Source organism: Molothrus aeneus, chromosome 4, assembly GCF_037042795.1.
Source record: "Molothrus aeneus isolate 106 chromosome 4, BPBGC_Maene_1.0, whole genome shotgun sequence".
Classification (NCBI taxonomy): Eukaryota; Metazoa; Chordata; class Aves; order Passeriformes; family Icteridae; genus Molothrus; species Molothrus aeneus.
Genome location: NC_089649.1, coordinates 25,716,977 through 25,841,534, shown reverse-complemented (window position 1 = coordinate 25,841,534; position 124,558 = coordinate 25,716,977). Strand labels below are relative to the sequence as shown.

At 39.6% G+C, this 124,558-nt stretch overlaps 3 protein-coding genes across 5 annotated transcripts; all 3 read left to right on the top strand.

Moving 5' to 3' along the window:
- Nucleotides 1-5,088: 5,088 nt before the first annotated feature.
- On the top strand, nucleotides 5,089-14,986 carry RRH (retinal pigment epithelium-derived rhodopsin homolog). The gene is made up of 7 exons (XM_066548997.1): nucleotides 5,089-5,194; nucleotides 8,569-8,759; nucleotides 10,345-10,444; nucleotides 11,109-11,262; nucleotides 11,619-11,787; nucleotides 13,784-13,962; nucleotides 14,857-14,986. The coding sequence occupies exons 1-7, from the start codon at nucleotides 5,089-5,091 to the stop codon at nucleotides 14,984-14,986; spliced, it is 1,029 nt and encodes a 342-aa protein (XP_066405094.1).
- A 2,510-nt stretch (nucleotides 14,987-17,496) lies between these two features.
- LRIT3 (leucine rich repeat, Ig-like and transmembrane domains 3) lies at nucleotides 17,497-28,412 on the top strand. Its single transcript, XM_066548996.1, has 3 exons — nucleotides 17,497-18,251; nucleotides 25,739-26,044; nucleotides 27,051-28,412. The coding sequence occupies exons 1-3, from the start codon at nucleotides 17,723-17,725 to the stop codon at nucleotides 28,112-28,114; spliced, it is 1,899 nt and encodes a 632-aa protein (XP_066405093.1). The 5' UTR covers nucleotides 17,497-17,722; the 3' UTR covers nucleotides 28,115-28,412.
- Nucleotides 28,413-45,662: 17,250 nt separating this feature from the next.
- Nucleotides 45,663-102,907, top strand: EGF (epidermal growth factor). Of its 3 annotated transcripts, XM_066548119.1 has the most exons (25): nucleotides 45,663-46,263; nucleotides 55,275-55,406; nucleotides 58,854-59,053; nucleotides 59,989-60,170; nucleotides 61,157-61,387; nucleotides 62,950-63,152; nucleotides 66,591-66,716; nucleotides 67,725-67,847; nucleotides 70,067-70,189; nucleotides 71,331-71,456; nucleotides 72,408-72,544; nucleotides 74,427-74,575; nucleotides 76,186-76,290; nucleotides 78,002-78,225; nucleotides 81,949-82,116; nucleotides 82,835-82,984; nucleotides 83,441-83,587; nucleotides 84,221-84,337; nucleotides 85,351-85,476; nucleotides 87,620-87,739; nucleotides 89,874-90,024; nucleotides 92,636-92,812; nucleotides 95,599-95,701; nucleotides 98,616-98,718; nucleotides 100,163-102,907. In XM_066548119.1, exons 1-25 carry the CDS (start codon nucleotides 46,137-46,139, stop codon nucleotides 100,384-100,386), a joined length of 3,774 nt encoding a protein of 1,257 aa, XP_066404216.1. In that variant the 5' UTR covers nucleotides 45,663-46,136; the 3' UTR covers nucleotides 100,387-102,907. The 3 variants fall into 3 exon arrangements, with proteins under 3 accessions (XP_066404216.1, XP_066404217.1, XP_066404218.1); XM_066548120.1 differs by lacking the exon at nucleotides 55,275-55,406; XM_066548121.1 differs by lacking the exon at nucleotides 98,616-98,718 and having other exon boundaries at nucleotides 100,163-100,286.
- Nucleotides 102,908-124,558: the final 21,651 nt, after the last annotated feature.

Below are 124,558 nucleotides of genomic sequence, written 5' to 3'. Positions count from 1 at the left end.
AAAGAGGTCTGTAGAATAATGTATGTGCAAGTATTTTGAACATCTTGTTCAGCGTGAAAAAAGTTCCTTTCAGAGTTGATTGCACTCTTATGCTTTTTAGTTGATGAATGCAGTAACAGGCAGTTTAGTTAGCTTCCTGCTTAACAAAGGCAGCAGGTAATTTTTCAGTACCAGGATTGGACAGTTGCTGCATGTTTTAACAAATGTGACCATTGCTTCTAAAAATGTCAAACAAAACTTGAAAGAGTGGAAAAACAGATAGTAAAGAATTCATTTAAATGTGAATAGATGCTGCAAAGGATAATAGATAAAAATGTTTTTCAGCTTAAAAAAACAAAACACAGAACATTTTATTTCTGCTAGGTCTGCTTTTGTGAGAAGAACCTGACTCTACTTTTAACCCCAGGAAATGAGGGATTCCATGTTTTTTTTTCCCCTGGTATTGCTACAAGCCTGGCTTTAGCCAGGTCAGTTAAATCCAGAACTGAGAATCATTAGGCTTCTGTTGCTGTGCAGTGCTAGGCCTAAGTGCCTCAGGGCTTTGATTTGAGGCTTTGTAAAATTGCCTTTTATCTAAATTCTTTGCAAGTAATTGCATTTTGGGCATTCCACATTGCAGCTGAACGACACAAACCAAGTGCACCTGCAGTGTCAGTACTTCTGTCATGTTTGTAGCTGGGTCCTCTGCTGTGCTGGGTTTCCTCACTGATGCTTCAATAGTGGCAGCTGGCTCAGATACTCTTTCCTTACTGTTCTGACTTTGAAAGACTAAGATAACACAGTCCTCACTGTTACACCCAAATCAGTGCTGCTCTTTGCTATTCTTTAGGGACATGCTTTTTGCCAGGGTGTCAGAAGGCTCCTGCCATGGCCTGTGGAGTGCAGGGTGTGACAGGCAGTGTTTGGCTGCAGCAGTGTGGCCCGGCAGCCCGGGAGCAGGGGAGTGTGCCGAGTCTCTCAGCAGATGGAGCAGTGAGTCAGCCTCAGGCGCTGCAAGGGCAAAGCAAAGGCTCTGACCTCTGTGTGCAGAGGGGCTAAGCAGCAATATCCATTGCAGCTCTGGAGGAAAGATTGCCCTTTTGGATATAGGGAAGGGAGCATTATGGCATGGCCTATGCATACAAACAATGCTGTTTGGATTTTATGCAAATCTCCAGAGAAATCTTAGATCTCCACGGAGGTTGTAGGATGTTCTTAGGATGGAAGAACATAACATACGAAGAATCTGTCTGGATGTGTTTGCCATATGATGACGCCTTTTTTTCATTCTCCATTCTGGGGAAAGGGGGATTTGCAAGGCACATTAAGTCCCTGTTCTGTGTTGTCTTCTCTGTGCCATGGTGTGACCCTGCCCTCCTAATACAAGTAAGGTGTTAACAGTAACAGATTAAAATTCAGTATCAAAAAAATGAAGATGTCTTGTCTGCAGTGTAACGATGTAATGAACTAAGAAGTTCTCTAATTTAATGACACCTTTCTCTCAGTCTTGAACTTCTAATTCAGATTCTATCTGTGAGTCTGTCACAGTGCTCCTGATCTTAGTAAGTGAAATGTTCTGGATTTATTTATGTGCATAATTACAGATACTCTGCTGCTGCAGAGAATAGGAGAGGGGCTCACAGGTACTGTGACAAAAATAGGTGTGTTGGCAGAAATGGCAAATTTCAAGTAGTTGCAGTGTCTGGGGAAGAAAAGTCAGAGTGCAATCTGAAGTGAGGGGAGTGGGGGTAAGGTGTTACTGTAGGCTCTGGATGACAGTTTGTTGTTCCCTGTACTTATATTCCCCTTTCTGGTAGCCCTTGAAGCACATAGCTGAACCGTGTAAATAGCTTCTCATCTGCCACCTGCTCCAGCAGCACAAGACAGGTTGCTGTCCTGGAAATTCCTTTGAAGCTCAGGTGGGCTTCAGAGCAGCTCAGTACACAGCAGTAGTGGTGTCACCTACCTGTGTCCTCCTCCACTCCCATGGCAGTGTTTGACCCAGGTGTAGGCTCTGACTTTGAGCTGATTTTGAAACTGACACCAGGTGCATCACCAGGATCAGATTGACTGTAAGTATTTAGAAGACCTGGAGCCTTTTGTCCATGCCACAGCAAAATTTTGGAGTCTTTTTTTTTTTTCTTTTTGGGATCCAAATCCTCCTTAAACAGAGGGTAATACATGGTGGTGTAATATAAGGCTTAAATTGTTACCTAATGAGAATGGCTTTAGTGGCCCTTCATTCCTTGTGGAGTTGTTTATTTTCCTTGTGTTTTCTGCAGATGCTGGTATAGGATGGCTCAATGTAGTTCAGAGATTTGCTATATTATTTACAGAAATTTGATGAAGTGCAGAAAATAATTGGGATATTTTCATGTAAGTCTGCACCACTGGCAGTTGTAGAACGGGAAGGATTTTCTCTGGCACTGACTTGTACACGTGGATGTTTGCCTGAAGAAATGCTGGACTGTTGCACATAGACTGGTGCAAAGTAATTTGCAGTTGTGTAAAGCATTGTCTTGGCAAGGAAGAGCATTGTTTTAAAAAAAAGAATAGCTATTGTGTGATGTATGGCAAGTAAAAATCTTAGTGGGGTCATGCATCTTTCAGGGCTGTCAGCTGAAAATCTCTATGGAGCAAAAATTTTCTAACCAACAGTTTAAGTCTAGTAAAAGTCTTTGAGAATGAGAAGAAAGAAGTATTCATTTGTTTTCCTTGGGGTTTGAACAATTTGCATCAGTTTTGGAAAAGGTTAAAGGGACGTTTTGCCTTAGAGGGCCCTCCAATAGTGGAGGGCATAGTGAACATGGGAGGGTTTGGGATGGATTTATAGCAGGGTTACTGGAAACAGGAAGAGGTTTGGGGTTGGTTTTCGTTTCCAATTTATTTATTTTTAATGCAAAAGGTACGTTTCTCTACTCACATCGTTCATGCATTGATACATATTTTACACATAACTGAAAGCAGCTTGCTAAACCTCTCATTGCATTGCCCCACATATATATAGAGAGACCTGCAAATTGAAGAATGGATTTTAATAGAAGTTAAATTTTGCTACTGATATGGGACTGGTAGGAAGGAAAAGCATCACTTTATAAGGTGCCCCTCTGACACCTGTAATGCTGTGTTATTGAAAGATAAAAACATCCTGAGGTTTTGGATTTTGTCTTCTTATACTAGAAGTAATAAGCAATGTGACAAGACATATTTTATCTGGCTTAGAAGCTGTAAATTATTTTTCTACTTCAATATTTAATTTCCTGTTTTATCTTTTTGGCTTTATTTTATGAACTACAGTGTTGCAGAAAAAGAATACTTTTGATGATGTCTGCCCTTAGTTTTGACTTTTCTCTGTCAATTCTAGTTGCTGTAAAATTAGTCAAATTTGAGAAGAGACAGAAACAATTGGTACATAGGAGAGACTGCATGTATTAGAAAGTTGTATTTAAATCAACAAATATAAAATTTCTTTTTTTAATTGCTACTGTACATCTGGAATCCTATCTGAGTAAAAATAGTAATGGTTTGCTTTTTTGAGACATTCAACATTGCAAGCTCTGACTTCTGTGGAAGCTCCAAGTTCTGAGGTGCTTTTGAAAATCTTGCCAAAGTGTCAGAGGAGGAAAGCGAAGATATCAAATTACTGCCCTGCCAAATCTTTCAGGGCACAACAGTGTTGCACGAGGAAAGTGGCTTCATTGCCAAACAGATCATCTTTCCTTTCAGAGCCCTCCCACCCTGTTCCTGCCTAATCCTCTTCTGACAGGAAAAATACTGTAATAAGACAAACACCCTGAGAGCTGTGAGTGTAGATGTGGGGCATTAAAGGAAATATGTGCTCTCAGGATTGTGACGTGAGATTGTGTGTGGTAATGATGACTAAATGCTGTGACTGCACAAGTTTATGTAAAAATTTTCTTACCTTTATATTCAAAAGAAAGATGCAGGATGTTTGTTTTGGAGAACTGAGGAGTGGGAGGGAATGCTCTGTGAGTATTTCACAGGTTAAAGAAGAGAGAGCTCTTCAGGTATACTTTCCATGGCATGACTGTATTCCTGTGTCACTGCACCCTTATTGCTGCTCAGAAGGCACAGCCCTAGCCTGGGACCTGCTTCACCTATCACATACAACTGAAGAACCACTGGTGCTCATCTTTGTCACTTTGACACCCAGTATGAATACTGACTGAAGGCAAACACTGTATGACTGAGGGGGAACAGTTGCTTTCTGATGCTCTGTGTGAGTCCTTTGGGCAAGGACTTATGGTGGCTATTATTTATGCAGGGTTTTCAAAAGAGTCTTTGCTTTGGTGTGCTGGTACCTTATCATTGGAGGGAAGAAAACAGAGCTTTTGCTGCTCAGATCTTTGAAGAATGTCCAGTTAGATGCTTTGAAAAATTTGTCCAAAGTAAGCTCACATGTATTGTGTTTAGGAGAGGGAGGCATATTCAACAACTGTTTTCTATAGACCAGGCTATATTAGAGATGTAGCAGCTGAGTTTTTTGGGAGTCATGCTTCACTTAGGAAAATACTGGAATGTATTTTTCTTGTGTCTTTGTCAGAGTTTAAATCAAAAAACCTTGAAGAAGTAAGTCTTTAAAGATTTGAAGGGATGGGCTTTAGAGTAAATGTATTCTGTTTTTAAGGAAACTGACATTTGTCTCTTCATGCTGTACTGCAGGTTTTTGTGCTTTGCGTGATGATGGGAATTAGTTCCAACCAGGCTGATGGTTGATTGAACTGAGTCAACTTTTGTTGAGGTTTCCAAAGCATTGCACAAGAGGTTTGAGGGGAAAAAGTTTGGGGGCATGTGACAGTTAATCTCATTAGCAGCAAGAATGACGTTTAAGCACACTGTTCAAAATTTACTCAGTTCTGTGCTGCTCTTTGTTTTAATTAACAATCTCTTGCATAGATTGGGAGCATAAACTTCTTTCCACTTTAGTCCAATTAAATCATGCTTGGAAGCTGTCAGTGGTGGGGGGAACTCCTCCCTACCCCCCTTCTTTTAATTGTTCAGTGAGTCTGTTGAATAATGGAAGAAGTTGCCTGACAGGTTTTGTAGTGGTTCGTCTTCTTGATGAATTATTTCAGAGGATAGGCGACAATGCATTGGAATGACTCATCCAATTCCTCAGAAAGTGACAATGAAGCTCATTCAGCCTTCACACAGACTGAGCACAACATAGTTGCAGCTTACTTAATAACAGCAGGTATGGGCATTGGCAAATTGTTGCATAAGTTTTTAAAATAGAACTTGTAGATCTGAATGCTCATTTTGTACAGTAATAGTGATGGTATTTCTTTTTGTGTTAGACAGCTGTCTGATGGCTTTTCTTCATATTTACTGACAAGTTAGCAATCAGCTGCCTGACTGAAATGTGCAGAAACATTTGAAGTGTGCAGAATCTAAGTTTTCTGCTCTATATTTGAAGGCAGCATTGTGTCTCAAAAAATACATTTTGTTGATATGTAATTATAGAAGAGAGTGAGAATTAGTTTCTGCCAGCTTGCAAAATAGATAAAAATAGGGCATAGCTGTCACATCTTGCATTTTTCTGTGATGTGCTCGAAGCTATCTTGAGATTTCTCCTGGGCCACATGTTTGTAGTAATATATGTGTAGTCTGAGCATGTGAGCGGGTGTCTGTTAGGGGGATGTAAGGGGAAGGGTTGGAATGTGACTTAGAGGGAGGGAGCTGGTCATTAATCAGAGAAGAGCAGATTCCAGTTGCAGCTGTATTTTTCACCAATGACACGTGTTAGAAAAGCACGCTGTGAAGCTTTACATCGTGTTTTATCCCTGTGACTGCAGTGGTCTTTGGCTAAACTTGAATGATTATAAAATTATTCTTATTCTCCCCTTAAAAACTTATTCATTATATAACCACAGCTTCTTCAGTAGTGCTTTTCTGAAGCAGTGACTGCCATAGTAATGAAATATCCAGCTAACCAAAACCGAAACCTACTGTGTTTAAAAACAGGCCTTCTATACCTTTATTATTGAAAATCAAAACAGTTTAGTCTTTATTAATTGACTACCACAAATTTTTCCAAGTTGTAGTTAGATTTTAAAATACTGTAAAATATTAATGTATTTCACATTTATATGAAATAGTATTGCTGATGGTTGCAGTTTATTTAGCATATATGTCTGAAGTGGTGAGTATCAAATTGCTGTGCTGGAAAAGTGGGTATTTTTGGATGCAAAGACAATAATTTATTTAAGGTCTTTGGAGAAATTAATAGAACAGCTACACAGAGCAGTAGGTTTCTTAAGAAGCTGTAGAGATAAATAATTGCCAAGTATTGGAAGCCTAGATATACCTCTTATATTTTTATTAAAATTGATTATGTAGTATGTAACAAGATGATATGTTCAGATAGTTTTGGCCAGCTGGTCAAACGGTTTGGAATCAAAGCTATCATTGGTGATCACAGGGTATCAATGGAATTAGCCAGAATCAAGCCAGCTCTTCTTTCTTAATCTTGCATGGAAATTAAATGTCATGGGAAAAAAAAGTTGGATTACTTTGCAGTTTTAGGTTTTTTCCAATTTTTTATTTTTAATTATAGTTGGGGAGTCTGATAAATCTTTACTTTCTTAATGAGAAATTAAATCTTTAATTTCTTAATGAGAAATGTTTTTGTCAATGAAGTCCATAAACTTTTTGAAAGTATGATTGATTGCTTTGCACCAGCCTTACCACAGCAAATTTCACATCTGGAAGATTTAAGCCTTGTTAATAAGCAGAAATGTAAAAATTAGAATGAAGTCTGGGTGCAGTGTTCATCATTATGCTGCTTTTTAAAAGATTTAAGTGTTTCTCTCTTGTTTTCTGGGAAGGAATTAATTGTTAACCATTACACTGGTCAGTGTATTCATTTTTGTAATGACAGCAGGGATAGTCAGGCTGCAGCAAGCTCTGCTGCCTCATGGATGTCTCTCTGCTTGTAGTGGTGAATGCTCTGGTATAATTTTAAAATGCTAGCTGGACAGGTAAATTCCATGTTATAGATGTACCTGGTTTTTTTTACTTTGATGCTAGTACCCAACATTGACATGTCCCACCCTAAACTGTCCCTAAGCACCATATCTACACATTCCAAGGGATGGCAACTCAACCACTTTCATGGGTACCTGTTCCAGTACTTGATAATCCTTTCAGTGAAGAAATTTTTCCTAATATCCAAAAGTACTCTTCCCTGGTGCAACTTAAGGCCATTTCTTCTCATCCTGTCACTTGTTTCCTGGGAGAAGAGACTGACCACCACCTGGCTTCACTTCCTTTCAGGTGGTTGTAGAGAACAATAAGGTTGCCTTGACCCTCCTTTTCTCCAGGCTGAACAACCCCAGCTCCCTCAGCTGCTCCTCACAAGATTTGTACTTCAGCGCTTTGACCAGCTTCAATGCTCTTTTAATGGGCACTGCTTAACTGCTGCCTGGAGAAACTTCATTCATTTGCTTGACCTGTTCCTCAGAAACAGAGATAATTTCTTGTATCTACATGTTTTTTCTCACTTTGTTCAAGATGGAATCCGTCTTTTGTCTTATATTTTGTTCTTCAAAACAAAATTCTTTTTTTGCTCTATTATTATTTTACTTTAGTGATAATAACATTTTTAATTAATACAGGTTCCACTTTTTCTTCCCTGTTTTCACTGCCTCCCCTCTCTCCCCCTTCCTTTTAAGGCTGGACTCTGAATTATTAAATTTAAGTGTGTCTAGAAGGATCTTTTCTTCACCGTGAGGATACGAGTTTACAGTCCTGTTGTATGTCTGATTTCATTATTGGTAGCTGTAATATCTGTTAAAACTTGCCTCATAAGAAGTCTGCATTATTAAACTTGTAATTCTCCTTTGCTTTCTCCCAAGAGATGAAATGCTATCTGTTAACAGGAGAGCTGACAGAACTAGCACTGCATGTGGTTTTTTTACTGTAGTGTTCATTTCAGATCAGATCTCAGCTCCTCGTTTATTTAAATTTTTGGAGCACATAGGATCAGTGTCATTCCTGAAATGTGTGAGTATATGAATATGATAGATGATGGCATCTGTGGGGCCAAAAGATGTTGGACCTCCAACAGCAGACCTGCACCTGAGAACAAACATCCTTGGTGGTGTTAAAAGAGAGATAGCTGAGGGGTAATTATGATTTTGCCTCATTTGATTTTAAAATTACTGAATCTCAGGGGTTGGCAGGGGCCTTCTTCTAGATCAGGTGCATAAATTTTTTTTAAAACTCTTTTATTTACCAGTCACCAACCTGGATTCTTCTTTACCATGGAGGTCAGCACTGTACTTGGTGGCCAGAGTGTTTGAAGTGTAATCCTAGATGCATTTGAATTTCTGCTCTGCTTGTTGTCATTGCATCAAAGGTCTCATTGGCTGAATCCATGTGAAGGTTGCCTAACTGGAAAAGATTTTTTCTCTTTTTCAGGTGTCTGTCCTCTTTGCAAACTTGTACTTGACTAAAAATAAATCTCTTTTGGGACTTACATATTACAATAGGCTGCATTTTCTTCTGCACGTGTATTGCTGGCTGGTGTGTACCTTTTGTAAAGTTTTCCTTTTTCTGTTTTTACAGGAGTGATAAGCATTTTCAGTAACATTGTTGTGTTAGGCATCTTTGTTAAGTACAAAGAGCTTCGGACAGCAACCAACGCAATTATTATCAACTTGGCTTTTACTGATATTGGTGTTAGTGGCATTGGTTATCCCATGTCTGCAGCCTCAGACCTGCATGGAAGCTGGAAATTTGGATATACTGGATGCCAGGTATTGCAATTCAGTTAGAGAGAAAGTTTCAGCACTTAAAAGCAAACTGAGAAATAAGTAATGGCTCTGCCTCGTGTTATTTTAAGAGATAAGGCAGAGATGCAGAATGTGACTCTGGACCTGAAGCTGATGTTCTGTGATGTCAGCAATTTCTGGAGATGGTATTTTGTGTGAATTTCACTTTAAGCTTATATTTACAATCTGAAACATTTAAGTGTAACCTTATGTCTACCGACTAGGCATTTTAAAATAGCTTTAAGAAGGGTTACAAAATCAAGTCCTGAAATGAAGATGGTTGTAGTAACACAGGCATGTTTGATGATTTTGCTGAGAGCTAAAAAACTTTGATAGTGACTTCTGTTTTGATGGTGAGCTTGACAGATCTTGGTGAGTTCTGCTTGGCAAATTCATGTCCTTTTTTGGATGGGACTAATAGGATATCCAAAGTGAAGGCCTCTAAGGTTTTTGGTCTCCATTAAAGATTTAGCCTACTTCTAAGAGCTGCCTATTTTTAAGAGTAGACTGACTGAAAAACATATACTTCCATAGCAGAGAGATGGTGGCCTTTGCTCACTGTGTATTGTGATTTTAATTTACATAATTGATAGACTGTTGGTCTTAATTGCCCATGAATATGAGTAGTAATGTGAAGGCATATACTGAAAATGTGTCATAAGGCAAATATTTTGGACATTTATCTAACAGATGCTCATCACAATCTGACATCACTTGCCTCAGTAGACACTACCTTCACAGTCAAAATTCAGTCATTGTTTGGCAGGAAGCCTCACTTTTAACATCTTTGGATCTGGATTGGCTTGTGGTGTGTTCAGGTTGATGAGATCTCACTGATTTGAGAGTTAAGACCACTTGAAGCACAGCTCATGTCTACCTAAACCTAAACCAAATGATTCCTGTGATCTGAGATGGCTGAATGCCATCTGTTATAACTGCTGGTGCCATGTGCTCTGGCTCAGGGCTCTGTATTACTGGAGTGCCAGTGGTAACACAGCCCTCCCAGTCATCCTTCCTGGTCAGGCTTCCTATGGGATGACCAGGCAGATGCATTTGGAGCATGCTGGGGTTGCAGCATGTGTTGTTCTGTGCAAAAGATCTGACACACTTAAAAATGGAGCCTGAGGGGGTAAATCAGTGGGCCACATCTGTGAAATCATCACAACAGGTGAAAGAGTGATAAATCAGAACCTCATGTTTGCTAAAGCTGTAACTCTTTCTGATGGACCAAATGTTCCTCAGGTTTCCTTAACATAAATTGATAACATGAAATAAATCCCTCCAAATTTTGAATCTCAAAATTTACTTATTGAAGGACAGTGTTTCTTTGATTTTGAGACTGCTGTCTTTAGGATTTCTAATGTGCACACAAGCAGGTGCTTTTGAAATGTTTACTTTCTAATGAGCCACCTTCAAATTTCAAATGTTCTGCATTGAAATAAGACCTTTAAGACCTTGCTTACAGAAGAGAACTGTGGCTGAATTGTGTTGATTCAGTACACGGCTTTGTGCTTGCATCTTTGAAAGATTTCTCAGAAATTGTTTTCTTGCTTGTTTGTTTTAATTTCAGATCTATGCTGCCTTAAATATCTTTTTTGGGATGGCGAGTATTGGTTTGCTGACTGTTGTTGCTGTTGATCGTTACCTGACCATTTGCAGGCCTGATATAGGTACTGATTTAGGGTCAAAACTCAGTCACTGTTGGGAGGAATAAAATTCTGATTTGATTGTATTGTTTTCTCATTAATGACTCCATAGTTACAGCGCTGGGCAGAACTTGAACCTACAGTACCTGGTTAAGTAAGTTATCTAGTTGGCATACTGCTCATTAAAGTAAAAAATTAATCATTAGGCTGTTACTCTCTTTATAAATTGTGTTTTTATGGCCATATTCGGTCTTTAGAGGGCCACATCCATACAGTGAAGCACACAAAAAGCCTCTGGCTGTGTGAGGTTTTGACCTCTGTCAAGCAGGTGTGTCCCTCTATTAACATCCCCTGGGTGTTTTTCTCTCCTCTGTTGCAGCTGTGTTGTAACAGTTAATTCCTCCCCTGCAATCTTCCAAGGATGTACTTGAATGCAGTGTTGCATAATAAGCTTTTGGCGTGGGGTTGGGATCAGGTATTGCCTGTATGCTGAGTTGGAATGGGTGATGGTGTTCAAGTGGCTTTAAAGGCTGAAAGGACTGAAATGTCAGGCAGCAGAATGAAACAGTGTTTGGGACTGGAAAGGGTCTATATAAACTCTTTATGTGCTTGTTGGAAGCCACCTGTTACTCTAGTTTGACACTGGAAAGAAGCAGCAGATGAGAATTGTGTCTGTGCTTGGCTGCAGGAAGAAGAATGACCACCCGTAGCTATGCCACTCTCATCCTTGCTGCTTGGATAAATGCAGTCTTCTGGTCTTCCATGCCTACTGCAGGCTGGGCCAGCTACGCTCCCGATCCCACCGGAGCAACGTGCACAGTAAATTGGAGGAAAAATGATGCGTAAGATTCCCCCTCACGCTTTCTTTTAACTTTGCTGGCTCACTGGAGTCTAAAATTGTTTAATTCATTGCTGTAGGAGCATAACTTCTTTCTGAAGTATGAAGTAAAATTTTTAACAAAAATTTAAAGCAATAAAAATAACATAGTGCAAGTCTAGCAAAACACCCCGTAGGAGTTATGCTTCAAAACTTCAATACTTGTACTTTCTAATTAAAAAAAATAGCTAAAGAGCGTTTTCCTTTTTATTTAGAGCTTGTTACAAAATGTCAAAATCAAATCAAAATACCAAATTCTTTGGTAACTTTTCCTGGATGGCTATTTGTAAGTTACTCTGTTTTGTTTTTCTGTCTTATCAGGTCCTTTATTTCCTACACAATGAGTGTAATTGCTGTTAATTTTGTTGTGCCCTTAACAGTCATGTTTTACTGTTATTACAATGTTTCCCGGACAATGAAACAATATGCCAGCAGTAACTGCCTGGAGAGCATTAACATAGATTGGTCTGACCAAGTAGATGTGACAAAGGTAAATGAGTGCATGTTTTGTTTAAGCATGTTCTTTGTGTTAAAGTCCTAGTTGCAAAGGGATGATGCAGTCTTTTAAGTATTTCAGTTTCCTACATTCCCCCTTTTCTTTTATACTAAATATTAGCTGATACTAAGCCTTGGTGAAAACTCTTAGTTTGACTTACCACACTAAATTCTTTATTTTTGGTCTAATACCCTCTCCAGATGAATAGCTGCTTTGAAGGCTGGGAACACTGAATTTTCCTTGCCACTCTCCTCTGTCATTACCTAGAAATGTACCTCCAAGGTGCCTTAGGAGAACTTTTACTCTGTGTCTGCAGAGTCCTTAGGCTTCCTGCTTGGTTCACAGATGTGTCTGGTCTGAAATGGATTGGTCAACTCTCACTTGAACTCGTGGCCTAGGAATGAGAGTGCATTTCCAGCTCCCAAGCTGTGTAATTCCAGTCCCTTGTTCTTTTCAGTCTGTTGAGCTTATCTCTTATGTAAGCAGTAGCAAATGTGAGTTATGGCATGAAATGATATATCCTGCCTTGAAGGTTGACATTCTTTTAATGTATAAAAGTCCTTGAGAAATCTTGAAGTTCACCAGCTCCTTTGATTTTGTGTAAAGATGTGATTTATGGTTGGGCATGATGAAAAAGTGAGAGAGGATTGGACAGAAGAGTATGTACCTATGTTTTTGAATTACTTATCAGTGCAAACAGCATTCCTTGGAAAACTTTCTCATTGCTACGTTCTGAGGAATAGTATTTTTACCTAAAAGGAGTAATTTGTGTTTTACTTTTGTGAAGAACTTTCAGAATAATTGAAACTGAGGATTCAGTTAAAAATTTAGACTCATGTTTGTGAAGAAAATGCATTTTTCCTATTTTGCAGTTGAAGACACTAAGTTATAATAAAAAAGAGAAAAAAATACTTTGGAGTTAAGCAATATCCTTGTCTAGAACTGGACTAGTATGTGCTTTTTGAAAATTAGCCTCCTCTAAGTTTTGTATGCACCAAACTTTTAAATGAAAGGGTTCTTTCTTACATATTGGTATTGTGTTTACATTTAAATAGGGATCTTCTGTGAGAGTCACTGCTTGTGTATTGATTGTCCTCTAGAGCAGCTCATACAAAGTAGCTGTTTATTTCTTGTTTCTCATTTTGGTCATCTCTGAAAGATTAAATAGTGATGTAGGTGAGCAGCACTAGGGAATCCATTGTGTATGCAGCCCTGCAGATTTGGTTGGTTTTCTAGTGGTTTGTTTTGTCCTCTTGATTCATTTGAGATTTCCATTCCAGTTTCCACTGCTGATTCATGTCCCTGACAAAATCCAGAAAAGTCTGTCTCAGCTGATTACCTCTCCTACCCTCTACTACCCCAAGTTTGTCACTGTCCAGGTGTCCTGGGCCGTGGGCCCCAAGCTGCCCAGGTTGTTCTTTCTGCAGGCAGAGAAGACACGACAGCTCAGATACCTCCTGTGTATTATTCTTGAACATGTCTATAATGCTTCATTAAACCAAGCAGAGACTTCTGGGTTCCTCAACTATATGTCCTAGAACATTTGCTTTCTTTTATTTAATTAAGCCTTATGAAACATTTTCATTAACAGCTGAATTAAATATTTGGCTTAAATTTTTATCTCTGCTCATATTTATTGTTTGTAATAGCATCCCAGAGTGACTTGTTATGGAGGTTGTAATTCATGTGTGAAGTCCTCTCTGGTAATTTAAACTCCTGATGGTCAGATTTAACATAATGAGTAGTGCTGATTTTGAAGGAATATTGTATGTAATGAAGTGACACCATGCAGTGAGGTGTGCTATTAAATCCCCAAAGTCAGATTTCACCGTTAACTGTCAGAATGTGTCAGGTGTGCTTGTTTATATATTATTTAATTCAGGATATCTCTGTTTTCACCTAGGTGTATGTGCTTTTGTTATGAGGTTTTGCTGTGTGCTCTTCATCTTGAGATAATATTGGTTATGTATCTGTTCCTCTTGTTTTACAGATGTCTGTTGTGATGATTATAATGTTCTTGGTGGCATGGTCTCCATATTCTATTGTGTGTTTGTGGTCTTCCTTTGGAGACCCAAAGAAAATTTCTCCTGCAATGGCCATCATAGCTCCTCTCTTTGCAAAATCTTCCACATTCTATAATCCCTGCATTTATGTCATTGCAAACAAAAAGTAAGTCTTCTGAAATTTGTCTATTTCATGATTTTAGCCTATCATCTGAGTGTAGAAGGATCACCTGTAAAACATGGCAAACTGATTAGTGAAGAGGAAATGGTACGGCGCTGTTAATTTTCTGAAGATGACCTTTTGGACAGGAAAGCCTAAAGTAAATTGTTATCATCATCATCATCACAACATCCTGAATTGATACATATTTTTGAGAGCGCACTAACATAGCTTTTGAAAATCCCATTTGTGTTTTCTCAAGGGGATTCAGTACAGAATTTAGGTTGCATCAGTAGTAAACTGGTTTTATTGACTGTGGCCAAAGTGTATGGTCTTAGTGACATGTAACTGGTGTAGATTTTTGTGTTTGATTTGGGATGTATCATATTCCAATGGATTAGGATGGATTGACCTTTTTCATTAAAGTAAATAGGTTAAGCCTATTCTGATCTGAGCAAGCATAACAAATGCTCTAATCAAGCCAGTGCCTCTGACTGAGGCCTGTGTTTTGCAGAGAGGCATTCTTCCCATCTCTGCTACCAACCTTCAAGCAGAGCCTGTGATCTCTGCCTAGGTGAACATACCTGCTGAGTCAATGGAAAAACATCTGTGTTTTTTTCCCATTCTGTGAGTTCATCTTTGTTATGGCTGTACACTCTCCTGGGATAAACAAAAGCTGCTGTGATCCCTATTTAAGAAATGAAATTAGCTTTACACTCCTGTACCTGGAAGTGTAAAAGACCCAGGTCCTTTTGAATTTCAAATACATGTTTTTTATTAAGTCCATTCTACTAAAATTGAGAACTATTGTAATAGTTGAGACTATCTTACCCAATTTTTCCCTTCTCTTTGGTTCTCCAGCTAATGATCTTTCTGTTTCCCCTTTTTTGCCCTTGGCAGGTTTCGGAGGGCGATCCTGGCAATGGTGCGATGTCAGACAAGGCAAGAGATAACCATAAACAATGCTTTGCCCATGAGTGTGTCTCAAAGTGCACTGACATCGCAGAACTCCAGTCATTTGCCTGCATAAGTTGCATGGAAAGAAGTGAAATCTGGGTTCAAGTTAATTCATCTTTTGGACAATTTCTTTTTGAATAATAATCTTTCCCTGCTAGCTGGTTTGTGTTAGTCACAGTAATCTTTTTAGAGAAGATAAGGAGACAAAACCTGCCAAGACTTTAGTTTTTGAGGGTGAGATTTATTGGTCCAGTATGTCTGTCCCAAAAAAAAAGGGTAGCAAAGTGGCCACTGTGACTTTTACAGAGCTAGACAAGGTGACAGAGGGGCCAGGAAAGATGGAACTGCAAAGTTCTTAGGTTCAATAACCCCAAATTTTTCTTATGTATTAATTCCTTTCATGAGGTACTTTCTGCCAGGTTCCCTTGAAAGTTTTTCAGATTTCAAATATTCTGAATTCTCCCTATGGTTATATGACTTGGTATATGTCCATACCAAGTGTCCATGTTGATATGCTTTGCAAAGTTCTGTTTCTGTGAATATGTTGTCAAAATATCTACACTGACCCCATAGAATAATTTATTAGGTTTTAGGGTTTTGAAGGAATTTCAGCATATTTAAAATATTTTAAAAAATTTGACTGGTAGAACCAAATTAAATTTGGTTTAATTAAATTAATTTGTAGTAAAAACAGCTTTTGTTTTGTGAGTAGCGTGTTTCTAGTGCTTTTGACTGCACAGCAAATCCTGAAAGTATGACAAAATGTACCCTAGAACTTCTCACTTGGGTGGTGCATAAAACTGAGTAAATATTTATGGTAATTTCTCATGACTTTTAAGTCAGTCTTATGTTTATGTAGGTCTGATGTTTGATTTTCAAGAAATACCTTTGTCAGTATGAGTAATGGATTTGTTCAGGATGAAAAAGATGACTGTATAGGTTGAGCTTCAACTATTACGTGTGTGTGCACATGCAGTTTGGCTTTGCAGTGGAAAGCTTAAACCATATATGTATTTTTGGCAAAACCCTGTTTTTACGGGATTTTTTAAAAGCTCTGGAATCTAGGCTTCCTATTAATTTACCATTTTCAGTATTAAAGAAAATGCCCTGCAATATCCTCATGGTGTACTAGATTTCCTTCAGGAACCTTGGAACACTTCATAGACAGTATAATATATGCACTGCCTCTTAGGAGAGGAAAAGAGATATTTTATTACACACTAACTTTACAATCTACACATTAAAACAACCTTGGAACATGTGATTTGAAGCAGTGTGTTCTGACAGAGTAAAGAGTGAGCTGGTTTAACTGATGGCATTCAGGATACATTTGAAGGTTAAGCAACCACAGATCTGGGCTAATCTGTTGTAATCTGCTGTTACTAAATGGATGGCTGCATTCACATTTGTAGCACACTGCACATGAATGCCTAGGAGTAAAGCCTTCACATTTCTTCATGTCAGTTCTTCTGGGAGGAAGCCATGTATCTGTTTATTTGCTTCTACCTCCTAATGAGTTTTTTTGAAGAAGTTCATGGCTTTTGCCCTTCACAATGCACTTGTGTTTACCATGGCAGAAGTGATGGCACTGGAACAAGGTATATATTTTATTATTTGTTATATAGGGCCATTTATAAGGAAAAGGGTTGAAGAAATTGGAGATAACATTCTCAGACATTGGAAATTATTTCTAGCATAGTTGCAATGAAGCATATTTTACATTAGCACTCAATGGCTAACAGCATTCCTGAACAGGAGCAGATGGTGATTATGGCTTTGTACTTAGCAAACAGCTACTCTAAATCTTCATTTTCTGCAGGAGGCAATTTCTTTCTGCTCCATGACATTCCTACTATTCCAATGTCCTTTCTATTTCTACAAACTAGTTAACTAGTGTAAGAGGATTCTGGTTAAATAAATACAGTAGTTTCTTATTTTTTTTAAATCTGCAGTAAATTATGTAATTTTTGATAGTAAGGAGGTTAATTTGAAATGTGGTGACCTGGTATTGTCGTGTCAATTTTAGGAGATGCTCTTTGTCATTGCTCTTTATTGTCACCGGCTATCTGGAATAAAGCTGCATGAGGAAAAAGTAAAATAGAGGAATAATCTAGAGAAAAGAGGGAGAAAATTAAGGATAGACTTATTGAAGGCAAGGGATCCTTCAAGCTAGTATGTGCAAACAATATACCCCAAAGAAATTGTTTCCTGAAATCAAATAACTGAAAATGCTGAGAAATCCCATTTCACTGAAATCATTGTGAGCAGAAAGTTGTTTTCATCTCTATAAAGCAAGTAATTTGTACACAGACATCAACAAGAGGGCCAGAAAGCTCTTCTTTACTGAATTTTCTTTGGTATATTTTAAATTTTCAGTTTATTCCAAAAGGTAAGTATGGAAAATGCTTTGCCTCCTCATCATACAGAAAAATTAGGGATTAGTAATCTTAATTTTGAATTTTAGTATTTTTAATTAGGGACATGCATTTCCCACTTGAGACGCACGCATGTATTATTCCTTGTACAATGGCTTTTGTCTTTCAGTTGTCAGTAGAGTGAGGGGTGGATAGAGGGTGGTGCTTATCTACTTTAGAATAAAGCAAATCTAGGTTTTATGTGAAAGGATCAGTTCTGGTTTGTATTCTTTTGGTCTTTAGAGACTCCATGTTTGTGGAGTTTGTTCAGCTTTTAAATGCAGAGGACTGTTCTTGATTTCTGTGTTCTTTGTTCTGGTAGTAGTGTTGCAGAAAGCTACAGCTTTCTGTATCTTTGAATCTGAAATTCAAATTTCTGCTAAATTAATGCAAATATGTCTCTCCCCCTCCTTTTTTTTCTTTATTTTTCCTTCCCTGTTGCTAGGTCTGTGCTCTGTAATGACCCTGACATGTATGAGATCCCTGTGAATGTTCCTGTGGATACTGTAAAGCTTCGTATAGAGAAAACTGTCATACGAAGGATTCCGACTGAAGCCTTTTACTACCTGGTAGATCTCAAGTACCTGTGGGTCACTTACAACTGTGTAGCCAACATTGATATCAGCAGCTTCTATAACTTGAAACAGCTGCATGAGCTGAGGCTGGATGGTAATCTGCTCTCAACTTTCCCTTGGGAATCCCTGGCCGAGATGCCCAATTTACGGACTCTTGATCTCCACAACAACAAGCTGACCAGCATTCCCGCTGATGCTGGCCGCTTCCTGAGAAACCTCACCTACCTGGACCTATCCAGCAACAAGCTGACCACCTTGCCATCAGACCTCATGGACATTTGGCCCCCCTTCTCAGGAGCTATCGTGTCCAAGAACACAGACATTCTGGTGACACAGAGAGTAATCTTGGGTATGTTGAGCAGCCCATCTCATTCCCTACCAAAATATACCTGAACGTTAACTTCCAAGTGAGAACAGTTGGGGGATCAGCCTAGGATTCGGGAAAGGGGGTTTTACCCAGGTTGCTCTTGTGGTTTGCTCTGTGGTAATTTATTTATTTTCTACTGGTAACAAAAAAACATAAAATGAAGATGGTGACCTCCATGTGTGTTGTTACTTCAAAGCTATAAAACTGAAGTAAAAGCTATGAGAATGCAGATTGCAGGAATACAGGCCATTCAGTAGGTATATAAATAGAGGACTTATATTGTGTTTCTGATGACACTTCCCTCATCTTTCTTTGTGTTTGCAACTGTAAGCCTGTCCATTTGCAACTGCTTTTTTCCAGAGGCTCCCAAGCCAAGCATGCAGCTAGAGCTGATGCTCTTATAAAGCCTGTCCTGTGACACAATGCTGCAGATAGTGTTGGTGGCTTAGAAGAGAGCAGCTCTGGTCTCCCTGGGACCTCTGCTGACCTTGCATTACTCTAAAGCTGACTGATTATCCTCAAGTTTTTGCAATTTACATATTGAATATGAGAGAAAATAGGAGTATGATCCCTATTTGTTCATGGTACTTTATTTTTTAGTATCTAAGGTAAGTATTTAAGAATAATTTGGTCAGAATGTTTTTTTTCATAATTTGATCCCCTTCTCTGGCATGCAGTTGCATCAGTTCTGTTTGTGGCATTGTGCTTTATCTGACACTTCATCTCCAATTCCAGGTCTTGCCAGGGTAACCCCTTTCTCTTCTTCAGTCTCAAGCTGGAACAATTCTATCAATACTGTTCTTCTCTATCACTGTTTACATAGAAGTACATATTTGATGTGTTTGTAGTGCAGCAGGTGGAAGGGAGGAAAACCAGCTGGCTGTATCTACTGCAGTAATTCTATAAGCACTGGTAAAGATCTGATCTGCATTGTACTGCCCAATATTTCCAATTTCTTGATCTAAATCTCCCAGTATTCAGTGTCCATTTGTTTAGCTGCTTTGTTTCACAGCAGAAGCTGCAGCTTGAAACTCTCATTCAGATCATATTTTATATAAGTAATTTAATAGATGCAAGTAGGATGCATGGCTTCATAAATATGGTAACTGTAGGCTTGCATGATAAAGGGTTTTGGTTTATTCAGGCTTTAAAAAATAAAATACTAAAAGCTGTAAAAGTAAGTCCATCTCAGTACTCCTTTCCATGTCCCCACAATGAAGACAACAGGAGGCTGTAAAGTGGGAGCTGATTGTGATAGATCTAATCTTCATGATCTCATGTGGGAGTCCCAGAGATTAATTGGTTTCCTTATCTTACACAGCCCTCACCACTTCAGGCAAAACTAAAGGAACTGAGAAAATAAAATAACCCCCAATACAAAACCACCAAAAAAATCTTAAACCATCACACACACTCTTCTCTCCCATTAACTCTGGGAATCATCTGCAGGCTTCCTTGGTGCAGGCACTTTTCCAGCCTCCTGTAGTCCTGGCAAACCCTCTGGTGCCAGCATTGAGTTCTTTGAAGGCTTTGGATGTGACCTTTGGACCATTTTCATTATGAACTACAGCTGGGTTTTAACACAGGCCTCCAGAGAGTTACACACACTGGGTTTAGACAGAACCTTGCTTCTCCTTTTTTTTTTTTTTTTCCTGTTAGGTGCTAAGGGAGGCTCTTTGCAGCCATTATCAATTTGCACCTGAGAATACAAAATGCCAGGCAGTACTTTCCTTGTGTTATATTGAGTAAATTTACCTTGGGTAAGCTGTGAATCAATTAGCTGAATTCTTTTTTTTTTCATGGACATAATAGTTTTCCTATGAGTTTATCCCAGTGCAGACAGACAGTGCTTGCTACATAAGAAACTTTATAGTGAATAAGAAAACATCCCCTTTCTCTGGAGCTTAGAAAGTGCAGTGCTCTTTATGTCATGGGTTATTCTGACAAATTTATTTAGACTCCATTTGGTATTAGTGCATCCTTTCTGATGGCCGTCCTTTCTCCACTGGGCTTGCTGGAGCCTGAGAAAGAAGTGCATCCCACAGATATCCTCCTCCTCCTCTGAGCTACAGATAGGGATCACAGAGATATATGGTCAGGAAGGACCAAGCCTACAGGAATACAGGTCCAGAGGAACTGAGCCATTCTGGTAAAGTCAGTGCTGTTTTTAAAGCTGTGGCCAGACCACCCCAGAGCCTTCCATGGGCACCTCCTCCAGTGCTTATCTGTCTGTCAGGGTAGTGAGAAAGTTTCTCCTAATATCTAACCTCAATCTCCCTTACTGCAAACTAAGCTGATTACCTCTTGTCCCTACAGGGCATGGGCATACAGAAAAATCTAATCACCATCTCTTATAGCAAGCTTTCATAGGTTTTCCTTCCCTGTTTGCCATGCTAACAAACCACACAATTTCTTTCACCAGCTTCTAATATAATGTGGAAGTCTTTGTGGGGTTTTTTTGGTTGGTTGGTTGGTTGGTTTTTGTTGTTTTTGTTTGAGTTGGGGTTTTTTAATTTGGTTTGGTTTTGTTGGGGTTTTTAATTTGTTTGATTTGGCTTTTTTTTTTTTTTTTTTTTTGCTGTATGTGGTGTTTTAATTTTCCTTTCATTTTCTACCATAGTTACTGGTTCATTTTGGACACCTTTATGTTTAAAAAATATTTCTCTTAAAATGAGATGCCCGCAATTGCATACTTTGATGCTCAAGAGTGTCCTATGCACTCCAGCCACTCTCTGGGGGAGCATTCAGCCTGACCTGTGTACCTACATGGAATGATCACTGCAGCCAGAACTCTGCTGGAAGCTGAATCCCATTTACCAGAGTAAATAAATGCTGTTTTTGTCTAGTCAGGAACACAGCAGTTGGATTCTAATTAGTATAATCAATTCTGACTTGAGCTGTCTTCTCTCCTGGTTCTGGTAAAACAAGATTGTCATGTGCATGTAATTAACAAGATCAAAACCAGCAAGGCCCTAAACTCATATGTTTGTGCAAATGTATTTTTTAATACCGGGAGGCAATTTTATCTTCAATGTCTTGACTGAGCATCAAGACAGTTGCTTGTATGAGAAAGTTCAGGTTCCCCATGTTTACTTCAAGGACTCTTGGAGCAGCCAAAGGCTGCTTTTGACAGAGGACTGGCATGTTAACATCTCTTTATTCCAGTTCATCATCTCTGTACTGAGAGGTTTGGGTTTTTTAACTGCTTCCCACTGTATGATGTTCCTCTGTGTGTGCCCTATGCTAAATGAAAGAGGCTTGGGAATGATTCTTGGCCCTTTGGCCAAGTGGCTCCCTCTGGCTCTTACCCACACAGTTTAGGGGCAGCTCTCTTTAAAGCTGGCTGTCTGTCCCACATTTTGTAAGACTTAGCCCTTGGTTTTCTGTGGGCTCTGCAGTGACTCTCAAATGTGATTCTGGGAATGGGGTTTTTTTTTCTTCAGTCTAACCTGCCTGAAGTTATGTGAGAATTGCATTGGAAATCATTCATCTATGCTTTTGGAATATGAAATAGCAGGGGTATGTTGTATGCCTGAAGGGCTGACAGACATGCAGAATAGTTTGGAGGTGCAAAACCCACTGCACTTGCTTTGGGAGGAGCAACAGGATAGAGAGAGCCATCCTTGCTGTGGTCTCATCCACAAGCCTGTCAGTGAGCAACCCCTGGAGTGCCAACTGTCCCTGGACCCATGTCTGGCTTTGTCTTGGAAAGTGCCCTTTGGAACAGCTCAGAACAGAGCTGTGGAGTGAGCTGAAAATTAAACAGTGCAAATGACTGGAGGACCAGTGTGTGAATTCCTCTGGCCCTCTTGGTTACCTCTGGAGCCCCATAGCCTGATACTTTGATCCAAATCACAACTAAATTTCAGCACTGGCTGCTGTACAGAGATTTACATTTCTGGCAGGAATGATGGCAGTAGCTTTTTCCGTATGGTGGACTCTAGTGAGTCATTGAGAGGAACAGAATAGTCCAGTATTTGACAGAGTGGCAGTTGTGTGAGATCTTGCCTCTGTTGCATGCAGAAGTGCCAAAAATTTGGAATACTGCAGGTCCATCAGGCTCCCACCTGTTAAGCTGAGCCACTGGGTAGATACTGCTTTTCCTGAAACTACTCCCTTAGCAATTTCCATGTGGGGAAAATGCTGTGACAGTGTTGGATATGGAATTCACTGTTTCGAACCATGGGTCAAAATGTGTAGGTTCAGTTGGAAAGAGCCTGGGGTAGGCTGGCCCAAGCTGTGGTGAGTATTTCTGTCAGTCCAAAACTTGAATAGTTTACATCTTGCTATTTTGCAGCAACTAAAAATCAGTGTGTTACACAAGTATTGGTCCGCGTCTGGTTACTGATTAACAAAGGAAATTTTGCTCATAGCTAAAGTCCATATTGACACAGCCCAGAGAAACCCTGCTTACTGAGGAGACTACAAAAATGTGCATGCATAGACACGCATATACATAAGTTTGCCATTGTACGTGCAAGCATACATATGAATGTGTGAGAGTAAATATAAAATATACTAAATCTAGAGTAAAGGGTTTTAGAGCAATTTATAATTAATAATTAATATTAAAATAGTACTGCATTGGTATATCACGGTGCATAAATATTTATCAATGTTTGTTTTACCTTGGCTAGTATTTCTTTCTCAGATCAACAAGCTGCCTTGATATTTCTACAAAAGAATCCAGGGTTTAAAAAGATACTCTCTTTCCTCAGATACATGTACCATCAGAGATTTATCATTATTTTAATTTTTGCTTCTTAAGAAATTATTTCTTTTATTAAAGCTCCCTAATATTTTCAATTTTCCAATTCTGCCCCCCTTTTTAACCTTTTCTTTATTATTTCACGTGTTTGCTTTCACTTCTAACATCTTGTCAGCACAAACTGTTGAATGAAGTTCAAAATGCCCCTTGTAGCTTGGAAACTAGGTTTACATTCATATTTCTGTTCTCTTCAACACTAACTGAAGTATAATGAAGTTCAGTGTTTTATCTTGCTTCCAACTCAATAGTTCTTTCATCTTTTCATTTTGAGAATTCACATAACTTGATGATTTACAATAGCTAGAAATAATGTGAATACTGTCAGATATTGGCAAGACAAACTGAGGGGCTGTGCTGTGGGGGCAAGGAAGGAACTAATATATCTGTATCTATTATATATATTTGTGTAAATCCTGCTTCTTTAGGCAGTTTCATCGGGAAGCATGATGGATGGGGAAGATGAAGTGGCTGACTGACATTACTCTTCTTCTGCCCTACAATCAGATGGTCAAACCTGTGTCCAGGCTGGACTTAACAGCCATCCAATCTAAGGACTGTTCATTGTTTCTTCATCATTCCTTTCATTTTGTCAGTTTCTGATACCTATCATAATGACTTGGGCTTTTCTTCAGGACACTGGGAGACTATGAAAGCTGTGTAGAGGTATATATATTAGGAAAAGTTCCTCCACTGAAAGGGAGCTCAGGGAACTGGTGGAGTCACCATTCCTGGAGGTACTTAAAAGACATGTAAATGTGGCCCTCAGGGTCATGGCTTAGTACTGGACTTGGCAGTGCTGGGTTAGCAGTTGGACTTAATGGTCTTAAAGGTCTTTTCTAATGTAACCATTCTTTGGTTCTATTTCAAAGGCTTTGAGTGCTTCAAGTAGGTTAAAAAAAGGAATAAACCCCTTCCTTTCCTGCAGTAAATTTCTTAACATAGTGAGGAAAATTGCAAGAAAGTGAGAAGAAAAAGAAAATTACCGGAGTATTGTCTCTGACTACAGAGCTTCCCTAATTGAAAAGATGAGCACAAATAGTTACATACATGTGCCTGATTGAGCAGAATTTCTATGAGCACAAGCAGTTGATGTACCTAGATATAGAAAACACTTGGATAGTATCTTTTCTCCTTATGAATATGTGTGTGAAGTTCACAGGCAAAATTTTTATGTTTTGGAGATCTTTTGAGGAAAAGCGGTTGCTGCTTTCCTCACTTTCCTTTGACTTCTCCTTCTCTGCTCACCACAAAAAATAAGTAGTGAATAGATGTAAAATCTCTTCTGTCTGGAAGGGGTGAAATTGGATTGTGATGTCAAAGTCATGGAATCTCTTCAGGTCAAGTGTTGTTTTAAAGAGCAGGGATTAATTGGGGTTTACCATAGTTTTAACCAATCACTACCATTGTGCTTAAAATAACCTAATCTTGGTCTGGTCATAAAAGGAAGAAGTAGTTAAATATTCATGTATTCTTTCATCTGCAGGTTTTTCGAGAACAACCCATCATTTTTCCAAGAGCTGTTTTGATGATTCTTAAAATTGCACTCTGAAAAATATTTGCAGGTGTTCAGGGCTCTTTTTTCTTTTAACACTGGTTTGACTTATATGACTTGTTTATTGTACTGATCAGTAAACTCAGTAGTGAGGAGTCCTTGCATCCCTTATTTCAGACCATAGGATTTGTTTATTAGTAGTACTTGGAGAAAATGAGAAAGGCATATTCAAAAGTATGAGTCCAACAGGAAAATACTTGAACTCCTTAGTGATATGCTGTGTCGTATTTTACCTGGTGAAGTCACTGTTACTCTATGAAAGTCAACATAGTGGGGCAATCAATACCAGCTGAGGATTTAGACTGACATTCCTCAGAAATGGTTATTCTCTTCCAACGTCATAAATTCACAAAGAGGGAAAAGCTTCTAATTAATATACTGGAAGCAAGAAACAAATGTTATTGGCTCTGACAGAAGAGAGAGGGTTTTTGTGTGCCATCACAAAAATATTGTAGTCATTATGGTGTTTTGTGGTCCTTCCTATTTTCTACTCTTCTGTTATTCTTCTTGAATATATTTCAGAGGCTGTAGTGAAGCCAACTTCTAACAATAATGGTGTGGTTCAGAGCCAGATAAAAATTTTGTTGGCCTAAAACTTTTTCTCCTTAGCCTTTATCCCTTTTTCTCAAGGGGCAGAGATGTTGGTGTAAGCTCTAAACCCTTAAATCATTGTATTCTCCTCAAGCATTGAAAAAAGAGTCAGGGAAGGTCAAGCTGCAAGAGCCTAAAGAAGGACTAAGAGGAGAGGAGAGTGACACGAAGCAAAGAGAAGCTGTCTTTCCAGGAGGCACAGGCAGGTGAAAATGTATCATCAGTCTTAAGACATCTTTTCAAAGTGGTCTTAAATGTAGTAGATAAATAGCAAAGTTAAGCACAGGTAATGCCAGCACATCACTAAGCTCCCGTAGACTTCTGTGAAGTTTTTTAGCTTAACAAAAACACTCATACTGTTCTCCCTAACCTCTGAGAATATTCTCCCACCAATCAGCTGAACAAAAAACAAGTTGAAAGAGAAAAGATTAGCTCATAATAGTTCCAGGGTTGTTCTTGATTGTATTTGGTGATAGTCATGTGTCATACTGTAGTCACAATATCCATATATTGACTGACAACTTTTTTTTTCTTTCCCCACTCCCCTTCTTGCCTCAGGTTTTCAGGACAATCCATGGTTCTGTGACTGTCGCATTTCAAAGCTAATTGAATTTTCCAAAATTGTGGACACCTCCATTGTACTTCTTGATCCATTGGTTTCATGTAGTGGACCTGAGAGCCTGGCGGGAATCTTGTTCCAGAGAGCTGAGTTAGAGCAGTGTCTTAAACCATCGGTGATGACCTCAGCAACAAAAATCACCTCCCCACTGGGCAGCAACGTCCTGCTACGCTGTGACGCCACGGGGTACCCAACACCACAGCTCACTTGGAATAGGTCAGACAATATTCCAGTCAACTACACAGGTATAACTGCTCTTTTATAGGAAATGGGAGAACCAAAAATTGTTGGGTTGCTTGTGCTTTGAGATCATTGTAATGAGTAACAACAGACCATGTGTTGTGTCAAACTGGCAATCGTATCTGTGCAACAGCTGTTGCGAAATTCTCTGTCTAGTTCTGCGTCTTACCATGTCCAGCAGACTGTTTTGGTTGTGGATCTGGTCTGTTACAAGAGCAATGTGTGTGGAAGGGAGAAATGGATGAAGTGGGGGAAGGATAAAGGGGAATGGAGTTTGGGTTAGTTGGACCCTAACTCAGAAGCTAGAAAGGAGAATTTTTTGCTGGAACTTCTGTTTGAAAATGTTCATGTTAAAAAAGCCAGTGAGGTCATAACTGAGCAACTTAAAACTCAGCATTATAAACATAAAATTTTCCAAATTCATGTTTTCTGTGTGCAAATGATGCAAGGCATCATTGTCTGACATTCTAGCTGCTATGACAGATACTTATGCAGTAACTTAAATGTAAAAAATGCTACTTGCTAATGCCAAGTTGTCAGCAGTTATCATAGGTCTGATGAAGGTAAGGGAACTGAAATATCTTAGGACAAAGGAAATTTCCAACAGAATTTTAAATGGGTCGCATGATAAGTGTCACAAGAAGTCAGTGGGTCTTGTATTTAAGAGTCAATAGCAGCCTTAAGACATTTGATTTCACTTTATGTGGTTTTGTTTTTCTTAGTGAAATTGCAAACTGTATTCTAATTACTCTAGACATTTATTTCCATTTTGACCCAAGCTGAGCACTTTTATTTAATAATAGAGTATGGCTGGGAATTCCATAGTTTATTTTGGAAATTTGGTTTGGTTTTGGTTTTGTTGTTGTTGTGTTTTTTTGACTGCTTGTGTTTAATTTTTAAAATTTTCATACATGTAATTCCTTCTGGCAGAAAGGTAAGAAGTATTCTAACAATGTTTACTTCCTCTTTACTTCCAATTCATTATGTTTTACTCTTTGCATTTTCCCATAGTAATTCAAGAAACTCCTGGAGAGGGTGTCAGGTGGTCCATAATGAGCTTGACAGGAATTTCATACAAGGACGCAGGAGAATACAGATGTAAAGCCAAGAACTTGGCAGGAATGTCAGAAGCTGCTGTGACTGTCACAGTGGTTGGTGTAGTTACTACAACTGTGTCACCACAGAAGTTTGGGAGGAAGCCAGAGGCTGAGAGGCAGAATACAACTCAGGAGGAATCCAAGCAGGAACCCGAGAGGACAACCAGACCTTTTCCCATCACATCGACCACCACAGCTCTGGTGAGCACTGAAAGATCAACCAGCATGACATTTACTGAAAGAAAGCAATCCAGGCTCATGCTAGATGGAAAGAAAGTTTCAAAGGCAGTGACAAATGGAAACAGAAAGCAGATTGGAGAGTTAAGCAAGAAAGGTGAGGATACTTCATTGAGCACAGCAGGTATGGCTGAGCAAAATGTTACTGTGAAGAACCTAAGAGTGATCAGTGAATCTGATGAAAGAGTGACCTTAACTTGGAAAACTGTCAATGCCACAGGCAATTCTGCTGTGACTGTGTTATACTCCAAGTATGGTGAGAAAGATATGTTGCCTCTCAGCACAGATTCTAACAAAAACAAAGTCACAATCGATGGTTTGCAACCTAGTACTCAATATATGGCATGTGTCTCACCCAAAGGCGTGCCACCTACAAAAGAGCAGTGTGTTGTTTTCTCCACTGATGGGTTAAATGATGAAAGCAGCTCTGAGTTTTCCATTCTGATAGTGGCTAGCAGTGCAGCATGTGTGGTTGTTTTACCTTTGATATTTTTCTTACTCTACAAAGTTTTAAAACTTCATTTGAAACCAAAATCTGCAAAGGAAGCTGAACTTGCAAAAGAGACTTATGTGCAATTTGAGACATTGTCGCTGAAGCCTCGAACACTGGGTGCAGGAGACCAGCTCTGGGCACGAAGGTACACGGATGAGTCAGAAAGACTTCTCCTTTGCTCTAGGTCAAGCATGGATTCTCAAATGACCTTCAAAAGTGAGGGCTCCAGGTCTGAGTATCTGTGCTGAACATGGGTGAGGGTGGAGATGAAATAAATAATAGGTAAAATTAATTCAAACTGGTGATGCTGTGTCGGGAAGCAAGTTGATGCTAGATGGTGGTCAGAATATGTTATCTGGTATAATAGAGTCTTACTGGGTGGTGGTGGGTAGGAGGGGGAATAGAAGAAAAATGTTGCCTGTATATTTTCTTATTTTTTATGTTTGTGATTTTGGATGTGAAGGAGTGATGTTCTTCCAAAGAAAAATACAGCATGAAGTGGCTCTATGGTTAAAGATATTTTTTGGTTTATTAAAACATTCTGTTTTCTCTTCTCTCATTTTACCACATGATGTGCTATGTATCAAACATGAATCACAATCTTCTTGGAAGTGATGTCCTTCAACATAATAGGAAAACAGTTTTAACTACTTTTATTGTGATCAAAACTTTATTTGAATATAAAAGTTTTCTTGTATCATGGGTTGAAGAATTCTCAGTCCAGTCAAGACAGAAGTCACAGTTTATGGGCTCTTGAGAGGTACAATGCACATCTTATTGTCATTTTGCAGATGTTATTGCAAAGGGCAAAGAAGCTTCTTTAGTGTCCTGAAGTAACTGAGAGACACTAGATAATTATGTTAACTTACATCAGGTGATCTTATTGCAAAATCTCAGCCTTAGAATTTACTTGGATATGTCTGTCTATATACCTCAATTTCAGAAACCTCTGTACAGAAAATTCTGTGTTACTGTGTAATACAACACACACTCTTAGATGTAAATATATTACACAGATATTGCACAGTATTGTGTACTACACTGCAGTAATATAATACCTTTTGAAATACAGTAAGAGGAGTTTTTGTCCTTGGGACATGTTGGATGTGAAGTTTAATGAGCATAGTGAAAGTTAATTGTGAATGTGCTTCCCCGTGTTTAAAAATCAGAAATTAATAGTAACAGTGAATTGAGAATTGCCTGTTAATGATAATAATTAATAGTCTATTCTGAGGCTGCTTTTTTTTAATGCCTAAAATAAAGAGAACTTTTGTTGTTCTAGGTTCAGATATTATATTTAGAAGTATGTATGAATTGTGAGCCACAGTTTTTCCTGAAAATTACAGCTGTGTTGTTTTCTTGGACCATTCTATGCCTAGAGGAACTGTTTGTTTTGTTAGGAAACTGGGAATTGACATTTTCCAGAGGGAGAAATATTACTCTAAGCTACAAACCAAAGCTATGTTTGTCAGCTTCAAAACAGTAGCATTTCTCATTGTCACTAATGTAGGATGAAGTTTTGCCTGCTGGAATGCTGATGAGCTTGTCTTGTAAGGCATAGCTTGGTGAGAGGTGTCAAAAAGCCTCTGACACAAAATCATGGCAGGAAATGAACACACTGAAAAAATCTCTATAGCACCTACACCATGGTGCCCAGTGACCAGGATTAGTAGAATGAGTATTTGAGACTATGGGATCTCTAATAAAGCAGCAGGTGGGATGTTCAAAGTGCAAAATTAGCTTGCCTGCTCAGAATTATCCTAGGTGTTCCTTTCTGTGTTACAGGTATGTGTGGTTAAAAATCAGTCTTTTTTCTTTTTCCATGAATAATTTTGATTGCAATGAAAATGGTTTTATCTTTCTAAGCTATTTTACTTTGGCAGTTTTTTTTTTTTTAATTTAGGGTTTTTTTTGGGAAAAGAGATTCTGTGTGTGTCAAAACCAAGGTTCATCTGACATGTTAATGACAAAGCAGGTTTGTGCGGGACCTGAAGTGTTCCAATATTTGCCTTCTATTTTCCTGATAGACAGTATAGTTGGTAGTTGTTGAAGGGGTTTCCAATTAAAAATACCATGTTTTTTTGTTAATGAGAACAATTGTTTTAACTTTCCTTTTTTTCCTGGAGATCATTTGATTCCAGGTTTCAAAGCTCTAAATCTAATTCTGGAGTTCAAAAGTGATATCACCTGACTTGCAGGTGATACATCAATATATCAAACTGAGGTGGTGCACAGTTCATTGGAGAGAGATCACTTGTGAATGTTAAACCTTTGGGTTTGACTAATCCTTGTGGAATTAGCATGCCATAAAGTTAGAAATTAATCTCTGGCCACATGGGCTATCAAAGATGAAATTTACTATCAAGAGCATGTTCTTTCAAGAAAACATGTTATACCTTATTTTTTCCATGGTTTTTGTGACAAAAGAGTTGCATAATCCAAACATGCTTCTGTAACCCATGTCAAAACACCAAATGTGCTGGGGAATTTTGGCAGGAATTTGACACAAAGGGCAAATCACACAATAAAGACATTTGCACTATATCACCCAGAACAGGTTTGATTAAAATGATGAAGAAATACTTTGCTAGCAGATGTAATTTTTTATATTGTCAGCTGTTAATGATGGAACCATTGTGAGATAGATTTTGTCACCCATGATCATTTGTATAATGTCTTCTGAAATGCAGCACTGGATCAAGCATTGGTATGAACAGTGAGGAATATAATCTGTGTAGGAAAATGCAGAGAGATTTTAGCCTGTGTTTATGTGTCGCCTTTCATATATTTTGCACTTGTTTTCTGAGTTCATCCTGCTTTTCCCAAAAAGGTTGGACATCTTTTTATACATTACCCACAACGGATGTGTCAAAACTGGATGACTAATGAAATAACTGAGTAATGTGAGCTGAATTCTAAGTAAACCTCATTTTTACTTAGTGTTTTAGTGAGCATAGTACTTATCATAATACTTTTTAGTACTTTATCATATTAAACCATAATCTTGGCTTCAATGTGCACTTACTAAGCCAAACTTAAGGTGTCTGTGCATCTATTTTAGTCCTTGCCATTGCTCACAGTAGGCTTTATATTCCTTGCACCATCATCAGAGTCTCATACTTTTCTCAGGGAGGCAATTAAGAGAGAAAACGCTTTAATGTGTAACATGAGAATGTCTGTAATAGCAAAAGCATTCACACTTGGACTATGTCTAGGGGGCTAAACAAAGGACATTTCAAACTCAATACCTTTTCAAAGAAGTAAGTAAACCAGAAGTTGTTTTCATGTGAAAATAAAAAATTGTTTTTGTACAAGGCAGTGTGTATGCCTGACCCTTTCATCTTTGTTTATAGCTTTAGACAACATGTGATGAGTGTAACTGTATGGACAAAAGGAAGTCTGAAAAGAAATGAATTTTCAGAGAAAGTACAGAAAGGCTGAGAAACCACGGAATGGTGGTGTCCTAGAGAATTCTGTGACTGTGTGCCACAATGTCCTTTACTTGCAATTCTGCATTTGAGTGGCAGGGGTGCTGGGGCATCTGCAGACAGGTAGCTATAAAATGATGCCTGAAGATACTGCTGGATTATTGCAATGATTGGAGCTCTACACATGCCCAATCGTGACAAGGTGGGGGCAGCTATAAAATTGCAGTGTGGGACAATGGCACTGGGGGAATTTGAAGAATGCACTTGAAGCTGGTCTTGGAGTCTGCCTGTGCCCCAGTGAAAGTTGTGAGAAGTTTTTGGAGAGCACTGCTTTTAAACTGAAAAGGGATGAGCAGGCAGCTTATGAGTCTATTGCAAAAAAGATGGGCATGCATCAGCAGCAGTTCTGGAGAGACTCAGAAACCAAGATATAATATACTACAATCATCCATCTTCATCTATGACTTTGTTTTAAAAACAACCAGTTTGTTAGATTTGTGGCTGGGAGGTAAACACAAACTTGAATCTTCTTCATGACAACAGATGAAATTTCAAAATGAACTTTAAAAAAAAAAATCTAACTGTGTGCAGATTGGAAGCCTGCTGACCTGGATGCCTTCTCTCACAGAATTCATTGCATTGTTCTAGGTGTTATAGGAAGCCACAAAAGCTCCAGGTCAGCATTGTCACATTCCTTGTTGAAAATGAGAAGTTCTCCATAGAACAGATGCTTTCTTTTTTATTTACAAATAACTGAATTTTTTTATTCTGAATTTCAAGAGGTCAGAGTTCTCTTCAGAATGGAGGCACAAATAATGTGTCATTTTTATATATCTGAAAGACTCCCTTGCTAAACAGAGGAAAATCAAGCTGAAATATCAGTCTGAAACAGCCTGTATGAAGACTTTTTTATTTTAACAAAGCTGTATTTTTCATAGGTGTTCAAGATGGGAATAATTTCAATCAAAAAGGCAGAAAGCAGCTATGAACAGAAGGATATAATATTTTCCAATATAGAAGTAACTGCACTTTTCTCCATTTTCTATTTTTATGAAATAACATCCTAACCTAGTGTTTTAAAAAAGAATGTAAAATTGCTGCAGCAAGATCAATAGCACCTGCCAGGTATATATTTTAAGTATATTTGTTCTAACTTCATGTCTGGTATTTCTGAAAGACCCTTGATTGGCTTAAGAGTACTATGAAAGGACCTGACTGTGCAAACAACTACAACTAACCTCTCATAATAATGGAATACCAGTTTACTGACAGTGTATGAATGTTTACATTTTGCAGAAGAGGCTCTGACAAGAAAATACTTTATTCTAAAGCGTGATGAGCTATCAAATATTTTACTGAAATATCTTCTTTTTTAAGGAGGAGGCAAAGGAGGCAAAGGAATTTGTAGTTTCTTGGGTTTTGGTTTTTTTTGTTTTGTTTTGTTTTGTTTTTTGTTTGTTTTTTTTTGGGGGGGGTTTGTTTTGTTTTTTGTTATGATCTTTGAAAAGTTCAAGCAGTTTCTTCTAAGGCCTCTGGTATGGGCTGCTGGTACTTGAGAATGCTACTGGACTAGATGGAAAGTAAGAACAATCCAAAATGACAATTACTAGTATATTTGGTGCAACTCTAGTTTAAATTCAGTACGTTACTTGTTTGGTCAAGTAAATGAATACTTTGTTGTTTTTATCTTTTTTTTAGTATTTTTCTTCCTTTAGACATACAATTGAAGAAAACCTCTAGCATCCTCAAAAAAGTAAATTCATTAACAAATCTCTAGATCAGGTTCTTGCTTGACTCTCATTTATTCTTTCTAGTTTAGTATTGTTTTGGAAAAGAGGAACAAAACACTATGTATAGTCTACTTTGTAGTATTTTCCAGTCTCTAAAACAGTCACACCTTTGTTGAAGAAAAAGGAAAATAAATCCAATACTCATAAGTACTGGTTTTTGTAAGAACCTGATTTAATTAATGATGATGAAATCTAGTGCCATGGACTGATTGGATGGACTACTGAGTCTTGTGTCTTGAATTTTTTCCTGCTAATATTTGGCCAATTGCTTGAGACTCCAAAAATAACTTGGATCAATTATATTTTTTTGTTTTATAGCCCAGTCCCTTGTGTTTAAGATCATGTGGAAGTTAAATGACAGAGAGAGAAAGAAGGCAATATAAGCATACAGTAAACAGGCAGCTAAATGGCATGGCAAACTAAAGTCAGAATAACGTTACTATCTTTTAATGTTATTTTTCTCTTTGCATAGAAGCCTCTTCAATGTTAAGCTAATCCTGCAGTGCATTGCTTGTTTCAGATTGCACAGGAATGACATTATCTGTGGGTGTTTTTCCAGAGCATGCTCTCAGGTCTTGAGTGACCTGTTCTGGTTTCTCACTGATTCTCCAAAAAAGAATATGCTTGGTGTTTCTTGTTCTCTGGCACAGAAGTGACATGGTGGAGGGATTTCCTCCTGCTGAAGCATGAACGTGAAAACAGGAATCGTGACACTCCTGTTTGTTCTGAGCATCATGCTTCATAGCTGAGGATTAGAGAATGTAATACTATCCTAAATTTAATTTGCCATTCTCTGTAGCTGGCTGCTTACTGTACTCTTATCTTGTCCCCTTTCTTCCTCTGTGATTTAACTTCCACATGAACTTAGGCACAGCACCTTGCAATTGTACTGTTTGCTGTTGTGTCTGGATCAATATCTCCAAAGCACTCAGTTCCTAGAGTTCTGTGTCAATCATTCTGGCTTCAGCCTAAAATCTGAGCATAGCATTTTTCAGTAGAAGATTGTGCTAAATTACTCCTCAACATGAGGAAAGGAACTCTCTAGAATGGTGGAGGCATATTTTCATACACAAAAGTGCTGTTTATTTGTTCCTTGCTTGAGCATTCTTTACTCTTTGACAGAGGAGCAGACATTCCCTTTGGATAGAGTAATCAGCAGCAAAAACAAGGAAAGAAGCATTTTTCACAAGGCAGAAAAAGAATGGTCTTTGTTCTGATCAGGAAAAATGATTGAATAGACATTGTATCCAGTAGCTATATGAAATATTTCTTTCAAACTGTAACAGGAGTTCATGAGGAGAGGTAAGTAATAAAGTCCCTTGTTCATTGATGTAAAGTGACATTTTCTTGTGTCGTTGATAATAATTTAACACTAGAGAATGCTTGAATGTGGGCTGGCAGAGACAAGAGTTTGGCTGGTCACAAGGTGATTAAGTTTTTGGTTTCTCACTAATGAAGATTCAGAGATTTAGAAATGAAATCTGAATCAAATGATGTGAGAGAAAAAAGGGTAATTCTTAAAGCTCATTGACCTGTATAAAGAAACTAGAAGAATGATCCTGAAAATTCTTTTAAGGGGTGATCAGCCAGAAGTTGTACCAAAAAAAGGAATAATATTAAACAATTGCTCTTTTTGAAATAAGATCCTGGAAAAGCCCAGAATTGGTGGATTAACATTTAGAAAGGTGCTCAGTATAAGCAGAACACATAAATGATAGTTTTGTGGCTGGAATAGGAAACAAGAATTTTTATTGTAACTATCTATGTGCAAGTCTGCCTTGAAGTTGAGTACTAAATTGGCACCTGATCAAACACAGATTCTAAACTAACAAAAAGGCTGTGGTGGAGGGGAATGCATGAGAAGCAAGGGAGATTCCTACAGAAAACACACAAGTAAGATTAAGTAAAGAATAAAAACATTCTGCTGAACAGTATGCAGTTCCCTGAGTGGAAGGATCTCATCCTTCAATTGTTTGACTTATGGGCAAGAACTGAGAGGAGAAAGAATAGTAACAATTCACCAGTTCCAGTAATGGATAAAGGAAAGATCTTCAGTAGAATTTAGAGAAATCTGACCTGGGGGATAAAAGACTCTATTGTTGTATGTGATTTTTTCCACTATATTTGATATCAATTCAGAAGCTGAGGTAGCTGCTTTGCAACAAGACCTGTGGATAGGGAAAACACCTTTGTCATCAATGGAATCTAAATGAACTGTAAAAATTTGATGGGCCACATGTTGAGTGGGAAAAGCTAGACCAGTGTTTGATAACAGCTGGCAGCTAGAAAGGTAGTTGGAATGAACTTGGATAGTGCTGCCTGAATGATTGTCAGTCTCACTGTGTAGAATACTGAAACTGAAGAGAGAAATAAGCTATGTAAGTGATGTATTTTTATTAGATATGTTACATTCAAAACACACCTTGCATGTCTTTCTGATCCTTTCCAGTTATATTTCTGGGCAGAATGAATTAACAAAACTTTTTAACAATAGGAAGCCCATTACAGTACAAATAGCTTGTGATTCATCAAAAGGGCAGGGGGACAGGCCTGGAGGAAGTTGAAATCAAATGTCACCACCTAAAAATATAGCTGAAATTATGAGATTTCTTCCTCTGATGAATGCTTGGAGTAAAAAGGCCATGTTCTTTGTGAACTGTATGATGCCAGCCTTGTGTGGGCTGGGGAGAAAACATAGGAATAGGTTCTGAAAAGATGCTCTAAATGATTTATTGACAACATCCTGGGAACTGACATTTGACAATGTTTCTGAGCCCACAGCCATTTCAGCAAATGCCAGTGGTGCAAGATTTAGGGGGGCGGTGCTCCAGTTACAGTGAGATGAATACTGTCCCACGTTGTTTCTGGCAGTGCTCAGACACCAAGAATAAGCAGGCATAAATAGCAGAAGTGTCTGGTGAGAGCTTGGGATGTGTGAGAGGTTCAGAATATGCTTCCACATCTTGGTCACTTCAGCAATGTGTCAGGTAGAGGGAAAGCCTCTTGCAGTATTGATAAAAAAGTAATAGATAAAATGTCCCTTATTAATGTATTTTAAACCTATCCCAAAAAATGCTGTACCAAAAAAGCCTCTGAGGCTGACTAATTGTTTATTAAGGAGACTACAGATGACTGAGATTTTGAGCAGGGTAATGGGCTCATGGAGGTGCAACTGAATGGTCACTGTATGAACCTGGTGTGGATAAATCACTGCTGACTGCAAACAAATGAAAATTCTCCATGATTTTTTGAATTGGCCTTACTAGCCATCAGCAACCTCTGCTCTGCCCAGCACATTTCTGCAAGAGTGCTTTTTTTGTTTATGTGGAGGTGTTTCATAGCAGTTCCACCATCCTGAAAGTTCAGCAGTTTATGAGAAACAGGGCTTCCAGCTGCCATTAAGTTGCTACTCACAGAATTTAGCACGTCCACTGTGTAAGAAATGATGCTGCAGAAAGGAAAAGTGACTGTCAGTCACAATTTAGCACACCAAGTCCTTCTTTAGTGTAGGCTGAATTCTAGTTGTGGAAATGCTGCTTCTCAGTAAGTCTGCAATCCAGCACAGCAAACTGCTTTGAGCCCAGCACTCCAATCTCCAGAGCATTATTTCAAGCCCTAACAACATTGCCCGAGCACTGACTGCCAAGAACTTTGCTGCATCAAAAAGACTTTACTTATTCAGATACTGAATAGGCACTACGTTACTTCTATGAAAAGTTCAGTTGGTTAGTGAGGAGAAATCCTGGCAATTTCAGAGGTAAGTTTGCATGGTAAATCTGTCTATGTTAAACACATGAAGCTAAGATATGGCAGTATTTTCCTCTTTGTACATTAATCTCCACAATATGTTTAGTCTGATGAGTCCTGGTAAAACCAGAGGGATGTGAAAGATAGATGTTGTCATTTATTCATTTGGGTGCAGCAGTAGCAAGAGTTCTCAATAGCCAAATATCAGTACAGGCAAACCACTGAGCATTAACTGCTTATAGGACTTCCCTCTCTTGAAGGCTTGTGCACTTAATAGATTGTTCTTCATCTTATTATAAAAGCATTAGTAGTAGCTGCATGCTTGATCCACAGAACACCATACCTTGAATAATCTTTATTAACTGATAATTTTTGAAGGTGTTATTTCTTTGTTGATATAAGTGAAGAGGTGCCTGCTTTAGGCAGTAGAGGAAAAGGAATACTGATGCCAATTGCTAGTGAGTGTTTGCTGGTGGAACCTCCTGTAGACTTAGGATTGGGAAAAGAAATGGCCATATCCTATTCTCCTGCAGTAGCACCTGGTTGTTTGGGACAGGTGTAAAAGGGCATGACATGAAAACCATATCCCAAGGCCTTAATCTGACTGTCCTCTTTTTTTTACTGCTATGCTTACTACTATTTTCTAATATATTAGAAATATTTTCCAATTTTTTTTTCTTATTTCTTAATGTCAGGTCTGATTTAAACCATACCTGTTTTAAAAAAAATAATACTTAGGTGGGCCTTGGAGAGCATATGATAGTGATATTCTCTTACTAAAGGACTTAAACACTTTTGATTTCTGAGGGATAAAATAGAAATGTAGTTCTTTAAGCTGTGTCAAGACAAGAACCTGTCATTTCCATAAGGTAGGTCTGGTCCAGTGTTTTTTATGTAATCAGTGGGAATTCGGTATCAGTGAGCTCAGGATCAGTTTCTCCTTCATGTCTGAAAGTGAAGAGCTGTCACTCTGGGTATTTCATCCTGGAATGTGAAGGTAAGCTTGTGATCCAGCAACACTGGAGGAGAGCCCCTGCCCTTAGTCAGTACCTTTTGCAGCTGTGAGTGGCTGTGAGCATTGGGAATGTAAGCAGGGATGAGTGTCTTTGGCTTCTGTGCCAGCACACATAAGGTAGGCATTTCCATAAGTCTCCCTCTCAATACATAGATTGCAACAGAATTTTGGTGTTTGACCCAGATATTTTGGTGTGGTGGGGTTTCTTCTGACACGTTCTGCCTTGCCTGCCAGCCCAGCTCTAAATAAGGCAGCCAAATGCAAATGCACAAATGGAGAAGCCTCTTCACCATTGAGAGCGCAGGCTCCCAGAATAGATTTCCTGTGCCCCTCTCCCCTTACTGGAGTCTTATTTCATTTTGGAAAACTGGGCACCTATGGCTAAATTGCAAAGCACTGCCCAAGAGGTACAGGAACCTTCTCCATGCACTTTGCTGAGGAGAATTTGCATGGGGCTCCTTTTTAGAGTATTTTCCTAATGCCCACTTGTAATATTATACAGAATGGCCTTGAAATACTCTATTATTTGATAAAGATGCTGTAATAGGTTGGGTTGCATCTTATAGATGGTGATCATGGGTTAGATACTGTGTTCATTATTATAGTAATTTCAGTTTGGTAGTTTGTGAAGTGACTTGAGAGTGTGGAGCATTTGTTTTATATAGTGTGTGGGGCAATGGCCCTCAAAAATGCTCTCATAGCACTAATAGGAATTTTATTATAATAAATCTAGCTTGCACTTTGAAAAAGATAAGTTTCTATTATACACTGCAATGATTTTTGGTACAAGAGCACTACAAACATTAATATACCTCCTTTGAAGGAAATGTATTTTACTGTGCTTTTCCATATAGAAATAAACATATATTGCATTCTGAGAATAGCAAGTGATATTCAGAAGTTTTCAGTGCTTTCCAACACCACTGTATTTCTGATACAACTCATATACAAATCCACATTAATTTTCTCCTTTACCTTGTATTTTATGGCCTAGTTTGTTCTCTCTATGTGATCTTAGCAGGAATAAATGAACAACTACTTTGCAATTTTGAGTACTACCTTACAGGCAAGAGTCTCAGTGTACTTTATAACAGCTATTAAATAAATAATTATTTAATTATTAAATATTATTAAATATGTTAAATAAAATTTCTTCATGTAAAAGGAAGTATTGGACCATTTGCACAGTATGCCAGGATCACTCAGTACTACCTGACCCATTCAAGCCTGTGGCAGGGATGTAGGTGAAATGAAGGAACCTTTTAATATGCTCTGCATATGGTTACAGCACATATCCACATCTCCATGCATCCATAGACATTTATTTTGCAAAGCCTAACTGTGATTGATTTCACTGCTGCTTTTCCTAGCCTGGTGTAAGGTAAAGGCTATGCCAGCCAGCACACACTGGCAATTGTAAAGGAGGCAGCTGTAGCTTCCAGGAATCTGTTCATTCGCCCTTCAGTTGGACAGACATTGCTTGTTGTGTGCAGCTAAGCAGACATTCTGTGAGAATGTGTGTGAATGTTAGTGAGCACTTTGCTTGCTGTTTGTTTGTTCCTTACACAATTATTTTATGCTGCTCTGTTGCAAAGTGATTTTCTCCCATCCCTAATGCTTAGCACAGTTCTTAGTATTTGCCTGGTCACTCCCTGAGACCAAGCCTTTGTTAGGTCATTTCAATTTCTTCAACACTACTGTAGAAATAATACAATTCCTAACTCCTGCAGGCAGTCTCAGGAGATTCCTGTAGTGCAGTAGTGTTTTACAGGACTCCAGAGGGAAAATGACAACTGCAAGGAATGGTTTCTCCCTTTCTAAAATCACCACTCTCAGTGGAGTCTGACCTGGAGCTTCCATATTCACACTCCAACCAGCGACATGGAATCTGTTCAAAGCTTTGAAGTACAGAACCATTATCTAAAAGCTAAATATAATGTGGGTTATTGCTTGTGCTTAATGCCCCAGCCTTTTTCCCCATTGCTCTTCTCTCCTTGTCCCTGTTTAGATGGAGAGCTGGCAGCTGTGGCCTCGAGCAGGGTGTGTTTGGTAGCTGCAGGATTTGGATGCCAAGTCCTGGGATATCACGCTCACAGAGGCATTTGGGTCTGTGAGAGGCTCTGGCACTGCCCTGCCTGCAGCTCCCTGAGGTGCTGTCAGGTCACGCTGCCTCCTGCATGGCAGAGCCCTTGCTGATCACTCTGTGCCAACTGCTTCCCAATTTGGTATAAGAAATCCATTCTGGCCCCTCTGGGTAGGGTCTGACCCTCTTTATTATTTTGCTTTTCTTCTATATTGAACCCATAAAGTCGTCTCACACAATAAATGCCATTACATCAAAAACTTGTACGTCCAAGTGCAAGTTTACTTTCAGCAGGCTCTGAGCAAATATTTCAGGAAATGCTCAATGCTCAAAGATCTACTAATCAGGAAAAAGTTGCTTCCAGAGAGCTCTTGAACCTGTTCTGTGAATTGTAGGAAAACTGAACATTCCCAGCAGCCAGAAGTGTGTTTTACTATACCTGCTCTTGGTTGCCCACCAATTCACCAGAGAATCCTTCTGACACCAGCAGCATGGGCATTTGTAGGAAAATAATGACCTTCCACAAAGAGGATGTGGCTTGCAACATGCTCAGGATGTCATTGCTTCCTGCAGAGTGTTTGAGTGTGACAGCACGTGGGAGTATCCTGAAACCTGCTTGCAGGAGCTCAGTACTGGGCCCTGGCAAGGTCTCAATTCTCTCTTGAATTCCAATTCAAGACTGGAATTGTCTTGAATCCAAGACAATTTCATTTTGCTGTGGAAAGCTGACTATAACAATGCCTGTTTATGCTTCTACTCCTATTTATTGTCCATCCTGTTTGGTTCTGTCTTTGAGGCGTGCTAGACAGATGTAAGTTTATGCAGATGTGGGTTTGTGTAGATGTGCCAAACTGGTGCTACAGATGCACCAGGTAAAATGGAGTTAATTGGACAAAGTGAACTGGATTGGTAAGTGCAGTGATTCTGTTCCACATAGCCAGCAAGGCAACTATGAAACAAAACTACAAAATGTTCCTTGCTCTTTATTCTCTATGGTCATAAGAAGAATAAACCATCTGAAAATGTCTGTAATGAGGTAGAAAAAGTTGATAAAAAACTAAATTTAATTGTTCACCTCCCCAGGCCAGAACTTACAGGATAAAAAAAGTAAAAGTAACAGTATCTGTGATAGATGGACTTGAAATAAGAGCATATGGACTGACAGATAAATTCCTAATCTCTTACTGGTATTAGTGTAAATGGTGAGTGCTCAGGAACTCTAAAAATCAGTGAAATTAGATTTCAGCCAGTGCCTTTGGTCTGAGAGATCTGTTAGAGCAGCTCTTCTAGTATGTGTACTGGAAATCATTTTGCTGTGATGGAAACAGAGCTATCCTTGGGAGGGAAACAGCAAAACACACAGAGAGGATACATTTTTTAACTCTGATAGTGAACTTATGCCATACCTGTTACTAACAGCCTTTGTTAAATGTTCTCACATAGCAAGCTGCAAAGATGTTATTCATGGTAAAAAATGACTTGCTTTATCTTCAGCTTTGTTTCCACCTCAGAGAGCCAACTGACTGTTTCAACATGCTATTTTAACTACTCCTTCATGTCTGTTAACATGGAGGCCTGAAGTAGTCATCTAACATTGATAAATGTCATAAGTCAGTAATGTGCTATGTGGCTTCCCCAGAATGTTTCACTCTTGTTCTGGCTGTCAGGATAGGAGAGAAAGTATATTTAACTTTCTTTCTGGATCCTTCAGTGGATTCCAGTGTGGTCTAGCTGATGAAATAAGAATTTACTGTATAGCAGCTGGGGAAATGTGCCTGTTAAAATGTTAAATGTAAAAATGCTTTAAAAAAGATAATATTGGCTATAGTTAACAGAATGTTTTAAACACAGATTATTTAAACTTTTTCTTTTGCTTAGAATCAGTTTCTAGTAGGAAAAAAATGTAATCACAGCAGAAAAATTATGGTACTCAAACTCCCAAAAAAATCCAGTAGATGTTTGTCATAATTGCTGCTGTGCAACAGACAACTGGAAAGAGATTACTTACAATAACACTTGGTTTTCAAAAAACTTTCATGATTTAAAGCCCCACTATTTAATTAATTTTATTAGTAAATTAAATTAAAACATCCTGCCAGCCAAATATAATCTCCAAACTGTTGAAGTGATGAGTGACATGCTTGAGGACAAAGCCAGAATGGCCATCATACCTCAGGAGGAGATTTCAGGCATTCTTGCTTTTAGAGAGCACTGCAATATGCCAGTCTCTCATGCTGGGCCTCTCTCTGCTCTGACAGGCATAATAAGGGACATTGCATAATGTCCCTTTTGTCAGAATTATAGATGATGCAGGCTGAACCTGCTGAAATGGCACGAACAGTACTGAATCAAGCACTGTCATGTCAGAGGAAATACAGAGATCAGTCAGCCAGCCCCAGCCTGACCCTGAGGTCAGGCTGCAGCAAGGAGGTGTAAGGCAGGCTTAGGCAATTGTTGGGTGGTTTTTTCTGAGGACTATGAGAAATCCCCGGTAGCATCACAAAAGTTGCTTGTGTCAATCAGCTGATTCTCTGGTGGCAATACCTTTTGTGACAGAATGACACATACATGAGCATCTTGTCCCAGGGGCTGGCATATTTTCTGGGGCTGTTGGAGAGGTTCTGGAATCTGTTTTGTGGGATCTGAATGTTCCTCACTGCTCTGTGCTATTTGTTCTGGAGATAGCTGCAACACATTACCTATGCTACATCACTGAATTCACATTTAATAATTTACCTGTGTTGGTGGTAATTTGGGTTATGTTGACTAAAAAATATAACTTTAACCACATTAGAATATGCCTAAGGCCAGAATTAGCCTTTCAGAGGCTAACAGAAAAAGAAGTCCAATTGCTGACAAGCTAGTGCAATGTGTAGTGAGCAAGAATAAGAGCCAATATATGACTTAAACAATGTGTTTATTAATACAATGTAGATAATGGGAAGCTGAGGGAGGGCTGTTTCCTCAGCAGTTTAGAAACAGTCAGAATATACTGTCCTTGAACTACAGCAGCTCTTTGCCAAGAAGCCCCCCAGTACTTGAATTGCTAGATGATCTTTCCCAACTTTGGTAAAAAAAGCCTTCCAAAGCCAACAAAGGTAGTGAGAACTCCAAGAGAAAGGGATAAAATTTTTATTTGCTGTTAGTTCATAAATGTTTTGAGTCAGCAGGTCAAATTCAACTAAATTCTTCACATTTGATGAACTGGGATGATTTTAAGATCATTGGGACTGATTCTGCAGTGGCCCCTGCAAATTAGACTGTAGAGCTAATTTGGTCTAATTTATCATATGAGTGCCAGACTAAAGTATATTGCTGTACTTAATGCCTGAAGGTGAGCACAATTGTTTGTTTTTTAGAAACTTATTTGAACAACCTCTGAAATGCTTAATGACTTCAGGTGTGAAGGAATTATTGTGAGCAGTATGCTGAACCACTTGGTGAAAAACCATATGTTTTAAAAGCATGGGTGTGGCACAGCCTGATGAATTTAATACTTTATTGAGCACCTTCTGGTTCGTTGTAGGGGGAGGTGGTTGATTCTATCCACTTCCAAATGGGTAGTTACCTTCTTTGGCCTAGATCACATCATATCATACTGTGGGTTTGGTAGCTAGCTCTGGTCCAAGTTAAATTTGGGGTTTAAGAGTAAAAAAATAAAAACAATTAAAAAAATCCAATATTAAAGAGTTTTTCTTCCTGTTTTTAAGCCATTCCTGTACTTCTAGGATGGTAAAATTAACAAATTTATTAACTGGTCTCTACTTGGCTAAAGTGAATTGTTCCTTCAGAAAAGGTTGTTGGGGTATTGGCATGTCAGAAAGTTCTATACTTATATTTAATTTAGAGGGAAAAAAAAGAAATTCTGGGATGTACCTTTGACTGTGTTTTGTGTAAAGGCAAATATGGAAATGGAGCAGTGGGGGAAGATTGAGGGAGGTGTTCAGAAAATACAATGTGTGTAAATGAGAGATGAAAAGAAAGTGAGACAGAAATTGTTTCTGGGTTTTAAAAGGAAAGGGAGAGCTTATTCACTCTGTCTCCTTCAATAAGTTTGTCTGAGTCTGCCCTGGAAGAGGTCAGGGATGTGCTGGGATGGCCACCCTCATGGTCTGGCAAACATTCTGCTGGTGGCTGCTCACAAAGAAGTGACACATTCCTTTTAAACTGTCAGGGTTGCTTGCTCACAGCTTGAACAGCGAAGAAAATTGTGTGAGGAGGAACTGATGAATGCAGAATTAGTAAAAGAGGTTCATGTGGAACATACCACAGTTCCTGAGCAGGATCCTGTAATCCTAGATGGGATGGCTTTATACTGTGGTTTCACATTGTTTGCCCTTTTGTATTCCAAGGGACTATTTGGAGAAGCAAATGCTCTTTGGCATGAGTCTGGCCCTGCATAATTTACATTACTGTTATTGTATTTTATAGCATAGCATGTGGGATAAAGACTGGGTTCTGAACAGAGTATATGGAAATGCGGCTCCATTTGTCAGTCTGGATTTAATTGCCGTGGCTGTAGCAGTGAAGATTGAGAGACCAGAATGTGCCTTCACACAGACAGAAACACCAAGAAACATTACTTTTAATGGAGAGTGGCTCAATTCATAATAAGGTTTTAGTCCTGTTTTCTGACAGTACAAGTCTGGACTCTTAGTGATTCAGAGAAATTTGAGGAGAGGAGAGGAGCGAAGAGGAGAGGAGAGGCAGAACTCATGCAGTTGTAGGTACCTTCTGATGCTGCTGCTGTATCCAGCTGTTGTGTTAGTATTCATTCCAGCACAGCACTCCAGAAATAAAATTTTATAAAATCAAAGGAAAAAAAAAAGTGACAGAACCAGATTGCCTCACAGTAGTTAGCTCAACAAAGCCTGGCACAGTCAACCATTTAAACACATGCTTAAATCTCAGCACTTTTGTTGAAAGTAAATCTTAGAAGCACAAACTTATGCTTGTGTTTTAGAGCTTTGCTGGTCTAGGCTGATGGACTGGGAAAAAGGAGATTTTTTTTCAATACTGAAGAATTACGAGCATCTGGAATTTGTCTAATTTTTATACCTCAGTGGAACAGGTGTAAAAGAGCATTGCGCCCTGACAGCAGCCTTGTGCAGCATCAGGGTACATATAAATGTCTGCAACCTCTGTGGGTGATACAGGCTCAGAACACATTACCCCAGTCTCTGACAAACAGGTATTCTTCTGGAAATGCATAAGGGCCAAATTCAGACCTGATAGAGAGAGTTTCAGTCCAAACTAACAAACACATACCCTGGATCTTGACCTTAAGCTGATTTGGATTTCCAGTAAAAATATATCAGAGAAACCAGAGGGATTTTTTTCCCCCTGATTTTTGCATTAAATGTTCTGATGACAAAATTTGTTTCTGGTGGTAAAACACAGGATGATATTAAGAGGAATGCAACTAATTGAGAATGAACAGGAATTGAATAAATTTGCCTACAACCTCTGTGGAAAAAACTTAGCTGGCAAGCTGCAGGTACTTCTCAAGCAGGAGGCGTTGCTTTTCTAAAGAGACTGTATTTATTATGGGTGGCTGGATATCTGCATGCTGGCTCAGTTCCCTGTAGTAAGGAACTGACCACATTACTATGTGCAAACACAGGGTTCACTCAAGTGGTACTAAAAAGAGAAGAGGTGGGGCAAGCAGCGCTTTAAAAAGAAAAGAGGAGTCCATCCAAGTCTGGATGTAAAAAACAACTGCGTGTCGGAGAAGGACGGTACCTGGAGATTTCGCTCCCTGCACTCCACTGAGACCTGTGCTGAAGAGCTTTCTGAATTCTCTGCTTTAAAGATTTAAACAGCAGCCTTGTTGCAAGGAAATTTGAAGTGATCCTTGCGAGCATGGCTTTTGAGCTGTGTTAAATTTGTGGCAAGAGTGTCAGGCATTTCATACTTGGCTTCCAAAAGAGAAAAAAAAAGAAACGAAAGAGCGAGAGAAAAAAGCCCTGATGTGTGTGGGGAAGAAATCTCCCAGGAATTTCTTCAAGGTTGTAGTCAGACACAGTAAGGTCTAAAGTGACAAGAAAAGCAAGGCAAAGATAAAACTTGAAATTGTGATAAGATGTCTGAGTCTAAAGTGACAGATTGCAGAAAACTTTTGGAATTACACATGCTCATCTTGTCCTGGATATGACTGAATACAAGCTAGTTTTTCTCTAGTGACAGCTCAAAAAACCCCTCAAGATTATGTTTCTCTTCCTTGTTGCTTTTTTGCCAGTGGTTTTTAAAATTGGTTTTGTCAGCCTCTCAGCTCTGCAGCACTGGAACTGTCCTAATGGATACAGATTAAAGCCTGAAAACTCTGCTTGTGTAGGTAAGTTGCTGAACATTCCCAGATGAAGAAAACTGCATTTATATTCTCTTAATTTTGCTTTATAATTTTTGAAAAGTTTTTTTACAGATTGCTTGTGAATTGTACTGGCAGAACTGAAAAATCAGTTTCTCAATATCTGTTGCATTTCAAAATGAATAGAACTCTTTTTTTTTTTCTTTCAGAAATCAGCACTTGTCTGTTGGTTTAACTATCAGAAAGCAGAATAGGTTTTCATATGATCATTAAGAGATATGAACTGTTCTCTACCATAGCTTTAGTGTCTCCATAGTTTCAGTACATGAGCATGCATGTATTCATGCTTCAATATATGAAAAGTTTGGGTATAGGTGTATTTTTTATTTCTGTATACATATATGAAGAGTGTTTTAATGATTATGTATTAGTATGCATTTAGATGTGGGCTAGATAACTTAAAAAGCTATTTTTTCTATGCTTATTATTACATATAGGTCTGTATGCTCATGCTAATAATGCATCTCATACAATACATGAATAGCAGGTTGCTTAATACTGTGGTAGAGAGCTCTGGGAGAAATGTGCAACTCCAACATTCCTGTAATCATCTCCAGTGATTTGGAGCATGTAAAATGCAGGTTTCAATTCTTTACAAAGTGTAAGACAAAGGATGACAGAACCCTTCTCCCTCCCCTGCTACCCTGAGGTCCAATTTTTTCAAGAAATCCAGAACCAATGAAGTTGTGAGCTTTGCAGTTAGGAGATGAGGAAATGCTCTGAAAGGATTCAAGCAGCTCCTGATACTTGGAGTTAATGCTTTTGCCTTAGATTCCTTGGGCTTCAGGGGCTCTGACTCAGTTCTTGTCATGATTCTAATGATCCAGTAACAGGTGCTTCCTCTGTGCTTTCTGCCAAGAAATATCATCTCGTAAGCACAAAATAGAAGCCTGCATGTTAAATGCTGTCAAATTGAGGGGGGGGAGCTGGACATTTTTTGTGTACAAATTGTAAACCTGACTGAAGGTTTATCTAAGAGCCAAACACACCTAGAGTGCTCCTACCCTGATGCTTCAGTTCAAAGGAAAAGTACGCTTCTGAAATTAAGCTCCATATTGCCACCTCTTACTACATTTGCTTCATGTTGAAAAGCACTCTCAAAGTGCACAGACTGGACTCCCTTTAGGCAAACTTGAACCAGAGGGTGTCCCTGTAGGGATCATTTTCCCTCTTTTTGCTATTAGTGGCCATTTGGTCCATGGGACCAGCCTCGGCCTGGGTCTCTGTAAGTTCAGGCTGAGATACATGCAGTGGGTGTGCCATATCCTTAGCAGCTGTTGCTGTTTACACAGCCTTTCCTATAGATCCATACCATTTGCTAGCATGTACTTAGCTTCCAAGAGCCCTTTAGGATGTCCATTAGCTATGGCTTCTGCATTACCAGGTTTCCCAGTTAAGAGCTTGTGTATAATGGAAGAATCCTACTGAGATGAAGGGAATTGCTTGGCTACTGTTCAATGAGTTAAAAACACGACTCTAAATATTAATATGCAAAAGGCTGCAAAGGCTTTTTTTTTTCCCAGTGGACATATTTTGCACATCGATGCATAATGCTCTTCCATTAATGAAGACATAACCAGCTCTGCATAAAGTCTCTTCTGTTGAAAATTAGTTGCTGTATGAATGAAGAACTCTAGATAAAGCACTGAAACAGATTGGCTGGTAGCTCAGCAAATTCTTCAAGAAATATCAGCAGAAGAAATCTCCTGCATAAGAGTTGGTGTTACTGTGACATACTCTGAGCAGTTCCATGTGACACAGAGTAAGTGAAAAATGAGAAGCATTATGGTAATTTTTCACTTACAGGCCACTGGATTACAGGGGATTAAGCAAAGGTGAAATTTTGACATGAAATGTAAGACTGCAGGATGCTTTGGTGTAAGGGATTTCCCTTTCTCTTTCCTCTGTGTCCTGGACAACTGGTGCTCTGGGCAGAAGACCGGACGCGTGATGTTCTAGTTCAGTAATGATGTGAGACAGAGGGTGCAGTGGAAGCAAGTGGCAGGAAGCTGGAGGCAGGCTTTGAAGGTAATACTGGGGATAAAAATGGTGAGTGGGAGATGTGACCATACCACTGCACTGTGAACAATGACAGCAAGCTGAATCGTGGCTTGGCCACCATTCTTGGCGAGCTGTAATAGATACACCGACTGCAAAATGTTCTTCATCATCTGAGGCTGTGGTGGCAACCTGCCAGCCATAAGGATTCCCCTGAATTGAGAAGGTGTCTGCTCTTTGTTAGTGAGCTGCTACAAGTGATACATGCCGGAATGTGTGTAGGCTTTTCTAGATCTGGTTTCCACACTGCAGCTTAAGACGAAGGCCCAGGTCATCTTCTTACATTGCTAAATAGCTCACTCCTTAATTAGTTCCTTTAATTTCTATAGATATTCAAAGATCAAAGACCTCCTCATCCTGTGGAAGTATAATGAAATCTAACGCCAAATGTCTCACATAATTTTGGAGTTATTTTAAGAGAGATTATTTGAATCCTGACTTGTAATGACAAGAGAGAAGGGACCTTTCTGAGGCACTGTTAGTCCCAAAACAGCAAGGCTTATAGGAAAAAAGGTATGGGAGAAGAGATCACAAGGTCAGAGCTAAACTAGTCTGATGAATGAATGCATCAATATATTGACAAGTTATGGTAGAATTGGAAGCACTTCTGCAATTTTTGACATGCCATCTTGAATTAATAGCTTATTTTAACATGCTATGAGGATCAGTCGCCTTCAATAACTCCTGTTTTGTAGACCCCAGTGGAAACATAGAACCTTCTACCTCTGAAAAAAAATAGTCTGGCCTACAGAGGAGTTATTATTGCTACAAAGAAAAAACCACATGCATAATTGGTCCCAGGAGGGCTTTGATTTGTAACATATTTGACAATGTAAGGTTAACACCGTGTACCAGAGGATGGGCCTACACCTGCTGGAATCAGTTGCCTTGTGCCCTCCTGAAACACCACATTAACAACAGTATTTTTTATTCTCTCATGGTGCATAGATGCTTTCCCTACTCAAGACTGAAAAAGTTTTCCATGTTTGTCTGAAGAAGTGCCTAGAGCAGCCTCTTGAATTATCAATTCTAGAGTAGATATTAATGTCTGTTAGTCTTGGGCTACCCTAGGTAAATATATTATCTTCTGGATACTGCAAGACTGGAAGTGTACTTTGGTTTCAGGGCTGACTTTAAATACTATGTAAGTTTGAAAAATGAAGAAAGATAATAATTTTTAAGATACCAAACAGTATTGTAAAAAAGTCTTGGAAGAAGGCAAAACAAGACCCATATTATTGAAGTTTTGACTGATCATAGGTTCTTAAACTCAGCACATCTGAGTTTAAGACATTTCTGACATTAACTGCTGAGCCCTTGTCACTTCTACGGGGCTAACATGCTGCTCATCCCTACAGAGCTACAGCCTGCAATTAGAAGGTGACAACTGCAGCTATGTAGGTCAGCTCTTTTGGTCACATGCTTCCTTCTGTGTGTCAAGCTTTACTCTTTTCTTTCTTCCTGTTCACCTCTCTCCTACCACTGAGATGAGGAACATAAAGTTATTAGTCTTTGATTTACATCTTTAAATTCCCCTTAATTATCTAAATCCTGTCTTCGCTTTACTCCATATTTCTAAAGACATACTGTTAAAACTTCTTGTGTATATTCTGAGAAATATGAAATGCCAAAACCTTTTAAACTCTCCTTTCTTTCTTTGCAAGCATCTCATAAGGAGCAGTAAGAGCCAATGAAGTGGGCAACCACTCCCTACCCCTGTCATGACAGGAATAAACCTAATAAGATGCCTGTACTTTCCTCTGTATTTCAGAAGAGCTGCAGTGGATTTGTGTTTTTTTCCTTGTTTTCAGTAGCTGTTTTCCAGCTAGCTTACTTCTTATTATACTGGTGTGGAAAAAGGAGCTTGTAAATATTTTTACCAAATAGTAGTCAGGAATTCTTGAACATGGGTCTGAACCACAGACCAATTCATGAGAAGATTCACATTCAGCTGGATGCAGCTGAATGTGGAGAAATACTATCCTCAGCTATGAAAACTTGGATCAAAATAGGAAGGAGACAAATATGTTACAAGAAAAGACAGAAATGGCATCACCCCTCACATGATGCCCAATACTAAAGAGGGCTAAGGGGCAGACTCCTGAGCCAGTAAATAATATTAAAAAACTCATTGTAAAATAGCAGTTACTAATTTTGTATTCTGTTCTAAAAAAATCCCTAACTACTTTTTAGTACCTAATCTGAAATCTGATTGTAAAGGGAGCTGGAGGACAGTATTTGATGATGCCTCATGGCCTCCAACTTTGAAAGGCAAGCCAGCAATAATATGTTGGAAGTTGCATGATCCTGGAAGTAGAGGTCTGTTTTGTAGCTACTAATTTACACATAGACTTTATTTCACATAAAATTGATTTCAAGGGTAGAATTTTTTTTCCATTCTAGTGAGCAAACACTTGAGATTGGAGTACAGAAAGGGGAAAAAAAGAGTTGCTGTTGTTCCTGGGGATCTTTTTGTCCTTTCTCTACAAGATGTCTGCAACTCTTTTCTAAATTGTATTTAAATTCTAAATTTGATTTGATTTTATACTTGATAAATCATATGTTCTCACTTGGTGTCATATCTATGACATGATCATCTCTGGCCTGGAAGACACCAGGAGTTGTAATGCCCTCAATGTGTTCATGTTGTATTTCTAACCACGGTACATGAGCATTTCACAACCTCTACCCTCTCAAAATTTGTGAGTGATCAGGTTGTATTTTAGGCCTCATTTAAAATTGGAGATAAAATATACTGAACTGTGCATCGTCTGTTTCATTTTGAGCTGCTGATAGCTGGAGTGTCTTCTTCCATTTCTAGCTGTTTTCTGTTCTTTGAGCTGGATGCTTTAAACACAATAGATAAAAATGATGGGTTCCTTTCTTTGTCACCCAGATGAAATTTCATGTTAAGCCTTGTTGAAAAGATTATGGTGGTGGTTGGACCCAGCTGATTGAATTAATCACGAGTCCAACTCACCAGGAACTAGATTTGCATGAGGTTATTTGAGTGTATGCATCTGCACGTATACTTTATGTATATAATGTATGAATTTGGGGCCATAATCAAATACAAGTTCTGGCTCACTGTGGTTTCTCTGTGTCCTTGCCAGGCATACTAATGCTTCAACCTTCTGCAAGCAGAGCCTTTCTCAGGACTCTCAATAAAGTAGTATATTTGTATGCAAAGTCTTTGAGAGCTGCCAACATCGTGATGACATGATTCATCGTTTTTGCTGATTCTTAAGGCATTTTTTGCATAAAGAAGTCTTTGAGAACTAAGCAGAACCTCATTCTTCCTTTCAGGGCTGGCTGTCAGGGCACTGCAGACAGCTTTTGTGTTCACTAAGCCGATTTCTTTCACAGGGTAAAGTTCCCACTGGGGGATGTGGTTGCCAGGACACGTAAAACAGCTTCAACAGGATGCAAATCCATGCTTTCCTTTGGCACTAAGAGTGCAGATGAAGGCCCTGCTAGTTACACCTGATGGATGGTTTTCTGACTGAGTTTTCCTAAACCTTAAAAACCAGCCTTTTTTGGTTTATTTTACTTTGGGCTTGGTGGTTTGATTGCTTGATTGGTTGGTTCGATTTGGGTTTTATGCCTGGATTTTTTTTTTTGTACTTTAAACGATGAAAAGAGGATGATAAGCATAGGTTCCTCTTCCATTGTTAAAGCCATAAAAGCCAGACATTCACAGTGTTGTGGCCTGTTTCACAATAACACTGTGTCTCTTGGCTCTTCCTGCTCACCACTGGAAGGCCACTGTCCAGTGGATGAGCTGCCCCTGCCCCTGGGCCCCTGCTCTGTTATTGGGCAGTTCTCCTTCCTTGAGAGCCAGTCTGCAGCTGGAGCCATGGCTTGCTTTTCAGTATTCAGTATGTATGGGATTTGCTTTTACTGCGTGAATTTTGGTGGTGGTGAAAATGGACAGGCTGATAACCCTGAAATCTTCTCTTAAAGTACTTTTACTGAGAAAAGAATGTAAATTCCTGCAGCCTGACCAACCAGTGTTCTCATTCTTGGACAGTCAGTTTTGTATACTCATATAAACCTGGAGAATCCCCCCTGGAAATAAAGGGTCATTGTCCTTTAACCTTCGTCTGTTGCTCAGTAACCTGTATTTGGAAAAGCATGTCTTCCCAGTCTGACCTTGACTTTTGAATATTCACTGCCTTCAGGGTTTTCCCTGGTAACTAGTTCCCTTAGTGATTCACCCTTCCTGTTAAAATGTGAATTTAATATCTGAATTTGAATTCCCTGGCTTTAGTTCTCAGCTATTACTGCTTGTTAAATTGTTCCTGAAAAAGATTATAGTGTCTTTTAGAAAATCTACTACATTTTCTTTGTGAAGGTATTAATTTGTGGTGCTTAATCCTTCTTCCAAGCTTCTTTCTGATAATTTAAGCATTCTGAGCTCTTGAATTTCTCATAGAAAGGCACTTTTCTTTACCTTCAAATCAGGCTTTCTATCCTTGTTGTATACACTTTCTAATTTTTCATGATCCTTTAACAACCTTTATCTGAGAAATACAAACAGCATGCCAATATAGTCTGACCACTGCCATATAGAAAAGCATTTGTTGTGCTCATAGTCATTAATTTCTCCCGTGTTTATTTGTGTTGTGATTTGAATTTTCTTGCCCAGTAACATGCTAAGAAGTCAGCTTTGTGTCCAGTATGAACACAAATCCTTCTCAGAGAAAGCAGTCTTTCAGATGCAATCTATAGGCCAGGCCTAATTTTTTTACTCTTAGTTAATGTGCTCTTTATTGTGATTGTATAATAGCTCATCAGTGCTTTGCATTGCTTGGTCAAAAAACCTCTCTCTTTAGTAATCCTGTATCTACACATTTGTGTTTTTCACCCATACTTGTGATTTCCACAGAGAAATAACTTCAGGCTCATTTAGCAAGCTATTACTGTCATAAAAGTATATTGACAGACTTAAACTACATTATCAACACATTCTCACACCTGCTGTGGTGCTGGTGGCTGGATCAGGTCAAGTGTCCAGCTTAGTCAGCCAATTACTTGATTTAATAACCAGTGCATCAGGGAGGGAGTGGCAAACAGTGTTTATGTCTAACTCTGACAGCAGCTGGACAAGGAGCTGAGGTCATCACAGCCCTTCCCCTTGGGCCATCAAAGAGCCCTTTAGTGTCAGTGGCATCCAGGCAGTGTTTGCCAGGAGTATCTTGTTTTAGAGGTGACCTGGAGCCCATGGTGTCTGTAGCACATTAACACACTTCTAAGCCCATCAAACCTTCCTAGAGGGGATTTGGAAGAGTTTCTCTTTTAATGCTGTGGAGAATGGAATGTACAATCCTAGTACTTGTGGGAAAATATGCTCCTGAAAGCTGATTGTTTGGAGAAAATTGTGGGGTGGAATTAGAGTACTTTATGGAATTACATTGCTGAAAATGCTTCTGCTTTATCTTTCTAATCAAACAAGAATCAATTGCATGTGCTCTGATTACATTTCATACATTGTCAAGTTACTTCAGCTACTATTTGGAGCATGAACTTGTGGGAAAACTCTGTAAACAATATGGAAGCCTTCCCTATTTGGTACAGACACATTAGGTGCTGAAAAGCATTGACATTCTTTCTGAACATCTTTGGTACTTTGAAACCCCTTGGAACTCTTCTTTCTAAGCATAGTTTCTTAAAGCAGTGAAGGAGACTGGTTTGCAGAACCACATGCTTGCTTAGGTCTCCCTGAGTTGCTGAGAAAGTTTCTTTCAAAGTCTTTAGTGAGTTGGTTAAATTGCTGTCCCTTGTAGTCAAGGTGTTGTTCTTTAAACTAAGGGAATTCTCACATAACACACACACAGACCTAGTTTGTTGTGAATCCACATCCCTTAGTGACTTATTCAAATGTATCTCTTTAAAACAAAATGTGTTGATTCCTTCATTCCTGCATGTGCTGAGTCTCATGGGCAAGAAAAAAGCTACTCCTTAGAGCAACCATCACACAGTAGTTGAAGAAGGAAAATATACAAGAAATATACCAGCATACGGTACTGTGTGATGTCAAGTACCTTGGGAAGTTAATATCAGATGTTTTTGTATTCAGCAGGAACTAAAATTTATCTCAATTTTGTGGGACAATTATCCATGGTACTGCAAATTTCTTTCCCCCTTAGTATAAACTACAGTCCTCAGTGGTAGACTTATTTTTTTAAGCAGATTCCTTTGTTTGGGACTTAATTAATAGTCACTTCCTCAAGCCCTGACAAAACACCATAAATACTTCAAATGTCTTTCAATTCCTAAACCTTCTAGCCTAACTTACCAGTTAAAAGCCTAGTTTCTAATTAATTTGCTCAGTGCCTTGGTTTGGGCTTGTTTCTGTCAGAATACAGTGGGAATTTTAGTGCTTTGTGTGTCTGTTTGAGATTTGACTCAAACAAAAATGAGCTCAGTGTTGACCTCGGTGCTGTGACAATCTGTTTTCTGCTTTGCTGTTTTGCAAAATCTGTTAATTTGTTGGCAAAATTTTTACTGTTGGAAAAGGGATAAAGACAGAAGCAAGCAGCTGCAAGCTGCATTTGCATAGCAAATAATAACACAAATCAAGACAAGTCTGTTCCCTGTGTTTGAGCAATTAGAGACCAGTGCCCAGACATGAGGGAAAGGGGTAATTTCCCTTGGCAATCAAAAAACCCAAACTAAAAACCCAACACCCTGCAAAATCACTGTTAATGTGACAATGACAAATTATCCCCACCCCCCATAACTCTGAAACCAATGCATGAAGGAATACATAGCCATCCTCATTTAATTTTTTAATGATGAGATATTAAATTTTGTGACAATATATTATTAGATAAGTTTGTCAAAGGTATTCATTCTCCTTGTTATTTGCTGCTATTGCTAGCTGAATTTTCCTGATCTTTTTCAAATACCTATTTCAGATATTGATGAGTGCCTTGAAGGTGGTTTGGGAACCTGTGGCCAAACCTGTATCAATATTCCAGGGTCGTACATCTGCTCCTGTTTGCCTGGCTACTCCTTGGATATTGACAAGCAGTCTTGCTATGTGAATGGTAAGGACATTTCTGATGACTGAAAAAGGGCTTTAGAGATTCAGTTAGCATTCCTTTTCAAAGTGAACCAGGCCTGCTGGTCCCCACTGGTCAGTGACTGGGGTTCTCTGGTTTGCTGACAAAAAATCTGCTACTATGTGGGTAAGAGGCAAGGCCAAAAATGGGTGCCACAGGAGAATGATGGTGAAGAATGTAAACTATGGTGGTAGAAAGATGAATGAACATATGAAAAAAACCCAGTAAACTTAAAAATTACTTCCTATTTGCCCTCTCTGCCAGTTTAAAATTGTAAACTCTCTTATCCCATCCTTACTTCCAAGAAGACATGGCAGTGCACAAGATTCTGCTACCTTGGCTGCTTTCAGTCTGCTGGCCTTGGTTTGTTCCCAGTATGTTTAGGTTCTAGGGACAGTGCTGTAAGATCAGAAGCAGGATGCCCTTATTTTTGCTTTCATCCATTGGTTTTCATCCATTAAAACACAAGTGCCACTGTGAGTTATTTCTCTCCTTTCCTCTGACATGAGTGTATAAATTGATTTTTAAATGCGGGAGACGCATTTAAATTTAGAAGTTTTTAGCTCTTCTAAGAGTAAAATATTCGCAGTTACAGCCTTTGATTAAACCTCATTTTGTCCTCAACTGATGCTACCCAGGGAAAAAATAAAAGAGTTGGATTTTATTGATTAGCTTAATCCTATATTGCATCTAGAGGTTGAGGTGGGAGTGTTCTGAAGTTCATCTCTAACCTCTCCACTTTGACTTCCTGAATGCTTGGCTTTGGTTCCTGCCTGGGATACACCATATCTCCCTTCTGATCCAGGACCTCAAGTTTTCTATTTTTTGGCTAGGATTTTTTGGCTAGTATTTATCTTGCTAATGCAGAGATGGGATGTGACAAGGCACGTTTCTGACCTAAGAAGTGGGAGCTGTACTTGAGTCCCTATGTGTGTAGATTTTGGGACCATGAACATAACCAAAATTATTCTGTAGATCTCCCAAACTGTCATTAACACAATTATTTTAGAATAGAGGCCCTAGAATCATCAGAGTTATCGGCAACATGTAACTCACAAAGACCCAAACTGGATTTTTTGTGGTCCTGCCTAGACATCCATAGTTCCTCTATACAAACTCTCCACTCCTGAACTGAAGTAAAAACCAACGTGTTGTTTCCCAGTGATATTTGTGCACAGGTATCCTTCAAAGAACAATCTTTCCTTCATATTGGAATACTTAAACTTTTTAACATTTTATTACTAACATTTATAGTAACTGCAGAAAGTGACAGATAGAGCTCCTGTGATGGATAAGGAACCCTTAAGTCAGGTATAAACCCTTCTGTGGGGGATACAGGAGGTGAAATACCCTCATGTTATAAAGGCAGGAAGATCTTTGGTGCAGATATGGTTTACCTGGTAATTAAACCTCTGATAAAATTGAGTTATAAATCTGACTGGTGCCTCTGTAGCAAAAGATGGCTTTGTTCAGTTCTTGTTCCATTTAGAGCCCTCATTCACAGGAACCTGGTAGGGAATTCAGAGAGTGGAAAGGAGAAAACCAAAGTTTTCTTGGTCAACTAATTGGCAAGACTGAAGGCAGTAGCTGTCAAATCCCTTAGATAAATCAGCCTGGCCACTCTTCAATGTTCATTTAGCCCTCACATGAAGCAAGTTCATTGTTGTATGGGGTTGCGCAGTTCAAGTAGCAGCAGGAAAAGGGAGTAATTAAAATCCTGTAAGCAGCTGTTATAATTAGGTGATAGCTTTAAAATTTGAGATACAAAATATTCTACTAACATAGAAAGAGTGTACTGACCATCTTCCATGTGAACAAGACAAAATTACATCTTGGGTGCTCATCAGAACTTTCTTCACTTGGAGAAATCAAAATTTGACTCATTCCTCTGCTTTGAAAGGAGAATTAAACAACCTTGCAACTATGAAGGTGAAGCATCTGTCTCAATTTTGTAGAAGAGCTTTTTGTTGAGATTAAAGTCTCGGTTTTCATTCTAATAGTAAAGATATTTAGTTAAAAAAAGAAGTGAACCTTGTCAATAAAACCAGTTTAATTTTCAAAGGTATATGTGTAAGAAAACTGGTGGTAGTGCATCTTTGATGGCATCTATTCCCAATGAATGGAAAGTTGCTTCTTCATTGTAGAATAATTCAGCAGTTGATTACACAGGCTTGAAAGCTGTCATCCTGTTGGATCTATATAAAAAATTACATTTCAAAGTCAGTTGGTTTGAGGATCACTTGTATGACAGGATCTGTTGTTTCAGGCAACCATGTTCTAAAATTCCAACCTTACTAACACAGTGGAATTTATGTTCTGTACGGTTTTTTTAGTTTAAAATTAAATTAAAGAATAGACTCGATGCCCACAAATAAGTTATTATATATAAACAAACCAAAAAGCAAACAACATAGCCATGTTTATTTTCAAAATGAAACTTAAATTATGTTGGTTACAGAAGAACTGCTTTCCTATATGCACTTGACAGACAGCCTAAATGAAAACCCTTGTGGTTTGGAAAGGTAGTTAGGATTCCTTGAACAATAGAGTTCCTAATTGTAGTCAAGGTTCCTTGTACAATCTTAATTGTACTCTACAGTGACACACTAAAAATAACAAAGAGGACTTAATAAAACTGGATCAACCCAAATTATTTTGCCATACTAGTTGTACTTCCATACCTTGTTTTAAGGTTGCATCAAGGCAACCTTAAACTGGGATCATCCTAGCTGCTCATCACTTTCAGCCTTAATTAGTTTTCTGGAGTATGGGGCACAATAGGAGCACCTTTCATTTTAACATATTTTATGTAAAGTTACTGTTATATTCTTACCCTTTGCCCGTTACAAATAGAGATTTTGTCTGGAAGAAGTTGTTGCTTTTGAGCTGTCAAAGTTTTAAGTACAGGTCTTTTGTTTTCCTTCAGCCTTCTACAGCACAAGAAACCTCCTCAGTCTCCAGTATCTTCATTTTTCCTGTCTTGGGATCTTCAATTTCCCTTTTTTGATAGTTAAAGGAAGGTTCCAGGCTACCTTTCTGTGATAAATTCTTGCTATAGCACAATAATTTGAAGTCATCTTCAGCTTGGAGACACATCCATGGCAAACTTCTTTCAACCTCAGTTGGCAAGCATGCAGCAGTTGTTCTGACCTCTGACTGGGCTGTAGTGGTTTGGGATATGTGGTAACAACCACTCTCATTTCAGTTTCCTAACTCAGATTTTTGCCATAATTTTCAGCATCAAATGTGAAAGGACCATTCCATTTATATATAACTGGTTTTCTGTGATACACCTAGAAAGTTGCTATTAAGAAATGAGACTTCTAAATCTTGAACTTTCTCTTTGACTAGTATGCAACTGATGAGAATTTAATGCAGCAAAATTACAATGATTATCAATTAATTGGTCTCATTTTGTTTTCTCCACACCAGATCCAGCACCATTCCTGCTTTTTAGCCATGGAAATGCCATCTTTAGAATTGACACTGAAGGGACAAATCATGAAAGATTGGTTTCTGATACTGGTCCATCAACACTTATGGATTTTCATTATATAGAAGAGAAAGTGTATTGGGTAGACTCTGAAAGGCGACTACTTCAAAGAATTAATCTAAATGGTACAAAACGAGAGGTAAAGTAATCAGTTCTTTGGAATTCTCACAGTTAATGTGTAAACCCCTCTGTGGAAACCCCCTGCTCCTTGGGTACAGTTCTGCCTTTACTGTTCATCACTTAGCACTTTGCTTTTGTTCATGTAATGGTTCTGACCCTGAGCCCAGGCTGTTTTACTGGCATTCACATTCAGTACATACAGGATCAGGTGAATGCAGGAGAGGGAATTCAAACAAATTAAGGCTTTGTAGACTTTAATGCTTCTATCAGTTATAGATTATTCTCTGGCATTACAACGTTGTCTTCAAGATTATTGTAACACAAGCTGACACAAATGCTATGAGAAGAATGTGCTTGAATTCCTACTCATTTTTTCTCAAACCTTTTATTGGTTTCTATGGTTGCATAAATGCTGTTAGCACTTTATTCTTCGTTCAGAAAAAAACAGTGTAGTTCATTGCGTCTGGCTGATTAGGAAGGGCAGACAGGCTGAACTTCATTACTGTGAGAGTTTTCTTTTGTTTGAGAGAGATTGCCAGTATCATTTACCTCTGTGGAGTTTTCACTCATACATTTTCACTGATTTTAAGGCATCTAGGTCCAGCAGCACTGTGTTAGGAAACTTCCATCTGTAACAGTACAGGCCTGGATGTTTCATAGTGTGCCAAATCGAAAAGTTGTAGCTAAATATTAATCCAGATAATTTCCTGTGCAGAACAGTTTCTCCTTTTGCAGGGAGCCACTCAGTTCAGAGGGGGTACGTGTAAGTACAAAGATTAAATGAAAGTCATGAAAGAAAAAGAAAGAGAAATAGCTACAGGTCTGAAAGAAAATGAAGCAGGCAAAGGAATGAACGGGAAAGTTTCAGCTGGGTCTTCTATTCCCTGTAACAAAAGCCAAGTTTAGAGTAGTCATTAGGATTCCTCTTGTCAACTCATTTTTTCTTGTTTACAGAGACTGTGTTACATAGACAAAGGCATTTCAGGATTTGCTATTGACTGGATAAATCAAGACATTCTCTGGGCCAACAGACAAAAAGGAACCATAGAAGCAACCGACATGAATGGGAAGAAACGCCGAGTTCTTCTGAGAGCTGTTGGTCGTCCCACAAGGATTACCATTGATGCTGAGCAAAGGTAATTTTAAAGGCGTCAGTAATTTCATTGAAATGGACTCCAAATATGCAAAGTACTACAATTGTGGTTTCATGGAATCATAGAAATGGGTTAGAAGAGGCATTAAAGGTCATCTAGTTCCAACCCAATCAGCAGGGACAGGGACACCTTCTACTAGACCAGGTCGCACAAAGTCCCATCTGACCTGCCTTGAACAGATCCAGGGGTGGGGGGCATCTACAACTTCTCTGGGCAACCTATTCCTGTGCCTCACCACCCTCACAGTAAAGAATTTCTTCCTAATATCCAATCTCAATCTACCCTCTTTCAGCAAAGTTTCTGGGTAGGAAAGCAGTATTGGAGAAGCAAAGGGAATGATGCCTGCAAATGCTGAGAGTCACTTGTGCTCCAGACCCAGCACACTTAGAACAAAAATTGATACATTTTCTGAAAAAAAAAAAAAAGTCAAAACTGACAGTATGCTGCTGTTTCCCTTTTTTATTAGCATCTCCAAATATTGGTTCTGAGTCCACTGCTGCTGCTTGTACATAAACCAATTTTCTGATGATAGTAGCATTGCTAATACTCTTTGGAATCTTGCCATCTCTGTGGGATTTAGGGCCTGGACATCAGACCTGCCTTTCCTCAAATTTGCAGGAGCACCCCATAGATTTGAGAAGTAATTCCAGTTTCCTTGACTGGAAATTGACTGCATGTCTGAACAAAGTAGAGAGACAGACAATAGTGCCTTGTGGTTAAGCTGGGCTGATTCCTGCTTGACCTACTTGAGGGAAATTGCTACTACCTCTAGTAATACTAGTTTCTAGTACCTCCAGCAGTACTCGTAGCTCTAGTACCACACTGAGAAACTCTGTATATGGGAGTAAGTAAATAATTTAATAAAGAGTGTGTAGCTGTGATGTGATTTATTTTGAAAATGTAGGGTTTGTTTGTTGTGGGGTGTTTTGTTTTGTTTTGTTTTTTGAACATGCCTCTCTTGCCTGCAGGCTGTTATTCTTGTCTTCAGATGGTACAGTTTCCAGCATACACCGAGCGTCCCTCAGTGGAAGTGATATGATAAATATTTTGAAAACTACAGAAAAAATAAAGGCCATCTCACTAGATTTGGTTGACACAAGGCTCTACTGGATCCAACATGACCACGGAAAAGAGATTTCCCAAATTGGATCATGTGACTATGAAGGTGGAGCTGTTCGTTTCCTCAGAAATTCTGTCCGGTGAGTTTTCCTCAGCTTGTCAGAAATAAAACATTTATTTCAGGGATGCAATTAAGCTTCCTCATCCTCCCTTTTATTGGGTCAGTTCACAACATGAGGAGTATAAAGTGTAATGCAAACGGCCTGTGACTGCAAATGTAACATTAATAATAGGAAAATGGAAAAATGTCGCTGTTATAAGGATAATAATTGCCACTCAGCACTCTCCATCTTCCAAGCTTTCAGCAAATGATAACTAATTAATCCTTAGAAATCCTCTCTGAGTATTTATTAGTGGCCTTTTTCTGCAGAGAGAGGAGCTGAAAGGAGAGATTAAATGATTTATCCAAGGTCACAGTGGGTGATCTCAGGTGTCTGAGCTGTGCTCAGGAGACTGAATTCCATCCTCATCTAAGCCTGTTGTCCTCCTTTGCTGCTGCCTGGGGAGGCTTGGCCCTGTGCTCAGGCTCTCCAGAAGCATCAGCAGATGTGGTGAAAACTGTGCTGTGCAAGAGAATTGTCCTGCCCCAGTGCCAGTGCTGAGCACAGTGAGGGGGCTCTTAGACCCATGTCCTTCTGGTCTTCATGCTGTGCAGGGGTTCAGGTGCCAGTGGTGGCCACGGGGTCAGTGAGGGGATCAGGAAAAGGCTGTCACCACAGAGTCTTTCAGTATGCTTGGGTCTCCAGGTGTGTAAAAGGGAGTTCCGACAGTGGAGAAAAAGTCAGTTTTGCTGGTCTGCTTGTTTAAATATGTGGTCCATCATTTTCATGTGATGAACACAAAGCTGGCTTCTCCCAGCAATGCCAGCAGTCAGTTTGGATTTTTCCTTACTTTTTTCCCCTTTCTCCCTTGTGTTGGTTGTTGTTCACTGGAGTATTAATTTAGCCTGGATGATCTGGATTCTGGATCTGGATTCTCTTTTCCACCTGGAATATGTTTTCCTGGAAAGCAGAAGACAAAAATACCTTTTCCAGTGTTTTTCTGATTTCTCTCTTATTTAAAACTTGGCCCTTTTGTGATTTCTGCTAGCTGCTACAACTGATCAGAGAATGGAAACTACATTCCTGAGATAGGGGAAGCAGCAGAAGATGGGTTTTAGGAGTGCCTTACTCCTACCACTCCATCTCCACCCTGATATCCTCAGACAGAATTGTCAGAGCAGGCACTGGATATTGGGAAACAGTGGAACTTATCTGACCTACATCCTTGAACAGACCAAGTTTCCATTTTGGTTGCTGGATTCACCAGAAGCAGGGTCACACCTAGAATTTCTCTCCCATTTAAGTCAGTCCCGACCAATAGATCATTAAACCTGTGAGAAATGCAGGTTATCCATTTTGTGTCTATTTCTTGCAAATTAGCAGGATTATGAGTGCTGAATTATTTTGGGAATGTCTCTGCACCTCTTCTGATTCTCTGATTCTCATATATAGAAGATACTACAGTGTGTGTGTATATATATATAATATTTAAAAAAAGGTAATATTCAGTGAACCTGACTGAACTAGGCACTCAGGAAATGTTTGACTGAGTAAATATATAGGAATCATGTAATGTGCCACTTTGCTCTCTTCTCTTGTAGACATCAATTGCTTGGTATGTCTCTCTTTGCTGAGCACCTGTACTACTCAGACTTGAAGTCTGGCATGATATGGAGAGCCAACAAATATACTGGAAATGTTGTAGTCACAATTAGCCTGAAACCATCATTTTTCCCACCAGTGGAGATAAAAATAGTACATCCATTTAAGCAGCCAGGTGCAAGGATTGCTTCTCAGGATTTGGGTAAGTAAATGTAATGCCGCTATGCGTGAGAATAATAACGTCATACATTCTGATTCTCTGCAGTAAGAACTGTCTTTGGCAAAATTCCAGGCCTCAGTGAAATGAAGGAAAAAGGTTTTTTTTTCCACTTCAGTGGTCCACAGTTCCACTTGGTGTGTGCAGCTCCAGCTGAGTATCAGGGTAGAAGCATGCCAAGCATGAACTGCTTGTTTCATTCATGTATACACACATGCAGATAAATGTGACTTTCTCATTCTCTTGCCTTTCTTTACACAAAGACATTTTTATGCTTTCCTGCTAAATGCACAAAGCATACAGATTTTTAACCCTCTGTCTACATTATCCTCACCAAATGTCTGCTTCATTCTGGAAGTTTTAGTCTAAAGCACATCTAAACAACTTTGACTATTATGGCAGCGAAGGATTTTAAGCACACACTATGTTCTACAAATGGATGTCTCAGCTTTGCTCACTCATCACAGTGAAATGATTCAATTAAAATTCAGCAGATCTTAGACAGTCTTGAAGCTGCCATAACAACTATAGGATAAGAGACTCCTGCCTCTTTAAGTGATACTGACTGCAGCCCACAGTGTGAGTTGGTCATCTCGCTGCCTTTCACTGTGAATCCAAAAATGAAGGTAATTGGCTATCAATAGTTCACCTTCCTTGGGGATTCCTGCTGAGGCAGTAGGAAGTGGGGGATGTCCAGGGAAATAATGTCATGTCCCCTAGTCTCTGGGGAGCAGAGCATTCTTGCTTTAGTGGAATAGCTTTTGTCACCAGTTTTGCTTGGGTAAGAGTAATGAAGCAAAGAGTGTGGAGGCATTTGCGTGTCAAGCAATGGTTGCACAGCTCCCAAGGGAAGACAGTCATGGATTCAGAGAGGTATAAAAAACATGGGGAGAATATAGTGTTTGTTTTAGTTCATATGAACGAAAATCAAACTGTAAATGTATCTTTGAACTATTCCTAAATAGCTACTATAAAATAGGCTTTGTCTTTCTTCACGCCAGCCAACAGCTGTACCATGCAGTCTGTGCCCTCTGAAGACTGGTCTGAGTGGGAAAATCAAAACCTTCAAAGGCACTTTCCCCCTCACTTGCTTTGTTTGCCGTGCCAAGACGTGTTGAGATGCAGAAGATAGTGCTCCTGGAAATCAAGCTTACCCTTGTAAGCACAGGGAGTGTCTATTCAGAGACAATACTTGATCTGTCCTTACTTTGGGGAAAATGGTTGTTCTGGCAAATGGAAGCACTTTTTCCTACTGACACATTTGGTGCTCTCGCATAGAGGAACTAGGGCAAGAATGTGCACCTTAATTTCAGTGACTGTGGGCACTTAGCCTTTATTCTTCTCTCAGATTTACTCCACTTCTTCCACCAGAGCATTCTGCTTTCTGGCATTTCTCTTTCCATGGAAAAGGGCTTTCTCTGGTTTTATTAATATATGACCTACCAATGTTTTCAAATGGATGTAAATTTCCAACATGTTTCGTAAATTTTTATACTATAGGAAGTGTTGTCAGCAGTAGGCTTTTTAAAAAAAATTCCAAATAACTTCTTGTAAAATGTCTGGGAAGTGGTGGAGTAGAAAGAAAGAAGCCTAAGAAGCTGAATCCAGATGAACCTTTTGGACTTTGTATGTGCATTGCTTGGCTTATCCAATGCAAGAACAGGGATGAAAGGAGGACTAATGAGCCTGGAGTTCAAATGAGATTTATAGCTGATCTTACAACAGAGAAACCTGGAGATAAAAGCATACCTAGACTAATTGGATGCTCTGTACAAGCTAAGAAAATGTACATCGCAATGTAGTGTCAGCTGTGAATTATCAAGCCTTCTTTAAAGCAGATAACTAGTGAGTTCCTTCAGATGAAAAGGGAACTTAGGAGAAGTGTGCAACTGATATGATTTGATTTTTTTACTGTCATTTGAATTATTTACTTTGCTACTTAAATTCCTCAGGTTCCCTCTTCCCTTTCTCTTTCAAATAACTTCCTGGGATTGGTCAGGGCCAATTAGTAGAGGGAAGAGCATTAATTCATCTACGGGTTTGCTGTAAGCCCACAGAACAACTTTGGTGTGTCACTTTTAATAATGGCTCATAAAATATATCTTTCCTAACAGATTAATGATATTCAGTACTCTTGTAATTTTTTTTTTGAGAAATTGTGTTGTATTTCGTTACAGAAACACAGAAAATACAGGCATCAGGTTAATATCTGAGTATATGTATTTCCATGTAAGACAGGTGATGGGAGGGGAAAAAACCCTGCAAAACACAAATAAGTTAGTAAGAGTGGTTTGTAATGCTGTTCTTCCAGAAAATATTACATTATAGACTTTGTGATTCATAATTTAGTCCCCATTCTCTTTAAGCTTTGAAATGTGATTGGGTTTTTCAGTATCGTTATGGCTACATAGAGTTCTAATATTAGTTAAGAATTATTATCTTCCAGAGATTGTCCAAATGGCAAAACTATAGCTTCTATTATTTATTCTGTAACTCCAAGGTGTCTTAGGTCTTTTTAGACCACTTAGATCAATAATGGTACAACCATGGGGAGAAAAATCAGAAACAATGATAAGCATATGATGCAGCTTTGAACGTGGTCTTGTTTGTGGATTCTGTTTCTTTTTGGTTGCATGCACTTACACTGCACACCCACATTCAGCAGCATCAGTTCAAACAAAAATTACCATTTTGGAGACAAAAATAAAATAATGAGTGCTGCATATCTTCTTCCTTTGAAGAAAGGTTCTGAGTCTGAAATTTGAACTCAACATTTATAATTCTTGTATTTCTCATAGAGCCACACTAATACAAAGATTCTCTGAAATGGGCCAAATGAACCTTTTGCCCAAATGAAACACATGGTCATTAAAATCTCCCATTATCTTTTTTGTTAAATAATATGAGTAGTAATGTGGTAATGATACTCCAATAACAACAATAACAACAACAGTCTTTGTATGCTGTGTCTTAAAAATCTCTCTTTTCTCTCCTTTTTGCATGTGTGCTCCCTCTCTGTTGTTCTTATTTCTGAGTGTTTTACAAAGTAATATATAATACTTGCAGGACTGGGGGTATAGGAAACTTGAATTTTCCCTTTCATAGTCACTCTAGGTATGGACCCAAACCAAACCATCCCTTAGTTCATGTTCTCTCTAAATATGCTTGTGCTGACATAGAGCTCAAAATGATCATTTGGACACACCTACTCCTAGTGCTCCAAGTACTTTCTTTTTTACAGTGACTGTTTTTTGCCTGATTTTACCAATGGAAAAAAATGAAGTTATTTTGCATTAATAAGAAGTTCCTCAGCTTGGTTGAGCAAGCAGATGTTGACAAGAAAATACATCTCCTATCATCTTTCTACTGGAGGGTTAATATGATAAGAACTCCAGTCTACTTACCCTGTAATTGTTCTTTCAGAAAAAGGAATCTGTGATTGGAACAGAGAAAAGTGCAGAAGAAGAATCTGCAGGCCAGACTTAAGGACTCATCGGTGTAAATGTTCGAGTGGCTTTATTTTAAGTCGAAATAAACAGTTTTGTGAAGGTAATACATGAATTTCTCATCCACTTTATTCTATTACATGAAAAAATTCTTCTATTCTTTTACTTAGTATCTTGAGTTTGAAAAATTACTATGAGCTTTTAAAAATTTCAGTGTGACATTTCAGTTTTGTGTCCTTCCAAGTCTGAAATAGTTTAAAACAAGACCTATGAAAGAGTCACAGATGCTGTTCTTGTGAGAAACTTTGGTCTTAGCCTGAGTAGGTAAAGGAGCTTCAGACAAGTAGAAATGCTGATGTGTGCTAATTTAATTTTAAAAGAAGTATGAAACTGGATGTACCACCAAAGGTGAAACATGGAATAATCCAGCAACAAGAAGTCTGTCTGAGGTATAATTTCAAAAAAGACAGAAATACTTAACATGCTTCTAAATATTATCTGGATTGTTTTATTATAAATCTTAAATTTCTATTAATAATACATAACAAAATGCTTTTTAAAGCATCTCTTTCACTACATGACTAGATTTTATAAGACATAATGGCATCAGAATTCCTAGCTTACAGGATTTACAAACTTGCCTGAGCATCAGCCTCCCAGTTCTCAGGAAATTCTCAGGTTTGATTTCTGAATTTCAGCTTTTAATACACTTCTGTTTTGAGGCTTTTACTTAAGTCATGTTGAACCCAAATTTTTAAAAAGAACTTTTGCTTTAAGACTGTGTCTAATGTACATGTTTTGGATGTGCACAGGATTTAAATGGCACTGGAATCTGTATGAAAAGGCATCTTTTGGTAGTCCTCTAGGCACCTAAGCTGGACACACAGAGCACGAGTATATTTTGCTAGAAGGTTTTTAACACTGATTTGAATGAGGTCTGCAAACTTGTTTTCTTATGGTTCATTAGAAGAAACACATTTTTGTGAAACGAATGAAAAAAAAGGGATGTACTTTTTCAGACTATTACTTTGTTTCATTAATCTATTCCCTAAAATTGGCCGATGAGGTTTTTCTGACACAACAAATTATCTTTTTTTTTTTTTTTTTGCAGACATTAATGAATGTGGCTTCTGGAATCACGGCTGCACTTTAGGCTGTGTGAACATCCCTGGCTCCTATTACTGCACCTGCCCGAGAGGCTTTGTTCTGCTGCCTGACAGGAAAACATGCCATGGTAAGGAGCTGTAATACACAAACACTTGGAGTATCCTGTTGGAGAGAGTCCTCATTTCACACTGGAACTGCTGAAAGTTTTGTGTATTGCATTGCTGCTTCCAATCCCATGTTATGTAAGCAGGATCGGCTTAAAGTGAGCAAACTGATTTCAGGTGTCATGTTCAAGGAAGCAGAAGTTACACGTGAGAAATTGTGTGCACTTCTTCAGAGGAGGAAAAAAGAAACAAGTCATGTCTCCAGAGAGACCTCTTCTCAGATTAGGCCCAGTGACACATTCCAGGTGGATCAGCAGTTATGTATTTTTAAATGTCGTCTCTGAATTTGGCCCACTCTCTAAGGATTTGCCCAGTCTGAAAGAGCAGCTCACAGCATCATGTATTTTATTTTCAGATCAGAGCTGACAGCATTGCTAATATGTATGACATTAGTGGAATTAAATGTGTATGCTCAGCCTACAAATGAATTAAGCCTTTCTGAAGTAAGTCTAGACCATAAAATGTGAAAAGCTTCCAAGTTTTGAGGTCTTGGAATATTGTCAGTCACTTTTGAAGTGAAGCTTATGCATAGAAAAAGGTCCCTCTACTTTGTTTATTTGAAATAAAACATTGGTATGAGGCCTAAGCAGGAGTGCCAGTGCACACCAATGAGTTCTGTGTGGATCGTGGCAGGATAAGGATCTAGGGTATATTAAATATCACTACTGGAGAGTAAATATAGCCACAGAATCTAACAGAGTCTAGCAGTCAGTCTATTTTAGACTCCAAGAGCTCTGGGCAGGGCCAGGAGTTGGACTCGATGATCTCCATGGATCCCTTCCAGCTCAGGATATTCTGTGATTCTGTAAGAGCCACTTCTTCCTCTTTATTAAGAGGGAGTCAGGAACAAGATTCAGTGACCCAATGTGGGGGTCCAGGGTGTGTGTGACAGCTGCAGAGGGCAGCCAACTGCAGCAGAAGAACTATGGGAGGGCTGCAGCCAGAGGTTACTGGGAGATGGGATATCATTTTGCATCCAAAACAACATTGAGATGCTGTGAAACTCAATCCTGCTTTGGATGACCAGCTTGAACTGTATGCCTGCATTTTGGGTGGCTCAAATGAGATCGAAAACAAAGTTTTTCTAGCACAGGCTAGGGACGCAGGATGGACAATGTGACCCGCAGCACAAGGCAGATGTTCACCAACTGTGCAGTCTGGGAGAGAGACACACACAACATGAGAAGTCCAAGTGCTGGCCAGAGATTTTGATGCTTTGTCCTCCAAGTCCTTTATGAAGCTCTTCATCTAAAGCCAGAAGCTCTGGTCAGAAGGAATTTTCTGGACCCTATTCTCTGTGCTGAAGTAGCTGGCACACTCCAATCCAGAATGCAGTTCTCCTGCAGAAGCAATATTTGCAGGAGCTATGCACCATTTAGGCCAGAGTGTGCTGCTGATTCATAGAAGCAGCTGTGGAAATCTTGCATCGGTTCCAGTCATATGGCACTAGACTTGGGACAAAGAGATGGAGTACTGCAGTGCAGAAGGTGGAAGGAGCACATCTTCTGAAATTGCATTAAAGAAAGACTAAAAAAAAAAACGTTGGCACTGCAATATTTCTAATAGCAAGTAAAGGAAAGCTCTTGCCAAGTCCTCAGGTGATTTTGCCCTTATGACTTCTAAAATTGACACTAAGGAACATAGTTTTGTTTCTGGAAGGTTCATCTCCTGTTTTGATTGATCTTAGCTCTTTTATACTTGGATTAGTAGGAAATTAGTTCTTCTTCATTCTCTTGGTCTTTTATACTTATTCTTTCAGTATAGATTCTTTGTAGTTTTTAGAACCTGATCTATTTTTGATGAAGTACAAGAAAGAGATTTTTCAAAATGAACTTCTATTTTGCTAACAGATCTCAGAGTATTTTGGAAAAATTAAAGCCTGATAAGTACAATGGCTTCAGGACTCAGCAATTTTGGCTTTCTCCTGGACTGTAATTAGGAGGACATGTGGAAAAAATTTGGAAAAGCAAAACAGAAACACAGCATAACAAACCACAGAAAGATTGCAGAAGTGTTGTACTCTAAACATCACAATTATATTTATTTATATATTTATTTTCCCTACTTTTTCTTCTTCTTCTTCTTCTTTTGCTATTCAAGAAGGTGTTGAAATCTCTTACTGGGGGCTTAGTAAAAATTTTTATCATCATTTAGGATTTTTTTTCCCCTTAAATTACTGTAGAGCTTATTACCTGTACAACTAATGACACTGGATGTAGTCATGGCTGCCTTCAGACATCTAAAGGCCCTGTTTGCTATTGCCCAGAAGGATCTGTGCTCAAAGTGGATGGCAAAACATGCACAGGTAAGGAACATTTTTCTTAGCTGAAGTCACTCCCAGGCTCTGTTTATTCTTGGCACCAAGAGCCAGAATTGAATGAAGGCGTTTTACACTCATTTTGAACAGCTCTAAATGATTGTACAAGATAATAGAATGTAAGGTGATTTGAGTGCTGACATGAGCAGCATTCATCTTCATTTTTTAATAGATTTTTAGTAGCAGCAACATCCAATATTTGCTGGCCAAGTTCTTTTGTTGTCAGCACAGATCAAGGCATGTCTCAGATTTTTGCTGTGGGAGACATCTAAAATTTATACTTGAGAGGACATATACATACAACATTAAGGCTCGGGTGATAATTTTATTGATGTCATGCACCCCATGTTCAGAGTCACTCCAACTTAGCCACAAATGGAGTTTGTGCAGTCAGAATACTTGAAGCTGCTACACTCAATCCGTCATTCCCCACTTCAGCAATTTTCCAAATTCAAGGGACTGTAACTTCTCAACTGCATCTTTTCAGTCTTAGGGGTCAAGATAGCTCCATTACTGACAGCCTTATGCTGTGAAAAATCCTCTTTCCCTTTTAATCCCTTTCATATCGTGGACTGTACTTTATACATAGATTCAGTCATTATTTCTGTTTTGCTAGCTTATGTAGGTATTGACAATATAACAGAAAAAAATAACAAAAGAATGGTTTCTTTTTATATGAAATCTTGGTTTGTTTTCTTAGAAAGTATCAATTTGTCATCCTAGCCTAATTAACTTCTGGGGAGACAATTGCATTAATTTGCTGTTTCTATGAATAAAGTGCAAAGTCTGACAAAATTTATTACTTTTTTGTAGATGGGATGAGATTTGCATGGGAGAAGAGTTTCCCTCTCTCTTTACATATCCTACCCTCCCACTTTGTGTTACAACACAACATCCTGTGTTCTGAGTTTTCAGCAAAACTCTGGAACAAGTTGCTACTAATTTGTTTTCACTTCTCTAGTCTTCTGCTTTCAGCAGGAGGCCTTTTGGTAAATCTACCAGTCACTGAGATGATTTGCACTGTAGAAATCCTGAGCAGAGTGAACCATTCTCTTATACCTCTGATTTTGTTGTATTTTATTTTTCTTTTAGAACGGCACAGTAAAATTTTACAAATGCTCTGTTTAAGGTTGTACATCTCCAGATAATGGTGGCTGCAGTCAGATATGCTCTTCCTTAAGCCCATCCTCCTGGGAGTGTGCTTGTTTTCCGGGATATAAGCTTCAGCAAGACAGAAAGCACTGCACTGCTATAGGTGGGTGTCTTGGTATGCCTGCATATTTCTGCCAATAAAAGTAAATCCTTTTTGAGTTCTTTAGGGTGGATCAACTGGGATCCCTTTTTTGCACTGTTTTTAGGTTATTTTGTGAAATTTGGGAAGTATTAGTTGTTAGGAAAGACAAACTATTTTGGAAATAAACCAGAACAAGCACCAGTACATGGTTCTGTCTCCTTCACAGAAAGTTCAATCTGTGATCCATCTTCACCATTTCACTCTGGGCTCCCATACTGTGGAGGCCTGTCCTGCAGTACATGGGTTTGTGCCTTCACATAAATATGGGCATAGTTCCTGCCCAGTGTTACAGACCTGGGGCTGAAGTCTCTCTACTTTGTGAATAGGATAGGGAATAGTCTGCAAAGGACTTTCCAGATAAGGATATTTCTCCCCCTCTGGCCCCAGGAAGCTGAGTGTTTGATGTGCACTTTTGGATTCCAGACCCTTCTGCTCTTTCTAAAAGGGCAGACTCTGGTGATCAGCAAGGTATAAGCAATTGCAAAAGAGAGTAGGAAAAAAAAGCTTTTGATTTGTATGTTTTGTTTTTGTTTTTGAGAATGATATCTTTCTTGCTTTTACTCCAAAAGACTTCTCCATATGCAAATTCAAGTTATTCTGGCATTTATGATGATACTGTGAAATGTAGAGAGATGATTGCCTCGAGGCTAAGGCACTCAGTGTGAAATGCAGCAGGACTAGTGACTCCTTTAGTCAGAAATGTTGAGACTGATGCTGTAAACTTATATTCACATTTCTCTTTAATTTCTTAGGCAAGTGGAGTGTAGGAAAATTGCCGTAATTTCTTTTTGCTTCTGTTCCCCATTTTGTCTTTTACTGTTACTTACTTGCAACGCTACTTAGGTAGTAATGCAAGTTAGAGATCACTTTGAACTTAGTGCAATTAACACACTGGCAAATTTTAATTGGCAGGTCCTAAGCCATTTTTGTTATTTGCAAATGGCCAAGATATCCGCCAGATCAGTTTTGATGGAACAGATTACACAAGTTTACTTGACTGGCAGATGGGAGTAGTCTTAGCACTGGACTCTGACCCGGTGGAAAATAAGGTAAGGCATTAAAAATGAGAGGATTCTGGAGTGTTGCAAGGACAAAAGGATTGAGCTTTCATGTGCCTTAACCTTTCCTCTGTCAGTGATCTGGATTACGCATTATGCTGCTCCTTGTTCTGTTGCCTGTCAGGAGCACAACTGGTACAGGGTCCCAAACATTAGTTGAAGAGTTTCATCCTTTTTTTATTTCCTTTTTGTACATTGAAGATGATACTTTGCAGAGAATTTCGATGTCTAAATTCACTTCAGGCATGATTTCAGTTTTAAAGAATTTTTGTGTGAGTTTTCTCCATTAAGACTGCAGTGCTATTTTCTGGAAATATATTGCCGAGTTTCTTCACTGTGTAGTGGTACAAGCAAAAGTATCTTTTATTCTATCCAGCTAAATCTGTATGATCCCTAGTAAATGTTGGAGTAATCTTAATAAGAATTATTTCCCATGTCCTGATATTATTGAGCAAAACTACTGAATGCTCACAGAGTCTATTGCTCTTCCAAAATGCACTCCTCACATACTAGACAGTGCTGTTGGAAAGAGGAATCTTCTCTGTATAAAGACCTGTTTGTCTGTGGCTGCATCCTAATGCCCTACTCCTTGCCTGCAGAGTTGGGAAGAATAGGAGTTCAGCTGTGCTTTGCTAAATCTTCTGTGGCAGACAGTTATATTTTCCCATGGAGAGCCTTATTTCTACTGTAAAAGCGTTGCAAAGAAATACTGGATGGTACAGTGAAAGCTGATGAGTAGCTCAGTTAAGTTGTTGGAAGCACCTCAAGGCCCAGATGGACACAGCTAAACAAATGTGAATGTTACCAGATCTGCATTTACAGGAGGAGCACTTCAAGCACTCCTGGAACATCTCCACTTACTCCCAAAATAGGGCCCTTCTGGAGAGGCAGCAGTTGCCCTGTGCTGTGCCAAGTGTGGATCAGCTGTGCCAGGGACTCTGGTGTGCACCAGGGATCCCCTCCTGTGGTGCTGGGTGGCAGAATAGAGGTGGGGGGACATGCAGGGGCCAGCCAGGCTGCAGGAGCCTGGTTGTGTCAGCTGAGGGGCAAGGCAGCACCCCTGTGTGCTCCCAGGGTGTTGAATTAGCTGGGCTAAGGCTAGAGGTTCCCTCTTGTTTTGTTTGACCTCATGGCCAGCATCAAAGCAAAGTTATTTGTTTTGCTGTTACCATTTCCAAAGAAAGCCTCAGCACTACTTTTGATATGGTTGTGCCATGCAATGTTTGCCTCCTCTGGTATTTGGATACAAGATAAAATTTACACATCCTTGGAAAATGCAAACCTGGTTTCCCTACCAGCAAAGAACTTTACTTTTGACCTCAAACTAAGAAACCTCTTCTGGAAATGTTGGAACCTTACAGAATAGACACCTAGCAAAAAATTAAGATAGCTGCAGGATAGAAAAGTGGAAAAAAATACAAGTAAATTTTATACCTACTTTTCCCCTTCCCAGCTCCTTGATATACATAGGGTGCTGCTATCTTCTCCACACTTGTCACTTTTCAACATGAGCAGCCAGTGAAATGACAACATGCTTCTTTCTGCCTGTTCCTACTTTGGCTTCCTCAGCTGTGCTTCATGTGAAGTAGCTGCTGGCTGAAACAAAACTGCAGGATATTCAGAGGGCTGTATATAGGGCAACCAGGATTTACAGCTAAGCACAATCTGCCTGCAGAAGTCATCCTGGTTGAAGGATAAGTGTCTTTTTATTTGATCAGGGATCACAGGTTACCTGTGCAGCCTTTTGTGAATAAGCAGTTTAGGGAATTTTCCAGATGAAAAAGGTGTTTTAGAAATGGAGTTACTAGACAGAGGAGGTAGAGTAGAAAGTGAGATGAGAACTAATGACACCTTGTCTCTTATTTATTCACAGATTTACTTTGCCCACACTGCCTTGAAATGGATAGAACGAGCTAATCTGGATGGCTCAGATCGTGAAAAGGTTATTCATGGAGCTATGGATACACCTGAAGGCCTTGCTGTGGACTGGATTAACCGTAAATTGTACTGGACAGACAGAGGGTACATGCTACACAGGGCATTTATGCTGAAGCATGCCATTAAATATTTGGAATAAATGATTGGTGATGCAGAAATAGCTGAGATATCCCTCTAGTTCAGTAGTGCTTCCCATTCTGATTGGGTAGTTTTAGTCCCAAGTATATACAGTTGGAAGGTTCTGTAAAACTAAAATGCTGGAAGTTCCCTTGCAGTCTGTATTGTGTTTTTATCTTTGTCTTTCCAAGAAGCAAGGATTTGGACTCAGTTGCAAGGAATCTAAAGCATGCACTGCATGCATACATATGTGCACGTGAATATGTTTCCTTACACTGTTTTTTACATACATAATCTGCATGTGAGTGGGTGTGTATAGGTATATCTTTGTATATACATACATATTATGAAAAAGAATAAAAGATAAAAAAGATTATTATGGTATTGAGTACATCTTGGGCAGAAGTCAGCATTGTTGGCAGCTAGAATCATGTTATTGGAGAGTCTTTGTCAATTATCTCTGATAAAAGAGGAATCACTGCTGCCAGACAATGTGCCCACCTTTCAGCTGATACCTAACCTTATATGCAGAGGGAAACAAAAATGACTTTTGATGAAAAGGCAGTTTCAAATCACAACAGATAATGAAGACGCCTTGAAGAGTGGTCATGAGCTTTCAACATGATCCATAATTCGTTAGTCAATAAAAAGTAATTGTGAGTGTTTAGACCACCCTCATTCTCCATTTTAAATATTCTGCTAGTCCACTTCCTCGCTTTTAGGTACAATATTGTCATATGATTGAGCTGCTGTAGAAATATGCCAGTGTTTCTTGTGGAATGGGAGATTATGGTGCTTCTCTCCACAAGACAGAACATATTCAGGGAGAATATGAGAATTTGAACCTGGAACTTCCTTCTCACCCACTGCATTTACCCGTTTGTATTCCACATTTGCAGGAATTTCTCCTTCCATCTCTGTGGGGCCTTTCTTTGAAGGTTCAAAAAGGCATGGAAGGCTGTAGGTTTGCTTGCAGGTAGAGGCTGATATTTGTTTGGCAAGATGAATATTGCAGCAATAAAATCAGTTTTCTGGAAAAAAGGTGAATTGAAAGATTGGCAATGTAGATTCTATACTTGACTTGGCCACAGATTTTATGAGTAATCTTAAGAACCTTAGCCTCATCATTTCCTGCAAAATAGATGTAATATGTAAAATGACCACTGATTTCTGGATGAAAAATGCTATGTAAAAGTTCTATTTTAAAAAATTCTCTATACATTTGGTAATGGTATTCAGTTAGGAGCTGGTTTTCCCCATGACTCCTTTTAAAGCTAGCATTTATCTATTAGTGATCATACTTGCAATTCATTATTCACCCAAAGAAGGAGAACTTCATGTCTTCTGCAGACCAGCAGGTATTTTATCATCATGCCCTGGACCAGATAATGAAGCTGTAACATGAATTACTTGTTGATAAAGCAGCTAGACATCCCACATCAGCAGGATTACTTCCTGTCGCTGTGAAATGATTTATTACAGCTAAACTAAAGCAGTGCAAAATCTTAGTGCATTCAGCCCAAGAAGGCAATTAAAAAGATGGCAGGGAGGACCTAACAGTGCTCTCTGTGTTGCAGGAAGGTTTGCATTGAGAGGAGCAATCTGAATGGAATGCAAAGAAAAATGATCATCTGGGAGGATCTCTCCCAGCCCCGAGGGATTGCCATTCACCCGTTTGCTAAGTAAGGAGTGATAAACACAGTAAATCATGTAATGCTTGTGGATGATTTTTAAAAATGAGTGTGCAAGCTTTGCCCTTTTGGCAGTCAAAATATGCATTGCTCTTGTGCTGGATTAGTCATTGCCTCACAGAGCTGTGTGAAATGTAATGTTTTATTGCAGGGTTTCTTTCATGAGCTGGGACATGTTCATTTCTCATATAGATTTTAGAAGAAAGTTGGAGCATTAACGATACTACATGCAGTTTAAGCTAAAGATAAGCATGAGCAACTGAGGTCACTGACAGCTGTAGGTGCCTCACTACAAACTTTGATGGCTCCATATCTAGTAGAGTAAAGAAGGTAATCACTTTTAATGAGCAGTGCTTACAAAAATGAAACATGGACCTTTTTTTTTTGGTCCATGTTTCAGTTTCAGAGGAAACTAAATCTAATTTACTGTTCAGGAGATTTGTTGTTTTAAATGCACCTTCTCTCTTCTTAACTAGTGTTGAAATGATCCCATGTGTTTACATGCTTGATGAAATTCTGGCTGTTTCAATCAATGGCGAAGTCCCATGGATTTTTAGTCAGTATGCTTATAGTAGGAACATTTTAAATCTGGTCCTTTAAATTTTGTTTTGATGCTCACATCCTGCTATAACTGATGAATCAGAAAGAAGCAGGTTTGGGGAGGGTGTTTTGCCAGCTTGCCTCTGCCCATAAAAGACCTGAAAGAACCCTTCAGTAGAGGTCAAATACTATAGAAACATTTTGCAGGAAAACTTTGAAGAAAGGTAGGTTCTGCCAGATTGTTTTCTAGAATTATTGGTAGAGGCAAAGCATGCAAGGGGAAAGGGAGGAGGAAACATCATCAAAACCTAACTTTTTAGAAAGTTAATGGTGAAAGGATGAACAGACATTATGGCAATGTCCATAGTTGAAATATTAAAGAGGAATATGAAACACGATTAAAATTCTTGAAAATACTGATCCTTGCATTAGTTAGAGCAAAACTGCTTGTGTAACTAAAGCTAAGTGAATCTCTGAGTTATTTAAGTAAACCTGACAGAAGCAACTGGCACCTGGGAAGATGAGCCCAAACTTCAGATATTATTTGCAATTATAGCTATCCCCATATTGAGTTGCCTTCTAGCATTGTCTGTTCATTGAAAACTGCTAAACACCCAGTGAGTAACACACAGGAATCTAGAGGGAGACCCTGAGAATCATGATTTTATTAAAGGAAGAAGATTCTGAACCTGATATTGGTGTATATTTTTTAAACAACCTTCCTACTTTGGCTTGTTTTTCATGGGTAATGGGTAATTTTAGTTTCATTTGTTTATTGTTGGACCCCTCTTTAGACAAGGGTCTGGCTAAAACATAATTTTCTGTTGTCTGGGTTTGCTAAAACACCATCAGCTGTCACATGGAAAATCAAAAAGCAGATATGAAGAGCTGTGGCAGTTAACATAGTGAGGAGTTGTTTTCCTAAGGTTTCATGCCAGTGAACAGAGTGAGGATTCTGCATAAGTCTCAGTGCAATCACCTGGGGTCTCATGGCAAGTGTGGAAAGATGAGCAGCCAATATGTTTACTTGATGTGTGCACATTTTCTCCTGTGAGTCAGGGCTGCATTGCTCTGATCTGACCTTTCTGCTTTGAAAGAACTCCATGGAGAGGAGGACAAACATTTACTTACTGACTCCCTGTATTCATTTTGTTTTCTGAAGGAGATTATTCTGGACTGACATGGGGGTCAACCCGCGGATTGGCAGCTCTTCGTTAGAAGGCTTCGATCGCCGGGTCATAGCCAGCACTGGCCTGCTGTGGCCCAGTGGAATAGCTCTGGACTACTTGGCTGACAAGGTGTACTGGTGTGATGCTAAGCAGGCCGTGGTTGAGAGCGCAAACCTGGATGGTTCTGGTCGTCGAATTCTTGCACAGAATGATGTAGGTGAGGCTTTGGGGTTGATAATTACCTACTGCTGGTTGTCCTGTGTGTGTGTGTGTGTGTCTGCATATGTGCATGAAAACTACTGGCCAGCTGCTGTGCTATTTATCCCATGCTATGTTGAGGTTAATGACAGCATTTGAGTTCTTCATTTTGTTACCCTGCTGACTTTTATTAATTTTAGCAAAAGCATTTCTTTCTAACACTCTCTGCTTTTATTAACCAGTCACTTTGCATTGCACAGAGAGGTTTGTGCGATGCCTTCTTTCTGCCTTCATAGAAAAATGAAAAGAATAAAAGAATAAAAGAATAAAAAATGTGGTTTGCTTTTCCCATGCATGGCTGCTTAGTTTAATTCAGGTTTTGCTGTGTTTATTGCATCAGTGAGTTGTATTGACAAAAGAAGAAAGGGAATTAATCTAGGTCGTTAAGGTCCTTGAGCAGCAAACCTGTATCTGCAGCATTGAGCACTGGAAGGATTCTAAACGCACAATAGATACCAAATGAAAAATGATTTTACAATGGGGTGGTAGTTTTTATGGCTAAGATTTCTGCTGCTTGACACATAACTGTGCTGTTCTGAAGCAAAAGAACAGAGGTGTTGGCAACAAGGAACTGATGTTGTACCACGTCTAAAGTAACCATGTGTTTAAGAATCTTGTACTTGGCAAGTTAGTTTCTAGAGAGGACGATTTCTTTTGATCATGGGATCTCTCTGGGGACCATTTTGTAGGTGTGCATACAAAACATGGGCAGAGTGAGGACTCATAGCTCAATGCCATGACTGCTGTGGGTAACCTTATGGTTACTTTGTCGAGCAGCCTCTGTTCTAGTCTGTGCTCTGGGAAGACTTGTGTTCATCACCAAAGCCAGATACCCTCCCAGTCTTTTGGAGGTGACCAAAGTGAGATCCTGGAGGAATAAGTGTTCTCCAGTTTATAAGACATCAAAAGGCTCAGGAAGTAATTTCCTAGTAATTTCCAGCCTTCTTCTCTCTTCCCTTTGCTCCCACGGCAACTGCCTCCTCCAGGAATGGGGCAGATCCGCAAAGGAGGACCTTGAAATCTGATCCAAGTTTCATTTTGTTTCTCCACAAGGAGTGGGACAGTGTCTTACAGGGAGCAAAAAGAGAAGGAGAGCTAGGAGCACTATAGAAACATGGATTATGTTAAAGGAGCAGCGATACAGGTGTTTCGAGGTGAGAGAAAAGGACACGAACATCTGTATGCAAGGAAGTGAAAAGAGATGAAGGCCTGTAGGGGTATGAATTTAGAGAAGCATGTCCTGATCATTTGCTAATGCTGCTAGTGAAGACTGGAATTCAGAAAACAGCTGTACACTGGAGGACGGAAGGTGGCACCTCTTCATAGATGTTCTGCTGTAACATGAATTTTTATTACAGCAGCTCCCTCTAGTGCCCCTGTACTGAGAGCTCATTCAGTAGAGCTGCATGCAAAACAGGTTAAATTATTTCTGCTCTTCCACCTAACCCCATTTCAGCTGTAAGTACAACAGCCCATAATAACCTGCCCGAGGCAATGAAGAATACAACCATAACTTTTGTTTATGCAGTGGGTTGCATTTGCACTGTTCCTGCTGTCTCCACTGACTGACACTACACTTCTGATTATAATCCTTAATGCATTTGCAAAATAAGAGGTTAATAAAATGCTGGACAAAGCAGGGTGCTGTTTGTGAATAGTGCAAACTACAGATCCTAAAACTGTGAGGAAATGTTTGGGTGTTTGGGGACAGAATCTAGATCTTGCTCTAGTTGTTCAAATTTAATGGGAAGAAAAGGTAAGAACCAAGATCAGTGACTAAGCATGGGTCAGTGGAGGTAGTTAGATGCCAATAATACACTCTTCAAATAACACTAAAGAACATTTACACAGTGTCTTAGAAATTTTTTTTGTAAAGGACTGGGGTTTTTTTTCAGTTTATTTGTGAGTTGAATTTAAGATATACCAACACATACTTCTTTCCCAAGGTTCTAATGGTTATCTGTATTGGTTATCTATTGTGTTGTTTTCTTGTTTGCTTGCCTTTGATTTTTTTTTAAGTTAATACATGTTGGGATCCCAGTTTCATTACTGAAATGAAACACTACCTAGTTGGGGTCTACATCAAGAAGCAAAAAAGAACATAAAAATCATATGCTTAAAAAACATACCTTTCAGAGGGGCTCAGACTGCAGTGGGAAAGTGCAGTGCCACTGAGGCACTCAGGACCACAACAAAGCAAACCTGCTTCAGCCAGGAAGCATGCACTCTGAAGCCAGGTGTACACCCATGGAAGAATAGCATGTGTTCTTACCTTCCATTGCAAAAAGCTTGCCCAAAGACTACCTTGAAAGCAGGAGATTTCTGAGTGTATAGAAAAAATGCATAGTCCCAGGTGAACTAATGACAATTTTCTATCATGAGAGATTAAAAAGAGTCAGAATCATTTTGCAAAGATCTTTATGTCTGCCATTATTTATATGAAATTACTCTTAGGATTCTGAATTGCTGAGCTTATCTCTGGAAGTCAAACTAGGGATCTGAGTTTTCCTAGTGCAGATCATATTGTGCTACCAAGGAAAAGTTCCTGTGCTCTGAACTTGGGGTGGAATTTCTTGCAGCTACAGTTAGTCCTATAATTGTTAGGTGCCTGGTTGAAGCTGATGTCTAGGATCCTGTTGTCATCAGTGAAAAGAGAGGAAGTTACCTGGATGACCTATTGCCTCCTGTGGTTTATTTAGCTGGCTGTATGCCCCTGTGCATTGCACTTGTGTGTACTTTTGGCACTTTCAGAGGCCACACACTGGCTTTGGAGTCAGTGGCTGCAGTGTCTGCAGCTCCCAGGCTGCCCTGGCACAGGATGCTTGTGCAGGATGACATATGCCATGAGCTCCTTTCCTGCTTGCACTGGGAAGGCTGCAGAAGGGGCTGTGCACCTCAGCAGCTCTCTGCCAGCCCATGTCGTGGCAGAGGAGGGAGGTACTCTAGTTCTGAAAGGCTGGTCCCAAAGCTGCCTCAAGGAATGATGATGTGTGAGGTAGAAGCATCTTGTGAACTAGGTCTGGTTGGAAGCCATAAGAAGTATAAAGTGTGAACTGAGCCAGGAAAGTGTCCCAGCCTCCCTTGCTAAGAGCGCAAGTAACCTGTGCCTGTGGTCCATTGCTCATTGTGGTATCTTCTGGGTCCCCAGGACAAAAGAGAAATTGAGAATCTGACTCCATGTTCTCAGAAGGCTGATTTATTATTTTACGTACTTATATTAAAGAATACTATACTAAAACGATACTAAAGAATAGAGAAAGGATACTTACAGAAGGCTTAACAAGATACTAATGAAAAACCTGTGACTCTCTCCAGAGTCCCAACACAGCTGGATGGTGATTGGTGATTAAGTAAAAGCAATTCACCTGTTGGATAAACAATCTCCAACCGCACTCCAAAGCAGCAAAACACAGGAGGAGCAAAGGAGATAATATTGTTTTTCTTTTTCTCTGAGGCTTCTCAGCTTCCCAGGAGAAGAAATTCTGGTGAAGGGATTTTTCAGAAAACATGTCAGTGACAGTGCATGAACACTTATCCCTCCCCATGGGAAATCAAAGGGAGCACAGGCTATGGCTAAGTCCCTGTGTTAGAAGATGATCTATATGCAGACAATGCTTTCCTTTACAGGGTTTCTTGTGTGTGTTCTACAGATGTGGAAATGACAAACCTAATGTCTTTGTAGGGCACCCTTTTGCTGTAGCTGTGTTTGAGGACCACCTGTGGTTTTCTGACTGGGCTAGGCCGTCACTGGTGAGGGTGGACAAGAAGACCGGCCAAAACAGGGTACGTCTGCGAGGCAGCATGCTGAGACCCTCATCAGTGGTTGTAGCTCATCCTTTGGCGAAACCAGGTACACTGCAAAAATCGAGCAGTCATTCCCTTCCAGCCTCCTCTTGTTCACTGATACCAGTAAAATAGATGTCCCTGGCTAGAGGATTATCTTCTCAGAAATAGGCTCTTTAAAAAGCCTTGCATAGTCAGACTGGCATTCATTGAAAGCATCATCTGGGCATGTGTCCCAGGAATGCTGACAGATTTATGTTCATGACCAAGAATAGATGCTGATCAATTGCCATGAGGCTACCACAGTCTTCTAATTCCTATTTATCCTAGTCTATTAGCACCCCCCCCCCCCACCAGTAATAAAAAATGACATGGGGAAAGATTTTGTGAGATTTATTAGTTTTTGATCAAATAATTTGATTTTCTGTTGGGAACAATCCCCCTGTAAGCAGAAACGAGTAATTCAATAGGTCAGGATTGAGAGAAGGTAATCACAGGTTCCTTATGTCCTTGAAATATTAGGACTCTAAATATCAAAGGAGAAACAATAAAGGAAATAAAATTTAAAAATGTGGTACATGCATTAGATACAGAGTACATGAATCTCTTTTTCTGACAGGGGCTAGGTGATAATATCTACGCTTTACTATGTGCATTTGTTGTTATATAAAAAAAAAATTAAATCCTAGTTTTTGTCCTTATTCTAGCTGCTTCAACTCTGCATATCTAAACAGAGATGTTTACTGAAGAAGCAGCTTGTTAATTTTCCTGTTTTTCCTCATTAGGGGCAAATCCTTGCCTTTATGAGAATGGAGGCTGTGATCAGATCTGTGAAAACAGTTTTGGAATTGTCCACTGCAAGTGCTATCCAGGATTTGTGAAAACTCAAGGCAGAAAATCCTGTCGTGCTCTGGATTCTTCCAACTCAACAGCAGGTACAGTCCTCCAGCTCCCAAAAAGCCCCCCCTCAAACACTTGAGGATCCTCACAGGGAGCACTGGAAAAATTCACCTTGCTCTAAAATAAGGAATGATGGTTTCTCTGAAGAATGAAAATGCTGGAATGCTGTCCTTGGGACAGCAAGGCAACATATGTTGTCTGACCACTGTAATTCTTCCCTTGGCATTTTAGCAGTGAAAAAAGTGTGTGCAATGCTGACAATTATTGTGAGCAATGAATCACATTTCTTCTCTTTTGTATTTGAGAAAACTCACCAGTGAGTGCTTTTAGGAATAATTTGATGTCAGAAACAGGTTAGTCTGGGAGGATACTGATGCTTATTTTAGAAGGAAACCACCATGATTATTGGAAAATACAGAAGTATTTGAAAATCAGATGGCTATTTCAGTAGATTTAAATACTCTATGTCATTTTTTTCTTGTCTTTTTCAGGAAGTGTCTCTGTGCACAAGGAGGTAATGCCAATGCCACCACCAGAGACTGTGCTCCAGAGCACACGGAGCACTGGGATTTTTAAGGATGCAGACAATGGGGAAAAGCAGAAAATAATTTTTTTTACTGCTGAAATCATGGTATCAGGTATAGTCTGATGGTTATCTTCCTTATGCTTACTCTGAGGTTCTGAACAGGTTTATAGAGCAGAAGGAAGTAATAGACCTTAAAGAAAAAAAGGTTCATTGTTGAGACTGATGGTATTCATGCTCTTAAGCTTCTAACAAGAACTTGGGTCTGTGCAATTATTCCAGGTAGGACTGCTTTTTTTTGTTTGTGTCTTTATTCCTTGGCTATATCAACAAAAATTGATGATATTATCCTAGTCTAGAGAACAAACATTTTTAATTAGGAACACTTGAGAAAGTCTCTCTCTTAGGTTTTTAAGTATATTGCATTCCTTTAAAAAAAGTTAAAATTAAGCCCATTGAATTCTACATATCTTTGATGACACTAGATCATTAACATTTGCAATATGTTTTGAATAAAATATTCAGAAATCCTGATATTAAGTGACATGTCAACTCTATCTAGACAAAGAGAACAGCTGCAGTGATTGCATTGGCTTGCCATTATTAATCCTGGAGAGCTAAGTTTCAAACTTTGACTGTATGTTGTGGTTTTCTCAGTTTTTTTTTTCTGTAATATAGATATACACTACCTCTTTTGATATTTCCAAATACATCTAGTGGTTTTTCTTTTGTTTTGCTTATGCTGTAGATGAAGATGACTGCACTGCCCTAGAATGTTATGTCAATGCAGAGTGTGTTTTGCTGGAAGATGGTGCTATGTGCCAGTGTTTGAAAGGATTTACCAGGAAGGGGAAATCATGCTATGGTAATTAAAAACATTATTATAACTTTTGAAAAATTGTAGACTGGGAGGGAGGAAGAAAATCTATCTCCTTTCACACTGGCAGCTCGGCTGTGTGAGGCACCAGAGAAAGGTCAATAGTATAAAAGGGATGATGAGCAGAAAGCATGTGAGATGAAATGGCTAATTATCACATGCCTTTTTTCCCCTTGAGCCATGAGTGTTAATCCTATTAATATTAACAAGGAATAACACAGATAATAGAAGTATAATGTATTTATTTGTAAAAATTGACTAAATATAAAAGCTCAGTCCATAGACGTTACAGTTAATGTATAATTTAGACATAAGAAATCTCTTCAAAATTAGTATTCCTGATGTAATATTTGTATAAAAAAGTAGTTTCTTTCTAGCACTAGAAAAAGACTCTAATAGCCATGCAAAACATTGCCCAGGGTGGTCTTTAAGTTTCTGGACTTATTTGCAACATAAATGAAATAACTGTTTTGCTCTCACAAAGGTCAAGAGAGGAAGGTGTTAGAAACAGAAAAAAAAATGCCACTTGGTGGCTAAGTGTGAAGACTCAGAAGAATCTGTGTTGCTATGGAAAGGGAAAAAATTGTAAGCTGCAATGAGCATACATTTTTTCCACTGTAGTACTTTTTCTTTTTTTAAGCCTATGCATCCTTTTATAAAACAAAGTTGCTAAATGCTCTTAGAGATTTTTTCCAATTTAATAGATTATATGATTGTATAACATAAAGCTGGTTTTGAATCAGATCATTTCCTCTGAACAGTTTTTCTTTAAGCAAATGATATTTGTGATATCATTTTGTTGACTCTCTTGGATTTTAGAACACCCCCATCAAACTTCATACCAAAAAAGACCACAAAGTCCTTCTCTTCCCATTTGCTTCACGTGCACAACTGCCAAGTGACAGCAGAGTGTGAGGGAGCTCTGTGGTGCAGATGTCCCAATGTACTGACTGATCTGCTGGTTCCTGACCCAGTGTCCTGTCCCTTGCTGTGTCCCACAGACGTGGACGAGTGCGCGGCACGCACGGACGGCTGCAACCGGAGCGTGTCCCACTGCATCAACACGGAGGGGGGCTACGTCTGCCAGTGCCTGGGCGGCTACATGGGAGATGGAGTCCATTGCCATGGTAGGGGCACGTGTGAGGGCTCTGCCCTGTCTGGAAGGCTGAGGCATTTCTGCCCCTGTAGGTGCCTTCCTCCCTGTTTGAAGCGTGGTAACATCAGCAATTGATCAATATGCAAAGCTTGTACTTGTCAGTGAATATCTCCTCTCAGTGTTTGCACTCTTCTTGGTGGCTATAGAAAGAGAGAGAGGAGGAGGGAAGTGGAGGTGAAGCAGTAGATCTTTATTGGAAATCGTTGCCATGAATATAAACGAAAGCAGGTATTGAGTGTGTCATAATACTCATCAAATAATTCCAGGTCTGTTTAATAGGCATGAGGTTCAAGGTGTGACACTGACAACTTGAGTACATTTAGAGTCTTGTTAATAATCAGACCCACTGATTTTCCCATCCAGCTCTAATGCCAGGTCTTTAGTTCATTCCCTACGTCTCTTAAATTCTTAATCCATTTTAGTGGTAAATATGAACAGGAAGCTTTTTCTCTCCAGTATTTGACTAGCACACAGTTTGTTCAGAGCTTTATGAGAGTCTTGCCTTCTCTTCTGTCCTTTTCTTTTACTTTTTTCCTTTATAGCCTAACTCAAAGCCCAATAAGTTTTAACCAATTCTTACATAATCTTTACTGGTCTTGGTTCTTTAACACTGATTAGGATGACTGAAAAATTAAAAACAATATCATTATTATGTGTAGAATGTGGAATGTATCAGAGGCAGAAGCATCAAGAAGGCCTTTTGCCTGCAGGGGTCAGAGGCAGAGCTCATGTCTTTGAGGGTGTTTGGAAGTGCAGATGGAAGTGCACACAGAAGTTACAAGATCCTCTTGCTGACCCAGCACAACCTAGAAGGCAAATCCTCAAGCAGCCCTGGGCTTTACTGTCTTACTTACCACTGCACTGTGGAATAGTTGTTCAGGATGTAGTACCTTCCACTGTCACTGAAAAACAGTCTATTATTTTCCTGAAGTCTTTTAAGTCCAGAAAATAGATTCTCAGCTGATAAAAGATGTAGTATTACTAAGATGTAAACATAACTGAAACTAATTTTGTGTTCGATGACTTGAAATGTACTATGAAAGCCAGAAACTGGTAAGTGACTTTGTGCTTCAGTTGTAAGTGCCTGCATGCATGCACAGTGTCCAGGAATGTGATGGTATGCTCAGTGATAACACACAATGAGTTCATATGGTGTTGGTGAAATCACATTTCATGAAATATGCTGCAGCAGTTGTATTCCCCTCCTCCCCCCCTTTCTTTTAAGTGCTCTGAATTTTCTGTTTTGAGCTAGATCGTGTTAATTTTACTGTAAAAAAATTCCAAGCAGTTTAAGCAATCATTTCACAAAAATTCGGGAAGCAGATCTGTGATTCCCTGAAGTAGACCTGGCACATTTATTCTGCTGACAGTCATAAAATGAATCAAAAGCTCCCAAACTCTGCTGTGTGAACCAAAGGTTTCACCTTTGAGGGGGGTGCTTCATCACTTAGCAAGGTGCAGGTGGCCAGCCTGGCAGGAGCTGCTGCCATGGGCTTTGGAGAGAAGGTGTGGGGGCAGGACGAGGGTGTGCAGCAGAATGGGGGTGAGAGATGTGTATGAACCTAACATGGTCTCTGAGCCTGGAAACTCTTGTAGTCAGAGAGCCTCTTCACAGTCACTCAGAACCTCACTTATTGAAGTGTTTACACAAACTGAATAAACCTGGAGGTTTCTAGACACTTTTCTTCTGCCTAAACTCTTGTTAGGCTAAACTAGGTGGGTGTTACAGGGGCGGGCAGCTCCCCACTCCCAAACCCTTCTGCAAGAATGCCAACATATAGATCCAGGCTGCAAGCTAGGACTAGCAGTGCCAGGAGAATGCATCTGGTACAAATAAGTCTCCTCTTCAACTCTGCTGTACTTGTTACATTTCTTGGGGAAGCCTTTTCCTCCTTCTCCCTGTGGAGAGTGTCTGCAGCAGCACAGCATGCTCTTGCTATAGGAAGTAGGCTGGTTGCTTTTCCATTAGGCTTTCCATGGAGGCATATTTGCATAGGGAGAGGTCTCTGGAGTTTTCCCCCACTGCCTGGGGAGAGCAGTGCTGCTACTGCTGCCCTTTTAGCCGATGCTCTGAGGCATTTCATTCTTCTAACTGCAGACTGTTTGGGTGACAGATATTGATGAGTGCAAGACGGGGTCCCACACCTGTGGAGAGAACATGACCTGCACAAATACAGAAGGAAACTTCACTTGCTCGTGTGCTGATCATGCTTCTGGAACTGGCGACGGTTGCAGTGAGTAAATGGAGAGAGCAAATACAACAAAGTGGCCCTAAATTAAGAGCTGTGTCCTTAGATAAATTGTTATACCTGGAAACTAAGGCACCCCTGTATAGTAACATCCTGACCAGATTGTGGATCCATTTAGCATTGCCTTTAGGAGGCTGTTCTGTGGTGAACTAAGGAGAACAGATCCAAGTTTAATAAGGAAATATCTACATTGAGGTTTAATGTAAATTTTTTACTGTCTAAATGTACCAACAAATCTATCAAATGTCATTTACAATCTACAGCAGAAGTAAATGCTCCTTGGAACATTTTTTTGAGGGTAATTTCAGTCAGTGCCATTTTTCAAACTCCCCATGCCTTCTGTTACTTTTCAGAAGGCTAGCAGAGGAAATGCACATGATTTAAGTGCCATTTGATTCTGCAGTATAAGCTTGTCTTTCAGTTCCAGTCACTAATTGTTCAAAAGGGCTCTGAAATTCCTTAGAAAATCTGATTATCAATTTACTGAAGGGAACTGCTAAAAGTTCAGCACTAGTGACTATCTGACCTTCACTTTGGTGCCTCAGTGAGGTAGCAGCATTCTCTGAAATTGAGAGTGACTCATTCTTTTACTCTGTGTCAACCCACTTGGTCAGAGTGAATTTTACTCCAGATTGAGTGGCTTTCTGATGATGGAGGGACATTGACACAGAGCTGTTTCTTCAGAAAAACAAGGAAATTACGGTTTTCTTAAATAGAGCACCTATCAGGATTTCCACTCCCATTTCAGTCACTTAATCTTTCAGTAGTTTCAGGTGTCACTCAGGAAATGATGATTTTAAATGATGCATGACTTGGAAATAATGTTTCCTAGGTCCCTCATGTGTCAGTCTGATCCCATGTCTTTGTAGACGTTAACACACTGTTTTAGCGCTTTGCCTAATAAGCTCTTTTAGCAAGATGAAATTTTCTTTACTGAATGCATGCACACCTGGGGTTCACTATAATCACTCATCCCTTTCTATTCAGGCTCTCTGCCATGGCAGTTCTCCTGCAAATGAAATTTTAAAGCCCAAATGTCATTGAAGGTCATGTTGCAATAAAACTGGTGTGAGTCATAGAACTGACCCCATAATCGTATGAGAATGATCAGGTGTGTCTCTGCCAATCCATGCTGCCAGAAACTCTTTGCCATGCAGCTGTTTTGTTCTGACCTACAGGTTTGTTGTAGCAGCCAAGTAGGCATGAAAGCACTCCTTTTCTGTAAGGGCATGTCTGCACTGTGGTCATGCTGTGCAGAGATATTAGTGCTACCTTTAAAACCAGCTGGTTTGGATAGGTGTGTAGGTGGCAGCAAGTGTGATTCAGAGCAGGCTGCAGTCCACTTTGGCAGAACCACGGGGCTCCCTGCTCCCCCAGTGATGCTCTTATCTGCACCTGAACTAGCCTGAAACAGTAAAAAATATGATCTGCTGTCACACATAGGTGCAATTAACTGAATGGCAGCTGAGTAGAAACAATTTGCATAAGAATGACAAGTTTCTTGTAAAAGCTTCTGAGATCCAAGTGCATGAAATACAGTCACCCTTCACCTCTGCCTCTCACTCTGGTGATTTATACATAGTAGAGATTTACCATATGTCAAAGCTGCATAAGTTGCAAAAATCATTTCAGAGTAAGTACCTAGACAGTTGGTCCCATTTTTCTGCAGGGCTGGGCTCATACAAGTAAACACACAGAACTCAGTCAATCACTGTGGGTCTTTCACTGTAAATCTAAAATATTTATATATTTGTATACTATATTAATATATTAAGATATTATTGTATCATACTAATAACACTATTAATATATTAATATCTATATATTTATAAAAAATAAATTATATATAATATAGAAACAAGAATAATTATAAATATTAATCGATAATTTATATATTTATAAATAATATTTCCATATCAATATATCATACTTAATAATTTTATCTATATTTATGCTTGCCTAAGTCTGATAACAGCATAAAAAGATAGGAAAAAACAAGTAATTAATAGAAATTGGATATTTTTGCCTAGTTTAGTACCTTGAAGTTCTGGGACTCATAAGATTATGTTACCAATGAGGCCAAAAGTTTGAGATGTCCTTTTGAAACTCTCTGTTTCAGAATCTACTGTTCCCCCAGCTGCTGTCAGCAGTGAGTACACTACAAAGGCTGTGCAAGGTGATGTTGTAGGATGTCCTCCTTCGTACGAGTCATACTGCCTCCACGGTGGAGTGTGCAATTATGTTTCTGACCTGCAAGACTATGCTTGCAAGTAAGTACAGGAATTTGTATTTTCTCTGCTGAACAATGGCACCCTTGGAATGCTACCCTCAGTTTACTGCAGGCAGTGAAGATTTTGTCCATGAATGATCTGCTCATCCCTCATGTCGCTCATTAGCAATTGAATCTCCTCTTTCCTGTAAGTCATCAGTGTAATTTTCAGTGCATGGCCACTCCATTGCAATTCATGGTAGGATTGGATTTGTTCCCTGACCACTTGATTCTTTACTTTGGAAATGGGTGGTAAGTTGTTAAATGACTTGAAAGACATGCCTTCTCTCTCTCCTGTATGTCCTCCTGACTGCACCTCCCTGCTGGCCTTGCTGTTCATGTGTAGCATTCACTGGGATGGAACAGTACACCTCTGTCTTGCCTTCTCTGACTGGGGCCGGGGAGCAATCTTCTGGTGTCAGCATCTTCCATTACAGAAAGGCAGAAATGGATAGGATATAATTGCCCTCTTAAAAACAGGAAGAGTTACAATGAGACCTCAAATTTGAAACCCACTTCCCCTGTCGATATTTTTAACCCTGTCAATATTTTTAACCCTGTCAATATTTTTGTGAAGCCTAATTCTGGGTTCCCCAAATGCAGGTACTTATAAATCAAGGAGAATCTCATCTCCTCAGAAGTCAGCCTTGGCTTAGTCAATGTGACAACCTAGTTCCATGGGGTAATCATTTCTTCAAAACTTTTAGTGCTGGCATTTAAGTGTGTAACCTGATTATATTTGAAGCTGTACTCAGAATCTTTCTTCAAAATCAAGCATAAAATCTTTGCAATGGGACAAATCCAATGCCTGCCTCCTCCCCTGGGGTCACAGGTGGTAAGTGAGGACCTGTACAGGGGCTGGATGCTGTTCCAGGGTAGGCAAATCTCTCTCTGTGTCTCAGGCTTTCCTATTTTGAAGGATGAGTGGTCTCCCCTGCCTACAGACCTCTGTACCAGCAGGAATATGAAAGGAACGTGTCTTGTGTGCATATGTGGGAATGAAGTCAATGCTTTGTGCTGTGGATCTCTTGCGCTCAGCAAAGCCCTTGGGCAAAGACATTACTGGAGACAGACTCAGGGTCATCTCTGGTACTTTCTGAACTACCTATCTCTGGGTTTGAATTTTTAGTGTAACTTTTAGAGGCATAGTAAAGTATCTATTTTCACCTTGGAAGTTTCTTCTTTAGAAGAGTCTAAACCTGCAGAACTTTCAAATTGGATCACATTTATTTTTCTTTTATTTGTTAGGTGTTAGTGCATAATGAGAATTGAAATGTACATATTTTTCAGTTTTGGAAGTGGAAGCAGTAAAAAAATTTAAGAGCAACCTTGCTTAGCCATGGTGTTGGGATATGTGCGTGGGTGATGCTGGATTCTGTCCCCGCTGAATCCTCACTAGATGGCAGCATTCATTCATGTAGACTCCAATTTATTAACTACAGAGGGGAAGGAATGGAAAAGTGTTATCCAGCAAAAACCTCATACCAAATATGATTTGTATTTTAATTAATAAATGATCATACACTAGAAAGTAGATCTGCCAGCATGTTTGAAATTCATTGTAATTTAACATAAAAAAATTAGCATTTTTTCTGCCTTCCAGTGCACACACATTCTAAATTTTAACAGAATGAGAGTGCTTGTGCCTGACTTAATAATGAATGCTGATATAACGTTTTCATGACATTAGGTAAAAGCTGCTGCAGGTGAAATCCTGCTTCTTTTTCTCATCTGACTAGCTCTTGGACTTGAGTAAAATTAGACAAATTAGAATTGCGATGAGTTGAGCCTACATTGCTGAGGGATTGTTATGAACTGAATAGACTTTTCCTTTTTTTCCATTTATTATTTATGTCTTGCCTTGTGTAGTAAAACTAGGCTGAGATGATTTTTTGGATGTATTTCTCACTTTCTAGTAATATTGATTTGAGGGTTTCATGCATCAATAGGATATTTCTGTGTTGGGTTTTACAATGGTAAAACCAATCAAATAAACAAAAACTGTGTACAGAAAAAGCTTATATTCAAAGTTTATATTCAAATTTTGAAGATATTTCTAAATGAAGATATTTCTTATGCATGGGTTTTTTAAACACTTTCATTTATCTTTAATTTTACAGTAAAGATTGAGATTAAAATTTGATTCTCTTAATCAAGTCTCTCTGAAAATACAAGTTGGTCTTGTCCTGCCTACTTTAAAGGGAAGGTTGCTGCTGAAAGAAGTTTAATGGAAAATCCTAGGGAAACACTAATCACACAGCAGGATTTACAGGATTTAAGAAACTTTTTTTCCTACTTTTTATCCCATAGGAATCTGGTAATAACAACCTCTCTGTACAATTCTGTAGGCAATTCAAGACCAGTAAAAAATAACAGTACAGAAAAAAAAAAAAAGAGAAAAAACAAGAAAAATAACAAGACTTTTAATACTGGTTTCTACAGGTTTCAACCACATACCCTTAAAATGATTTTGTCTTCCCCATGCTAAAGTGAGCCAGATGTTTGTGTAGTGGTGACCAGCGGTGAATCGATGCAAGGTGGTGGATGGCACGGTCTGGGGCCGTGCCCTGCCGCCGCTCAGAGTGTCCCTCGTGTCCCTCTCTCCTTGGCAGCTGTGTGACGGGCTACGTGGGCGAGCGCTGCCAGTTCAGCGACCTGGAGTGGTGGGAGCAGCATCGCGCCGGGCGGGCGAAGGTGCGGAGCATCGCCATCACCGCGGGCGCGGCCGCCGGGCTGGCGCTGCTGCTGCTGCTGCTGCTGCTGGCCGCGCTGGCTGCCCTCCGCCGCAGGTACTGCTGCCCACACGGGCCTGCTCCTCCTGCTGCTGCCCTCACCGGGTGCCGGGGGCTCGGAACGGGAGCTGCTCCTCAGCTGAGGGGAGCTCCTGGTCTTTTCTTTTTCAGTCACTGGCTCTGGGAATCATGCAGAGAGTTCTGGCATGTCCCTTGCCCGCAGAACTCACCTTGGTGTTAGTGAGCAAATGTGTCTAGAGGGAAGGGGAACAGACCTTGCTAGAGCTCAGGAACATGTCGTTTACTTCTTCCTGCCTTTCCCTTCACAGCTCTAGGTGTCTGAAACTCTCATGATATGGGCTGGCTCTTCTCTGCCAGCTATTCAATGAGCTGGCTTTTGTTTCCCGTTGAGCGTAGAATTCCACCTGAAAATTTCTTTGCCTACTAACCTTCCCAAGGCAAACTTACAGAGTGATGCTTCCAGCAGTGAACATGGAAACAGTTTTCCTGGCAGCAGAGAGAGTAAAATCAGGGGAGTGAGTCTAAGCACATCTGCTGTAAAAGTACTCCCTGGCATTTTCCATGGCTGTAATGAATTGCACAGATTTGGGATTCTTCCTGTGGCAAAAAGAATTCCAACGGTCACTATTTAAGAACCCAGTCTGATGTGAAATTAAATGTCATCGGTGTCCCTTAGACTGGAAAGTATTAAGCATTTAAGCTACAGTCTTTTGGCCATGACCTTGGCAGACAGCTGTTCTCAGAGGCTGATTTAAATGCAGGATTTTCGTTTGTGGTTTAGGTCAATTTTAAAATTAGATTCTCCTAGACATAAAAAGTTTAGCTACAAAAGAAGTTAACTATGCAAGCTAGTGTTTTTCATTCTTATGTAATGGTTCTTGGCATATTTAGTCCACAAGAGTAGGAAAGAAGCAAAATTTCTTATTTTCTATTAATTAGTAATAGGGGTCCAGAATTAAAGCTAAGTGCAGCCTGTTTTTTTCTCATAACCTGGGGTTCAGATTTCAATCAGTGGATATAAAAAGAACAGAAAAATTGTGAGATTCTTATATTTCTTATATATTTCATATATTGTCTTATGAAAAATAGAATATGATTTGTTTAAATGTATGAAAGTATTAAATTTCTTCCCTTCCTCTCTCTTTTGTAATTTCTCCCAGATTTATGTTTCTTTCTTGCCAAATGCTTTTGATCAATATAACTATTTACCACAACAACAGGTTTTCAATTACACACTTGACTGAGTTTGAACTGCAGCAATTACTAGTATAACCAGATCAAAATTAAACTGCAGATCTAAAATCCCTATTTAAGTGGAGTCTGGGAACCAGTATTTGGGTTGAAATTGCTATACCACTTTTTCAGATAATCTGCTGTATTTCAAAATGTACCGATTAAGTCTTTGATAGTCTTGTTTCTTCCCCTGCAAAAAGGAGATGCCAATCTCCTTTTAATTGAAGGAAATGAAGCTGGAGGTCTACACCTGCCAATTTGAAAATGTGGGAACTGAAGGCCAAGTATGCTGCAGAATTGTGTTGGTTTGTTCAATCACTGTTGTCTGCTGAAGAGCACTGGGTGATTCTTAATGTTAGGTTTATGCAGTCTGACTGTATAATATGCCAAATTTCTTATCTTTCTTGGAAAGAAAAGAAATAACTCTTTTCCACAAAAAAAAAAAAAAAGAAAAAAAAAAAGAAAAAAAAAAAAAAGAAAAAAAAGAGCCAAACCTGAAGCATAGATTCAACACTTAGAATTTCTCCACCTCAGTTGGCAAAGGCCACACAAAGTAAAATTTATTTACATTGTATTTTCATGAAGGGAGCAATATATGATAATTGTGCCATGTGAACTTTCTCAGTTAGTATATAAAAGCTATGTAGAAATAAAAGGAAAGTTCCTAAGTAAAAGGAAAATTGCTATTTTTGTTGGTAAATATCTATTAAATTTTAGTTAAAATAGATCAAGCAAAAGGATGTTATAAACTCAGACTTCCAGAATTTGAAGACTATAACATTAATTTTTTTAGCTGATGCTTAGAAGGGCAAAAATGTGTTTGTAAAGTGAATAAAGATATACTGATTTGGATCTCAAGAGAAGTAAAATAATTTTTTTTCTTTGGGCCTATATGGGCTTTTAATACTGCCTTATAAGTGATTACTGTTTAACTACAAAAATAATAGTCTTTGAATTTATGGAAGTAGCCTCTTAGAGCTGATTATTCATACCTTTTCTGGCTACAGATTGTACTCATAGCTTTTTCCCCTAAAGCCATTTCTGCGGGTCATGAATTTTTCCTGGAAGAGCTTATTTCCAAATTTTTGAGGCTTTCACTTTGTTTATTTCATAGTAACTTCTGAAACTGTTGCTTTGCATAAATGATGCAGATGAATACAAAAGTGACTTTCATAATTGTAGCTACCAACAGTGTACAAAAGTACAGTCAGCTTTTTATTTCTGAGTTTCGCCCACAAACACTTTTCATTGCATTGGCTGAAACAAATCTTTGTAAGATAAATGTATTATAAATAGAGTAATGTAAGAAAATGGAAGGTTCTAGTTAAAATTATGAGGCCTATTGTTCATTCCAATGAATGACCCTTTACAGATGGCGCATTGGAACAAGCATTTGTGCACTTCTTACTGACTTCTTTTTCTGACAAGCTGTTTGTTTTAACCACTGTGTGGTAAGGGATACAATACACAAACCAGTGAGAGAAAACAAAATATATGTACTTCTGTGAATGCTGATAGAATAATGTGTGAAAAAAACATCTGTTCCTCTCAAAGCAAAATAATTGGCTTCAGCTTTTGTTCTGTTGCAGAAGTCAGAATTTGTATAAGAAGAATCTCTGTGCAGAAGCGATAAGAGCTGCCAGCAGCCGCGCTGACAACGAGAGCGTAACACCTACTGGCAACAACTCTCTGGTAACCATATTAATGTGGAGTGGAGAGGGAATCAGGAAGGATCAAAGAGTGTTAGGGATCCACTTGAGATTATCCATCAAATAATTCACATCTTAAATACATTAAATAACTGCTAGAGTCATTGAGCGCTTTGCTGTGAACCCTAGTTCATCTTACCTCATTGTTATCCCTCAAAGTTCACAGCTGCCTGGATGTATTGCAACCATTAGCCAGTGTTATTGTTAGCTTTGAACACAACAGTTGGGGAACTGTGTTCTAAATTAAGGAAATGGCAATGTGATGACATGGCATATCACACAGTTATTTTCACAGGAAAGTATGCCCTCTGTAAAAAAGCCTTCTTGGAAGCCAAGTATTGTGTGTGCTACATGAGATGTTGAACTCTATTTTGAGGCTTGATGAAATTAAATGTTTTGTATTAGAAGCTGCTGCCTTGTAAAGAAAAATAACCAGGATTTTATCAGGCAGCTTGGTAGGATATATAAAGTTCCAATTTTGCACTGGTGTAGGTAAGAATGTCGACACGGTCTGGTTGTACGGGCCTGTGGCTCTTGTCGTTTTTGAAGCTGTTTTTAGCCCTATAAAATCTGTTTTAAGGATCTGGTTCTGACTGGCATTAGAATAACATTACACTGCTGGGTGATCGCAGTTGGAACTTGAAGTTGTCAAGTGACATAATTGGCATCTGTGGCTGCTTCTGTGCTCAGTCTGAGACTCTTAGAATGGCCTTGCAAGTGATTTAGTAAGAGTGTCTGGCAGGACTTGTGAGTGGGTAGGCACTGAAGCACATTGTCAAACACGTGTTGGTAATACTGAAACGACTTGACCCTGGTTGTGGCATATTGTTCCTTAGCTGGTCAACTGCATACTCTTATGCACATTTTATTATCAGCACATTTCCTTCAGGTATTGGACAGCAAATGAGCTGAGTCATGGCAATGCCATAATTTGTGCACAGCAGAAGTAAAATCCATAGCTTGTAAAATACCTGAAGTTGAGAAAAGCAGAAACATTTGTTAGGACTGAGAACAATTCATGGCCAGGGAGCAGTGCTCTATGAGGCCTGCAGCCCATCAGCTCTGTCCCCACCTTCTGCTGACCCTGCAGTTAATGCTGGTCACCAGTGATACTTTTGCTTGAATATAAAGTAACTAAACAGCTAAGCAATGGACTGAATCAACAAAAACAAATCAAGCTCTTACATCTATTATACATTTGTGTTACATTTCACTATGCACCAGGAGACATGGAATACATTAATAAAGTAATTTATTGCAATGGCTTGTTGCACACTGGAAGAGGAAATCACTGACCCTTTGCTAATTGCTGGTGCTTACTCAGTAACAATTTCTGTGGTTTCATGCCTGTGATTTTCTCTGTGCCGATGTAGCCATTGATTGTTAAGTTCAGAAGGGCTTCATGCATGCATGCATGCGGGTAAGAACATCTAGAGCTGCCAAAAAGCTGCAGGAACTTGTCCATTTGTGCAATTACCTTCAAGGAGGTTATTGCAGAGCTTTATGTAATCAAAAAAAAGGTTATACTACATCAGGGACAGAAAACTATAGCTGCTCAACTTTTAGGGTTTTTGGGTACTATTGAGCTACACAATGTTAATGATCTTAACAAAGGACTTCATATTGGGACTGTGTCTGGTGTATGCAGTAACTGTAAGGAGCTCATGGATTCCACTCATTTGGTGGTCCTCACTGCTGCTGCTCATCTGTGAGGCTGCTGAGAGAGAGTGCAAAGACTTGCTTGCTTTTGCCTGTCAGGGTTGATGCAGAGGATAACAAGATTTTATGCTATCCCACACATCAAAAGTTAGGTATCATGATACTGAAACTATACCTACAAATTGACAAAGCATCATTCACTTTTCCCTTTACATCTTTTCTGCCAGGTGAGGGTGCAATTAGCTGAGGGTATGCCTGCATATTTTTATTCATTCATATTAGAGTTCCATAAGCCAGGCTGGGTTACTCCTGCTGATATGTAAGCCTTGGTAAACTTCTGCATGTGCCTGGATTTTGATGCTATTCTGAGACTTTTCATCCACCAACCGTTTTGCTTTGCACAGTCAAATATATTTTGCAGAACTGTGTGTATCTCTGCCAGGGGTTGGTCACATGTGGGTTAGCAGATGTAAGAGTGCTGATTTTACAGAAATTAACTGGTGCCTAAATAGGTGCACCTGCTACATGTGTATTCTATCCACATAAATCCACCAGTTATCCACCTGGACCCCTGAATCTGTCAGTCCTTTGGTTGGTACATCTTATTTACAGATGTTTTCTTCCCTGTCTCTGCTCTTTAAACCTCCCCCTTTAAGGGTTTTTCATCTTTCCCTCTGTACAATTTTATCATAGCGCTTCACGTTGTTTTCCTCTACCCCATTTTTTTCAATTTTACCCCTGGTTCTTTCAGCATGTTCAGAGGGTCTCATCTTCTGACTTCCACTGTCACTGTGGCATGATGGAGCCACATCCTGCAGGAGATGCTGAGAGCCAGGAAATGAGACTTGCTTCCTTCCCTGTGTTTGACAGAGTTTCCTGATGTCTAGATTCCTGCAGATATCTTTAATACTTTTAAAATGGCCCTCAGTACTATGGAGAGAGTTGATTTTCATGAACTTTTGTCCTTGCCATTGGAAATGTTGATTTGCAAGCAAGACAGCAGTTCTTAGCTAGACTGAGACTGTGTGCTTTCCAAAGAAAGACTGGGGCTGTCATCAACTCAAATGTTTAATTACCTGCAGGGGGAGGGGTCATCCCAGAAGCCAGGATGACCTTTTTCCCTGTTCTGTGGTTGGTGTGTGTGGCCCCTTTAGTTTGCCTCTTGGGTTTCAGAAAGCCAATTTGTTTTTTATTAATTTGGGCTCTGCATATTTTGTGCATATTGTATGTATTTGCAGTTTGCGGTTTTTAAGGAGGGTAACAGTTCTCTGGAGACTAAAGCAGTTGATCTAATTGAGTGTGAGACAGCAGATCCTCATCCTGCCTGTCCTTCAGAATCTGGTGAGTAGGATGTCCTTCCTTATTAGATCTCTCCTCACCTTGTACCAGCAGTAGCAGTGACTGGTAGAGGAGACAGAAAAACCCAGATTTTATTTCTGGCAGAGCCTATGTTTGTATTGATGTGAACAGACCACTCAGTCCTACATTTTGCAGATTAATCATGCAAAACTACACTACAACAGTGCTTTCACACAGAACAAGCCAGAGGATTCTTGTGATAGAGTGATATTAGATGTTTGCATTAATATATAGACCTTCAGAGATTTGCAGGTGAAGTTATGCCCATCACACTGTTGGAGAGTGGATGTCTGTTGAACAGCACACTTTGACAGCCCTTATTCCTTCAGGCAGGAAAACTGGAAAGGTGTAAGGAGTCCAGGTTTCACCCCGTGGCAGCAACTGCAGCTCTGCTTTTTGTGTTAAACTAGGTGTTTGGCTGCTTGGGCAGTGTTTGGTTCTTAAATAAAGACGAGATGAATGGAGGAGATGCACCTCTCATCACTGGTCTAGAGGCAGCAAGTGGCACAGAAGCACAGAATGGCCCTCCATGGCCCTCAAATTACCAGCTGAACCACTCTGAATTTTAGGAACTACTGCCTTCTAGGTGGCAACTGGATCTGTTAATTGCTCAGATGGTGAAAACTGATGGAGAAGACTAATACCCTAAGACTTTTTTTTATTTACCATATATACTTCCTAATTGCAGAAGTTTCTAGAGAAGTCAGTTTGTCTCAGCCACTTAGAAATATGCAAATACAAATGTTTGAGGATACAAACATCCAGGCATCTTGCGATATTTTCAGAATATCCAGTCCTGTCCTTAGGCATACAGTGAGTAGTCACTTTATTCATCAGTAGAAAATGTGCCTCACATTTACTTAGATGCACTAATATTGAGAATATGTGTAGAACCTTACTGTGTAGCAAAGGAACACTAATGTTTCCCATTAGGAGACTCTATTTTCATTTACAGCTTTATCAGATGCAGGTATGGAACAGAAATTTCCCATGACAGGTGTCTGATTTTTTCATTAAAATTTTAGCAGAAGTGATTCCACTCTCTTGGACAACAAGATGGGTAAATAATCTGGTATTTTTTTTAGCATGCTAAAGGAAGTTCTTATGCCATGTCAGTAAATAATTCTATCATCTTTTGTCTTTAAAGCAGAGATTTTAATTTTGCCAGGCAGGTAGTCTTGGCATGCCTTTCTCTGTTATGTATTAAAAGAGAAAACCATGAATCTAGCCTAAGACAAGTAATTTCTTAAAACCTGATACAAGTTCTTGACTTTGCCTGGTTTTTTGTTCTTCTGTCAGGTATTGAACCTGATTCTGTGCATTGTTTCACAGCTTTCTTCTCTCAAGGTTGCCACTACATTTCTTTCAGGAAATGAATGTGAATCTTTTCACTTGGCTTTCAGTAACACATATCTGTTTTCTCCAGAGGAAGAGCAGCCTGTAACATGTGACAAAGCAGCAGAGACTTTGGCAGAAGAGGAGAAAGAGCAAGGCCACCGAGAAGAGGGTCCTGTTGGTGAGAAATCGCGCCAGTCCACGGCAGCGATGAAGGGCCCTCCCCAGGCTCCCTGGAACATCCATCCCAATCCCCTGCCAGAAAGGGAGCCTTGCAACCTTGCCCCAGCCAGCTTGCTGATGCAGCCAGACTAGAAGCAGTCTGTGTTTGAATGGGAAAAGGAAGAAGTCAGCAAAGGATGGGAACTCACAAACACTGAAACAACATTCTTTTTTTTTTCCTGCTTTATAAAGAACCCACCGTTATTCAGAAGAAAACAGAGTTTTTGCCACTCCTTCCCTGTCATCTCTGCTTGGAGGAATTACTGTGAGGAACGTGTTAGCAGTGAGTACTCTATAAGTATCACTTATAGAGTACTCACTGCCAACTAACTGCCTGCTAAAAGGTCACTGGGAGGAAGAGAATCAAGTGGGTGATTTATCAGTGATAAGTATTTTCTAAGGGAGCTTGTTGCAAATAGTGATCTTTACACACACAGAGTTTAGAAACTGCCTAGAAAATGGAACACAAGGACAGCTGCAGAGAAACAGGAATGGAGGATATAGCAGAAAAATTAGTTCAAAATGATCTTACTATTAAAAGATTTTTATAGACACTATATGCCTCTCCCCAGTGCTGCTGAAAGACCAGTGCAACTTCTTGGATTCCACCTGAGATGTTCTTGTGTCTAGCAAGCACCAAATAGGATCTTGAATTTCTCAGATTTTGTGTACTGGAGGATGGTTTGCAGGCATATATTATTAATCATGGGCAGCATTTGAGGGGAAAGGTGATTCCTCCATTTTTTTCCCAGCCTACACTGGTCCTTCAGATCATAACAGGTTTATTTCTGGGCTGAGGAAGTGGGTTTGTGCCTGATTTCAGCCCTGTGGAGAGGCATGTGCTGGAGCTGTCCTTGTCTTACAAGGTATGCCTGGCACCAAAACCTGGTCCATTATATGGATTCAGTGTGAGAAGTCCAGTTGCTGTTCCAAAAGACCAGGAGGAGTGGGACAAAAACACAAAAAAGTCACCTCAGTTTGGACTGACCTCCACTCAACTGATTTGTGCTGCCTGTGGAATCTGAGGGAACAATTGGAAAACTGAACCATTTTTTCTCATAACTGGATTTCTAACACCTATCAGGTTATTTGCTTCTTGCAAAGCTCTGTAGTATGCAGAGATGAGGTCGGTAGGTGAGAGCCTGGTGCTGGTAGCACCAAGGTTGGGGGTTCAATCCCTGTATGGGCCTTTCACTTCAGAGTTGGACTTGATGATCCCTGTGGGTCCCTTCCAACTCAGAGCATTCTGTGATATCAAGTGACTTTCACCAACTTGTCCTGACTTCCTAAGGCTGTTTTCATAATGTTTTGGAAGATGCCTGAACATCAGCTGAATTACTAATAATGATTTTATTATTTGTGGGGGATCTCTCAGTCCTCCATTTTTGAAGCCTGCTGTTGTAACCTTTAAACTCTGCTATGGTGCCCACCACTAATGCTCCTTGTAATTCATAAGATGGATAATAGTGGCAAATATTACTAATTTCTGTGTTTACTATTCTGCTTTTCTGGGTTCTTTTTGAATCCTGCCAGAAAGGTAGGGAATGTTGTAATTTTTTTTTTACCAGCTCTGTAGGCCAATAAGAAAAAGAGTAATGAAAGGCTTTTACCTCTTATCCAAAACAGTTACACACTGGAGTAACTTTGTGAAGTCAGTTTTGTTTTATGTTGTTGAAACAGTAATGACACTGAGTCCTGGTTTTGTAGAGGGTTGTCACTTATTTAACTTCTAAAGTGATTTTGAATTGTTGAGTCTGTTTTCTAACCACACCAACTCTGGATTCAGAACAAACTTGTAAAATACTAATTTCCAAAGCTTAGTAGGAACTACTAGCAGTGAAGACTCATTCTCTTGTGTGAATGGTATCAAGGGTACTTCCACAGAAAGAGAAATAGTTGAGAGGTGTTGGCATACTAAACCGTGTTCAGGAGCAGGCAGCAACTGTATTGAATCATTAGGATTTGATAGATTTGATTTTAAGTTTGGTATTGTTTAATTTCACTAACATTGTTCAAAGCATCTAGTTTGGATTCCCTGGTCTTTCAGTTACTGATCTTTTGTATTTTAATGTGAAGAGAGTCCAGGTCTAAAGGCCCCAGTCCAAAAAAGCATTTTGTTCCCATGAGAGCTTCCCAGTAAAAAGACTTTGATCCTTGCACTTTGAGTTTCTCTGGTGAAGTATGATTGTGTGCTTAAAATGCAAGTGTTGTGTCGAGTGACAGTCAACTTTTCATTGGAAGTTTCCCAGTCAAAAGAAATAAAGATTTGTAACTTTGAATCTTGCCTGAATAAAGACGTTTCAGACTCCTTAAAAATTAGTTTGCTATTCTATCCTGGGTATTTTTTTTTTATTTTGCTTTCCTTCCAAGGATCTAAGGTTAAATTTGATAGTATTCTTTATAGAATAAGATAGGGAAACCAAGCTGATATGGTTTTGTAATTAGAGTGTTTGGAGTTTTAAATGTTTCCTAAACTCAGCTCTAAACTCAAAATAATCTTTAGTGTAAAAACTTGAAATGATATTTCAACACAAATATAATATATTTGGTTTATTTGTATGTTTATAAAGTTATTGATTTATAAAATAAAATTTTAAAAAATACCAGACAAAAATCCTTGGTGTCCCTCTTGTTTTAAGAGATGAGAGTGCACAATTCTGGTTTCAGCTGACTCCCATCAGGTAAGCTGAAAGCTCCTCTGGTTTCATACAGCCACAGTCTATAATGTGCTGGTGCAGCAAGTGCAGGTATCATGGGTTTCTTGTTCTCCAGCCAGAGAATCTATGCTAATGAGGATTATCTGCTGCAGATCACACCTTTATTCCACCTTGAATATGGTAAGTTTTCATTTATATTTTATTTATATCTTCCCATAAACCAATAAAATCCATGTAATACTTTTTGTTCACATCTAAATTACTCTTAGGAATGTTGCTACTTATTAATCTGGAAATATTATCCATGGCTTCAGAATATGTTTTTTAATTTGTTGCCAAGGTGTTCTGTTCAGGATTTACATGCTTATTGGTTGAAGTAAAATAGTTGAATCCTGGAGGTTGCTCAGTTTTTTTGGTTAAACTTCTGTTGTCAAAAATGCTTTTTAAAATTATTAGAATTTCTGTGTACCTAACAAACTTAGCATTGATCTTAAATCCTACTGGTGTACTCTGACTTTTTAAAATTAAATTACCCTGTGTTATATTAAGCTGTAGAAGAGGAATTCAGAAACACATTGGGTGAAAAGCTTGACAAATACAAAGTGAGAAAACCATAGGTCATTTTAAAGAGTAAAGTGACTTTGTTTCGTTCAGTAAATTTTGACCTTATTGAAATTAGCATTTCAATCCTCTAAAGCTATATTTTCACTGTAAGCAAGTGAGGAATGATTCATGCTCATTCATAAGGGACACAGAGGTTCCTAGCCATACAACTGCATGACACATCTACTTTTACATCCCTTTTTCAGTTCCTTGCAGCTTTGCAGAGGTTTATCTGTTCAGGCAAATTTTTTTCATCTTGCTGATCTCTTCCAGAATGAAAACCTCCCCCTGTCACCTCCCCACCACCCCCCACCAAAAAAAACCCCCAAAACTATGGAAAAAGTGAAAAGTTATTCAGAATGGGATTACTTAGGGGAAGCCTATTCCTTCTCAATACATATCGTGTTTTTGTCATATTGAGAGTAATTTTATCTCATGTTACTTCAGGGTAATGCCTACAGTGTTCCATTAGTCTTCAGGACACGCTTGGTGTTATTGCTTCACTCTCTGATAACTGGCCATCTTTATCTCTGTGCATGTGAAAAGGAAAGAAGTTAGTGGCATTAGAAGCCTCCCCCAGAGGCCAGGAATGCACCCCAAACACAATCTGCAAGGATGATAGCCTAATTTGGCTTATGTTTCTCTGATCTTTTATTGAGACTGCTGTTTAATGCCAATTTTGATGTGGACCAGAACCAGCTAACTTTTGAAGACCATTCATCATGGGATTAACTTTCAGACACTCCTCAGTACCAAGGTGGACTAGGTTCAGACCCGTGGAAAGTCTTAATCCCTCCTAACCAGACCTAGGCATCCTTTACACCCTGCAACTCCAAGACTTTGGAACCTGACTTTTGAGGCAACTGCTGCAATAATCATGTATAAAGATGCAGAAGTAGTGGATCCTTTTATAGTGGGGTCTGTGGCCACTGTCAACTCTTCCTCCTCAAGGTTAACACTTGTAGGTGCTACAACCAAAATATCTTCTCCTTGCCCACTTTGTCTTTGGAGAGGATGGTTGTGGCTCTTCCATTATTTTAGGTTCAAGCTGAAGCTAGCCCAAAGACTGAAAGGAATATCTAGACTTCATAGATCAAGATCCTGTAGTCTGGCAGCTGTCTTTTTTCCAGGTAAGAAGTTGGGATATCATCTCCAAGAGTAGTTTTAAGAACATCTGAGTCCTAGAACTGTTTTTGCTCGCACTCACTGCTGCATACACTGTTACCTTTCCAAGTGCCCAGTTTTATACCACACACATTGCTGGAGCTTCAGTTCACAGATAGTCTTGTCCTTGTTGTCCCTAATCTGTCCCTACCAGCCTGATCCTCACTGTATGCTCACTGTGGTTTTTGGGATCCTGTCTGACAGCCAGTTTTCAATCCACGTTGCAATATTGACCTCACCCATGTGGTCTTTATCCAAACCAATTTGGATTGATTATAAAAGAAAGTCAAAAGACACCATGTAAGGCAATTACTCACTTTTATATGAGCAGACACTGGACACAGAACAGCTGGAGTGCTGGTCCAGTAATAAATTCCCTGGGTATTAGTAAGATGCAGAAAATGAAAAGAATCCTTAATAATTTATAAAACAATTAGCTGCTCTGGGATCTCTATTGACTAAAGACAACAAGATTTATGTGTTACATTCAGTCTACAAAACAGAGTGCACACTCAAATGGACATGATCTTTGTTAATATTGATTGCACAAAATAACACATTTGATTGTGATGTAATAAATTGAAAGAATGCAAGTTGATATTTCATGAGTCTATTAAGAGCAGTTAACCATAATGTAGTAAAAGTAGTGGAAGTGTGCTATGTATAAATTTATAATTTCTTCACTAAAGAAAGAAATAGAAATATTTACATTAAGATTATAGAGACCATTTTGCTGTTTACTTCCTCTTTACAAAAGAAAGTTGGACCCGGTTCCATGCAGCCTTTGTTCAGTGTAAGTATGTTAAAAAGAAACATATATTTTAAACGGCTCTTGAAAGACAACCATTTAAAAAAAGAAATCAATAAACTAATGCAGCCAGATGCTGAACATCTCACTGGAGACCAAAATAACTAATAACTGTGGGAGATTCAGGGATCCCTACAGCATTTGTATGAAATAATAATAAAGTTCAAACATTTCCGCTGACCCTAGTGTTGCTCATTAAAGCTTTTAGCTGAGACCTGGATACAGTTGCATTTAAGTGAGGTGTTTGGAATTAAAATACAGATAAAAGGAAAAAGGTTAATCCAGGTCAAGGGAACAGACCAAAACTGGGATTGCATAAGATTATAGTATCTTTCCTCATTTCTCGAATGGTCAACAGCAGTTAGTTTTAAGTAACACTCTTCTCTGCAAAATCTCTTAAATGAGAACCTAAACATGGTATTAACTGTCCATTTTTTTGGCAGTTGTCAATGTCTTTAATCACTATACAATGGTTTTTTTACCTCAAGAGAGTTTTGTTGGCCTAAACACAGAAATGTGCTAAACACTACCTTCAGCAGACAGAGATATATAACAAAACACCCCCTACTTCTTGTTATATGTTGTAATAACAATAGTTCTTTTCTCTTTTCTCATACCTAATAATCTGTAGGAATTGTAGGAAGTACATCAAAACACACCCTGGGCCCACTTTCATAATGGAGAGGCAACCTTGACCCTAGAGCCGAACACTACCAAATGCTGAGGCAGCTGGAACTGCATCTTGCCTTGTGGCTGAATGTAAAAATAAATCAGACGTAAAGTCTTTGTCCAGCCAGTGTTTCACTACTCTTCTTCTGCATCCCATATAATGTTCCCTCAAAATGCAAATCCAGGGCTGTGTGGCTGAGGATGCTGCTACCTTAGAGAGTGGTTGTGGGCACTCAGGAGCTCTTGGATCTGTTCCTCGCTCCACTGCTCAAGGGATGACAGCAGGCAAACAACTCAGCAGGTCCTTGCAAGCTTCCTCTCCACTAGAAGAAAAAAAATTGTGAGAGGAGAGGGAGAGAAAGAGAGGAAGAAAGAGAGGGGAGGGATGGGGAGAGGGAGGGAGAGAAAGCAGGACACAAGAATTATTGCCTATATTGTAATAGCTCTTGGTATGATAGCTGTTTTGGGTTTTTTATCCTTTAAAGAAATTCCAACAGAAGGGCTACTCTTATAAACAAAGCTAACATTCAAATCAGTGTGCTTGGAATCAAGCTGATTGAGATTTATATTTCCTTCTTCTCCATGGACACACTAAAACCTGTTTGAAGTGGGTGCAGCTTTGGAAATCTTGTGTTGGCACAATTTTACATGGGATTTGAGTCTTACCCCTTTCTCACATTATTATGTGCAAAGAGAGAGTACTGTACACCCTAACTACTCAATATTTTATTTTAAATTATGTTAATTAATCTCTCTTGGTAAAAACTCAGCCCTTTGTTTAGAGCCTTAGAGTCCAACTCAAATCTTAAAACTGTGCTTAACTGTAGTGCAGAGGTGAATCCACCCTCTGTTTATATATGTAATGCTAAGCAGACCCAGATCTAAGATTTTCCAAATGCTTTACAGAGCAGAACTCCTGGAGGCCTGCACGAGGAGCTTCAATAAGCAGAGCACAGGTATGCTTGCCTCAGTGTATCCTTTGGGACAAAGGGAGCATTAGGAGCACTTGGATGTGTTGGGGAGAGGTTTTCTGATCTCCAGTGACACAAGGCATTTCTGGTCTCCAGTAACACTCTGTGGAGTCTGGTCCAGGAGCCCTTTCAGTCGAGGTCCCAGCCAAACCCAGGCTTGTCAGCCTTGGGAAAGGGGGGATGTGCATGCCTGGGAACCACCCAGCCTGCTCCAGGCACAGGAGGGAAGGAAGGCTGGGTCCTTCAAACAGTTGGACCTAACAAATGGCTCCAGTTTGAAGTCTTAGGAAAGAATGTGTGCTAGAGTGCACTAATACTGGCAAACAACAGCACAGAAAGGGATATGGCCAAAAGTTGGCAGATCTTCTCTTGGAATGTAAAGGAGGTGGCGGGGGGAAGCCAAGAATAAAAACGGCTAGGTGTTATTCTTTCCACATGTGTTTATAGAAAAGGGATAGATTTCACATTTCACCTTTTTCCAGTTTAATGTGTATTTTTTCTTCTGGTTTGGTTTTTGTTACTTTTTTTTTCACCACCTATTGTTCTGTTACAGGTCATTCAGCCTTACATTTAGATAGCTTAGTAACTTGGGTAGTATTCCTCTGCTTCCCATCTGCAAAATCAAAGGGTCATATTTGGTACAGCACTAAGTATTTCCATTTATCCTGCATGCTGTGCAAAGATAACAGGAGTCCACAGTCTGCTTCTCCAAAAACATAAAAGCCAAATAAATGCCCACAAGGACTGGAAACAAATAACAATGGCGGGCAGGTTTTGAATCTCCTCATCATAAAAATTAATAGGAGTCTTTTTTATTCTGTAAATGCTCTTGAAGAGACAGAGGGGATGAAGAAACAGTAGTTAAAGGCAGTGGTTAATCAGAACAGCCTTTCCTGAGGCAAACCTAGATCATATCTAATATGACATAAATTAATGTAAACTTTTCTTTACAGGTCTTTCCTGTTATCTCCATTTGTGAAACTACCATTTCTAGTACAATGTTTTGAGGCTCTTCTGTATGTTCCCATCTTTACATTACCACACTGTGAGTTAGTTTAAATGTGTACCTTACTATTTTCTGTCCTATCAGATGAAAGGGGCACAGCAGTGAATTGCCTCAGTGTTTCAGATGTTAGGTGAAAGCAGCATCCAACTACCAGTGCTCTGAGCAGCATGATACATATTTCTTTAAAACTCTAAGAAGTAAATATAATTGTGAGTGTATGATTTGCCTTTATGGCTGCTGGATTGAGAAGTGATAGAGAGCTTGAGGTAGCATCTCCCTCTTGATAAATATCTATAATCAAAAAAATGGAGAGGCTGGCTAATTCTCTGCAAGATTTCCAGTCACAGCTCCAGTCCTGCAGCTTCCAAGATGTTCAGGGGGGATTTGCAGGGTTTTTTTGGCCCCTTCAGGCTTTTTTGAAAAGTTTTTTCTCGCAGAACTTTGCAGATCACAAGAGTTTGGCTAAGCTTCAGAGAAGAGTTATGTGAATGTGTAGCATCACAGCTGAAAGGAACCTTTGAAGGTTCAACTACACTTAGATGCTCCATTTATTTTCTTAGGAAGGGTTTTGGGGCCCAATTTTTAACCAAACTTGTAGCTGACATCACGACTTAGTTGTAGGAGAAGAGAAAACCTCAAGAACAAGGACTGAAATGAATGAGAGAATACCAGATATATTGCAGAACACTTACAAAAACCCCATAAATGAAAATTCATTTATTCACTAGAAAAGCTGATCAATTGAAAATTATTAAATGGTGCAGTCAAAACTCTTTGTCCAACATTATTTCCATCACTTCATTTATGGGCATTGGTCTCATTTATTTCCTTTCCATCTATGGATTTTTGATTCACTCATGAACAAAATGATTTAGAATATATTTTCATTAAAAAAAGATTATTTTTGTTCTCAATCCCGATTGTATTTTATTGGCAAACTCCCTAATGAGATTTCAGAGAAAGGAAGCATTAAATTAATTTAAGCAGAATCTTTAAAAGTAATAAACCATTTTCAGATAGAGTTTCGATTTGAAAGTTGACTTCAAATGTGCCTGCTTCACAACAAAAACACGCTGTGTAGACTGTTAGCAATGATGTTCTGTGTGGTCTTTTTGTTCTGCTTTACTAGCACTGTTCAAGCTGCTCCTTCAGAAAGACCCAGAAAGCAGAAATGACCCTGATAATGTCTTTTAATTCCAAACCCTTATGCCTGCAGTGCTTATCTTTCAGTAGGGGCAGTGAGACTTTTAAAGAACCTGTTCACATCTGAATTGCAGAAGTTGAGCACAATGAGTTTAAGAAAGGATGGAGTTCCAGCAAGAACAGTGAATTTCCTGACTTCTGATTCAAACCAGATGTTCAATACTGTTATAACATAGAGTTTTATGGGTGAGTACAGAAATATTTTGTTTCATAAATGTGTGCTTTACACCAAATCTAATGGGAATTGTAGAGCCTCACAATATCAATGTTTAAATGTCCCAGTGTAGCATATTGAAACAATTGCAGTTCTTTGCTCATGACACGGCTGAGGTGCAAATCCCTAGGCTGATACCCTCTGTAAAATGTGTCAGATGGAAGACAGAAATCACTCTCCCAGGACAGTATTTCAGGGCCAAATGCAGTCTCTCATGGGATATCCTAAGAGATTGATTTCTTTGGCCTATGAAAAATAAATGTAAACATTCTTGCAAATGTCTGTCAGCATTTAGGGATTTGCATTATGTATAATTTCTGTCCATTCATGTCAGAAAGAAACACCACAGTGTGTCATACAGCCTTTCCTGTATTGCATGCTCAATGTTGTATTGGTGTTTTAATGGGGTTTCAAATAAAGTCTTGTCCAGCTCAGTGTTTGCCTTCTTGGAAAGAACTAGTTGCACATCTTTCTCCAATGAAAAAATCCCATGTAAAGCATTTTTTTCCCCCTTTTTTTTTCTCCCACTATTTTTTGTTCTGGCAGCCTGTGCAGCCATGTAGCAATAAAAGCAAAGGTATTGAGGGATGCACTCCCAGCCAGTGAGTGGTGGAGCCAGCTGGGCAGCTGTCAATCCAGCTGCTGCTTTCCCTGCATGGCCCTTCCATGCCAGTGCCAGAGCCAAGAGCTCACACTGGAAACAAGGAGGCTTTGGTTGCATCCAGGCTGCCTGAGCTTGTCACTAAGTTTTAACCCTGTGTTATATTTTATAGCACAGGAAATTTTGGCCTCTGGGGTAAGGCAAGGGCTGGACCTACTGTATAAACAGTGGCCAGAGTGCCAAGAGATGTGATTTGTGACTGTAACAGCTCTACAAGCAAAAATTCCAGGAGTGAAGACTAAGCTTCCCTTTAACTGGGGATGGAGGTGTGGTGTGGTGCAAGCATGGCTTTCTATGTCCACCTTTTCTTTTTGCTTTTTGCTAGAGCCCGTCCCTCTGCTTTCATGGATATTTCCCCAAATCCAGTGGGAACATGAGCACATGAAGGCAGATTTCAAACCCACAAGGTTTCATGTGAGCAGGAGATGTTAGAGCTATAGTGTTTAGTGTATAGTGCTTACTCCAAAATGCTGGAGGAAGAGAGCTGACACAAAACATTAAGCACCATTTTTCTTTAGGGATGAGAGTCAGGACAAAACAACAACAATTTAGTATCTACCTCCTTTCAGAGTTACAGTGGTCAAAATATTGCAGTGGTTCACCTGTAGGGATCAATTCCTAAATTGGGCATAATGCTTTTGTTCCAGTAATTGCTGATATGGCTGAGGTCAGTAGTGCTGGGATGGGTTGGTGCCTTCAATCTTTCTCCTAATTTCTGTGCCAGGGACTCTGTATTTCCATAGGGAGTGAAAATGAAGGCATTATTTGGAAGAAAGTCTGGATCATCCTGGGCGAGGTCCATCACTTTAACCTTTTGATCTGCGGGGGGAAAAACCTGTCCTTTTACTCTAGATCTATTTGGTGTTTGTGAAGACATATGGAGTGAGAATACTGGAAACCACATGCCCACATTTATCTGAAGGTTGGGGATTACCTTTCTGACAGGTGAGAAAGAAGTTGTCTCAAATCTCATTCAAATGTTTCCTTTGTTTCAGTAAGTCTTGGAAGAATGAAAAAGTACAGCAAACATGTAATTTGGACATGAAAAACAGTCCAAAAGGGCCTGAAATGAAACCACAAATTCCTTTCAGCTAGGCACAGAGATTGAGTGTGACTCTTTTGCAAATGATCTTTTCTCATATGTTGAAATTCCAGAGGTTGGTCTCTCTCCTTTTTTTATCTTTTTAATTGAAAAAAAGTATCATTGCTCCCCCATCTCATAAACTCTGCTAGTCTCTAGGGTATTAAGTCTCTCTTCCTAGTAATTTAAAGCAACCCTTTTACATCCACTTAAACATATACCACTGTCAACTTTTTGAGGGTCCTGCAACCAGGTATCAAGCTGGGATGGTGTTAAGAGCAGGACCTCAAGGAGAGGATCTTCACATTCTGTCAAACTCTTTCTGACTTTAACAGTGCAAAAATGACCTAAGGGACTGCATGAATCAATGTGATCTAGCAACTCTCTGTTCTGGTTCCAGCTTCACCACTTAACTGCTCTTTGATGTTGGTCAATGAGGTGTTTTATTTCTGAGTCTCTTGTTTGTACCTCTCAAGATAATCAGCTCTGGTGCAAAGCCTGCAAAGCCTGCAGTCCTGTGCCCAGAGACTTGTCCATGTCAGCCAAAGCCAGGGCCAGAGGGAGATCACCCAGCTGCTGTGGCAGGCAGGGCATGAGGCTGGACCATGCCTTTTCTGGGCTGAAAGCAGAACAGAAAGATCTGAATGCAACAGGGTAGGATCTGAAAGCAAAACAGAAAGATCTGAATGCAATTAGGCCATTAGGGTATGGCCTAATAATTCCCTTGCTGATCCACAAATGGTAAAAATAAAAATTATGGGGTTGCTGTAGGATGCAGCACGAATGTCTGTGTAGAAAAGATATCATGTGAGGTTTGTTATCTCTCGCTGAAGCTGACAGATATGTTCTTGCTAGGAAAGAAGTGTACCACTGAAATACCTATAAAATGATCATTTGCACCAGCTCACCAGTCATTTTGCAAGTTCCAATAATAAAAATCAATATATTTTGGGGAGTGTCAGCTGCCAGCATATTTTTCATTAGTTTATAGGCTGTCACATTATTGCACTCAATGCTAGAAAGTGATGGCATTCTGAGACCCATGGAAAGCTGCTGTTTGTCAGCCTGTCCTTCCCCACAGAAGGTCCTTTTCCATTACATTGTACTATTTGAACTTGGGAGCTCTGTTTTACCTTGCTATGGATTTACTTAAGGCAGACATTGGTGTGATGGGCATCAGTGACAGACTCTGCTCACAACCGTGATGTCACAGCAGATTTGTCACCACTTCACTTCTGTTTCCAACTTCTCTGGCATCACCCTTTAGGATATACTGGGGAAAAATAAACCAAATCCAGCCACAAAGGTCTTGTGCAAGCAAAATAAGATGCTGGGCTAAACTGTCTGCTAGAGCTGGCTGAAAGCTTTGCAATGAGGGGCAAGTGCTTGTTAGAGGAGGTTGGAAATTGTGCTAGGAGGAATTTGCAGGAGACTGTATATCTGTGAGCTCTGTGCAGGCTTCTGGAGGGAGGAGGGAGGGAGGGAGGTCTCCTCTTTTATTATCTGATGAACATCAGTCCCTTTGGTCAGACTGCTAGGCGCCTCCTGGAGCTTAACCTCAGATTAGCATCTGCTTCATTTGTCTGATAGTGATATCAATAAACATCATCATTTTACAGTAAAAACTGATAATTAAATCTGAGCCTGCTGACTCACTATCTATTGTACCCTGGGGAATAATTCCAGATAGGTAAGATTTAATAGATGAAGACATATATTTTGTATATCACTGAGTAATGAATATGAAGCTCTTGTAAGCACGATTAACTGCATATAATGTGTATCTATAAATCATATGAAATACAGGCAGAAGCAGGCTGAATATCCTTGTGCTGGTGTAGACCTGCTGTAAGTGGGTAATTCCTGTTAACCAGATTGGACCTGTTACACCAGGATGGTACCTTCAGGCCTGATCTCCTTTCTGCTTTGCAAAGATCCGTGGCAACTAAAAGGAGTACAGGAGGTAAACCCCATGTCACATTGAATGTACATTTGCACATCCTTGTCCTCTCTTACCATCAGGCTTTAGTTGGACAGACCTTCTCTTGAGCTATAAAAATCAAATTTTCATGATTTTCCTCTAGAGTGCCCCGTGGTGTCTGGTAAACAGCCCCCTGAAGTGATGCAGCTGCACCTCCCACCAGTGACAAGGAGTTGGAAACACCCTGAAGGAAAGTGTGAGGCACGAAATGCTGTGAGCAAGGAGAGGGCTGACAAGCACTTTCTAGGGTTACACGTGAGGCCCTGTTAAAAACCAAGCCTGGTTCAGCTGGGAGACTCCAGGCTAGCAGCAACAGCTCTCCAAGGGGCTGGGCACAGCAGTGCTGAGCATCCTGCTGAAAGAGGGCTCAGCCCCAGGAGAGGGACTGGGCTGTGCTGCTGGCAGCCCCCATCCATCACTCCAGGGCCAGACTGGACTGAGGAACACCAGGAGCTGGAGAGGGCTGAGCCTTGCAGAGGTGGGTGTCCAGCTCTGTGTGCTGCCAGCAGCTTCTTCACTGGTGCTGCAGGCAGGTTCAGAGCCCTAAGCTGAAGGGTTTGGGTTGGCCTATTGAGAAGAAAGAATGGGAAAAAGAGAGAGAAAGGCAAACAACTGATTCCAACTCAGTGTATTCTATGATTCTATGATTTTGTTTCTCCAAACAGATATATTTGTACCTTTAGAAAAAATCACTCTCAAGAAATGAAAATTTGAAGAGTGAATTGGAAGGAGACTAAAACAATGTAAGTCTGCCATAAGCAAGAGAAAATGAAATCTTGTGTTTCAAATCAAGTTCTTTCCTGCTGGTTTGGAGAAAAACTAAAAGAGAAGGGAATTTAAAACTGTTTGCATAAGCACTAACTTAGAAAGAAATTTTTAGTAAGTAAAAGAATAAAAACTATTTAAAATATTTCAATAGTGTGCACATTTATCTTCAGTCTGTCTGTCCAAGAGCAGTTGTTGTAATGCACCTAAGGTCATTTCTTCTGGAGGTGGACCAAGGGACGCAGTTCAATCTTTCAGTGATTGAGGCACCATGTCATCAAACCTACATTAGGATTTGGCTCACCTCTGAAATATTGTCTGCAGGGTATTTGGGGTGCTGCTACCAGCTGGTGTACTGGGGCACACAGAACCTGTACCTCTGAGTTTGGGATCTGCTCTGCAGGACAGGTCACAGAGCCAGTCAGAACTGAAACTCTCCCTGGAATATTCCAGGATTTAATCTGAGGGACTGAATTTAGTGCAGCTTGAGTTGTTTATGAAAAAGGATATTTAAATAACTTTTTAGACATTCCTAGATTGCAATACATTAAAAGTTTATTTAGATTTAATTTAAAAGTACAAACATTGACAACCCCTTCACCCCAAAATCTCACAGTACTACACTACACTGACTGTCAGAAGATTAAAGCAGAGGGAGGTAAAATAGCACAGTGCTCTTTATGTGAGAACACATAAAATAGGGATCTAGGGACCCATATTTAAGGAATCTTTAGAGAGCAGAGATAAGCTGCCACTACTTTAGCTGATCTCTGTCATTAAAACATGCACCTTTATCACAGATTAACACATATCATCATATCATGAAGCCATGATCCTGTTAATATCAAAGATAATTTAGGCCTTAATGGGCTATCAATTCAGTTATTGAAATAATTTGTATTTTAAAAATTCTGTAGCTCTTGTGTGTATTTAATGCAGAGATGCAACCAGAGATCAGTGACTTTACCAGTATTTTGAAGCAGTGCTTCAAACTGATGCTAATTTGGCAGTGAAATGGAGGACTGAGGAAAGACAGTAGGACACATTCAAAGTTTTCACTGGCAGGAAAAAACCTCCTTTGCCCAAGGTTTATGCTAAAGGCTTTTTCTTTCACTTTTCCCACGTGGACAGTCCTGTGGTTCAGCCATGTGCATTAACCCACTTAGCTGTCCAAAGGTGTCTGTTTGATGAAAGAAGGGAGAAACTTGTGCCCTCTCCACAGAGGACAGGAGGGACACTTGAGCTTTGTTTGGCTTAACCTCTTTATCACAGTGTTTTGCATTAGGAAAAGAAACTTTGTGTTTAGTGGTAGGGGAGAGTGGCAAAAGCTTTGGGGAGACTGTGGGTGGTCTCAGAGGGTCTGACTTTCGAATCATGTCTTACTGCAGGTTCATCCCACAGCGAGGTCCTGGGCCTCTTGGAGGGAGCCAGGAGTTCCTCCAGTGCTTTGAGCACATGGAGACACCTTCAATGCTGGCTGTCAGGGGCATCCTTACCTACAATCTGGGGTTATGGCACCATGACCCCATCCTGCCCTATTTGCTGAATTTGATGCTTGGACAAGGGTTTGCCCTTTCTCTGGGTCCTGCAGACTGCTGTTGAGTTTTGCTACAGAGCTGCTTTGCAGCCCAGAGAGGGGCAGCTTCTGGCAAGCGGCCATGCTTGGAGAAGCCTGCTAGGAAAGGTGGTCTGTGGAACACCATGGGTGGCCAGGTGGGCTGGAGGCAGCTGGGAAGCACACCCAGGCCTGTACCATCCATCCTCCTCCTGGCAGGGGCTGCTGAGCCATGCAGGCAGGCATGGAGCTGGCCAGTGCAGTGGGGCAAGAGAATCCCAAGGAGCTGGGATTAATTGGGTAACTTGTGCAAGTTGCTTTGAATATAAGAAGAGATGTAAAATGCTAATTATTACTATGAAGTGTCTAAGAACCCTTTTAAATTTACTGGTTGCTGTTTTCTATACTATGCAATAATAAAGGGGCTTCTGGCAAATGGGACTGTTATTTTTAAAATCCAGAAAGTAAAATCTTGTGTTGTCCAGTGCTGTCATGGAAAAATTATATAATTGACCAACAAAAGTGAGACCAAAAATTAAAGGGCAGGACTTACATTAATGGAGCAGAGCCATCTCATAGCCTTTGCTCTCTGAGCCATTCTGAAGTTCCTGGAAGTATACAGATCATCCAGACAACCTTCTACAATACTAAATCTATTTTAGTTGTGTTTCTTAGAGGAATAATAGCTCAGTGTGTAACATCATTGGCCATATTTATTGAGAAAAAACTTCCATCCAAACCCCTAAGTGTTTCACTGATCTTAATGAATCCTGGCTGGAGAGAAACATTATTTGTATTTTTGAACAGGAAACCTGAGGCATTTGGAGAGTGAGTAATTTTTGTGAGTGCAGAAAGGCACTTAGGTCCACCTGTGCAACCTGCTCTTCTCTGTGGCTGCATTTACCAAGGCTGGGTGGATTCTGACACTTGGGGCTCAGTAGCACCCTCGTGGACAGTGCCAGCATCAGCCCTCCTCTATCCCTCTCTCCTTGTCCTCAGTGTCCTCCACCTAAAGCAAAAATGCCAAACACTTTCAAAGGTCTGGCTGTTTCTGCAGACCTCCTGTTGCACTTTTCATTGCTTTCAGTATTTTCTGGTTGTGCGGGAGCTGCCACAAATTGACACGGTGGAAAAAAATAACGCAAGATACCAGGATTTGTGTCTAAACTGGGATCAATTCCCAGGTCACCTGCTTGCCTTGGCCAAATGTGTCACCATCACCCAGTGACACTTGCTTCTGCTGGCACCTCTTTTCCAAGCGATGGAAACCTCAAAGCGCAGGAGAGAAAGGAGCTGTGACAGCCTCCACCAGGTCCCTGCACGAATCACCAGGACAACATGATCCTGGACCATGCCAGGGGCACATGTACCAGAGCATGAGCAGAGTCAGAGTTCAGCAGCAGCTCCCTGAATCCAAATGGAGCCCACCTGGTCTCCGACTCATTTCAACTTCTCAAAGCGTACGAAGGAGCTTCCTGGGGCAGGATCACAGCCTGTGGGAACTGTTGGGCAAAGGAATGGTACAGGCTCTCTTCCAGCAGGTGGTTTTCCATGTGGGGAATCAGAAGGAAAATAATTTGTAAACTGCTGTTATTGAGATGATGTCTATTTGTTTTCTAGCTCCTGGTAGACAGCTTGAGCATGAGAAACATTGTGCCAAGGCAGCAGATGGATGGAGCATCATAAAAGCTGGGGCATCTCAGGTGAGCTCCCCACTGGCTTTACACTACACATTGTTTTGTCCTTTATTTTCACTTTCACTTTCCCAGTTCCTGGTATTGGCAATGATCTTATCAAAATGCACAAGTGCAAGTCGACAGCCCAAGGAGCTGACCTTTCCTTTGGAGCTGTAAAATAAGATGTTATTAAAAGTCCAACCTGTATTGCTACCCGACAGTGCCACCAAACAAAGATGTGAACTAATTTGTATGTAGTTAAAAACCTGTTTGGTGTTTCTTCTAAAGCTCATATCAAACCTTTCTGGGGACATGTTGGGAGAATTTGACAATAATGACTATATATTAGAGAAAATGCATAGCAACAGCATTGATTATATTAGGGAATTTGTGCCATTTTTTCCCTTTTGGGGAAAGAAAATATCTACATTGCTTTGCTTTATATTCTCCCCAGACTATAAATTGGGAAGAAGTTTCACAAAATATGCATTTAAGGAATAGAAATGAGAACTATTGTTTTAATATGGCAAACATGAAGGTAAAGAACGAATTTGATTTCTGTACAGAAATATGTAACTGGGAAAAGAAAAAAGGGATTTGGAGAGTTTGATTTAGAAAGAGGTTCTTTTTCCTGGAGGAAAAGTTGAAGATTTGTGCTGGGCTCTGTGTGGTAGCCAAAAAAACTTTTTTGGGAAAGCAGGAGCCCACTGAGCTGCAACCTGGGTAATCTGTCCATGAATAACCAGAAGTTAACTGTAACTCTGATAAAACAAGCTTTAAATTGCCAAGGGGTTCAGTGTCTCTGGTTTTCAGAGTATCTTGCAGAAAAATCAGGAACAAGGCTCTAAACTACATTGGAGGCTTGTCATGTAGTTTTTATTTGTAAGATAATTGTGTGCTGGAGTCTGGTTATGGGCATTTGTACTCAGTGTTAACATCTTCCTTCATTTTATTGTCCAACCCTTTTAGATGTGAGGTTTCACATGGATTAAATTAGGATATAAGAGTTGTTTAGTCTTCTGTTCAAAAGAAGTGCATTTAAAAAAAGAAGTTGTAGCATTTAAATGAAGGGCAGTAAGGAGTGCATACCCAGAGGGGCTGCCACTTCAGATAAGTGTGAAGGCAAGTTCTGCAGCAAGCTAACACAGAGAGCTGGTTTCATCTTGTGTTAGTTTTGCTCACCACTCAGTATAATCAGGAATCCAGGAACTGTTCAACCTGACCCAGAAGAATAAAAGCTCTTTTGAAGCACACTGTAGAAGAATGCTGATGGCTTTTCAGGATTTATTATATATCCTGTAATATAAAGGGAAAAGATGACTCCAATTTGCATTCAGCACATAACAGTAAACACTAATGTTGTTATTCACCAATTTCCAAAGACATATACATTCAGTAATGACAAATAGGCCTGGATGACTGGGTTAGTCTTTACACTTGGATTTATGAACCTATTAACAAGCTTTCCTATTCTCTCTGAAGGAGGGGGCCATAAACACTGTAATTTAATCAGAAAGCTTTTGACCTTAGCACTGTCTGTGAGACTCCTTGTTGCTCACTGAGGGTGTATAGGAGTGTGCTTGAAAGTCAGTATTGCAAAAATATGTTTGCTATGAATTAACATTTGAGTGAATTTTGGCAGCTACTTTATGTCTGGTTTTGTCTGTTCTCTGTTACAAAACTTTATCTGGAATATCTGAGAGGAGTTGCATTCAAACTCTAAATTCAAGTGTTCAGTGAAACAGAAATACATATAAGCTACACAGTTATTTTTGCTCTCTCAGCCAAGGGCTGGAAGCAGTCCCAAACATGACAAGTAACAGCTGAGCAAACCTCAGCCTGGAACATTAAGTATTTCTTTGCACTCTGACTTAGTAGATAATTATGAATTTACTTATTGAACTAATTGGTAAATTAAACAGTTGCATAGATGTTTGCAGAAGGGTGTTTGCAACCAGAGTTTTACAGAACAAAAAAATTCTTTTGGCAGTTGTAGAAAACAAAATACATTTGAGAAAATAACAATTGTTCTCAGATATTCTGCAGATGGAAAGAGAGTCATAGGTCATGGGATGTATTATTTGTTGAGAATCAGTTTTTCCAGCTCCAGTTGTGGATGAAAGAGAAAATTTAAACTGATCAAAAATTACAGAGCTGTTACAGAGCTGTAACTATGAGGTTTAAACTTCAAGTAAGTGGAAGCTCAGAAATGAAAAAGAGCCGTTTCCACATGGCTGAATTGAGATGATGACTAGAGATGAGATCCCTTTGACACAACCTTGGTCCAAGCAAGAAATTGCTTGGAGGGCTTGAAAGAGCAAAATTTGTGGAGTGCATAGAGAGAAGGAGAAGACAAAAGGGTAAAGTTAACTGCACTGTTTCAGACCTTAGCAAAACCTCTGGATGTCAAGGAGATGCATTGTGAAAGCTTTGGTCATACCCTCTTCTGCCAGGTATTTCTATTGTCTCCTGTTTCAAGAGATTGAAAGAGGAAACTTTGGAAATATTGTGTTAGCTAACACTGCTGACCAAGATTTGTGGGGGGGTTTTTGTCAAAAATTTGGTGAACTTTAACAGTAAACTTTGAAGTGGGTTTTACCGATCTGTTTGATTTCCACATGAGTTCAAAGATTGGCCACCAGGAACAGACTGTGACTACAACAGCAAAGCAGCAAACACTGCCCCTTATTTGGCTCAGAGGGGTAGGATATTCATGTTTGGAGCAGAAGGCTAAGTCTGCTCTGTGTTCATCTCCTTCAGGACACCACTGTACCTGAGCCCTCGCAATACCAGAGCATTTATCTTTGAGAAGGTCTGATAGAGCAGGATAGGAACTACTATTCTCATTTTTCAGGTGGTGGAACCAGGAAGAGGATGTGCTATGACAGAAGCATGTTTGAGGCAGAAAGGTGTCATTATCTCACAGTTTGCACATATGGAACACATGTTCCAGAAAATGAGTCTAAATTTGGGGGCTCAGATTAAATACTGATTTAAAATGTGTTTTCCAAAAGAAATGAGCATTATTTATTTTCATTGCTTTCCAGGTGTGCTGATTCACAGTGAGTAGTTTGGACAGCTTCATGGACTGCTCCTTCTCCAACCCTGTGATACTCTTCCATGAATCTATGCCACCTCTTCCACACTTATGTTTCTCTTCTACCACCTCTTAATGCCTCTCTGCCATTTTTATCTGCACTGAAAATGTTGGTTGCATTTGAAGCTCTACTAATTACTCCATTTGCAAAAATTTAATTGTGAGCCTTTCCTTGAGTATCTTGGCTCACATGCTTTTCACTTGAGTCCTCACAAAATTACAGGGCTCCTTTCTCCTCAGTCATGTGTTTCAGCTGCTTTTTACTCTCACCTCTCAGTGGTTTGTGGACCCTTCCCCTCCAGTTCTTCCCTCTGCTCACTGGGGGTACTTTCTCTTTTGTCTTTGTGAGAAGCTGTCACACAGCTCCAGCAAGCCATGTGTGAGAGAGATTCATTGCAAACTAATGATAGTCCCTGTGTTTATTTGAGTTGCTGTCATGTTTAGTCTCCATCAAGGCAGAGTGAGTGGCTGCATCACTGCCTCTCACTTACAAGCTTGTGTTAAATGTCATTTTCAGCATGTGTTATAAAACACTGCATGGTGAAGATAATCCATTTTGTTAGTTCTGAAACCTGAAACCCCTGTCACCAGATGCCAGGAGGAACCCCACACAGGTTGTAGAAATGACTTTGTTATAGCCAGGCTAGATGCTGAACCCACAGATTTGTGCCATTGTTACCTGCTTAAGCAGAAGTGCCTGGCAGGAGAATTCACACTGACAAAACAGCATAACTTGGTTTATTATGAAGTCAGGAAGTAACAGCATCTTCCAAGTTGTGTCTTCCTCCTTGATTTTCCCCCTGCTTTTGCAACATCTGTGAAGTTACTTTTGGCCTCTTTTGGTCCTTTGCACTGCACCTGATGTTAATCCCTGTCCATTTTCTTGTAGTCACTTAATTTCCCAATTTTTTTTCCTTCAATTTTATTTCCCTTGGTGCTATCTCCATTCCAGAGTGTTCCTAAATCCTTCTTTTCTGTTTTGGCCTTCAATGGGGATCAGTTTGGGCAAGCTTTGGTGTATGTCCCTGCACTTGATGGTATGCCATGCTTTTTCATGGCTTTCCCTTCACCAAAGAGTTTTTTTTTGTTTGTTTGTTTTTTGTCAATATCCATGCCATGTCCCTCATATCTTCCCCTCCAAGTTGTGTCTTCCTCCCTTATTTTTTCCCCTGCTTTTGCAACACCTGTGAAGTTAGTTTTGGCCTTTTTTGGTCTTTTGACTTTTGTCCAGCAAACACCCACAGCTCTTCACCCTCCTGCATGTTAAAAGGCACTCCTGCTGTAGGCAGCAGCTCATTGACAAAAGCCATATTGACTGATGCATTATTGACCCTGGACAGGGTCATCCCTGGGTGCAGCTCAGATATTGGGTGTGGCAATAGTAAGGAGAAGGGGCAGTTGGGAAGCTTTTGTTGGAGTCAAGATCCAGCTGAAAATGGACAGCTCATGATGATGGTGCTGGTCTAAAGAATCAGATAGTAATGAGAATATATCAAAAGCAGCCTTGGAGTTCCTTTGTCTCCAGTGCCTCTTGAGTGAAGGGGACATAGACAACAGTCACCTAAATTAGAGCAGAGTACGACACATTCATTTCTTTGTTGCTCTCTCTGTCCAGAGTAAATAACTCTTTAACACCATGTCAAGGAAAATAACAATCTTTACTTTTGCTCCAGGACTTCTCTGATGCTGAGTGACTTCAAGATATCAGAGTAGACTGCTCACCTCACTGGGACCCTTTGGTTTTGTTTCACTCTTCGACCTTCTGACATCTCTTCCAGTTTAGACGTTCCTCAGTATTAAGAGGATCCTCTCCGTAAAGATGAAAGGTTTGGCAGCACAAAACATCTCCTGGGGAATGGCATTGCCCTCGACCAGGTAAGAACTGCCTTAACAGGATATCAGGAAACAGCCTGAAGCTCAGGAGTCCTCCACATTTGGGACCAAAGGCCTTGTGTGCACCCCACACGTGGGACAGGTAAGGTGTGTGTTCATCCAAGCACGCTGTATTTTAGAAAACCACTCCTGTGACTCGCATGGCATCAGTCAGGGAAAGGGCTCCCTGCAGGAGGGACGGCGGATGGAGAACTGCTTTGCTGCCTTGTCCATTTTTGGGGCGGAGGCGGGATGATCAGCTGGTTCGATGTTGCGTTGTTTCCATGTCGGGCTGGCCCAGCAGAGGGGGCTTTCGCACAGAGCAGAGGCGGCCCGGCGTGGGCAGCTCCCTGCGCGCCCGGGCGAGCGCTCCGCAGCAGGAAACAGCAGCAGGAAACAGCAGCAGGAAACAGCAGCCTGAGCAGAATCCACTTACAGCACCTCCTATGGAAACACACCCGTGGGTTTGTAGCATTAGATTTGCCGTGCAGAGACGTTTCCCATTTTTATTTGTGCCTGGACCACTCATCTGGTGCAATATTGTTACGTCTGTTACCAAAATATTCCCCTGTCGTCACTTCACCTTCCCAGTCATAGGATGCTTCAAAAATTGCTATAAAATATGCTCACACTGATGAAAAGTAAGAGCAGTGATATGATCTTGGAAAAAGTAATTATATAAAACCTCAAAATGTTTTAGAATTACATTCATGCAGCACCTAAAATTGATAGAATTGATTGACCCTTTTATAACAAAGCAAAAGCTCTATTTGTGGCTCTGACATGTCTTGCTTGATAGTTAAGTTAGATTCCTACACATGGAAAATTAAAACCCCATGAAATAAAAATTGGTTATTTATGCAAGCAGGGCATCAGTGAATAAGTGAAGCTTATGGCTTCATTTTTGACCCCTAAGCCCCAATCCTTGCTATGGAGAATCCATGTAAATTCTGCCACCATCACTGGCCAAGGATGACCACTGGAAAAATACAAGTTGATTTTTAGAGAGTTACAGTTTTTCTATAATTTGCTGTATATGGCAGAAAGATTGATTATGCTTTTAATGCCATTTTGCCTAGTAGCTGCTTGAGGACTTCTTTTGGCCTTTTTCTGCAAGTTAACTACACTTTCTTGGTCATGCATAATCCTCTGGAATAAAGCCCATCTGTTCCTGTTTAGAAAGTGAACTCTTACAGCTTTACTACTGACCATACAACTTGGTAATTGTGAGTTTTATGTTTCTTAGCAAATACTTTGCTTGGAAAAAATAATTGAGGAAAACCCATTGAGGGTTGCAATAAAAATCATAGCCAAACAGGGCTGAAAAGAAATTCAGTAGCTTGCTTGATTCTTTCTGCTCCAGGATAAGAACAACTACCTTTATAAAAATATTTATTCTGTCATCTTATTGTATCTTACTATATACATTCTTCAATGCTTCCAGGGGTGGAGGCCACACTACACCACAGCCTTGCCTGCAGTACACACTGCAGTACTCATCTCCTCTTCCCACTACCCTTTGTCTCACCTTGAGACAGTGTGAGCTGTAAATCCTTCACTCAGTCTGTGGATGCTTTGAAATGTTATAGATGAGCCCCAAAAGTCAAGCCACACGTCTGTTCTAGAACAAAACTTTCTGACTGACTTTCCTCAAACTGGTGGATTTGCAAATCAGCATCACTGAAACTGTGGGGCTTTCTGATTTATGAAGAATCAGGAGTGAATCAGGAATCAGGATCAAGAAACATGATTTCATTTTAGCTTATAAGTGTGAGTGGAGAAAAATGCCCCCCCCACAAAAGCCTTTGTACATGCCATGACATGAAGAGCCAAATGGCAACTTGCATATTTGTGCATGTTTGTGTCTAAAACCAGAATTAGTTTCACCCAGAGAAGGAGATGTTCTGTGGTTTGCATGCTTCAGAAAAAGCTCTGTGAGGGATATTTCACAAAGTTTTGAAATTATGTGTCAAAATGGAACAAGATGTTCTGCTGTGTCCAGTCATTTTGATTGAAAGACACTGGAATATTACAAGTTATTGCTGCCCCTGAAAATTTCTGCCTATCCCCAGAACAAGTTTGTAAAGAATTAAAGGAAGTGGATCACTATAAAAAAAAAATCTAATCTCATCTGATACATAAATAGTTAATATTTCAGAGTTAATGTGTAACCTAGGGAGAGCAGCAAACCACTGATCCTTGTTTGCTCTTTATCACACTGAGTAGTGACTGCCTTTGGACAAATGGGAATAACTTTGCCAAGATTTCCTATAAGCTGTTTC

Coding starts and splice junctions, on each gene's coding strand:
- RRH (XM_066548997.1), top strand. CDS start 5,089: ATGCATTGGAATGACTCATCCAATTCCTCAGAAAGTGACAATGAAGCT. Junction 8,760..10,344: donor TTGGATATACTGGATGCCAG/GTATTGCAATTC, acceptor TTTTAATTTCAG/ATCTATGCTGCCTTAAATAT. Junction 13,963..14,856: donor TATGTCATTGCAAACAAAAA/GTAAGTCTTCTG, acceptor TGCCCTTGGCAG/GTTTCGGAGGGCGATCCTGG.
- LRIT3 (XM_066548996.1), top strand. CDS start 17,723: ATGTCTCTCCCCCTCCTTTTTTTTCTTTATTTTTCCTTCCCTGTTGCT. Junction 18,252..25,738: donor GACACAGAGAGTAATCTTGG/GTATGTTGAGCA, acceptor TTCTTGCCTCAG/GTTTTCAGGACAATCCATGG. Junction 26,045..27,050: donor TATTCCAGTCAACTACACAG/GTATAACTGCTC, acceptor ATTTTCCCATAG/TAATTCAAGAAACTCCTGGA.
- EGF (XM_066548119.1), top strand. CDS start 46,137: ATGTTTCTCTTCCTTGTTGCTTTTTTGCCAGTGGTTTTTAAAATTGGT. Junction 66,717..67,724: donor AAATAAACAGTTTTGTGAAG/GTAATACATGAA, acceptor TTTTTTTTGCAG/ACATTAATGAATGTGGCTTC. Junction 72,545..74,426: donor CTGACCCGGTGGAAAATAAG/GTAAGGCATTAA, acceptor ATTTATTCACAG/ATTTACTTTGCCCACACTGC.